General features: G+C 35.8%; 1 protein-coding gene across 2 annotated transcripts; it reads left to right on the top strand.

The window, feature by feature from the left end:
• The first annotated feature begins 27,449 nt into the window (after positions 1-27,449).
• LOC149801532 (A disintegrin and metalloproteinase with thrombospondin motifs 6-like) lies at positions 27,450-106,771 on the top strand. 2 transcript variants are annotated; one of them, XM_089955724.1, is made up of 25 exons: positions 27,450-27,922; positions 52,822-53,195; positions 74,360-74,546; positions 77,511-77,704; positions 78,491-78,574; positions 79,086-79,210; positions 80,827-80,976; positions 81,535-81,681; positions 82,370-82,514; positions 83,020-83,112; positions 85,930-86,075; positions 86,396-86,459; positions 87,673-87,778; positions 88,624-88,751; positions 90,029-90,149; positions 90,663-90,904; positions 91,351-91,486; positions 91,856-91,982; positions 92,528-92,747; positions 93,137-93,280; positions 94,160-95,770; positions 97,705-97,875; positions 100,726-100,872; positions 101,555-101,705; positions 102,370-106,771. In XM_089955724.1, exons 1-25 carry the CDS (start codon positions 27,775-27,777, stop codon positions 102,534-102,536), a joined length of 5,328 nt encoding a protein of 1,775 aa, XP_089811850.1. In that variant the 5' UTR covers positions 27,450-27,774; the 3' UTR covers positions 102,537-106,771. The 2 variants fall into 2 exon arrangements, with proteins under 2 accessions (XP_089811850.1, XP_089811851.1); XM_089955725.1 differs by lacking the exons at positions 27,450-27,922; positions 52,822-53,195 and adding an exon at positions 70,490-70,601.
• The last annotated feature ends 27,637 nt before the right edge of the window (positions 106,772-134,408 follow it).

Here is a 134,408-nt window from a genome sequence, read left to right as displayed (position 1 = left end):
TATAAGAACTATCTTTGTTCAAGAATTTCATATGAGCACACGTATATCTCCAGGAAAAACGAATTGATCCTTTTGAATCCAAATAATTTGAAATAACTCCTAACGGCACAACAGTCACTTTCCAGTGTAAGAGCCCAACTGAGATTATTTCTCCAAAACAAAGGGTATATCGTATTCTAAAACGCAGTTTCGAAAATCCCCAAGTTGCGAAATCGAATAAAGGGGGTCACATGATCGTGTTTATATCACGTGCGCCTAACATGACCCTGACGAAAACCAATAATTTTACTCTAAGAATTAAAAAAAAAAGTGTTTACTTCTTAATCACTTAGTCCCATCATGACCTCGACAACAACCAATCATTTTAAAATAAAAATAGAACTTATTTACGTGGCTGCTACTAATTTTGAATCAAGGTCAGGATCGAGGTCAACATTTGGTTGTTTACGAAAGAATGATTCAGACCAACTGATTTTCTGGAAAAAAATATCATCTCCAGTGAATAAATTTACATTACAATATCAGGTAATGAAAAATAAAAAAAATTTAAACTGACAAACAAACAATTAAATTGAAATATATGAAAAACACTGATCAAATCTGTACAAATATTTCAAATAGACTAGACGTGATTTTAGCAAAACACTAGCGTTTCTTTAAAAAATTATGTATACAATCTTCGATAATTATCTAGTCCGACGTAATATATAAAGGATAGTGTTTTTTTCACTGTCTCATACTTTATTAATTTCATTATCATGTACGTGTAATTCACATTCTTCATATTTGACAAATCTGAATATATACCAATTTTCTGTTAAGTAACAAAAGGTCGAAAGTTATATCTTGAGAAAAAAATTTCATAATAGAAATCAATATGTATTGGCTAGAAAACCTTGTTTCGGTATTTTCCAAAGCAACATTTTCTGGAAGGGACTGGGGTTCGTGAGGATTTCATCTCTTGCATTCATATCTTTTCGCATATTTAAATTTATCTAAACAGTCGCTTCATATACGCCAATTTAACACAAATAAATAAAGAACTCGTCCCGTTGTTTCAAATGTGCTCGTTATAATTAGTTCAAAAGACAAATAGATGATCAAAATAAACAATATCGTAACTGACTTAATTACATAAATCGGGGCTTAATTTCACGCAAAGTATAATAATGGGAATATATCCACTCCCATACGACAATATACTGTGTGAACATATAGGTATCATTATCTCGATAAACCATTTCAAAGGACCAATTTTGTTAGAAACAATCGCTAAAGTATTTATATCAACCGAAACTCAAGTTCAAGAACTTTGGACTATCAGTCAACAGGTGTACAGTTCAATATATTTAATCGTAGATCTTTGTCTGTGTGGGTATCTACCATATTTCATATTCCCATAGATGATTTGAAAAGAGTTTCACGTTATTATACTTTGAACTGAAATTGGCTGTGTGGTGCAACTTACATCTCATTTGATAGTTTACTTTATTACGCATGTAATAAGTGCATATTAACTATGGACGTCATCACTTCGAACAAATTTGCGAAAATTCAAGTTAATGTAGGCTTGTATTTCAGTCAGAAGAGTTCAAGATATACACCCTGATCGAGCATATTAATAAATCGATAATCATTTAGATGAAATAATGTTTCTTCTACTGTGTGAAACATTTGCCGAAGCAAGACGGGAGAGTATGAGCGCAAGGTGCAGTCGTTTTCATGGTAAATTTCAACATAACAAACCGTACCAATCATCTACAAAAATTGTGTGTGTGTATGTGTGTATATGTTTGTATTTTTAATGTAGCTTTAACAATCTGAGTTACATCGCTGTGATGTCTGCAGTGTGACAGTTTATACTAATGTCTAGCACTTTAGGCATCATACTGCAGAGATATTTTATAATGTCCCACCCAGTCACATTATCCTGACACAGGGCCGACCATTCCTAACACTAACCTCTTAATGCTGAGCTACAAGCGAGGCACCTGCTAGTACAGTGCCGAGTCTGTTGTATGACTCGGCCAGGGTTAGAAACCGCGACGTCCGCATCCGAATCGGACGCTCTAACCACTAGGCCACTGGAGCGACTCAGAATACTAAGTACACGTGGCCATGTTTGAAGGCGACGGTAGTTGGCTATCTTACCTGTTCAATCTCAAATTTTGTATTCTTGATCTTGATCTTCCTGATGAAGAGGAGGAGGAGGACGACGACGAAGAAGAAGAAGTCGAAGACGAACAGGAGGAGGAGGAAGAAGAGAAGAATGGGAGGTAAGGTGAAATAGGTTGGAATGTTTTTGTTGCTAATTTGGGATGACGACTCTTTAGAAATTCTTGCGAGAGGAAAAATCATGGCAAATTAATAATTTGGATGTTTAAAAATATTACATCTGAATTTGTTTTGATGAGAAAAAAAATATAAGTCCCAGTAATCGTGAAGTTGATTAGGCAAATAACTTGGATAAAATTGGCGACTTCTAAAAAACACCTTAACATTTGGTTAAAAAAACTAAAATCGTTCAGTTTGTTTCTTCTCCGAACATAAGAATTTTGAAAGAAACATGAATATTCAAATTATGATTTCTGATTTAGTCTATATTTAGTATGAATTTTACAGATATTTGTTCAGTCGATATACCAGTACAGGAGGCAAAATATTTAACTTCTTTAATATAACCGACCCAAACACATGCGATTTTTGAAAAGCAAAATGCCTACTAAACTAAAATTCCTTCATTACCTGTTTATACATGAAAACAATTATGAAGGTATACAACATACGTTTCTGATTCTGACAACTATCAGGAAGCGGAAAGGAGTTTTGAATTTTTTTCTACGTTTTAGTTTGTCTTTGTAAGCGACCACGGTCCACTTTGTAGAAACCTTACACAAAGTCCCCTCTTATTGCAAGAGGTTTGTGGGTTGGAAGATTGTACCTTCTTTCAAGGTGTCCGCTTAATTTGGTTCTCGTTATCTAGAGGTTGACCGTTTTGGATGCTATTGCCCGGTTCGAATAAATATAAATATAGGTGGTGAAACTTATAGGTGGAATAGATAGAGATCTGAGCAGATATATAGAACAGACCAACACGAGCCCCCGTACATGTAAACAACAATTTAATCAATTACATAAAACAACTGTGAGAATTCATTACATCAAGAATATACTCTACTTCTAGAAATAAAACTTTCACCGAATTACAAAACACACATATATTTAAATAAAGTAGCCGATCTGTTTTACTGATATAATTTGTTCATCATAGGATGGAGTGAACAATCGAAGTCAGTGCCTTGTACAATTGCATAACCCGCTTCTCCGGTTCACTCCACTTCCACTGTAGCCGTTCCTTCGACGTCCCTCTGTTTTTTGCCTCTTTCGGTCATCAACTCTGTGCGTAGCACGTAGATTCACATATATATCTCAGAGATAATACGTCACAGGATACGTCTCAGATTACGTTTCAGAGATAATTAGTTGCAGGATACGTCTCAGACTTAATACGTCACAGGATACGTCTCAGAGATAATTCGTCACAGGAGCTATTTTCTCCCTTTGAGCTTTCAGCATTCCTCGCTTCTGTCGCCAAATTTGTTCGTCGGTTTTCCTCGACAAAAGTCCTCTTGGACAACAGTTTTACGAGAGAATTTCTCCCAAATTTACTCTCAGGGTCTTCTTACACTTGTTTTCTTTTGCAGAAAAGCTTAGACTGATTAAAATTTTCGATGTGGCGATATTAAAACTATGAAATTTAGTGTGGGAAACACGCCCCTTATTTAGCGTAACCAATTAGGATTAAATATATTTGCCGTCTTTTTCCAGAGGCGCCAAAGTCGTGGTCAGCTTGACCCTGTAATTTGAGTAAAAGAGTTCTGCAATCTTTCAATCCTGACATTTTTACACTATGGAATCAAAGTTAGCTTTTGTTTCCACCAGTCTTCTGTTAGCTGAATAAACGAATGCTTAATTTAGAATAAAATTCTCCCCTCGAAAAGACATTACCGATCAAAGCAGAATGGCGTTTTAATACGCGCCTGTCTCCATAAATCTAATTAATTGTTCTCTGGCCCAAGTTAATGTGTACTTCATAGATCGCCAGAAATTTGCCCCTTCACAGTCTTTGTATAACAATAGTGCCATGCCACCGTTATGACAAATGTTATACTAACTTCAATTTATACGTTGATTAAAATTCGTAGTTGGCTCACACCACAATGTCTGGCTTTTTTTCTTGGTTTTAACTGTTCTTTTAACTCACTATTTGCTATATCATAACTTTAAGAGACACACACAAGATATTCAATAGACGTATTAGTATATCCGGTATCCATAATGCAAAAGTGTATACAGTTCTTAACTATATGACGTGTCTATTGACTTTTTTTCAAGATATTTTTTTTTGTGGGGGATTAACTCAGTATTACAGCTTAAGGATTATTCCGATGTAACACAAAATAGCTAAAACTAAAATTGACGCAGATTACACTTTTTGGAGTAAGCACTGCTCAAGGTCATGCACCATCATTTTGCTGCAGAGCTACTATTAGGATAGAATTTTTGATTAAAAGTATTAAGATTGAAATTTTCTCTAAATTGTATTAAAAGTAATTTTTCATTATATTATATTGAAATTAATGTTCCAGTAAAATATATTGAGATCAATTTTATTTAATTATGTACTACAACTGTATACTATTTTAATAAAGATCGCGCTTTACGAGCAAGTGCAAAAACCGATAAAATACATTTCTCTTGTATCCAAAGGTCAGCATTTTAAATTTGGTAGGAAGCTGCTAAACAGGGAAATTATTAAATCCCTAATGGATAAGTAAGCTAGATGATTCACGCGTTTCCCACGGGAATGGACGAGAGTCTTGGTCTGATTCGAAATGGGCGACCACAAACACTACGTATAAATTGAGAGCAGGCTTACGCAGAATTAATTCGTTCATCGAGAGTCAGAACAGCTCTGTCTTTCCTTACGGGTAAGAATCGTCTGGTTTGTAAACTTCTTTTAAGAAAAATAGGCACTTTTTAATATTTGAGATTTTAACGGTAAAGTTCATATTTTGCGACCTTTTTTGAGTTTTTCTTTCTATATTATATTGTAATGGGATGTTTAATTGTTTCAAAGAATTTATATTCATTTGTATTTATGGTATGTATTATTGGAAAAGACGAATTCGCTACCAACTTCATGTTTATATCTAATTTGGAAATAAAAGATTCCTTAAGTAATAAAGAATAATGTTTGGTAACCTATTCCAAACTAGTATTCTATCTCAAATTTAGTAAATTACATTTCTTCAAAATGATAATTGCATTAATCGCAACTATTGACTTTTATACTCTTTGGCTATCATGAAGTTAATCGATTTTTAATTATCTGTATTATATTACAAAAGGCAGAAATTATACAGATGTATGAAGTTGGTAAGTTCCAAAGTAAAGTGTAATCTTATATGTATTTCGTGTATTTTAAATATAAAGGCTTTATAGATGTATGTCTAGAATGTAGTATGATATATAAATTATTTAAATAAAATTCGTTCATCGAGAGTCAGAACAGCTCTGTCTTTCCTTGCAGTCGCTCTCGTTACCTTTCGTTCAGCCTCCCATGATGTAGCCGTATCTACACAGTGATACCCCTTTGTTCAGAGAGCCTGAACTCTCTCTCTCTCTCTCTCTCTCTCTCTCTCTCTCTCTCTCTCTCTCTCTCTCCATGGGCAAATTCCTTCTCAAAGAAAGAAATGAGAAGAAGGTAATGATACACAAAATCTTTTTCATAACACAACCATCAGCATGCCTGGAAATTATCACTGATTCTCAGGGTGGGGTGGGGTGAATTTAGTTTGAAACTTTTGCAACAATAAAGACATGAAGTACACGCATAATTTTAATTTAACAAAGAGTATGAAAGTAAGTTAAACACGTCATGTCTAATTACACTAGTTGCGCTAGCCAGTCTACATAGACTCAAAATTACTCCTCAAATATATTTAGTACCGTCATCCATTTGGGACATTTTCCATCAAGGCTGTTTAGTCATGGAAACAGATTATTCAATTGTACTAAAGTAAGAAATGTGTGGAAATGATCCGAAAAATAAGCGGTATCACATGGCAAAATGAAAATAGTTGTTGAAACATTTTTATGCAAGAATATGCGTGAGGAACTGTCAAACGATGTACATATAAAACATCAGATTAACATCATGTAACAAGCATACATGAGACATAGTCTAGTGAATATTTTTAGAAACAGTTACATATAAAATGTTGAATGAAAACACATCAGCAAACAAGCAATAAACATATTATACTGCATATTTAATTGCTGTCTTTTTTATTTAGTTTATATGTGAAGCAACTAATTTTAATATTTGCTTGAGCTAAACTGGGAGAAAAAAAAATCAACTTTCGAATATTCTAAAACTGACATACATGCTTTTAAAACATAAACTGTGTCCAATGTATTTATTTGGCACGTATTACAGTACGTACTTTCCACTGTAGCACGAGCAAAAGCATTTTCATACACTACCGAGAAAAAAAGCATAAATATGTCACAGTGACCATCAGAAGAAAAAGTGTCGAGAAACTGTGTATTTTTCTTCCACCTCAAAATGTCCAAATTCAGTTTTATTTGTGAACAATCAAATATAGATCAATAGCTGCTATATTGGTGTGCAAGTTAATATACTCCGATCCCAATAGCCTAAAACCACCTGAAACCCATATTAGAAGTTGTTATTTGGGCACCAATCATTCAATTGAGGGAAATAAGGGTAGGGGCGGCGGGAGATAAGGGGTTTCCTTCAAACCATAATGGTTTTGTTTTTTATAATAATACTTTTGTTAACAAATGTAATCAACATAATAAAGTCTTTTTCTATAAAGTTAGAGCGAAACTGTTTTGTTTTTTTTAAAAAAAAATAACTCTTCAGACAAATTCCAGGCACCCGCTTCTTCCAGAAAATGAAATCCTTAAGTTCATCCCCTCATCCCCACTGTCTTAATTCTAGCCCATTCATCGTTCTATAGTGTAAATAAAGAATGTCGACTTTAATATATATGAGAATAATGGATATATTACTTTAAAATATAAAATTTAAGAAAATTTACATAAAAATAAGAACAATAATATGTAAAGATTTTTCTGCTGATAATAGTTTTTATTTCTCACGGAATCATGATTCAGGGGTTAATACGTTTTGAAAGTCACGATTACGATGATGGAAGGAAATACAAGGAACATACCATGTCATATATAACTTAATTAAGGGATCAGGATTTCATTACACGCATGTACACAGTATGATGACGATAGCAGTACAATACAGTTCGTGGGAATACACACATATCTTTTCCGACTGTATTGTTTAAGTTCATAAGTTACTTTAAAAAAGGTTCTGGTTACAATAATCTGAAGTCAACAGTACACAAGTTCAAAACCTTCTGGGTTATCATTTAAAATAGATATAGTAACTGTCATCGTGATCTTTCATTTTTGGGGTACTGCTAACATTCTGAGTTCCAAAGGTCATCATGCTTTCAGCCAAACCCATCATAATTATATTAATATCCTTTTCCACAGTTTGTAAACTTCGTGCAAACTTTTATTATTACTCAGAAAAATAGAGCAATTTGTATAGGGTTTTAATGGCACTTTAAGCACATTTTTGGTTACAATATGTCGAGAAAACGGGAGCTAGATGCCTTTCCTTCCTATGCACACACCGGAGCAGCCGACCCGAGCTAGCCTCGTCAGGTACTGAACCCACGACCGTTGGATTACGTATCATTTAGTACAACGGCAAACAAAGACACCATAAACATACGAAAACGAGGCAACCGAGGCACAGTAGTGCAGAGATCCAAACGTTCGCAATTTGTATAAATTCCTATAATTAATTTTCATCCTAAATACGATGGGATGTTTTGTGGGGGGGGGGGAGGGTTGGTGTTTTTTAATTTAATAATTTTATATCGTCGCAAATGTTGATTATCTACAAGAAATATTAACATAATCATTCTTGCCAAATATACTTGGCTTTCGCGCATTAGTAGAAAGATAGTAATTAACATATTACCATGATGGGAAAACAATTTTTTTTAAAACGCGGAAGAAAAGAAAACAGAATGAAAGAAGCAAATTATTAGCTTTTTGACGTATTGATTGGAAACGATAAAGGGATGTGGCTAGCTACCGCCACAAAATACACAAAGGGTAAAACAATAAACAAAATAAACTTTAGCATTTTCAGGACTACATGTTCCTTGAATTTCGTGTCACTAGAAATACATTGATTTCCATATGATGTAATCTACCAATGGAATAAACTTTGTTTTGAGGGGTGTGGTGGTGGGATGATGGGAGATCGTGGCTGGGGTGGGAGTATGTTCATCGTAAGTAGTGCTGCTCTGTAATAACTTTCCAATACAAAAGAAAAAAAACATCTGTCGGATCAGTTCCATTTTATGCTTGTAAAAGATGCAAAGCTGAAAAAGAGATTGACTATTTTGATATTTTTAAGTATGGACAGTTTCAAACGTTGGGGAACCTTGCATATTGAAATTGTTCCCTTGAGGATTTCACAATCAACATAACGAGTCAACAAAATAAGTTTTGTGTGTACGTTGGGGAACCTTGCATATTGAAATTGTTCCCTTGAGGATTTCACAATGAAACATAACGAGTCAACAAAATAAGTTTTGTGTGTACGTTTGCTGATACTCTGTATGCGATATAGATATTCTTAAATACACGCTAATACTTTTATCCATGGATAAGAAAATTCAAATTTGAGATTTCAGATCACACGAAATTTTTCCACGTCTAAATGTCTACAAGTAGTATCACCATCGGCAGGCAAGTTGTCATAGAATAACTGGAAACAGTGAGTAGATGCTGAGTATGAATTTCTAATGAGACTAATAAAGAGCAGCCTAACTTAGAATACGAGACACGGCAATCAGTTTTGCAGGTTCCGAATTATATTTTGCAGGTTCCGAATGATAACAAAGTGGGTTAAGGGTACTAATGACTCCGTAATGGTATCGGTTGTGCTCAAATTAATTTAATAAAATTATATTATATGTGCGTCACGTACCTTGATATCCCTTTTCATTGGCATCGAGAAATATATTTATAGCTACCTATTTTGCAGATTTTATTTACCATATTTATTCATTTATAAGTAGAGTCAAACTGCAAATTGCACAGACCCTGATATCTGCTTATTGCAGTTAGTTATGAATAGTCTGTGGAACAAATAACATAGAACCTGATCTGCCAGCGCATTGTGCGACTTTAGATCAGGAACCATGTTGACGCATTTGGACTCCACTTATCGGCGAGTGTCTAAGGATGCAAATTTCTGTCGATCTATGAAGGGCACATTTATTTGGGCCAGAGAACAATTAATTAGATTCAGGGGGACAGGTGCTTGTTAAATTGCTAAACTGCAATGATTTATAATGTCTGTGTCGGCAGAGGAAGTGATTTTTAATTAAGCCTTTTTTACCTAACCGTTAGACGACTAGAAAAGGGAAGGAAACCGTCGATTTTATATCGGAGCTGTCAGATTTTACATTTTCCTGATCTGTTGTCTGGAATTCTATAAGTCATGCTGACCGCAATTTTGGCGCCTTATATTAAAGACGGTAAATATATTTAATCCTGATTGGTTACGCTAAATAAGCGGCGTGGTTTCCACACGTAAATGTCTTGGGGTTAAATTGCCCTCTTAGAAAGAAATCTAGTCAGTCTGCGTTTTTCCCGAAAGAGTGAAAATACAAGGGACTCCGAGACTGAATTTGGAAGAAATTTTCTCGTAAAACATTTGTCAAAGGGACTGGATGTCTTGAAAGTCAACGGACACAATTTTGGCGATAGAAGCGAACAAAGCTTGAAAGCCCAAGGTATTTGCGCCAATTTAATGTAATTTGTTAATAAAATATAATGATTTCCTTGAATTGACTTGTTTATATTTACATGAATTTATTTGTTTAAATCCGTAGATCATTCTATTGAAATGAGTGTAACTGTGTTTGAGTTCATCTATCTGATGATCTTCTTTATATAAGTTTAACGAATTGTTTGAATTTGTCGTCTTGATTGTTATAGGAATCTAAGAATTTCATGCATTACTTTAGTTGAATTGAGTTATGAGAATCCCTTTGAATTCACCGATCTTCGATGATTTCATGTATGCTAAGGACTTGAATGTGTGTATTCGCTGGAAATAACGTACTTAACTCATGCAATCAATTTCATTCATTCATTTGTGTAATTGAGACGAGAACGGAACTGTAATGTCTTGCGTAATGTTAATAGGAATCAGTGATGAAATAGCCATTAGAAAGTACATTAATCTTGTGAAACTAGGTATGTTTATGGTCTGCCATGTTTAGCTTGACCAGATAGCCTTTGTTCGGTTTGAATTCCAATAGAACGATATCTGACATAACAAGGGGGGGGGGGATCTGCTCCCAGTAGGAAAACTGACAGAAGATTTAGGTTGCTTCTGTTTATTTTGAAAGGGGAAATAGCTCCACGGACGTATTGATTGACGTATCCATGTACCTACTGATCCAAGTATCTACCTACCTACGTATTTACGTTTCCACCTACCCATACAAAGTTTGAGGGCCGAAAAGAGGCGAGACAGTTGGGAGGTTGGAAGAGGGAAAAAGCTAAAGGACCTAGAGGAACCACCATGGTGAAGTTGGAGTGGACTGGAATAAGCAGGTTATGAAGTTGTACAAGGCAATGACTTCGATCGTTCACTCGATTATGTGATGAACCAATTCTATCATTTAAACAGATCGGCTATTTAGATAGAATATATCTGTGTTTGGAATCCGTTAAAGATTTATTTCAAAAAGAAGTGTATCTTCCTAATTTAATGTATCACAGTTGTTTATATAATTGATTCAATTTTTGTTTTTTCCATATACGGGGGCTCGTGTCATTCTGTTCTATATACCTGCTCAGATCTCTGTTTATTCCATCTATAAGTTTCACCCTTTATTTTAATATTTACTCGATCTGGGCAACAATACCGAGGGCCATCACCCTCTAGATAACGATAGCCAAATAAAGCGGACACCTTAAGAAGGTACAATCTCACAACACCACCACCGGTAGCAACCGCTACATAGTGTGAACGTGGTTATTTTTTTTTTTAAATCTTTTGGACCAATATAATGGAGTAAGATACTTAATAGGAAAACATTGTCAAGTTATTTCAGTATATCAGATAATAAACTCAGACTAGTTGACCAAAGCGTAGACGATTATTTTCGACTTCAAAGCTTTCATTACGCAGTGCACAAGCAATGCAATTCCTGTTTCCGGAAAAATACGTAAAACATTTGCTGTCTATCTTTGATGAGTAATCATCTATTGGTTTACCAGAAGACATGACAGTGTCATTGATTTCTCTTTATTCTTTGAAAGAACACAAATTGTATGCGTGTAGATGTCAATACATACCGTGATGTATGAAGCACGCCTATAGCCGTGACATACAGCAACAGTCTAAAACATTAATTCGAACAACATTGGACAATTTGCCATGAGCACAAAGTATTCGAAATTCATTGACACAGTATGCTTTAGGATATAAATTTCAGATGATATAACAAAATATTTTGGATATATCAGTCAAACAATCTTAATTTACATGTTAATTCAAATAGCCTTTCATATTATTGCATTACTTATTAGGTTTAAAGCACCGCCACAACCTGTAAGAAAACAGCAGGTATTTGAACTGTACTCAGTCGTATGATAGTGTTTGACAGGAAGATGCATAAGGTTCGAGAATTAAAGCGCCACTAGGATTAGGACAAGACTTCAATTGCAGCAGCCTGGACTTCACCGTCCCAGAAAAAAGTAGCAACAGTGGCACTACTTCTTCCAAACGGTAGTATGATCCGTGTGCTTCGAGTGTCAAAGATGAAGTAGTAAGCAGAAAATGTGGATATATACAGCACGAGGAAATGTTTGCTCAATATTGTAGGATACAAATAAAGAAAGACCACCTTAAAATGAATATATTAATTATCATTTGATTTACACAATAAATGACCTCATTGAATGTCGAAGATTAACCTTAGGATTGCTTGATGCGTCGTAATTACGCACGGGTGGAGGTACAGATAAGGAAATAAACGTATTATTGTAATTGCCTCATCCATCATCGTAAAGTCTTGATAGAACTAGATCCATGCTTGGAAGTCTATAGACACTATTTTTGTTTCAAACGGGTTGACAATGATAACGATATATTGAAGGCTCCACAAAATATGATCTGCCAGCTTGTTTCCGTATACAAAGCATATGAAACATTTACTAAAGTGTTAGAGATAAAGTTTGTGACGTAGGAAACGTTTTGATTTTGTGCGAAATATAAGATACGTTATATTTATTATTTATAAATGTTGCTTTAACACCTGTCCCTGAAAGTGTTTAATGGTTGTTTTTGGGTGTACTGTTAGAAGAAACAAGGGAGTCCTAGGAATATTAAAACTCTTGGACATCAAACCCTTTATAAAGTAGTGATTTCTAAAACTTTAGGCAATGCCATTACTTTTCATTTTTGCTACTCAAAATTGATTGGAATGAACAGAAATAATTTAATGGCATTGTATATTGGCCAATTTATAATTTTAACTTTGCTGTCGTAATTTCATGACTGGAATAGGAGGGTCGTCAGTGGCTCAGTGGTTGGCGTACATGATTCGAAATAGAAAGGGTCCGGGCTTGATCATCATATTAGCTATTGTGGTGTGCCCGTGGGTAAAGCACGTTTTGCTGCAAGGATATCGGCAAATAATAACTAGCCAAGTTTACAAACATCCATGAATTAAATAAGATAAGACTTCTGAATGGTTCCAATAAATTATATTATGAACTGCTTGGAAAATTCACGAGAAGGAAATGTGTGTATCAAAGATCAAGCTGCCATTTCCCAAAAACTGTATATTCTCGCCAATAATTCAAGTCAAACTGCAAAAAGCAAAGCTCCTGATCTGCAGTAACATTATGTGCATGCAGATCAGGGCCTATGTTGTTTGTTCTACCGATTAATCTCATCAAATTGCGCAGACCCAGTCCTGCCAGTGCATTGTGCACGTACAGATCTGTTTAGGTGCAGTTTGCAACTAGACTCGTCTTATAAGCGATTATATATAGCAATCTCCTCTTCTAATGACTTGAAATAAGAAACCAAAAAGATACTCGTACTGTGAAAGCAGTCTATATCACCATATTACAAGCTAAAGATCGTATCAAAACAACTCGACAACCTTATTCCCTGTTGCCAGGAAACATTCCTTGCGATAATTATTGCCTCTGTGATTAACAACCATGATTCCAAATTCTGAGGGAAGTCGAACTTAAGTTCCAGACAACGTGGCAAGCTTGACATCAATAACTTTTCATGAAACCGGCTTATTATCTAAAGCAACATGATGCGTTTGATATCCTGACGCGGAATCTGATACTTTAATGACACCGTATATAATCGCTTATAAGACGAGACCAACTTCAAACTGTACAGACTCAGATCTGCCGGCAGATCTAGGTCTGTGCATTTTGTTAGGAGTAATCAGTACATCAAACATCATAGACCCTGATCAGCAGGCACATTATGCTACGAAAGATCAGGAGCTTTGTTTGGTTTTTGTTTTTGCAAATTGGTTTGACTTACAAGCGAGTAAAGACGGAAACATTCTGACAACTATTAATATGATTGTATTACGACCGCAGTTCGTCCATTGATTATGACCTGATGCTTCGTAATCTTCTTGGTCATCTATAAATTTATGTTCGGCAGACACAACTAAGTTTTTCGTCATTAGTCATTCAGTATAATAATGTCCCTAAAATGCGATAAGACTTATGTGAGTATAGAACAATCGCACAAAGGGTCAGTCGAATCGGAAACATGCGAGACGAAATGAAAAACACAAACATTAATAAGAAAATGAACATAGCTTGTTAGTTCTTTGGAACTAATATCTTGACAAAATATCGACCATAGAACCATAAAGAACAAAAGCATGTGGTATAATATCTATATGAGCGAGAGAGAACAGTACATTTCTGATTATTATTATATATATATATATATATATATATATATATATATATATATATATATATATATATATATATATATATATATATATATATATATATATACACACACGCACAAGCACGCAAGCACACACAAATACATGCATGCATACATACATACACACACACACACACACACACACACACACACATACATACATACATACATACATACATACATACATACATACATACATACATACATACATACATACACACATACATACATACATACATACATACACTCATACATACATACGTGTGTGGGCTGGAGGTGTTGGTGCGGCTGATTGGCGCATTGTACCTTCTTACAAGGTGTCCGCTTTATTTGGTTATCGTTATCTAGAGGGTGATCACCCTCAGTGTTGTTGTCCGGATTGAGTAAATATTAATTTAGAGTGTGAAACTTACAGATGGAATAAATAGAGATCTGAGCAGATATATAAAACAGAATGACACGAGCCTTGCATATGAAATACAACAATTTAATCAATTACATAAACAACTGTGAGAATACATTACATTAGGAAGATACATTTCTCTTTTCAAATAAATGATTCACCGAATTTCAAATACAAGTATACATATATAAATAGCCGATCTGTTTTAAAAGATAGAATTTGTTCATCATAGAATCGAGTGAACAATCGAAGTCATTGCCTTGTACAACTGCATAACCTGCTTATTTCCGGTTCACTCCAACTTCACTGTGGCTGTTCTTCTTGGTCCTTTCGCTTTTTCTTCTCCAAACTCTCTATTGTCTCGCCCCTTTAGGCCCTCATACTGTAACGTGTCAGGGGTCAAGGTCAAATAAAATGGGATAGATGGACAGCTCACGTCTTTTTCAGTTACTAGATCTCTCCAGTGTATTGTAGTATCAAGAAATGGTGTGTTCACCACAGAAGTTCTTATTTAGATGATAAAATCACAAAACAAAAAAAAATATAATTAGTCAACACAGTTTTATTATATGACTTCCAAGCTTGTACGTGTTATCTCACAAAATTAAGTGCTCAAAATGGTGAAATATAATATTTGCCAATTTTCAGAACAGATGTTTGATAAAGTATGTTGAAATGACAACAATAATTTCGGTGTTAAATTGCATGTGAAAATCAGCATAAATGTTCCATTTGTCCTAATTCACATAATCTCTAACTCAGATAATCCCAATTCCCAAACTAATCTTATACAGAAAAAGAAGTTAATAGTTCTCAAAATTTAGTCATATAACGTACCGAAGTGGTAATGATTTTGTGCAGGCAATCAAGGTTCGGAACCAGACCCGGATTTGTCTTTTAGAATCCAATGGTAAATATTTTAGAGGTACAGTCTGGAACCGGATGTTAAGTGTTTCGCGTTTGTTGGCTGAGACGCACTGTGTCGTTTTGAGCGACACAGTCTGGAACCGGATGTCAATAGTGTGTCGCTTGAGTTGAATGCGACAATGTGTGTCGTTTTGTAGCAACAAAGTGTGTCGTTGTGTCGGTATATTATTTCGACATCTAAATGACACAACCACTACAAAATGGATGGAATTTGTGATTTCAAAATGATACATGAAATTGAATAGGAAATTCGATAATGCCAATCGGAATACTAAATTTCCAATGGACACCAGACGGCTGTGTTGATGACGACACAGTCACAGTGTCGTCAGCTAAATCCCTCTATGGGAGTTTTTATCTGATATAACGAGGAAATAAACGTTGAAACAATTTCAGAGAAACATTATAGTAGTCATTATGAGTACTAAATTTAATGTGTCGGTAGTAACTAGTCTACCTTGCTATTAAGGCTTGAAATTATCAGTTGAGATGATGAGAGACTTTTTGCTTGGTCTTGAGACCTTTACTGGAGTCCAGTAGAACCACAACTGTAAAAACTGTCAAAACGGTTGTTGTTGTTGTTGAGTTTAATTATAGTGGCGTGCGCACAATTGTGCATGTGCCACTTTTCTTCTGACTGCACCGCAGCCTGCTAGTTATTCATGGGGAAGGGAATGTCATAACTGTCAAAACGGTGGATCTTACCCCTTATTTATAGGTTTGGGAAGACACTCGGGAAATTCATGACAAGTTTTCACGAATATGACTAAATATGGAAGAATTCGGAAAGATTAACCTGAGCGCCTTCTAGTGGAAAGCCGAGCGCCCAATACACACAGTAGTAAAAATGGCGCCCGATTTCACACGACAAAAAAAGCAATTATTTCACAATAAATTATACAAAGATTCAACATTGATGATAAACAGTTTCATCACACTGGTGACGAAAAATTATGAACTTACATGAGTATTACCTTAATCCTGCAGAAAAATGGATAAAATTGCCTATTTCTCTCTCAAAATAGAAGGGAAGTGATAACAGTTTACAATCCTATCACGTACACACTGGGCTTCAAAAATCTTTACCCAGATGGTAAATATTTAAACAAATCATTTTTATATGATTTACATATTGTATCAAATTACTTTTCCTTTGTGAAAGTGTCATATATCAAAACTGTTACTACAGTTGCTATTATTTGCACTGGAAACAGAGGTACGACTTTCCAACATGAAGGGAATGTAAACAATAAATGGAGATTATAAATTATTCCCAACATTAATGATATGTGCAAATTCACTTTATAAGAATACAAGTTGACAGGTAGTCAGGATTGTTTCAAAACTTTGAGTGGGTAGGTGGATACGTAAGCAAGTATATACGTAGATACTTGGATATGTAGGTAAGTGGATATATTAGTCGAGCTATATCCCTTTTCAAAATAAACAGACAAGCAACCTAAATCTTCTGTCAGATATCCTTCTGGGAATAGATCATTACTCCCCTCTCGTTATGTCAGATATTGTCCTATCGGAATTCAAACAGATACCAAAGGCTATATGGTCAAGCCGAACATGGCAGACCATAAACAATCCTAGTTTCATAAGATTAATGTACTTCCTAACGGCATTTACATCACCGACTCACATTAACATTACACGAGAGAAAACAGTTCCGTTCTCGTCTCAATTACACAAATGAATGAATGAAATTCATGAAATGACTTAACTACGTTATGTTCAGCGAATACACACATTCAAGTCTTTAGCATACATGAAATCTCACTTCATGCCTTAACAACGTTAATTTCAGTCAATACGCACTCAAGTGTTTATCATAGTGAAATCATCTAAGATCGGAGAATTCACACGAATTCTAGTAACTCATATCAACTGAAGTAATGCATGAAATTCTTAAAATACCTGATTCCTTATAACAATCAAGACGACAAATTCAATCAATTCGTTAAACTTTTATAAAGCAGATCATTATACGAATTCATATAGATGAACTCAAACACAGTTATACTCATGTTAAGAAAATTGATCTACGGATATAAACAAACAAATTCATGCAATATAAGCAAAAAAATTCAAGCAAACCATTATATTAGTATCAACGAATTACAAGAGATTGACGCAGATACCTTGTGCTTTCAAGTTTTGCTCGCTTCTACCACCAGAATTGTGTCCGTCGACTTTCCAGACATCCGGTCCCTCTGATAAATGTTTTACGAAAGAATAACTTATAATTTCAATCTCGGAGTGTCTTTTATATTTTTTTCTTTTGCAGGAAAACGTAGACTGACTAAATTTTTCGATGGGGCATATTAAGACCAAGAAATGTCGTGTGTGAATCACGTCCCTTATTTAGCGTAACCAATCAGGATTACATATATCTACCGCCTTTAATAACTAGGCGCCAAAAATTGCGGTCAGTCTGACTTATAGATTTTCAAATAACTGATATTGGACAATTTCAATTCTGACATGTTCGATACAAAGATCGAGGTTAACCCTTTTCCTTCCAGTCTGTCTGACGGTTAAATAAACGAAGGCTTAAATAAGAATCATTTCGTCTCAAGACATAGACATTAAAAATCATTGCAGTATAGAGATTTAACACCCACCTGTCCCCATAAATCTAATTAATTGTTCTCTACCCCAAATTAATGTGCTCTTTATAGATCGACATAAATTTGCACCCTTACAATACATATATACATACATCGACTGTAAATAAAAATCTGTGACTTTGTTTTAAACCGTATAGTGTTACCCAAAGAAAGTGAAAATGACATTTATGTTTTCATTGGATAAAAAAATGTTTAGGTTCGAAATAGAGTAGTTTTCCATAACATTGATGTTTACTGCCGGATCATAATACATATCAAATGCTACTCGTTCTAATTCCTATTGGATGTTATTTTAACCATTTGACTGATGCCATCAGTGGCAGCTCAGCATTAAGACGTTAGTGTTAGTACTGGTTGGCCTGGTGTCAGGATAATGTGACTGGGTGGGACATCATGCGCTACATGTCTGCGGCATGATGCCCCAATGCTAGAAATTACTATAAACTGCCACAGCGCAGACATCATAGCGATATGATTGATAAATTGTTAAAGCTACGTTAAAATCCAAATCACACACACACACACACACACACACCTTTTACGTTGAAATACCATATAAATTTCAGCCGAAACCCGATCCCCCCCCCACCAAAAAAAAAAAAATTCCGACCACAGAAACAACTTTCGCTTCCCGTCCCCGTCTCATTGCGTCGCCATGGATACCATCATGACAATAATATCCATTTTTATTTTTTTTTTTATTTTTTATTTTTTTGTTCTAGCACCGTCATTGCTTCTGTTAGAAAAGATTTTTAAAAAATTCACGTTCGAGATATTTACTCCTAGCAACAGATTTAACTGAATAATACGACTTTGGCTGGGGCCCCGAGTGGCCGAGTGGTCTAAAGCGCTCTCCGTTACGGATCACTGCCATCTCACCTCTGTCTGCGCCGGTTCGAGTCTCGGATTCAGCCAATGTGGGTATGTGAGAAAGCTTGCCAGTAGCTTCTCGTGGGTCGGTGGTTCTTTCCGGGGTTTTCACGGGTTCTTCCTCCACCATTAATACTGGCCGCCATGTATAGCCTATCATGTGTTGAAAAATGGCGTTAAACACAACAACAACAACAACAACAACGACTTTGGCTAAACAATAGTTGTATTCATTATCATTATTAGCTGTTAATACAATTTGTTTGCTCAGTAGAAAGAGGTTAGTGCTAGGACTGGTCGGTCTGGTGTCAGGATAATGTGACTGAGTGGGACATCATGCTACATGTCTGCGGCATGATACCCCAGTACTACACATCACTATAAACTGCCACACTGCAGACATCGTAGCGATATGACTAGAAAACTGTTAAAGCTACGTTAAAAATCCAAAATCACACACACACACACACGCACACACACAACGTGATGTCTTGGCAGTGTCTCCCGGTGACCCTCCAGACGAGGACAACAAAAACCTGATCCCCAGTGGATGTCTAAGGTAAAATTACGAAAGACTGACAGTTGGTATAGTCTTACTGTTGTATATTGTCACCGACGCCTTCTGATCTTACTGGGGAACGCATTGTAAACGACTTTCCCGTCGTGGCCTTATTAAACCTGCCCTGAATATAAACAATCTAAAAATGTATTGCAGCCTTTGGCTAGTGTGTCTACGCACACTGTTACACAAAAGACATTCTGAAAAGACATCGTTGATCCAGAAATATATAGGACAGGTGGAGAACAGGACAGGTGGAGAGCGCTTCTGGCAAGGAAAAGACGTATTAGCAAAACGTAACGGTTTTAAAAATGTCTGACCCGATTTAACCATGGTACGCATGAAAGTCTGCATGCAACACTTGTCATAATATCACTTAACACAGGTGTGATATACAATTATTCATACGTTATTGATTAATGATGTAAATTTACATCGTGTATAAATGTGTGAAAATATTACAAGATCTCAAAATATTTGAATACAAAAGATTATGCCAAAGGCACCTGCCACTATTTTTAGGCCCTCAAGCAGTTGAATGGTTATCTGCTTTCTAGTCTTTGAAATATCGATTTGAATAAAGAATCTGCTGAGATAATGTTATATGTATGTATGTATGTATGTATGTATGTATGTATGTATGTATATATATATATATATATATATATATATATATATATATATATATATATATATATATATATATATATATATATATATATATATATATATATATATATATATATATATATATATATATATATATGTGTGTGTGTGTGTGTGTGTGTGTGTGTGTGTGTGTGTGTGTGTGTGTGTGTGTGTGTGTGACTATTATCCTTAAAGATCGAGTTCAAACGTTTACTAATCTGTCTCCTGAATGTATTTTTCTACATTTAACTTTACTTCGTATTGATTCTATTTTGCATATGATTAAATGCTGAAAGTTAAAACTCCTATTCCGTAAATGTCAGCTCCGGTTGCCTAGTGGTTAGAGCGTCCGCCTCGGAAGCGGGAGGTCGTGGGTTCGAACCCCGGCCGAGTCATATCAAAGACTTACAAGAATGGTACTAACAGCTGCCTCGCTTGGCGCTCAGCATTAAGATGAAAGTGTTAGGACTGGTCTGCCTGGTGTCAGGATAATGTGACTGGGTGTGACATCATGCTACTTGTCTGCGGTATGATGCCCCAGTGCCAGACATCATTATAAACTGCCACACTCCAGACATCGCAGCGATATGACTGAAAAACTGTTAAAGCTACGTTAAAAATCTTAATCACACACACACAGAGGTCGAGTTCAAACATTTTCTAATCTGTCTCCTGAATGTATTTTTCTATATTTAACTTTACTTCGTACTGAGTATAATTTGCATATAATTAAATGCTGAAAATTAAAACTCATATTCCATAAATGTACATAATTGGTTCTTTCTGATAATCTTGTGGGACTTTCTAAAACAAGTCTAATTTCTGAACATGGAGTTGTCCTTTTAATTTGATGTCTTTGTGCTCAATAACCAATATGAGTACGGACAAGTAAAACAGGGGTAGTGTTTATCAGTGTTTATCACAACTTTATCTTTGGCACGTGGCTGTTTTCTTCCATCACATGAAATTCTATAGGGTCATAATGCACACAAACCATCAAAATATACCTGACTTCCGTCATGGCATGAGCATACGTTTGACAGTAATCGCGATAAACGATAACTGCCGCGTATTTACATTACAAAACGTGCAGGAACTGACGCTAGTCTCGCCTACAGGATGTTCTCGTCCGTTCGTACTATTCTGTAATCGGGTTTCGAGTCGGAAAAGTCGTTGTTGTATTTTGTATTTTTAAGTTAAATTTGGTATTCACATAATTATTTATCAAAAGAAATTTCGATTCGAGATCAAATATGACCTCTGTAATATTATTATTTTCATGAAAATTTAGATTTACTTCGCAGCTAAATAGACTTTAGATTTAAATACATTTTATATTTATTTTTATTTCGTTAAATGTAGAATTTAATTAATTTACTTTAAGTTTTGTATTTCACAAAATTCCATTAATAATTTAATTACAATAGGACTCCGTCGTAAATTCCATTAAACCGGTACTTCTTGTCAAGATCATACGGAATCGTCATTTACCAGCTATATGTCTGCCTGAGGTGAGATGATATGACATCCCCACTGCTTATGGTGTTCCAGTTATCGTTATCTAGGAGATGATCGACCGAGGTATTATTGCTTGTATCGAGTAAACAATAAAATAAAATATGACGCATTAATGGATGAGATAAGAGAAATCTGAGCAGAGATATAAAATAGAACGACACGAGCCCCCGTATGCAAAATATAAAACAATTTGATGAATGACATCAACAAAATTAAACTGAAAATGACATTGAATGATTGAATGATTCACTCTCTCTTAGTAACAGAATTAAAAATGTATGCGAAATTCAACAAGCCATTCTCTTACACCAAAGAAAAAAAAATGTCATGATATTATAGAGTGACTGATCGAACTCAAATTGCCGGCATGTCAGCGTCACCTGGTTGCTTCCGGTCCTTTTCAAATCACTATTGGTGATAGGTCGGAGTTGCCGTATTTCTCTCTCTCTCTCTCTCTCTCTCTCTCTCCTTCTTCTTCTTGCCTCTTCGGGCCATCAACCGTGATGGTTGTAGACTGCGGTTTTCAACAGTGTAGTACAGCTCTAGATATATTTTCCCTGTGTTTAATGAACTCACACTTACTATGCAGCTGAATCATTCTCTCTTTTCGTGTCAACTTTCCTCTCACAAACATCACTTGGAAAATATATAAATAGCTGTTATTTCTCCGAACTAAATTCTGCTTGCCCTCAGAAACTGACTAATTTCGAGAAGGAGATTCTTAAACTTTGACTATCGTCTGGGAAACAGTTAGCTTTGCCATTCAGAATTAACTTTCTCAAAGCGTCAAAAATGGTAACACTCTCATCGAAGTCAAAATAAGTCTCACTAGACCGCTTTATTAATAACTATTAAGGAAAACGTCATTAAATGATACCCGTTTTAAATGACCCTATATTTCCCAAAAGTGTGGCTCTTTTTCCCTTATCTTTGTCATTTCCCGTTACATGACCCTAAGTTAACATGTCTAACTATTGATTAGACTCTAATTAAAATTCACTTATGCCTCGAAATGAGATAGGTTGACTATCGCATGACGCAAACTTATTGCAAGCCTAGCCCATACGTCAATCGTAATGGTTACGTGTCACGCTGACAACGGGAAATTACTTAAAACATTGAATTTTCTTCGGGAAACACAACCCCTCGTTTAGCTTAGTTAATCAGGATTGACTTCCTCTAACCGCCAAAATTTTTACACTCTCATCCAAGTCAGAATAATTCTCTCTAGTCCCCCTTTATTCAGAACTATTCCTTGACAATTTCATTTTATGACACCTATTTTCAGTCTTGCCTTGTCTCAAGTTTGTCATTTTCCGCCACATGACCTTACGTTGACATTTTCTTCTCTCTTTGTCCCACTGTTATCCGAACGGAATTAAAATTTAGTCATGCTTCGAAACAATAGAGGTTAACCATCGCAAGCTACCAGTTTATTGCGAGCATAGCCTGTTAATGGTTACGTGTCACGCTGACCTCGACAGAGTGTGCTGCGAAATTGCCAACAAAAATTTTCAACATTAAATGGTCCAATAAAATTTAATTAAATATGAAATTTTGAAACACACTCACACATAATGAAGCGTAGCTAATCCTGAAATTTGAAGTGAATTCAGTAATTTGGAAATCATATTTCGGTTTCAGATGAACGAACGATGAGACAGTTTTTCCCACCTAGATAACTCAACTGACATCCGCACACACTGGTTAATCATACTGCACCTGCAACGATAACAACACACCAGCAACGACATTTCTACTCACTTGCAACAACACAAATTGCGGAAGCAAGAAACCACGGAGATTGATAGTCAGCTAACTGGCAGCAATGATAGTACTGTTTCAGATAATAATCACAGGCAATGTCCAAAAGATTCAATTTTACCTTTGATTTCACAAACAAAACGAATTCCTTTAGGTTTGGCTGTAAAACTGACCATAAATAGATGTTAATCTTGGATGCCTAATACCTCGTTATCTAAGATATTGCTGAACTTCCTCAATGTAGGTCCTGTGACATTTAATCGCACTATAAATCACGCTACTTACAACTTTTTCAAATTTCTGAATGCAGCATTGATTGAGGCCATATAGACTTCTAAATATGCATGATATCATATAATTCACATTGTTACGTGCAAAAAGTTCAAATGTAACGATGTAATTCTGCACCGTTCTGTGAATGACACCTTATACAACTGAAACTGATATAGCAAAAAAAGCCTCTACACCGACATGCAACGATAGTTATCCGCTCTGACGGGAAGCAATAGAAAACGTATCACCCAGTTTCAAACATGTTCTAATTTACAATCTTAATACAATGCAAAAACAGTCGGCATGAACTTTAGCTGCCAGGGTGTTTCTTATATGGAAACTGAGAATGCATATAGGAGGAGAGGGTTGGATAGCACTGCTACCAATGAAGCTCTCATGTCAAAAATGACAATGAATATAGCTGTTCCATCAGACACAGTTTTCTTTCCTAGATAGCCAGTCCACTAAACAGATGGAAGCCTTCTTATTAGTGACCATCAAAAGTTAAATTGTTCACATCATAGCAAATAAAAAAAAATAAAAATAAATCAAACGGCATCAATTGCGAATTACATGAATTATGAATCAATAAATAAAATACAACCAAGGGTTTGTCACTTTTTCTCCAATTTTTAGAGCCCAAAAATATCGTCTAATAAAGGATCGCTTGTGCTTATAATTTTTGCCAGTAACTTCGTTAGATCCATCAAGGACAAAAACGAAAATAAAAATGATAATCTGCGTAATTTGAGAAGTATGTATGTATGTATGTATGTACTGCTCGACGAAGTCGTATTTTCTAAACCTTTTGTTTCTGTCGTTACTAGGCAACATACGCTTTATCGTGCAAACATAGATCTATTCATAAACAGCGAATTTCAGTGTGTGTGTGTGTGTGTGTGTGTGTGCTAAACCGTAGTCATCTGTGAGGTGTAAGTGTGTAATTTACAGTTTCACATCATAAGCTTCTTGCTCTTACGTGTGATATACTTTAAGGATAAGCTGGAACTACATTGAGAAAATAACAGTACAAGTCCTTATTACGACTGCTTTTCCTTCAAATTCTGAAGTAAATAACAAAGTAACAAAATGGCAGGCATTGTGGGATCTTCGTTGTACAAATATATTGTAATAAAACCACAACCATCAAACAAACAAAAATAAATGCACATTTTCTTCCTATACCAACGAAGTTTTCAAATTGTGTTCAATCATATGCTCTTTCATGACAAATATTAAAACTGGTCACAAGGCACAAACTGATTTCCAAAACTCGAACATCTTTAACAAATTGAATTGCCTGCTTGTAAAATGGTGATCAGTTTTAAATGCATGCGTTAAAGAATTCATTATTACGGACAATAACGTTTAAAAGTTGAATCTTTAAGACATTCCACTTGACCAGTAGCATCATTGTTTTCTTTAGATGAAGAAAACAGAGACAGCAATAATGAACTTTCTTCGAGGCTCCTTCTGCTTTCGCATCGTTGCCCGTGAGGCGTTATCATAAACCAGTGTGGTTAACCTGTGAATGAAATACATTACCATGTAATGAAATACATTACCATGTAATGAAATACATTACCACGTAATGAAATACATTACCATGTAATGAAATACATTACCACGTAATGAAATACATTACCATGTAATGAAATACATTACCATGTAATGAAATACATTACCACGTAATGAAATACATTACCATGTAATGAAATACATTACCGCGTAATGAAATACATTACCATGTAATGAAATACATTACCGCGTAATGAAATACATTACCATGTAATGAAATACATTACCACGTAATGAAATACATTACCATGTAATGAAATACATTACCACGTAATGAAATACATTACCATGTAATGAAATACATTACCGCGTAATGAAATACATTACCACGTAATGAAATACATTACCATGTAATGAAATACATTACCACGTAATATGAACAGTTATAATGATAAATAGACTTGTATCTACAGTACAGTAATAATAAAACCTTCTTGCTTGTGGGAGATAATTAATTAAAGCTTTATATCGAATCAGCAGATTACGTTATGCCTCTAATTTCGTAACTTTGATAAAAAGATACAACTCCACGCCAATGTTACGTACAAAATAGACCTGTCATAGTGTGTGTTGGTTGTTGTTGTTGTTGTTCTTATAGGGTTTAACGTCATTTTTTTGCACAAGATAGGCTATAGATTGTGTCCAGTATAAATGGTGGAGGAAGAACCAGAAAACACCCCAGAACGAACCACAGACACAAGAGAAGCTACTGGCACGCTTACTCACCTACCCACACTGGCAGAGCCTGAGAGTCTAACCCACGCAGCCAAAGGTGAGATGGCAGTGATCCGTAACGGTGAACGCTTTAGTTCACTCGGCCACTCGGGGTCTCCTCTGTGTGTGTGTGTGTGTGTGTGTGTGTGTGTAATATTTAAACAACTAACTAATGAAAATGGAATCCATTGTAATAAGTAAAATAATGTCAGTAGTTGACGGGATAATTAAAGATAAAATATGTGCTTTACGGAACACATATCTCAGAAAAAACAACCAAGCACAATTATGGTTTACACACACACACACACACACACACACATATGTATGTGTATACATACAATAAACTGACAACGAAAAGTGCTTTTGTTGCTGATGCTGTAAAATATTTGTACCAACAAGCTGAAATAAACTAGTTGAAACATAATAAAGTTAGAGGTTTATTTTCTTTAAAAAAAAACAAACAACAGCCATGTAAAATTTTGCAAACATAACCGTTTTCTGTTTTATTTGTTTGTTTTGTCTATGTTTTGTATTTACCTTTGAGAAAGACTCATTAAAGAGTCGAAAGCGCTCAAGCTAATTAGATACTAGCTTTGCACTATTCGTTGTCAGTCTATTACATTTATTTTAATTAATCCCTGATATACAGGATCCCTTGCTGGATCCAGTGCACTTGAAAGGACTGTTATTCGCCATATGATTTGTATTATATATATATATATATATATATATATATATATATATATATATATATATATATATATATATATATATATATATATATATATATATATATATATATATATATATATATATATATATATATATATATATTACATAATGTTGAGAGGTACGTGAATTTGATATTATAATGTATCTATGTAACATTATTCTATTACATGTTTGAACCTAACGTCGATGACAGCACTTAAATGAGTTTTGTAAGGAAGATATAATAATAAAGTCTCTATAGTAAAGCAAAAGATCACAGACGCATGAGTAATCTAATAAACCAGGTAACTCTGATTTTGTCAGTCTACTTCCACTGGCCCGTAAGAAAGCAATGCCCGGAAGAAATTTACCTATGAAATAAACCCACTCATAATTTTAATCATCAGTGACCCTATAATTGTTTGATTGTCAGGTACCAATTTCAAGTAGACATCGCATGGAAAATAAAATAAACGTTTCAGATAATAACATTCTCTCAGTCTCCGTCTGTCTATCTCTCTCTCTCTCTCTCTTTGTGCTGTGCATGCTAAAGATTGATATTAGCTATAAATGCGAGCAGTCCCCATTATCTATCTATGCTCAGCTCGAGAGTTTGAAAGGTTTACTTTATCGCCCGAACCGTAGTGTTGAGTTATAGTGTAGCGTATTTAAATATCAGTTTAGAGCGTGGCGCAGCGTTGTATCAGCCAATGCGGACGAAGGTGTGTAACAGAGGGGAGGACGCATTGAACAAAATAGTTACTGTTCTTTGAGAAGTGTGTGACGGTTGTGGCTGGATACAGGGCTCGTGGGTATTGTCAGCATGGGGTATAAATATGGCGCATGCACGTGTGATAAATACGGAAGTTTCATTCATTGTCGATTTGGATGCTGAGATGTCAAATGGTCTCCTCCCGAGTTACTGTATAGTAACACTGTTTTGGTGACAGTAATGCATCGATTTGTACAATATAGAAATAGAGTGTAACAGTTAAATCTTGAAATAATTTGGAATTTAATGTTCGTGCCCACCGCATTCATTATGATGACGGAATTAAGTTTGAATCACTTCTTCAAATCAATGTATAAATCATGGATTTTGCTTCTGTGTTTCTGTCATTTGGGAATTACAAAGGATGAGTTTGTGTTTATTGATCGGAGACAGGGTGAGTATCACTTGTAATGCTTTCTGTAAAAAAAAGTTTTTATTCTTTTGAGAGTATACCTGATGTAAGTATGTGCAAACATTAAAACCTATGAGTTGCTACGTGCTTTTATATGATATATGTAAATGTACTATGTACATGTTATGTACCTATACAGAATAAGAGGAATATATGGGTTGATATAGAAATTTGAATAAGATCTTCTCCTACATCTGTACATGAAAAGAGGGCAAGCACGCATATATATATATATATATATATATATATATATATATATATATATATACACGCGCGCGCGCGCGGCTGGTCCTGAATCAAGTGCAGGTAACAAGGTCATTGTTAATGTATTCCTAATGTAACAAACTGACAAACTGTTCAGACTTTAGACAATACAGTCAGATAGGAAAAGAAAATATGCTGCATTACTATTGCACGTAACGGTTAGCAACCCATACTTTAATATGACATATATCTGGTATTTTCGCTCTGTCTGTCCTTGATAAACAGTTGGAATTGGCACTAGTATTAGTTTTACTTCACGAAGTTGCAGCGTTGATGGGCATGCAAAGATACATTATGCACATTGCAAAGTGCAGTCAGAACATGTACGTCCTTTGCTGCGATTCCGACCGAAAAAATGGGAGGAACTAAGTCGTATTAGTTGACCTGATCTAACGTGGGTTATGGGCGTTAGGTATTGGGCGAGATTAAAACGTCCAGTACCTCAGAGATAACGGGCAGATTGTTTTTAATATGTACCCTTATATTTCGCTTTCTCTGACAGAGGAGTGAAAGAAAGAATTCGGGTTTGAGATGCTGAAACAAGCACGCCAGTAAACTTTGTGTTCTAGTTAGGTTTGTAGTAAATTTACTATCTCTTGTGAGATACCAGGTTTAGTGTTTTTGGTGTTTACTTCAACGAAACATTTAAAGATCCACGTGAACTCTGATCATTATGTGCGCGTTCTTTGGTTTGGGTGATGTGGGGGAAGGTGGGGATGTCACACAATATTATTTTGTCTAAAAGAACTGAATTATATATATATATATATATATATATATATATATATATATATATATATATATATATATATATATATATATATATATGAGAGAGAGAGAGAGAGAGAGAATATATACGTACATACATACATGACGCTATATGAAGGCTTAGTTCAGCTTCATTGCATATGCATGCATTAATTAGATGGAAAAAAAAGCTCGTGGCTTGCAGGCAGTGGTAATATAGACATCAAAGGTATTCATGCCACTCAACTTGCCACCCTTGTATTTACTTGCACATCTATGATCCACTGTAAAACCCAACGGGGAATCAATTTTGCATGAAAATTGGCTATCTACTGAATTAGGTCCAAACCTGTATCCAGAAATTTTACAAGCGCAGAATCCATGTCAGGCAGAATTTCCCTAATAGTCTCTTTGATCTCTAGGTACTTGACAGAAGCGATCGTCATGGCAACAGAGTTACGTTTGCACCTTTTCACACTTCTTGTTGAAGAGTCATTTTGCGCGTCCATATATACGACCGCTTGACAGGTTATTTACTTTTACAATGCTATAATCTAACGAACCATACCTATTAACCATGGTAATAGTTGGCGCGACCTTTATTATATAGTTCAAAGTATTGTCCAGCAGGCTAATACCTGTTAGATAGAAGATAACCACTCTCTCTCTCTCTCTCTCTCTCTCTCTCTCTCTCATACATACATACAAGGATCAGAGAAAGTTTTAACTCTCTCTTTCTTTAATGTATATAATTGGAATGCTTGTCTTTTCTGATAATCCTGCTTACTTTATTATGCACGGTGCAAATATCGATATAACGATAACGTCCATGTCATCCATATGTCTTTTACTGATAAGGTTGACGATGTTTCTGTTTTATATTGTCTTGATGGCCGTCTGTTTTCACGCCTCTTTCTTTCTTTCTTAATTGGTCATATGATCGGGTTTCGTATCAGCTGCATCTCTCCTTACCGATTTAAATTATCTTTGAATTGTTTTCTTTTTTAAAAGAAGCTTGCATCGCTTTCCATTTATTTTTCTCGAAAGGATTGTACCAGCAATGTTATACTGAGACAAAAATGTGACTTTTTATTTATGTGTTGAGCACGTATATGTGTATTATCAAAGACTAGACGGATGACTGTTTAAACAACCATAACTGTGTTATAATGTTAATGGACGTTTTACGATTCATTGATTTTGCATACATGCCAACTGTCAACATGGACATTCTAGATTAATTCCGTCGGGTGTAAAATATACAATATATCTATGGAAGGACTTCAGAAGTAATACATTGCAGATGATTAAGAAAACAAGGCTGTCTGTTCGTATGTATGTATGTATGTACGTACGTATGTATGTATGTATGGGTCCGCCTGTATTTCACTTTAAAACACGTTACATGCGTAAAACTTATTAGCTGACACTACATGTGTGCCACTCCACCCACCCACCCCCCCAAAAATGTATGTATGTATGTGTGTGTCTGTCTGTCTGTCTGCCTGCCTGCATGCATGCATGAATGTCTGTATGTACTGATGTGTTGATGAATGGATGGATAGACTAACATGTACGGAATTGGTATTAAAAAATGCCATATGCCCTGACCGCTCCGGTGGCCTAGTGGTTAGAGCGTCCGCCTCGGAAGAGGGAGGTCGTGGGTTCTATCCCCGGCCGAGTCATATCAAAGACTTATAAAAATGGTACTAACAGCTACCTCGCTAGGCGCTCAGCATTAAGAGGATAGTGTTAGGACTGGTCGGCCTGGTGTCATGATAATGTGATTGGGTGGGACATCATGCTACATGTCTGCGGCATGATGCCCCACTGCTAGACATCACTATAAACTGCCACACTGCAGACATCGGAGCGATATGACTGAAACAGTGTTAAAGCTACGTTAAAAATCACAATCACACACACACACACACACACACACACACACCATATGCCCTGAAGTAACGGAAGGGAGTCAGCATACTTCAATTCGATATTAAATCTACGTAAGACAGTTGAATCTCTAACAAACCAATTGAGACAAACCCCGTTCTTTTCTTTGGTTGGTGTATCGACCAACACATACCCTGAATACACCAATATTTATATTATCGTATCAAACACTTAAATGCAAAATAATTCCGCACAGCTACGATACTTGACACTCCTACATTCGTTTTTGAGATGTACCGTATGTACTAAATGCGTCTGCATATAAGGGTGTGTGTGTGTGTTCTATTGCTTACTCCTAACAAACTGTACAGATCCATATCTGCCGGCGCATTATGTCCAGTCAGACAGATGGTACACTTTTTAAGTACATTTATCTTACTAAAATTAGGTTTAGACCCACCCTATATTTTGACTGACGGAGAAGAGGAGGAGCTGGCGAATCATAGTGGTGATTGTATCGTATCTATTCGCGTATAAAACGAGTAAACTGAAAACTGCGAAGACACAGAACTGTTGTCGCATAATGCACCGACAGACCCTGGTTAATGTAGCTTGCTACGAGTAATCAGTAGAACAATCGATATAGACCCTTATCTGCTAGAAAATTAATAGAAAGGCGGGATCAGGTTATTTGCGGTTGGACTCGGGAGTATAATCTGTAATGTAATAACTTAAATGGTATTAAAGCGCGGAGAGACTACGCATTTCCATCCTATGTCGGAGAAGACTGGTGTACAACTAATATTACTTTAAGTCGTGAACTACAGCAAGGATTTAAAGACTGGCACTAAGACTGGCATAAGTTTTTATATGCATTCAGTCTCTTCAAAAAAGGGCACCAAATTGAATGTTACAGTCTTATTATCTGATGGTCTGTTTTATAAAAGCTTTATGTCTGCGGTGTCAAATTTTGATGGTTTTACCAAATGCACATATTGGAGATATTGATTCTGGGGTTTGGTAATGTCCATATATGCTGCTATTCGCGGTTTTTAATCTTGGTCTTGTTTGTACATGTCACAAGTCTAGTTAAAATAACAACGAACAATTGAAATGCTATTCATGCTGCAGTTTGAAATCACCCATTGTCAGGCTGTACCTTTCCTTGACTCACAAGCCCTCGTATAGTCGTCTCTAACCCTACCATAATATTTATAAGTTGCACATTTTTATTGTTTCAAATTCTACGTTTATGTTTCAGTCCCTAAACTGTTATTTAACTTGTAATTTCAAACAAGGCTATGTCAAAGAAATGTAGTACCTCCCTCCATCTATACATCCTTTCATACATCATCATTTCAGGTAACTTCTAATTATGGACCCCTTTTTGCTCTCACTCCCATTCGTGTATTCGCTTAAAAGCGTTCCAAAATTGAATTTTCTTTTTAGCTCAGTCAAAAATGTATTGCTCGCATTGGCCAAACCGACCCATTGTTGGTCCAATCACAAGCTATGTAGTTTAGGTTATGAAGGCGAACTAGTAAGCTGAGAAAGGTAACCGATGCTCGTATTGGCCTAAATCAACCCTTTCTTTGTCCAACCGCAAGGAGACGAATTGTTAGGCTGAGAACGTTTGCCGATGCTCGTGATGGCCAAATCAGCCCTTGTTTTTGAACAACCGCAACTAGACGAACTATTAAGCTGAGAACGTTTACGAATCGTTTTGCCGTGTATACATGTGCTGTGTGTAGATTGAGCATATCACATTTATAAATTGTATTTTATTTTGATGCTAAGACGTGACACAGTTATTACACCGACAAGTTGGTGCATACAACGGTGACATCGATCTTTGTGTCATGTGCATGAAGAAAAAAATTTTCACCGTGGCATGAATGAGAAATAAAATTGGCAATCTGTTACAGTTTATCAACCTGACATTTATTTATATGAAATACTATCATATATATAAGATATAAATGTACCACTGGACTCCATATCTCTTTCAATATCGCTTATGCAGCAATTATGTTTTTGGCACTTGCAATTTATATACACAGCGTACCTATTTTTTTTGTTATGCTTACACCGTCTGGCTGCGAAATGACTAGATACAATTTATCTTAAGCGCTGTACTGTGCAAGTTGGGATAATTACTATCTTCTCTCGGTCATATGAACATGAAAACATGAAATTCAGTCGTCTGTGAAAACAGACAGGCTATGGAGAACAGAAACTGCTGATTACACTCGCTTATAAGTCAAGTCAAACTCCAAACTACGAAGACCCTGATCTGCCGTAGCATAATGCGCCTGCATATCAGTGTCTATGGTGTTGTTTTGTTGCTCCTAACAAACTAGACAGACCAGATCTGCCGGCGCGTTATACGACGGCAGATCTGGGTCTGTGCAGTTTGTAATTGGATTCGTCTTATAAGCGAGTACAAACGGTATCATTCAGAAAGACAGCATCCGAGAATAACAACTATAGTGGATTCACAGTATGCATTCAAATAGGTTTCACGCCATTTCCATGTTTGTTAGTTTGGTGGGGTGAGTTTTCATTGTAATTCGACATAAATTCAGACTTGTAAGTTCTTTCATACATGATGTAAACCGGAAGAAATACGAATAGATGGGTTCATGTCTCATTTATAAACTGTAATGTTCATAGACTAGTCCAGTGGCGTAAAGTATAAAATCTCCCTTGCCATTGATATCTCTTGTTTTTTTTTTTTTTGTTTTTTTTTATTTTTATGTTTCCTTGATCATGTTTGTGTCCGGTTACAATTTATACAATTTAATACGTGACTTAGTATTCAACAACAAACTTTCTGATACAGATGAGGCCGTTTATCAACATCACACCGATATGTTTCTCCGTGAAAGGCATTGTAATCCCCTTACCGTGGCACTGAACAGTGCTTATGTCTTTATGTGCTATTCAAAACGAATGAATCAATAAATAAATCCTTCAGTTAGGGACGGCGCTACCCCACCCACCCATTTTTGTGTTAATGGGAACGGCGCGAGCTACTCGTTGTAATGGCAGGTTTGTAGCCACTGTTTAAGTTATACGTCTGTTGTACGTTGCTATCTATACTGCATCAGAATAATTGTTTTTGCTTGGCTTTCTGTGATAAAAAATATTTCATTTTAAAAAAAGTACAGAAAAATGTCAACGACGATTTTTATTTAACACGGCTTCAACCAACTTTTCAAAAGGTCGCATGGTACATATTTAGAACAAGTAAAATTACACCGTTAATGCAATAAAGTTTTTAACATTTTTTTTTACAATTATGCAGGAAAAAGTCCTTAAATCGCGCCAATTATTTACGTAATTTTAAATAAATTAAATTAATACATACTTGACTTGCTAATGTATCTTAACTATCGGACAATTTTTCATCCGTCGGGGTCACTAAGGGAACTTCGTTATTACTCCCATACATGTGTTAATCTGCTGCCAAATACACACAACATTTGCACAATCAGGCATGCAAAGTTTAACATTCTACTATGATTTTGTTATAATGTTTATAATGTTCTTGCATGCTATCGAATCACAATGGCTATAATTCAATATAAAATGTACATCTGATTCAAACGTTGAGAGTAAACGGTGGTTTACAGACCTACTTTCTCTGCAGAATTGTTATATGGTTGAAATTATTTCACAGCAGCAACGTTAGCTTACGTTCACTGATGGAAGTGATTTTCTGAAACGTTTCCAGTAGTCGTCCGTAACAAATTATTTTCATTTTTTTCTTCTTCACAACAGTTTTTATAATAGATCACCCAAAAAATTTAATTATCAATTTCTTTCTTCCTAGGTATGATATAGAAACGTCTCTATTGCCTTTGATATTGTTACCAGGATGGTAAAAGTTGATTATATCTAAATATATATGTAGGATAAAGTTACGCTACAATCAACAATCATTTGCTTCACTATTGATTATGGAAAACTAATCTATTAATTCACAGAAGTGCCCGAGTACCATTTAACGTTTATCCATACCAATGGTTTTGGTGTTCTTTCGGTAATTGATCAAAAGGTATATGCAGAATTTAATTAAAGGTATAACTCTTTGCTTTCATCTGATCTGACAGTTTCTCAAGGTTCTCTGTTTTTGTTTCTGTACACAATTTCTTCACATTTGGTCGCAAATAAAGTATTACTGCAATGAAATCTGTGTATGTTTTACAATTGCTTTCAGTACCCCATGCCTATTACTTACACAGGTATTGCCTGTCAATTAAAATTGTATACAACCTCATGGAAAACCACCATTGCATGATTCAGTAATGTAGGCTTCATTCAGTGAACGATCGTTCTTACAAACTGCGGTTTTATTAACAGGTGAAGAACATTCAATTCATTCATTCATAAAATCCTTACACCTCGTGACTGGCATACGATGTAAAATCTATTACACGAATTACCTACTTACAGTATATATATATATATATATATATATATATATATATATATATATATATATATATATATATATATATATATATATATATATATATATATATATATATATATATATATATATATATTACTGCTACTACAACTACTATACTATCACGATCTGAATATATCTCTTACATCCCCCAACTCGGTCCACGATCCCCTTGGCAGATTAAGTTTTATGATTGTGATCTTTGACCTCATACTCGGGACCACACGGGAGAGGTCTAAGAAAAAACTTGACGGACTTGTTAATTTTCGTATATAGGCTACAGCAATTTTACAGCACATGCGAATTCGGGGGGTGGGGTGGGCAAATGCCCCTGCCCCCCCCCCCATGACGTCCATGTCTAAAACTCTCTCTCTCTCTCTCTCTCTCTCTCTCTCTCTCTCTCGCACACACACACACACACACACACACACACACACACACACACACACACACGGATATGATTACCATATGGTTAACATATGGACAAAGTTGGGTTAAATTTCAGTCAACATTCTGGGGGGATACTGAGTTACGGTTAGGCGCACAGCCGGACAAATGGACGAAGAGATGGAGATTATCGGATTATCGTGATCAATACCCTTTAGACCCTCAGAAAAGGTTATTCGTCAATTTTCAGGTCTGTAAAAAAGAGACTCTAAATTTATAAAAGTTAGGTTAGTTACCCCCGTTTCAAATTAGTATATCAGTTAGCCGTAACAGAAGAAAAGTAAATTTGGACGAGATATAATACTCCCATTTCAGTACATCGTGGCATTGATCTGAACGGACCAGATATGGCCCTACATTGGAATAAGTGATTCATAATTCCATTTTGTGATCGCTCCGTCATCAGGTCGTGCAGTTTATGGTTTTATACATGTATGATAATTATGTCAGTACTGGTGCGCTTCAAATGTTGACTTTTGGTTGATGACTCTTGATAGCGTTTATACCTTCTATACTCGCTTATAACTCGAGTCTAACTGCAAACTGCACAGACCCAGATCTGCCGGCAGATCTGGGTCTGTGCAGTTTGTTAGGTGTAATCAGAAGAACAAGCAACATAGACCCTGATCTGCATGCGCATTGTGCTACGGTAGATCAGGATATTTGTCTGATTCGACTTATAAGCGAGTCCAGACGGTATATCTATTTACACGAATAGTTGGGCTTTTCATTCACATTTACTTACAAAATGTTACACATTAAGAATCCTTGTATAAAAGGACTTACTTTTGTTAAAGATCAATAAGACTGTAGGATATGTGGCAGTAGATTGAAACTACCATGGTATGGTAAACGCCCATTTAATGGTAAAGTCTGATCAGAGAGACCCAAGATGGTCTTTTATGATGAGAAGAGTAAGAACCAAATATTTCTCCATCCTGAACTGTATACATACCAACGTTATTATCAAGCACTTCTTGATATCTGGTGGGATAAAATTTAGCGATTTACTTAGACTGGTATATTAATACAGGCGGGGATTAATTTCTGGTGGTATTTTGGCAGAAAGTCCATCTAGATGTGTGACTGTTACTGGTGGTTGTTGAAATCTTACACCTTTTACATTTTCTGCCAATGTTGCCAGTAATAACGCCCTCTAAATATGAGTGATATAAAAACAACACAGTGCCTCATGAAAACTATGGTTCATTTTTTTCCCTTTCATTCCATGACCTAAGTCACCTTAGACTATGGTAACTATTTCTCGTCTGCTTCATATTTTCTATTTATCTCAATCGTTCATTTCTCTCGCGCATCAAAATCACAGCAAGACATTTTTTTTTTGTAAAGAAGAAATAGTGCACATTTAAGATATTGTTATTATCATTCAGAGATATCAGACTATGGAATTGAAAGGGAGTGTTTTCTTTGTTTCTGATTCTACATATACACATATTTTCAGAAAAGTAACTATACTCTTTTACTCCTGGTTGATGTTGGGAGTTCGCGCAATACAGAATATGAACATAGATGAAAATTGCCTGAAATAATGGTGAATTAAGTTGTTTTTATTAATGTCTCATATTTCCTATAAAGTAAATATAAATTATGTTCGTCGATAAATATCTTGCTTTCACACATCAGATACAGACTTATATTTATTTCTATACGTGCACTGTTAAATCCACTGTTCATAACTTTTAATATGATTTTACGTTTTAGAGCCAGTACGTACCAAACCCACCAGAGTGTACCTTTTAGAGCCAATACGTACCAAACCCACCAGAGTGTACACTATAAGGGCCTGTTTGTGCATGATGGAAAATATCTATTGTAGATCGGAATTTCAATTTAAACGTATGATACATAATGCAGATGATCTTAATAAATGCAAGCAAATTCACTGAGTTTTAGATATACAGAAATCCATTGCAACACATTTATTTTGAAGGAAATTACGTTTTAAAAAAATAGGCAACGTGTAGTTAATTTACCTGAGATTTTACGTTCTAATGCGAGAAGGCCAGAAATTTAACTGACATACGTAGCAACTGCCAAAATACCAAAGCAAAAGCAGCTCTTATTTTGTATATGCATGGTTAAGTAGATGGAATTAGGTAATTGCATAGGTTTGGAATGCGTATCTTGTCTCAATATTTCAGCGATACGCAGGATTTTAAACATGTTATAATAACGTCTTTAAAGACTATCATGTCCATTCTGTATGAAAGACTGATGTTGAGAAAAAATAAAAACAATAATATGAAGGAAAAAAATCACACAGAGTGTCAAAAATACCTTAGATTACCCCCATGACCCGTTCTGACATAGGACCCTCTCTATCATAATATATAAGAGAGAAGGTACGTAACTTCCAAATTCTTGGTTCCATCCATGACCCTCGATTTCCTTCTACTGATTTCGTCTTGAAAGGCACACGACCATACTCTATGGTATGTTTTACTCCTGAGATATTTTTCTATTCATCTAGCCATCATTGACCTTTCTGTCTTGTACCAAATTGACGTTGCGGGCTCCGAAACGTGGGTTGTTTGCAAATTTTACTTACTGGGACAAGTCCGAGCACATGTGACAACCGGTGAAAGGAGCTACATGTACCAAGTTTGCGACTCTACGATGCATCTCTTCTTTAATTACAGAACAGTGGTAGATGCAAAAGTAAGTTTTTACTTACCATTAATTCGATTCAACTTTAGTAATCCTGTTCTATGGAAGAATTAGAAATTGTCTTTTTCACTGCACACATGGTAAAAAAGCGACTCTATTTTCCAAACAGGTAAACTATGCGGCACACACGTCAGCGCCGAAATATGATTGGTTCAAAAGGTTATACTTTAATGTATACTCTCATTAATTTAATACATTCAAATGATTCCTAACATGATGCGATCATGTTATTACCTATTTTTGTCTGGGTACAAATAGTCTCATCGTGAAACGGTTATCTGATGCGTGGATGTTATTTAAGTTAACCTTTTGAGCCAATCATATTTCAGTGTTGACGTGTGTGCTGCATAGTTTACCTGTTTGGAAAATAGAGTCGCTTTTTTACCATATGTGCAGTGAAAAAGACAATTTCTAATTCTTCCATCGAACATGATTCCTACAGTTGAATCTAGTTAATGGTAAGTAAAAACTTACTTTTGCATCTACCACTGTTCTGTAATTAAAGAACGGATGTATCGTAGAGTCGCAAACATGGTACATGTAGCTCTTTTCGCCGGTTGTCACATGTGCTCGGACTTGTCCCTAGAGGTAAAATTCGTTTGGGAGCCCGTAACTTCAGTTTCGTACAACGCAGAAAAGTAAATATGGCTTGATGAATAGAAAAATTTCTAAGGAGTAAAACAAGCCATATAGTATGGTCGTGTGCCTTTAAAGACGGAATTAGCAGAAGGAAATCGAGGGTCATGGGTGGAACCAAGAATTTGGAAGTTACGTACCTTCTCTCTTATATAGTATGATAGACAGAGTACTGTCAGAACGGGCCATGGGGGTAATCTAAGGTATTTTTGCCACTCTGTATGAACTTTTCCTTCAGATTTTTTTTTCTCAACATCAAGCTCGCATCGAGCACCTGAGCTACAACGCAATTTCTACCTATCTCTTTGGAGTTTTGAATTTCAGTACATCGGATTCCAGCTTCGAATACAAGAATGTCACGCAAAAGCGACAGTGATAGTTACGTCATTGTAAGGTCTCATTGTATTTATATTTATTGATGTTTCAGCAGAAGCGGTATGCAAGTGGAGAGCAGATGGCTGTGTATACGTTTTTAGACGTGTCTTTAAGTCAATAGATGGTTTTCATGTGATGTCATAGGTATTCATAGTTACTTCCCTTGAAATGTCTACCAACTGTTGAGTCAGCCTTCTCAAACCAGTGTATGGGAGAAATCGGTTTTATGAAAATTTTAATTAATTTAAGAAAATCGGTTATGTTCTGAAATAACAGTTTTGTCTTCGAACGAACTGATTAATAAATGTCGAAGCAAATTATATATATATATATATATATATATATATGTTATGACCTCAAATCAAGATGCGAATTCTTTTGCAACAGACGACCGTATCGATTGAACTTTGTACAGCCAATACCATTTTTGCATTCGTGTATAGGTATTCTGAAAAAGAAATAAAGCATTGTCCACGTGGCCCGATTAGATTTCCGAATCATGGACTTTAAAAGTACGCTGTTGAAATGAAAGCCTTTATTGTAAAGTAGATACGGTACATGTCTAAATAAACGTATCATCACTCTTATTTAGTGGTATTTATACTATATTTCAATTCAGTTGCAGTAAAGAAAGTTTTGGTTTATTTCAAAATTGTTTTAAAACATATCTTATGTGTTAGTCCTTTATTAAATATACCATTATAATATATAATTAAATGTACCAGTATACTATTTAATTAAATAAAGCAGTATAATACATAATTAAATATACAATTATAATATATAATTAAATATATCATTATAATATATAATAAATATATCATTATAATATATAATTAAATATACCATGCTACCTCTGCAACATGATTTCGCAGATTATACTGTTTATTGCATTATCAAAATACACGCATCTTGACGATCACGTCATTTTGTTTCATCGATTTGACGGAATTGCACTTGTGCTTTCTCCATTGTACGTACAACGGGAATAAATATATCTATCTGCATTGCCTATGATACATTACAAAACGTCTAACGTTTGAAGCCTGTCCCTCGGAAGGAGTGGGCTTTAACTATGTTGTGATCATTTTAAGCCCCCCCAAAATTGTATTTTGTCAAGAGTAACTGCACATATTATAGTGATCTGCAGTTTACATTAGTTATTATTATGATGTATGTGATAATTGATTGCACAAAAACGAAGCATATGTACCTTTGGTATTTATATAAACTGATATGCATTTGCGTCATCTATAATTTGAAATGTTCATTTTTTAACACATCGATTCATAATATCATTCCATTTACTTTTATGTTACCAGCGTCATCTGAAGTCTTTTCGATATATCAAGGTTGATCCTTGACACCCAAAGCGCTTAATTGAATCATCATACTGCGAATTGCAGAGAGAGAGAGAGAGAGAGAGAGAGAGAGATGGGGAGAGGGGTAAACAGAAGTTAAATTGGTGGCCCAAAGTAAACTTCTTTTGAAAGAGAACATTATTTTTCAAAGTGACAAAGAAAGCTTGGCTTGTGCATATGACGTAGATGATTTAATGTTTAGAGATGTTGATAATTGCAAGAGCTGGGTAGACTTAAAGATTGTGATAACGAAGTTTAAGTTATATTGACATTTTCAAAATTGCTTTTATTTAAAAAGAGCTCAAAAATTGACGTGATCAATTACCTTAACGAGCAACGAGTGCCATTCCCTTTGATGTTAATAACTGCACAGAATGGCTGGCACACTTGATATTGAATCTATGCTATTTAAACGTTTGTATTATTCGCCAACTTAGGCCATGACATGATTACGCTAGTCAAACTTTTAGTTTTTCTCGTTCAAATTGAGATGGCCTCTGAGAGTAGTTAATTTGAACTTAAGGCCCGGGCTGAAGATAACAATCTTTGAACTGGAAGCCTTGGGGTCAAAAAATGAGGCGAAATATTACGGAACATTTCTTTAAAAAAGCCACATTTAATTAACCAAGACGGGAACCTAGTCCAGATTTCAAGCTCAGGAAAAGATTTTATGATTTCAAGACTGGGGCTTGTACAAGTAATATTTACCAAACTTATAGAGCAGTTCGCACTTTAAACATGGTAATGTTGTGCCATTTTCAATAAGTTCCGTGTAGCGAGTATAAACTGTCCGAGTAGAGATATTAAGTTTCAAAAGAAACTCAAGTCAAGGTGACTCGAGCAAATGATTCATGTAGGGCAACGATGCAAGATTAATGTAGTTCATTCAAGTCAGATTTACGCCCTGTGCTTATTTTAAAATGAATTAAAATTTAGTTTGTATTAGTCATCTCCAAATCCATTTAACTGAAAGTGACAAATGATTTATGAATTTATATTACACTTTTGTTTACATCCAGTCATTGATACACTACAGTTTTAATGTAGCTTGAGCAAAGAATACTCAAGCCAGTTTTACTTTGTTTGGCACGTGAGATTTGTGAATCAAGCGTAATCAAGCATCAAAACTGCACGTGCTGTGTCAGTAAAAAGATAACGATCATGTACAGTTTTCCATCTGAAAAGCTTTGCCACAGCACTCCGAACAGACTTTGAACCTATGGACTGTAACTCTCAAATGTTCCCATTAGGCAATCGCGTATGGTCATGGTTGCATATAAAGTCGGAATTTGATCAAGATCTTGGGCAGTTTCCTAAGTTCTAACGTTTGCCAAGATACAAAAAAGAGAGTTTAAAACCGAATGTAAAGTTAGATACTTACATCGATGTTAAAGTGTAGGATTATGTAGCGTATACTATGACTTGCTATGTTAAAACCTTTCTGAGCCATTACAATATCCTGGAGACCTATATGTGGCCTAGTGGTTAGAGTCGGCATTGGATGCGGGAGGTCGCGGGTTTGAACCCGGCCGAGTCATAGCAGATACTTATAAAATGGTACTAACAGCTGCCTACATGTCTGTGGCATGATGCTCCAGTGCTAGACATCGCTATAAACTGTCACACTGCAGACATCGTAGCGATACGACTGAAAAACTATTAAATCTACGTTAAAAATCCAAATCACACACACACACACACACACACACTTCTGTTCTGTGCTTATTTTTGTTCTGTAACTCTTTCCCATAAGACCTATTTTATTCAAGCAGTTCAACTTCTCTTCCCGAAATAATTTGTTGATTGTTCAAATGAACAAGTAGAATTTGTTGTCCGTAACCGAAAGACTAGCAAACCCAGTGTTATGGGTATATGATAAATGGGCCCCTGACGCTTCGTGGCATTAATACATCTGTTTCCCGGCCTCACCGGTCAAACATAAATGCTGATCGTTGTGTAAACCTGTCCCAGTGGACAAACTGTTTACGTTTGTCTTAAATATTTGGATAGCGTGAAGTTGTAACGCTTTAGAAGTAATAAATAACCAAAGTGAAAAGAAACATATCAGTTTCATGTCCTGGTCGGAATATATGCGAATGACCAAGAAACACAGTTAACACTACTGACATGAAGGCAGTAAGAGCCATGATCTAACTCCATCAACATACGATGACAGTGGTATCAAAACTAATTGGCTGTTGATAAGGCAATAAACTGTTTACACAATCCACGAGTTGTTAGTATCGCAATCGAAATTCAGCGATTTTAATGACATATATTGATCGATCGATCGATCGATCAATCGATAAGAGAGAGAGAGAGAGAGAGAGAGAGAGAGATTGTACAGTTTTTTTTATAATTGAAATCAGATCCAGCTGCTTACACGTTCAGTTTGTCCTCTTCGTCGATTTTGCTCAAAGGCCAGTGTTTGTTTGTTTGTTTAGAAGTTCCTACGATTTATTAAAAAAAAATAGGTGTTGTTGCTGCAGTTACGAAAGTTCTCTAAAGATGACAGTCCTTTGAGAATAGGATGCAAATGCCTGGAAATATCAATCCAGAAAAGGAGTAGTTCCAACACTGCTGTTCTTATCTGCACTGTGTTTAGATGATGAACTTGCTTCGTGTTTATACTATTCACATTGAATTTACCTATGTACATAACCTCCGTGTATTTGTCTTCCAATTCTGTAATAGATCATCCATCATGGGACAACAATAACAGTAACTATGTATGTACATTTTTGACCAATCTGATGAAGGGAACCCCATGCAGACATGAACGTCTGTTCCCCTTTTCTCATGCATAAGGCAGGTAGTGCATCTGAGTGTAGTATACTCATTGGATATAATCAAGAACCCTCTGTAAGCGAGAATCATATGCCGACAGAACTCTACTGAAAGAAAGCAAAGATGACTGCTGTCCATGATTGTCTTTGTTATAAAAATGTACGATCCTGAAGAAAAAAAGCAAAACAACTGAGCTTAAATACTGTCTCACGAAAGCCTACTATGAGCAAGCACTTTCTCTTTTAATAAGCCCCGGCGGAGTTATGCCAAAGACATAAAGATGGTATTAAAAACTGCCTCATTAGGCGCTCAGCATTAAGAGGTTAGTGCTAAGTCTGGTCGGTCGGGTGTCCGGATAATATGACTGGGTGGGATTTCAGCTGCATGATGCCCCAGTGATAGACATCACTATAAACTGCCACACTGCAGACATCGTAGCAGTATGCCTGGAAAATTGTTAAAGTTACGTTAAAAATCCAAATCACACACACACACACACACTCACACACACACACACACACACACACAAAACTTTTAATGAACTCATCGAAGATACATAAAGACACGTGGGGACTAGGGGTATGACCGTGCTGCCGAAGACAATGCAAGATTGAACTGCAAAATCAAAATAAAAACTTTTGTTTGAAATTTGTTCATTTCAGATGTTGTTTTCGTAAAGACAAGATACAGAAGATGGTACCATCCCTCTCTGTCCACAGTACTAAAACCTATGGTGTATGACCTCATAGATAGAGGTCAAAAGAACCGTATATCGGCTTGGCATTTATTTACAGTAGTATGCTTTATGATATATTACAATTACTATGCTGTGAGGTTATTGAAGTTAGACGGAAACGTGAAATTCTAATAAAAAAATGTTTCTTTCCATAATTCATATTTTGTCTGGTGTAAATTCCCTTGGGTGGTAGGATAGATACTTGAAATATATTATGTCAACGCAAATATCCCTGAAGTAATTGAAGTTGTGCAGTCTTAGTTTTCTTTTACTCTATGGCAGTGCTGGACGGGGGGCCTCGTTTTGAAAATTAACATAATGCGGCATCAGTGGGCAGGACGCGACAGTTAAGGGCAATATCCAAATTGGTCGACAGCCATTTGAGACTAGCTTGAGAATGGAAGCCTAATTATACAACGTTGCTTGGGCACTTTTGCAACATTCTCTCCAATTTTATTTCATGCACATTTGTTCTTTGCACTGTGAAGTAGTAAACTTCACCCACGAACAATTCATCAAGATCATTACTTTTCTAAATTCGTGTATGCGCGCGTGTGTAAGTGCACTGCATCTTCCAGTTGATACTTTGCTGTTGTTATTTGAACTTAGTTGCGTTTATCAAAGGAAGTGAAGGATCCATATTTTAACGATAAGTCAGGACTAACTAAACACTTGTTAAGTATAAATGTAATTTATTTATATTTGATCATTACATAGTTGAAATAAACGTGCCGCTGAATCAGTAAATATAATTTAAATGAAAGTTAAGCGTCACAGTCCAGTAAGTCTTCGTACAGTAAGTCACAGTCCAGTAAGTCTCCATGCTGCTAGTCACCGTCCAGTTAGTCTCCGTTCAGTAGTACAGTAAGTCGCCGTCCAGTAAGTCTCTGTACATTAAGTCGCCGTCCAGCAAGTCTTCGTACAGCAAGTCTCCGTACAGTAAGTCACCGTACAGTAAGTCTCCGTACAGTAAGACACCGTCCAGTAGGTCACCGTACAGTAGGACATAGATTTAGTGTGCTCATCAATATTAAAGGTAGATGATATTTTTGGAGCGAGAAAAAACAAAATGAATTGGATGCTAAAATATTTTCGTATTTTGGCAACATCAGATTTTCACTGTTGCCATCATACTATTTTTTTTGTTAAAGCTCAAAATTATGTGTTTCCTTTCATTAGTCATTTCCTTCTGTTTGGCCCTCTTCTTGGCCCTAGACGGATTATTGTTAAGAATGAAATACTAGCTAGAGTATTAGATGGATTTTTCTCCCAGTTTGCTACACAACATTCACGACAGATGATAGCCCGAGTCTAATATTTCCTGCTCGTGGAGGAAATGCAATATGTGCCCAACATCTGTTGTGCCCTTATGTTTGAGTTAAGGAATGGATTTACAAGCAAATATATTTGACTGAAAAGTACACAGTGGTATCATTAGGTCCTTGCTCAACTCACACCTTTTTAGGTTAAGACGTCTCAAATTTGAGATGCAATTAACTGTGGCTTATAGATGCGCATGCCTTCATGACTTGGTCATCTCCCAAAGGATGGGTCGTAGGGAAGAGGAATAGATATTATATGTTTTGCAGCAAGTAGTCTTCAAGTCAATAATCACATTACCGGGCTGCGAACTCAGGTTGAAGTAGTAAATAACATCTGCCTTTTCAACATATTCTGCCAACATTCCATCAAAGTTACTCCTTTTGGCATGTTGTTGAATATAATACAGAAACAGAATTCGTACGATGGAAACATGGTCCACAAAGCTTATTCGTTCTTACTTTACATAACTGGTTTTGTATGCTGGAAGTATGATCTGATATCATCGCATTTTAGAATTGCACGTCTATGAAAACGCAGTTTGAACGTCGCAACAGGCAAAGTGTAAAAGAAATGGAATGTTGGATTATAGGAAGAATACTAGCTACCACAGCATATGGAGATCATGTCCATTAAATCTTGTCGAAGAAGAATGCTAGAATGGTATTTTAAGATTTATGTTCTGTTATGCCCATATTGTTATGTATGTATGTATGTATGTATGTATGTATGTATGTATGTATGTATGTATGTATGCATGCATGTATATATGTATATATGTATGTGTGTACTGGAAAGTGAACTTGAATCTAAAATGAAATACCAATTACTGTTGTGAAACATTCATACCGCAAATACTACAGTCGCTAAGAAAGGAACACATACACATCTGTCACAATGGTCGTTTAAATTTTGAAAAGGCGAAACATACAATCGCAATATAAGCTTTAAAAATAATGTGTGTTTATGTGTGTTTATTTAGCTCAGCAGGGTAATACATTTTTTGGCAGATTCAAATACGAACCGGTATATTTAAATACGTATTGGTATATTTAAATACTAAATGTAATACTTAAATTCTGTCATGTTTTTTCTTCTCTTGAGATTGAGCAATATTCCCATTCTTTTTACGTCAGATATCATCGTATCGTAATTCAGCAGACTTAACTAATGTGGTCATTTTGCAACCTGATACAAACACACCCTATTATTATAAAAAAATTTTGTATCTTCCCTTAGCTGCTCTCCACATTCCTAACTGGAACCGTGATAAAAAAATATACCTTTTCGATAACTGTAAATTACTAGCTGAACGATGTTGGTTAGGGAATTCACAACTTAATTACACAAATGAATTAATAAACATCACTTATGTCTTAAATACATTATTTGCTAATTAGCGATTCATTAACATAGACATATTAAAATCTATTCTTAGCTTATATGATCTATCCCATCCCATTTAACACCGAAAGATTAATTCTCACAATCCATATTAGAGAAAAGAATGAAATTCATACAATACATGATTTATATTACATACCAAACCGCTAAATCCGGATACAATCATACCAGTGAAATATTATATGCCATTCTTACAATACATGAGTCGTATAACTTTGACGACAATGAATGCATGCTTAACATCTGAACTCAAGGAGAATTGAAGTATAAATCGAAAACGAATGCATTCACAAATAATTACAAACTTGCATCAGTGAACTTGTTGTTTGCGACTGAGACAATAACTTTGAATCTTTTCGAAACTCGCTCTTTCTGTGCAGCATAATCTCTCTCAGGTTAAGGGTCTGTCAAATTCTTCCAGACACCCGTCCCTTGGACGATTTATTTAGCGAGGAAAAGTACTTTTTCATGCAGAAAAACTAGGACTCTTGAATTTCGCAAGAGAACTTACTTTAAATATTGAATTTTGTCTGGGAAGCACACACTCTCGTTTAGCTTAGCTAATCAGGATTACTTTTCTTAACCCCCGTAATTTAGCTACTCCCAATGAAGTCAGAATAATTCTCTCTTTTCTGCCGTTATTAATAATTCTCTCTTTTCTGCCGTTATTAATAACTATTCCTGAAACAAATTCATTTTATGACTACTATGTCCATGATTGTTTCTGGCTTATCTCAACTTTGTAATTTTCCGCTAAGTGACCTACGTTAACATTTCATTTCTATCTGTGTGACCGTTATCCAAAAGGACACTAATTAAAATTCAATAATGCCCTTAAACAATAGAGGTTACTTATCGCAAGCTACCAATTTATTGCGAACCTAGCACATGCGTCAATGTAAATAGCCAGATATCACGCTGATCACGACAAAATGTGCTGCGACAAAACATCTACAAATAATCTGCACCATTATAGCAGTTGATATGTTCTGATTTACGTAATTAAAGTTTGAGAGGAAATCTGAAATATTATCTATTGGGTCATTTGTACATTACAGGATCAACTTCATCATATGTATGTTATAGGTTCTACATGGTCGTACTTATAGTATCTATATGATCGTACCTATGTAACCACATGGTCAGAGGTATGTTATGGTATCCACATGGTTGTACTTATCTCCCTTATTTTCATCGTGAAAATTTCCTTGTCGGTGCGCAATACAGCTGATACACCCTTTTTTATTAGGCCTAAAAAAAAATGTTATGTGTGGTTATGGTTACCCGATCAATCTATTTTTCCCGCCCACCCTATGTATTTTAGGTGAAAAATCAAGAGAACAAAATTATTGAGAAAAAAAAAGAAGGGATGTAACAACGATGGAACTCAAGTGACACTTATTTTCTAGTTTATGCTTCATTTAAATCCGTCCGGACCCACACAAAAGTTTGTTGCGACCTTACGCGTCATACTTTTCTAACAGGAACCACATATATTTTTGTATTGGACATTATGATAGCGTCATCTATTTTCATTCTTTACATGTCTTTACCACTGCACTAAAATCATAGACGCTTTACAATCTTGTTTCTTCCCGATTTGTCAAAATTACCATTGATTTTAGCTCAGTATCATTTGTCGATGACTTTTCTATGGTTTACCTGTTTGCGTATATCACACAGTCTAAATGACAGGTGAAGATCGCTTTGTGTGTTTGTCATCATTCGATACCTGGCAGTGTTTACCAAGTGAAATGTTAAGATTATAGTAAGTGCGGTCATAAAAGAAATATAGATTTATGATGATACCTTTAATTTACATACTCTTTTGCTTAATATATTTAGGTATGTTCTTAGTTCTTAGAACGTTTTTACAGAGCTTTATTTTAAAAGTATTTCTAAAATATAAATAATAACCAGCCTATTTAACATGCATTTTGATTGGTTAAATTCTATGAGGTGACGCAGAGAAAACTAGAACTTACTAGTTAATAGCGCTAGAAACAAAAGATACTTATGTACTCTTGAGTCTTTCGTTTGCGTTTTCACAATACTTTGTAAAAAAAAATTGTTTATAATAGCTCTGTTTTTTACTTTCTGGGATTCGTTATTATGTCTATAATTTTTTTTTATTGATTATGATGGAACTTAATATTTTACAGAATTCATTAAGCTATTCAGCTAGAAAATCGATTGCACATTATACATGAATGTCCTTCGATTCGCTTGAAGTTTTGGTTGAATTTAGGAAAGGGTTTCACACTTTGCGGTGGCGAGTCGTTTTAGTGTGTATTGTTTCCATGGACAAATCACCATCGTTACATGCGTTGAAAGGGTTGTCTAGAAATAAAAATGGTCGCCAGCCATCAAGCGCGAAATTTGTAACTACCATGAAATTCTCACACTAATTCTCCAACGCAATGCTTGCACGAGTACCTGTTGCGAAATGTGCGATTGTTGCCAGTACGATTTCACTATGTGACAAATACTAAAACACCAAACAACAATGATACTTTAGGTGATCACAATACTGCAGAAGACTCATTAGGCATTTATTCTGATAAAATAAGGAGAGAAAAAATCGCTTACATAAGAAACACATCTTCCGAGTCTATATATTTAATAAATGTACGAATGTCTCAAACCACAAAAATGGACGAATCTAGTTTAATTTCACTAGGTCTTCCACGTCGCCGTATATACCGGATGAGGCGCAGTTTCGCGTGAGCATGGAAACGATTTTGCTCACTATGGTTGACATTTCTCGTTTATTTTTCAATTTTTGATTTGCTTCGACTTCACTTTGAGTGTTATTGGATCATACGATCGTCAGCTTGTCCTCTTTGTAACCGAATGTTGAGTAGAATCGTCCACAATACGCGTCTGATTTTGTCCCTTTCAACGAGCTGGCTCTTAGTGCATTATTGAAGAGTTTTCACGAGAAAAAAATTTATATAAATTTTTTTACCACTTTTTATTGCTCATCCATATTGCTGCCAAAATGTACAATATGGTACTCAAGTTGAATAATATGGGTCATGGTTGTTTTGGATTACGTTCTTTAATCTGACTCCCAAAAAGGAGACATCCTGGTTACTTATTGTTGCTCCTTTATCTTCAACACAGTTCTTTTTAAGGCGTATACTTTTTTATTTTTATCATGACACTGGTCCATGAATAACGCTTCAAAACTTCTAAGGCCAGATCGGTACCACTCGTCTAATCTTCAGAGTCCCCAGATCACATTTTAGCGATGAAGATGTGGTATTCATATAACCTTGTAAAACAAGTATTTATTGTCTATTAAATTCGTATTTCCACCACGAAGTTAACTCCGCCGTTTAATCTATTGTTGTATAATCGAGTGGTATCTCTTTTGGCACGACAGCATTTTTCATCAACCAGTTTATCGAAAGTGTTGTGCTTAAATTATGTCAAGTGCAGTGCCGAAACCTCTCGTGTCAGGTAGGAAGGTCATAAGTTAAGTATGGAAGGAAACGGATGGAAGATGATCCGTGTTCAGCTGGTATTTGAATGGATATGAATAACCCCTTTCGTACGAACCGCTAAGAAGACTGCTGTTTAATACGGAATTTCAGCGCCGTGACATTATTACGATTCAGAGGGAACATCAAGAATAATGTTTAATTTAAACAACTACTTGCTATTTTTAAATTTATAATATTGGCAGCTCCTGCCTAATGCTCAAAGTGATTTAGTTATCTTATTTTATTAAGTGACTCGTGAATTGTATGTTTCTTCCTGAAAAATAACGTGGTCGTTCTATAATAGCATACTATTTCTAGTATCAATTATTTATCTAAACGACAAAAAAAAAATAAATAAATAGTTTTTAATTTGCTAGATATAGTATATTTTTTCAGACAAAATAAATTATTTCAGAATAATATATCGTCTGTTTCAAGAGAATGAAAATAAAATTTGTATATTTTTGCTTATTACTAAATAAATAGATTTTACTTACATGGAACTATTTTATGCTCTTGAGTTCTACTGAAAGGGTGTATGTGATAACATTTATAGAATTTATGTTCTTCTTAAGAAGGGAAGGGACAAAAAGACGTGTTATTATCGAAATAATAGAAGAGACTTTGCATTTTCAATTTTCTACTTCTTTTCTGGTTCAGTGATGTACAACATAATCTATTTGTTCAGGGTTGTCGCCGCCCGCATTTGGTGCGACCGTTCCGTTTCTAAACTGGTAGAAGAGGATGAAATTTCTCTGTTGTTAAACAATAACGAACCAGCTATTTCGACCTCTATGCAGTACTGCCTGTTTTTGTGATCCCAAGGTGCCAAGCTTTGAAGCTCGTTAATTTTCCACACCTCTGAATCGTTTTATTGATGGTCCTTGGTACGGCCATGCCGTGCAATCAGTACTGCCGTTACAAGGGCTTTGATGTTTTTACTCAACATGATTCACCACAAAAACGATGATGAAATCAGCATGTATGGAAATCTTTCGTATTTATGAAGTCGTGACTTTGCACCTTCCTTCTTTTAATCCAATTGCAAAAAAGTACTTTTGACCTGGACTAATAATGCTATTAAAGATAGTCAATGGTGCGTGTGTGTGTGTGTGTGTATATATATATATATATATATATATATATATATATATATATATATATATATATATATATATATATATAAAGTGGTCATTTTACAAGCACATCCATTTGTTAAGTTATAAAACAAACTTGTTTTTAGGTATAAGGTGCGTAAAGAAATGAGTGTGTGTGTAATTTGGATTTTTAACGGAGCTTTAACAATGTTTCAGTCATATCGCTACGATGTCTGCAGTGTGGCAGTTTAGAGTGATGCCTGGCATCGGGGCATCATGTCGCAGACATGTAGCATGATGTCCCACCCAGTCACATTATCCTGATACCAGGCCAACCAGTCCTAACACTAACCTCATAATGCTGAGCGGCAGGCGAGGCAGCTGTTAGTACCATTTTTGTAAGTCTTTGATATGACTCGGCCGGGGATCGAACCCACGACCTCCAGTATCCGAGGCGGACGCTCTAACCACTAGACCTCAGGAGCGGTCTGAGCAAGAAGGAATTAATAATTTGTCATAAAGAAATGATGATCGATGGACTAAAATGTTAAATCTCTTTTATTTCATTTATTGTTTGGTTGCAATCTTGGAACCGAATTGTAACAGAAAAGATGATAGTCATCGTAATAGCTAAAAAAGTTTGGTCGATACGCTGACAGTCTCGTTTCCAGCAAGAGTGTATTGGCATTGGCACGGTCAAGTCAGATTTGGTATATTTTCATCATATGCGATTAGTCCTAAATTCTCTCCGCCTATAAATATTTGATTACTTTTTTGTACTATTTTCACCTGCCAACAATATTTGAATGTTACAGCATAAGATCGATGCATCCAGATCTGTATCGAAGAAATTTCACTTCACTATTCTGAGGTTTACTAATCTGAGGTTCACTATTTTGAGGTTTATTCAAATAAATTCAGCATTTTTCGTCATGCAATAAATAGCCTAACACTTTTGCTCATTTCAAATGAAATTCATAACACTCGCTGGATAACTGGAATGCTTTTGCTCTCCAAGGCTCAGAAAAGAATTAGTCGACTCGTTTCATAAATTTCGTTTGAAATAAGAAATCTTGTAAGATCCTCTATTTCTTCGTCTCCGTCATCTTGTGAAAATGAATACTTAACAAAAGTAATATTTGTTATGCTTCTGTCGTTTTTCAGAGGAATATGTGCGCAGTTTAAAGGACTATGAAATTATCATTCCATCCAGGGTGACACGTAACGGCGATCACGCAGCGTATCACCTATCTCCTGACCATTCCATTCAAAAACGTGACGTAAGCAGTTTTGTGATAGAAGATGACGATGGATATCTCCATTATAAAGTTCAGGTGGACAGCAAACAACTGCTTCTCAAGGTGAAGCCAAATGAAAAGCTGACATCCCCCGGTCTGGTTGTTGAAAGAAAGAAAAATATTTATAAAAATGTGACAGATTCCACTTTTAGGAAGTTTAAGGATGTAAATTGCCATTTTCATGGACACATTGTGAACCAAACAGATTCAAGAGTTGCTCTGGGGCTGTGCAATGGAATGGTGAGTAGAAACCACATTTCTACTTCTTCCAAATGTACAGTGTCTTGCCACTAACAACTTTACTTCATGAAACATATAATGCATTTGTAATTCTCACATTTTGGAAAAGGCATAATTATAAAGAAAATTTTGAATAAGAGTGAATGATATGACACCAAAACTTAGGGTCTGTGATAGTTATATTTAAATCTCTGTTTATATTTTTGATAGATTTTAGTGATTGTTTTGCTTGATTATGATGAACTGATTTTGATTCGATGCTTTTTCATTCCAAATAATTAGCGAATTATCGGGCCCATGCGTCATTTACGTTAAACATTATTCACGGAATTTTATGGTGTCATAGATTAGTGTCGTAAAATGGTCCCTGTCAAATTAATTTGAATAAGGAATTCATTGGATTGTCTCGTATAACTGTTTAGAAATTTGAGATCGGAATAATTCTTTGTATTAGTTGTTTGGATCAGGTTTTGTGGTGCGTGGCATGAAATACCGATCTATGTGTTAGAAATGCGTATCGATAAATCATACTTATGTGAAGCAAGAAAACAACATGCAAGTATAAAATTAGAGCCTGCTGAAAGTGTTGTTCTGAGTTTAACTATAGGAGCATTATTTCGGGTATTAGCACGTTTAACAACCTTCAGGTGACAACGATTGCTTTCTTTGGATCCTTGGAATTATTGAAAGATGTCTTCATGCTAAACTCATTTAGTGTGTTCAAAATTGTTTTATTCTGTCGGCCTCTACGTAAACTTATACGAGCTTCTTTTAAATCCATGACGTATTACATTATATCGGACATTAAGCATGTTTTAAAATGTTTATGATATATTATCTCTCTTGTATAATTGGTTTAAAGCATACAAATCCCGTAAGTTGAATAAAAGTTATAAATCATGTACACACTATTTTGTAACTTGGGCTCGTGGCAGGTTCATCTCTCGAGGTTTTGTTGCTACGCTTATACGAAAAACTCATATTTTCTCATTATGTTTTTATCGTTATGAAAATATAACATTACATCTGAGAGATGACTTGTTCTGTTATATGTTGCAGGATATCGTAAAAGGTCAATGAATTATTTCTAATGAAATCTATAAGCTCTGGTCATTCCAAGACTAAAAGACGTGTAAAAGGAGGTCCCACTGCTTCTTTAAGGAATATAACTCCCTTCAGAAAATTCCACGACTAAAATATCTACTGTCAAGAGGATGTTATGTGGATGTTCAACTTAATGTTTTACACATATTTTCGACCAGTGTATACAAATTAAACATTCCATGGAGAAAAAAAACTGCCAATATGCTTGAATGTTCAGCGAATTGCTTTTAGACATATTTGCAACAAGTGGATAAAAAATGAATATATCGTGGAGAAAACCTCTACTGCCAATATGCTGATTTGCGGATGTTCTACTTACTATGTTTAGATATATTTGGAACATGCGTGCAAATCTGAATGAAATTATTTAATCTTATGCACTAGTTAAATGAGATACCACATTTACTCTGCCCTGCTGCTCATAAAAATGTCAGTTGGTTATGCAGAAAGACAATCTGATTAAAACCTGATCTCCACTGTCCTACATGAAGATTTGACAGTGACCGCTTGAGGGGTCATGTTCTGGTGACCTTTGAATTAGCCATTGGAAATGCAGCTTTCAAAAATCTGAAAGTGAATCAAATCGTTATGCTCTTTAGCTACACTGTTCATTCTCCCAAACGTGATGATATTAGACTTCGTCTGATTGGCCGATAAAATTTGCGATTATGGCCATAGCACAGATCACCAGAACATGACCACTAAGCAATTGCTATCCGATCTTCACGTAGGACAGTGGAGATATGATTTTAATCAGATTGTGTGGAAGGAATGGAATTGGTACATTATGCTGATGAAATAAATGGCATGTAAAGCGCAGTGATTTAGCTATTTAACGGTTTTAAAATTATGCAAATGATGTATCGTTTATTTCAAGCTTGCAACATGCTCTTCTACGTTTCACCCTTAAAACACATATACAGTCTGCTAATATGAGAGAAACACGTTTATTTTTGTGGTAACTATCATGCTTGTTAAATTTACGCCAGCAATAGATATCACACCGCTTTTTTATTTTGGCAAGAGTTAAACTGTTTCATCCCATATACTAAATAAGGTTGTCACTAAACAATCTGTCTGATACAAATCTACATTCGAGAGGACCAAGAGTATCCATTGCAAGGCAGAGCATAATCTCACTTCACCAGATGTTATAAACGCAAGTATGCAGTCAATTTTACGTCTGCTTGGTTGTGCAGTGTTCTCATTAATTAGTAAATACACGCATAAACACTCATCTGTTAAGTTAATAGTTACCAGGCATATCACAATACGCATCATTACATGTCGGGAAACTCATATACCTTAAGAAAAATGCTTCCTTCCAGCATGATTATGATCGCGCTGTTTGTAGTAAGTGCGCAAAATACGTGATGCTGCCTATGAGGCGCCGTAGCGGACAAAAGCTGGTCCAATCAGAACGTTGCTGTTGAACTTTTAATGTCATATGTCCAGAATTCAAATTTCACGTGGTGTGTCCAAAATGCTTGTTCTTAAAGTTCCATTTTCTAGGTCGAGATTTTAGATTGTATCTGTTCAGTCAAACTGTTGTGGTTGAAAGTAATATTTTCTATATCTCGGGTTTAGATTGCGTCGTTTGAATTGCACGGCAGTGGTTGAAATTTCAATGTCATAAGTTGAGAATTCCTAATTTACATATTGGTTCAAAGAGTTTACGTTGAAAGTTCCATTTGATATGTTGAGTATTTAGATTTCGTCTCTTGAATTACACAGCGGTTATTGAAAATTCGATCTCCAATGTCAATTTTTTAAAATTCTATCTTCTGAATTACACGGCGGTTGTTGAAATTTTAATGTCATATATCGAGTTTCCATTTAACATGTTGAATCGCATTAATTGTGCTGAAAGTTCCATTTCGTATGTTGAGTTTTTATATTGTATCTGTTGAATTACACAGCGGTGATTGGACATTTTATTGTGCTTGTTAGAATTTTTATTTTTATATGGTGAAATGACTTGTTTGGTGTTAAAATTAACATTACACAATGTCCACTTAAACAATTCAAGATGATATTGAGTATTATGATAGATCATTCGTGTATTCAGTTATGAGGCGCCATTACATTTCATGCATTTACTGTTGGAGAGTCACCATTCACAGGTTGAGAATTACTATCCATTTCTTCCCTAGAGGTCGCTGTTGTGAACGGACCGCGTTATTTTTAAACAAGAAGGCTGCTTCTCGTTGCTGTAAAATTCAACAGATGGAATCTAAATACTCGCCGTATGAAATGGAACTTTCAGCACAAATAGTTGCATACGACGTGTGAATTAGGGGGTCTCGACATATGATATTGAAATTTCTATCACCGCTGTGTTTTAAACCACCACTTTATAATTCAGCATATAAAATATAAAATCTCGATCAAGAAAATGGAACTTTAAGGATATGCAATTTGATCTAACTTGTGATATTGGATTTCTCGACATTCGACATCGAAATTTTAACTGCAACTTTCTCATTGGACCAGCTTTTGTCCGCTACGGCGCCTCTTAGCTGCCTGTCCATTGGTATTAGTGTGCCTCTTTGATGTCACGTCTTCTGCTAGAGAGTTCCGGATAGTTTCAAACCTTGAGATCTGATTGGGTGTGGTCTGCAGATGCGTATAACGGTTACATAAATGGTGGAGTCTTTTCATAATGGTAAAAACCTCTCACATGATGTTGTTGTTAGGTTAACACCGTTTTTCAGCGCATGATAGGCTAATACAAGACGGCCAGTAAAACTAGTGGAGGAAGAACCCGTGGAAAAACCCGGTAAGAACCACCGACCACGGGTGGGAAGCTACAGGTAACCTTTCTCACATATCCACATCATATGAGACCAGCATTTTATCAGCTGAAACTTTTTTTCATGTGTGTTTTTAACCCACGAGACTTTACACAAGGGGCACATATTTTGTTGATGAGTGGGTTTAGAACGGAGAAATGCATGGATATTATTTACATATGCATTTTTATCTTTATGTAATCACTACTATAATATCGCATGACTAATTACAATCTCTTTGCTCTTGTAACAATGGTATGTCGTTAAAACATTTAGCCATTTTGTAACAATGAACCTGAAACTTACGATAGAAAGGCGTGTAAATGGATGCGATGACTTTGGATAGTATCCCATAATGCCATAGAACATAAAGTCAGTTACGACAGAAATATAGAACAGACAACCAGTTGAGAGAAATCCGATACGTCCTTGATTTCTAACTTGATTTGGGTCTACTGATTTCGAAATTAGAGGTGTAAATTCTCAAACAGTAACATTAATTTGAGCATCCTTCCATCTCAGTGAGATGGATCCATGATTCGATTGCTTATAATAGTATTATGCATATAATTTGATTAATTTAGCCGGAATTGTGTCTGTATAAGTGTCCCGTGTATTTTTTAAAAAGGGATATAAAGTGAACGAAATGAAGTTTGACTCTTCCTTTTTTTGGTTTAGGGTCAGACTTCTAATTTCTTTCATGAGAACATTTTAACTGGATTGATAGGGAGTGCGAAGTGGGAATTAGTACACAGTAAACGAACCCTTCGATCTGAGAAAACCTTCGATGTTTTTGGGACATTCGATGCAACACCAATTACCATTTTCAGCCGTGCATAAATTGTTACTGCTGCACATCACTTGGCTTGAATTTTATGCGGATATATGTTTCTTTTTTTAACATTGCGGAAAACGCACATGCTGACAGACTGATAGAAAGTTGTTTAACTAGTACTATCTTAAATATCCACCCTGTTCTAAATTTGTGCTTGAGAAATATAATCAGCCAGGCTGCAGGCGAGACGGCAGTGACGAAGTCGATATTGTGTCTATTGCACAACAGCTTGCGTCGGAAATATTAATTGCTAGAAAATATACATCTCTAACTTGCCAAAGATCCAGCCAAAAACTAAACTATTTAATTAAACAATAATCCAAAACCGTATGTACATGGTTACAAGTCCAGTCAACTGCAAAATGCAGACCCAGATCTGCCCTTCCGTAATGAGCAGGCAGATTTAGGTCATTGCACTTATTTTTGTTTAAATTTCTCTTAGATGAGTCAGTAGAAAAAGCAAAATAGACCCTGATATGCCGGCGCAATATACGACAGCGGGTCATTATCTATATAGATTGCTGTTGGACATAAGTTATAAGCGTTTATATGTGGTAGTTATTTCACAACGTAGCTGATTTGAATACGTAAAGCAAAGATCATAAGTAATAAAGTCAAAACCATAGTGGATATATATATATATATATATATATATATATATATATATATATATATATATATATATATATATATATATATATATATACACACACATATGTGTGTGTGTGCGTGCGTGTGTTCAGCATGATTAACACAGAAATACATATGATGAGGGAAGATAAGGGAAGATAATCCTGACCGTGAAGGACATCCTCTGACAGGTCACAATTTTTTTGTTGTTGCTTGGGTAGCCGGTTTTAACGGCATTTTCAACACAGTATTTGCTATACTATGCCGAGAGAATGGGAGCTACATGCCTTTTCCAAGGACACACCGAGGCGGCCCATCAGGGCTGACCTGGGCGATTGCACAAATTAAAATAAATTTAAATATTAATAAGACGTATATTTTTAATACGTACACGTACAAAATTGTTGATCTACTGATTTTTAACCGCACTTCTAGCACATTTTTTTAATAGACCACGGAAGCGAAATGCTTTTTCCAAGGACACAATGAAGAAGCACACTCGGGCTACCTTGGTTATCTATGGAACCTGCGATCTTTGCATTATGATTCCGAATAATTAGGTAGATGCCCCCTAATTGCGCAAAGACATACAACATGCAACACATATCTGTAACGATAATGAGTTCTTAAGCATTCGATTTACTCCTGTTTCTTCATGATCTGTCTTCACAGCTGGATTAATACAGGTTTCTTTCATCTTTTCGTCTTTTTTTACAAAGGTTCGTAAAACTAGGATGATGCGTTGTTTGTATGCAAGAGCATGATCCCATATCAATAAACTCTTTGATTTGTACTTAGCGAGGACGTGTAAGCATTCTTGTAATTATAAACGTGAGTAGATAAAGAAGATGGTAAACTGGATGAAATGTAAAATATTCATTCGAAACTCTAATACGTTATTTATTATTTACAGACAGACGTATGTTTATTGACGTTTTATCATCTATACAAGAAAATTAATTTATAGATGTATACAATGCAATCAGGTTAGATATATATAAACCGGACCACTACTGTATAATGTTTTCTTCATTATTCCACATGCTCGCTAGAGTTAAACTTACGTAATAGATAAATAGCTACTTTCAGCTGAGACCCTTGTAAGGAGCTTCGGTTTACATTAATTGGCGGTATGTGGGTAAGAGTACATGGCGAAATCCTATGCAAAATTTGTTAAAATGGGACAATGGAAGTATGGGGATAATAGTAATTATGGGCAATACGGTTTGTAATATCTAAAGCAGTAGTTATATGTGAGCATTGGGGGACAAGGGGTGATTAACCATAGGTTTACAACACAGAATTAGTTCATCACATAATCGAGTGAACGAACGAAGTCATTGCCTTGTACAAGTTCGTAACCTGCTTATTCCGGTCCACTCCAACTTCACTATGGTGGTTCTTCTAGGTAATTTCGCTTTTTCCCCATTTTGAACCTCCCTACTGTCTCGGCTCTTTTCGGTCCTCAAACTTTGTGTGGGTAGGTGGGTACGTAGATACGTAGATACTTGGATAAGTAGGTACGTGGATACGTCAGTAGATACGTCCGTGGAGCTATTTCCCCTTTCAGAATAGAGAAGCAACCTAAATATTCTGTCAGTTGTCCTGCTGGGAACAGATCATTACTCCCCTCTCGTTATGTCAGATATCGTTCTATCGGAATTCAAACAGACCTAAGGCTATCTGGTCAAGCTAACCATTGCAGACCATAAACAAACCTAGTTAAATGTACTTCCTATTGGCTATTTTATCACTGATTCCCATTAACATTACACGAGACATAACAGTTCCGTTCTCGTCTCAATTATACAAATTAATGAATGAAATTCATTATATGCCTTTCAGCGAATACACACATTCAAGTCTTTATCATACGTGAATCATCTAAGATCGATGAATTCAAACGGATTCTCGTAACTCATATCAACTAAAGTAATGCATGAAATTCTTAGATTCCTATAGCAATCAAGACAACAAATTAAGACAATTCATCAACTTATATAAAGAAGCTCATTGTACGAATTCAGATATCTAAACTCAACACAGTTATACGCATATCAAGAATATTGATCTACGAATTTAAACAAATCAATTCATGCAAATATAAACAATTAAATTGAAGGAAATCATTATATTGGTATCAACGAACTACATGAAATTGACACAAATACCTTGTGCTTTCATGCTTTGTTCATTTCTACCGCCAAAATTGTGTCCGCTGACTTTTCAAACATCCGGTCCGTTTGACCAATGTTTGAAGAGAAAATTTCTTCCAAATTCAGTCTCGGCAACCACTATATTTTCACTCTTGCACGAAAATTGCAGACAGACTATATTTCTTTTGATGAGGGTAATTTAACCCCAAGAAATGTTCCTGTGGGAATCACGCCTTTTATTTAGCGTAAACAATCAGGATTAAATATATTTACCGCCTTTTATAAACAGCCGCCAAAATTGCGGTGAGCATAATTTATAGAATTCCAAACAACAGATCTGGAAAAACTCAGCTTCTGACAGTTCCGATATAAAATGGAACTTAACCTTCCCTTTCTATGTGTCTAACGGTTAAGTAAACGAAGGCTTAATGAAAACTCACTTCCTCTGCCGACACCGACATTAGAAATCATTGCAGTATAGCGATTTAACAAGCACCTGTCCCCATAAATCTAATTATTTGTTCTCTGGCCCCAGGCTAATGCGCTGTTCATAGATCGACAGAAATTTGCATCCTTACAATGGGAATGGCATTATGGAGATGATAGTGGTTATGGAGACAACAGTATAGGGACAGGTAAAAATAATGTTACAATTGTTAAGGGAAAAAATGGACAACAGTTGTTTGGGACAAAGCAAAATGTAATGTTAAAAGTGTTAAGGGAAAACTGGTCGAGAGTGAATACGACAAAGCAACATATAGTGTTAAAATGATTATCTACAATCAACATATCTTTACAACCCAATACAACACATTGTACTAGTGACCAGTATCCGTTCCTCTGCTATCCAAAATCCCACTCTATACTATCAACATGCCATGTGTAGTGGCCAATACTCATTCATCTACTATCGAACACCTCACATTATGCCATCAACACGTCGTGTGACCAGTACCCCATCTTTACTATCCAACACCACAAACTATACCATCAAAATCCCGTGTGTAGTAATCAATAACAAGCCATCTAATACCCATCACCCCACATTATGCCATCAACAAATTGCGTATAGTGACCAACACACTATCATTCACTATCCAAAACTCCGTGTGTGCAACGACGAATGCCCTTTTCTCTATTATGCAACACGCAGTATATAATATCCAATACACCGTTTGTTGTGACGTATACCCTGTTATCCAGTACTCAGTACTATGCTATCAACACTGTGTTTAGTGACCAATATATTGTAATTTACTAGCCAACACTTCACACACTGTCATAAACATTGTGTGTGCAGTGACATGCTGCATAGTCGATACATGTATATAGCCGAGACCTATATATAAGGCATTGAATATAGTTCAGATCATGTGTGAGGCCTCAATAAATTTGCATATATTGTAATGATGTTATAAATAGTTTTAATCAAGGGGACCAACTCATAATAACACTAAAATTTATTTGACTAAAAGTAGAACCAAACTTCCGAAACTGTAATGGACTTCATAGAAGACAAGGCACATTCCAGAAGATTAGAGTATACTGGCTGAGACAAAAAGTACTACTAAACTTATAGAACTGGCAATGACTCTAGCGGCAACTGAACAAAGATCCGGAATAAAACGTAAATAATATGGGCCTAGACTAAAGGTAGTAACAACAGTCATATAATCATAATGACTTCAGCGGACGCTGAAAAAAATCCGGAAAAAATGCGAAAGTGTTGACCCAGACTCAAGGTAGTAACAAAATCCCGAGGCTCACGTGGACTTTCGCTGACACTGAAAAAGTTCTGAAGAATTTAAAAATATGGTCGAAACTTAACCTAATACTGAACTTTCTAACACTAATGCGAAATGTATTAAAGATTAAGAACTATTTGTCCACAAAATGTAAAACATGTAAAAGACGTATATCTTACAAATGAAAGAATAAACAAATAAGACTGAATTTAGTGATGACTGAAATGTTGGGACAAATTAAAAATTGCAAGAACATATTATACAAATTGTACACAAAAGTTAAAATATTAATAACTTTTGTAAACTGTGAAATCTACATAGAACAAAATTAAAAACTTCACGCTGTTGAGTGACCCACACCGCGTACTTTAAACTAACGAAAACGCAACGGAGGAGTGACCTTGAGAGAAATAAATCCCTCTTAGAAAAAAATTCAAATATCGAGAAAGAGAATGTGATAGAGCATGTCCAAAAGAAATTATTCGTTTCTATAAGTTGTGCAAACACAACTTTTCATAAATTTACGTTTTTAATCAGCCCTGCTAACTGAAAAATCAACTATGAGGAAGGTGGATTGAGCACGTGGCTTCCTCTTTATTTACAAATGGTGTGTGTACAGTACTGTGTATATTTTCTTCATCAACGCAGTCTTGGATTTCCCTTAGAATAGATGTGGAATACGTGCATACTTTCCATATGAATACATGTGGAATACATGCATATTTTCCATTTCGAAAAAGCTCCTTCCAAAACAATATTTCTTGTATGTCCGTCTCAGCTTAAATTGAAGAGAAAGTGCATGATATTTATCTCGAAGACATCGTAACTATGCTAGAAATGCGCTCATATATTTTATTTTTTTGTTGTATTGCGTTTTATTGTTGCATATGTCATGTGCTTTTAGTCTTTCCAGTTAAAATGGGCTAAATTTATGACCATTTTACGCCAACGCTATGAATTTGCAATGAGAAAATTATGTGACAGACATATTGCGCTATTTAATCACATTATTATGTAGACTTAGAAACAGATCGTTACTTTCAGCGTACCGTGTGTACTCGCTTATAAGTCTAGTCCAACTGCATACTGAACAGACTTAGGTCTGCTGTCTCAAAATGGCCATAATTTACGACACCGTAAAGTTCCGGAATCGTTTAAAATGTGGCCTTATTTATGACAACTTTGGGCAAGGAATCTTGTTAAATGTGGAATGGTCTTAAACGTGTCCTCGTTTATGACAACTTAGGGCCAGAAATCGTATTAAATGTGGAATCGTCTAAAATGTGGCTTATTTTTATGTTAACCGGAGGACAGAGACAAGAAGCACTGTCATCTGATGCTTAAACGGAAAAAAGAAACAAGGTTTTCCGAATGTCAGACACAATCAATTTACGAAGAAGCAATGAGACTACTTGAATCAACTTCCTATCACTGCTTCATTGCCAATAATACTGCGATTGCATGCAATAATTGTGTGGTTATACAAAGTATGTTATGTACAAGAGTTTGCCTGAAGGCGAGGGAATAGTTTAAGCCAAAGTTTCAATGTTCTTCTTGAGTTTTCCAGCAATCTTTTGATAATATCATATCGTGTATGATAATTACCTTAGCAAGCCCAATTATTAAATTCGTAATTTCCTTCCAGACATGTTCTTTTAACACCGACAAAGTAGAAAGTATACCCAAGCAGCATTTGCGATTCCCACGTCAGGTACGACTGATACGACAAAATTGCAAAACAACGAAAAACCATTGAATACCCCATTTGCATGTAATAACACTGTTTGAAAATTTAACGGTTATTTAGAGTACATGAATCGTAATTTGCAATATGGGAAAAAGGCGAAAAGGTAGGTATACAGTATAGTGCGCAATGGATGGACGAATATAAAACTATACGACCATGACGAATATAAAACTATACGACCATGACGAATATGAAACTATACGAACATGACGAATATAAAACCATACGACCATGACGAATATAAAACTATACGACCATGACGAATATAAAACTATACGACCATGACGAATATAAAACTATACGACCATGACAAATATAAAACTATACGACCATGACGAATATAAAACTATACGACCATGACGAATATAAAACTATATGACCATGACGAATATAAAACTATACGACCATGACGAATATAAAACTATACGACAATGACGAATATAAAACTATACGAACATGAAATCCATTAGGAATGGGTACGCATACGGTACCAAAAGATTACACTTTGGTTATAGCTGGAATGGTGACAGACTGACATCTTAACTTGCCATCATGACGGTAGCTATTGCTTTTTTATTCGGAACGAACGATTTTGTAGCTAAGATTATTTAGCCTATTCCCAATGATTGCAGATATTTGCAATCTCGTTCTTTATTTGAGGACATGAATGTAAGGAATGGTATTTCGCAGCGAATTAGCGGCTGCTGAGTACTTTAGTTTGCAGTAAATACTATTTATTCGGTAATGCTAGTATATTTTAGTTACGTGCAGCTGACATACATCCATTTGTTTACCTTTATCGTTCAATATAACCTGTCTTTCTATATGTATGTGTGCCCGTCTTTTTGTATTTATGTAGGTACGTATTTATGTGTTAAAAGTTTCGAAACAAGGTAACTGACAGGCTGATTTGCCAGACTTTGCAGATCTTTCTCTGAAAAAGCGAATGTACTTGAATCGTGACTTTAACATACTTTGACTTGCGCAGGCAAAGAATTCAATAATATCACCATTGCCTGGAAGAGTCCACTATAATGCAAATTTATTTAAAGGACACGAATATGGTACAGATATTGTCCAAACAGATCGCAAAAAAACTATTAATTTTTTTATTCCCAACACGGTCACTTAAATATTTTGAAAGAAATTTAATGAAGGAGAATTACAAAATAACCTACGTCTGCCCAGAGTTTTCCCAATAAATAAGCGTTGCCGTTTACCTCAAGCGGCAGTCTGATGAAAATCGAGATCTCTAACATAATCAATACATGGATGGACACAGATGCGAGATCATGTCCTGTTGAACTCTGCATCAAATTACAGCCGTTACATTGACGAAAGTGAAAACGTTTGGAACTTATCGTGTCAAGTGATAACTCTCCCAAATGCGATATGCAACACTCATTCTGATTGGCAGCTAAAGATAAGCGAAATCTGAATGGACTTTTATGTGTGTCCGTCACATTAAATTACTATAAGCAGGCCTCGATTGCAATCATCTTGTCTAAAACTGTACTCTATTACTTTTTTTTAAGGGTTGGATAAGACTCTATTAGTGCCATACAAACTGACAAGCAAGCATTTTGATTCAATACCATCCTTGTTACTCAGGACATTTAACAGAATAAGGACAGACTGCAGATGGTTGCTACCTAAGGTCAGAGTATCAAGTCGTTCTTTGAAACAGACATTTCACCAATTTACCCACAATGAGAACATCGTAACTATTTTTAGATTAAGTATTAATGGATACTCCATAGGCATGGGACACTCCTTTGCACATTTTTAAGAACAAAATTGGCAGTGAACCCATGTCATCTTTGCTAGCCAAGGTTTTGATGTGTTAACTCTAACTACACCTTAGGGGATCGATGATCGATCAGATGTTTGGGTGCTTTATCATAGTGACATCTATGGGATTTCATGAAAAGTATCCCGCAGCATGTAGTGACAACTAACTAATAGCTTGTAACAGCGGTGCATTGTTACTTTGAATATCTGTCGAAACTAGTAGCGGAAGTTGACTTCAAAATGATATTTTGTATGTTTAACATAGAAAGTATATCTTAGTACCAAAGAGAAGCCATTGCATATGTATTTGTGGGAAAGGATGTATTTATACAAACACGGACCGGCAGGAGGTAATTGCTTATATATCAGTCAATTTCAGTTGTGTGCTTCACTTGGATCGGTCATGTAGGATCAGTGTTCAAATTTGAAGAGCTTGAGTTTGATTGGATATGGTGACTTGCCCCCGCATCCAGTGAAATGCACCGACCCGAAGCACTGAATTATTTGATCGATACGCCAAGGTGTAGATAGGGTTAACACATCGGAACTTTGGCTAGCGAAGATGGCATATTTAGGCATATGTTTCTGACTCTTATGTGCATTTTTACTTCCATGTTTATTTTTTATTTTTTACCCAAGAAACTGTTATACGGTATTCTAATTGTACTTTTTGATTTTGTTGTGGGGGTGTTTGTTTTTGATATCTCATTTAGTCTACTGAAAGAAGAGAATGAGTGCATGATGCACTATTAAAAGGCGGGTTGAATTTTTACGCTGAAGCAACGCGAAGAACGTGTAACTTAAACATGTTACACGGCCTAATAGGAAGAATTGTGTTATTACTGAACTATTCGCACCAGAAAACCCGGATATGATTACTACATATATTATGTCATGTTCTGCAGACTACCGTTAATTGCCAGACTCGTGTAGGTGCGGTGCATCTAAATAGCCTACATACTCTAGACCTAAATCGTCTAAATCTTGAGCCTAATTTACCCTCAAAATGTTTTATGTACCAGCTTCGGATAGTTATTGACTAAATTGTTATCAGTAGAAGCCGTGTGTGGTCTGCCTTATTTTAAAACAGATCGTTTATATATATATCACACAACCATAATACATTTATAATATAACAGAGCGTATTAATTCACTAGAAGAACGTTAGAATTTTTTTAAGTTGTATTTTTGGTATTGCATGCTACGTGTACAATTTATTAATGTATTTGGTTGCTTACTTGCTTGGTTTAACCGCACTGCCAAAAAATATAGAGAAACATGACTGGTCGTGATTAAATAGGCCATCATATATGTAGGGCTTTAAACTGTTCCACCTTAACAACGGCCACCACATCCAAACAGTCACTACCGAAGGATTTACTTGTTCAGATCGATCTTTGCTATAAATAAAGATTTAACAGCACACACACACCCCACCAGATAGATTCACATATGCCAAAATAACCCCCCCCCACACACACACACACACACTAAAACTTGCTCTAGATTCATAAATAGGCCACAGGAAGCAAATCTCTGTGACATACTAAGTGCCAACTGATTCAAATTAGAATGCAGCTATCCTGCTTTTAGGGATAATTACACATGTTGCAAAGTCGACCACATTTGTTTAACGGAAGGCCAATATACAGCAAGCACCGTATGTGCTGGCTTATAAGTCGAGTCAAACGACAAAAAAAAACCAAAAAAAAAAAACCAAAGATTCTTGTCTGCCGTAGCATAACGCGCCTGCAAATCAGAGTCTATGTTGTTTGTTCTTTTGATTGCTCCTAACAAACTGCACAGACCCAGATCTGCCGGTGCATTATACGACGGCAGATCTGGGCTGTGCAGTTTGCAGTTGGACTAGTCTTATAGGCGAATATAAACGATATGTAAAGCTATTTGGTGTGCTTTGTACAACCAAAAATTCGTAGTATACCCTGATAATAGTGTTAGCTCAGTTTAAAGTCTCGTTCTTTGTCTGTATCCTAGTTTCCCAACAAGGCAGCACCGGTAGCCTAAGTGGCTAGAGCGTCCGCCTCAGATGCGGGAGGTCGCGGGTTCGAACCACGGACGAGTCATACCAGAGATTCATAAAAAGGGCACTAACAGCTGCCTCGCTAGGCGCTCAACATTTAAAGGTCAGTGTTAGGACTGGTCGGCCTGCTTTCAGGATAATGCAACTGGGTAGGACATCATGCTACATGTCTGTGGCCTGATGCCCCAGTGCTAGGCATCACTATAAACTGTCACAATGCAGATATCGTAGCGAAATGACTGAAAATTTGTTAAAAGCTACGTTAAAAATACAAATCACATACAAAACGAGTCATATCCTTGTCTCCCATGATAGTGTTGTCCCCCTTTGTGTAAAATCCAACCTTCGCAGCCGGAAATGAATTAGTAATTTACATTACGACGTGGTCGATATGACATCGATTTTTACCTAGGTGTATCGTAGCGTTATCAACTCTGGGATGGGAGGGCCTTAACATGGTTATGCTGCAACTTCTGTCGTTTATTACAATGATAAAACAAGAAACCAAATCTTCAATAATTTTAATAATTGCAAAAACAACGTCATGTTGCATAAAATGACACAGATATTGGTAAATGGGAGCCACTGAAGCTCAGTTGGTAGATCGTCGGATTTGTAATCCATGGATCAAATGTTCGTTCGATGCCCCTCAAGATCAGCGAGGGTCGGCTGCCTTCGTGTTGCTCCCATTTTCTCGGTATGATATCTCTAATACTGTGTTGAAAGTGCCGTTAAAAACCAACAAACAATGTTACGGATCACTGTCATCTCACCTCTGTCTGCGTGGGTTCGAGTCTAGGATTCGGCCAATGTGGGTATGTGAGAAAGCTTGCCAGTAGCTTCTCGTGGGTCGGTGGTTCTTCCTGGGGTTTTACCGGGTTCTTCCTCCACCATTAATACTAGCCGCAATGTATAGCCTATCGTGTGCTGAAAAATGGCGTTAAACCCTACATCAACAACAACAACAACAGGCTGTATATCGATTCCCATCAAGCTAAAGGCCCGTATATAGATACCCATCAAGCTACAGGCCTGTATTTCGATACCCATCAAGCTACAGGCTGTATATCGGGGCCCCGAGTGGCCGAGCGGTCTAAAGCGATCTCCGTTACGGATCACTGCCATCTCTCCTCTGTCTGCGTGGGTTCGAGTCTAGGATTCGGACAATGTGGGTATGTGAGAAAGCTTGCCAGTAGCTTCTCGTGGGTCGGTGGTTCTTCCTGGGGTTTTTACTGGGTTCTTCCTCCGCCATGTATAGCCTATCGTGTGCTGAAAAATGGCGTTAAACCCTACAACAACAAGAAGCTGTATATCGATGCCCATCAAGCTAAAGGCCAGTATATAGATACCCATCAAGCTACAGGCCTGTATATAGATACCCATCAAACTACAGGCCTGTATATCGATACATGTCAGGCCTGTACAAAGATGCTCATCATGCTACAGACCTATATATAGATACCCATGAAGCTACAGGCCTGTATATCGATACCAGTCAACCCACAGGCCTGTAAAAAAGATACCCATCGTGCTACAGGCCTATGTATAGATATCGATCGAGCTACAGGCCTGTATATCGATACCAGTCAACCCACGGGCCTGTACAAAGATACCCATCAAGCTACATGCCTGTATAAAGAGTAAAACTATGCATATATGGATAGTCCTTAATTTTTGTCACAGCTACTCAATTTTGCGATTTCGAATTGCCAGAGAAAGAAGGAAATATAAACCCTCTCAATTTAATGTCACCACTCTGTTAGATTCCAAACATTTATTTTAATGTTCACTTAATTTCTCAGATTTGATCTAACAAACTCCGAGAAATTGAATAGCGTGGAATAATAAAGTCTTCAACATAAATAGAGGGAAGAAAAGTTAGAAACTGAAAATGGTAGGTTATGTTTGCTGTGCAAGCTTGAATATTGCAAATACTGCGTTCAACAGAATGTAACCGATATTTGAAAATAAAAAACCCCAAACCACAAACCAGTTTTGCCTGTGTAACATGGAGATTTTGTCGCTGATTAATATTGGAACGCAATCCAATTACTGTCCCAAAATCATTCGAAGACATGAATTACAGGCAAAGTAGTCTTATAGGTCACCTGCCAAAAGCATTCACCTGTCGTAAGCAGTCAACATTTCAAGATCAATTGCACAAAATTACTGCAGAAACAAACCTCTGTTAAGCAGACATCTGTCTTGAAAGGCCACTATTCTCACTCTAAAGAGGTACCAGGTCCATAATGCGTGTGTGAAGTATTACGATGGAATTTTAAATAGATAAGATACATAGAGTTGTCTTCATAAAGATAAACCATTGACGTTAACACGGTAGAGAATGCGCCACCAAATGATTTGTACAACATCCAAGCTTGAAGTTTCACGTCATCGCACAATACTGAAAATCTCTGCGCGGTGGATAAAAGTTGTTATTCTTCGGGCGTGGATTGTTTACCATACCTCAAAGAAACGGAGTCGCTTGTACTCAGCAAACTCAGACCTGTCCTAGTCTTATTGCTGTTGTGAGCTTAACGCAGTTTTTCAGCACACGATATGGCGGTCAGTATAATAATAATAATAATAATAATAATGAGGACTTTTGTATAGCTAATCTTTAGAAGCTCTAAGCGCTTTACAACATTAGACAACACCTATAAGATAAAAAGCATATAATAATATTATTACAAAAACGAACACCATGAAATTAGAAAAAAAAACATTAAAAGATAAAAAAACATGCTGAGAATATTTCAGGTAGGAAACATTATTAGATCTTTAAGTTTGTTCTTGCAGTTGAAATAAGTGTGTTTTGAGAGCCCTCTTGAATGTGATCACTGTGTCTTTGTGTCTAAGTTCAGTGGACAATTCATTCCACGTAGGTATGCAAAAGAACGCTGTCCATATGACTATGTTTTCATAGTGGGAATAATGAGTATACGATTGTCAGAAGAGGAGCGTAAGTATCTTGCTGGTGTATACACATGGGTGAGATCGGATAGGTATGTTGGACTAGAGTCCGACAGTGAAACGTAGCACAGAGAACAAATTTTGTGTTTGATTCTGGATCGAATGGATAGCCAGTGTAGGGTACAGAGCAGCGGGGAGGTGTGCTCTGATCGTGGTACTCTAAGTATGATTGGAGCAGCTGTGTTTTGAACTTTCTGAAGTTTCTGGAGTAGATAGTGAGATGAACCAGACAGAATTGAGTTACAATAGTCCAGTCTTGAAAGTACTAATGAACACACAAGTGTTTTAGTGGCATCAGCTGAAAGATATTGGCGAACTGAGCTGATGCGTCTCAGCTCAAGATATGCAGCCTTGCATATGTTCATGACATGTTGGTGCAATGTGAGAGTACTGTCCAGAGTAACACCTAGGTTTCGTACTGATTGTGTGAATTTAATGTTGGCGTTGCTGATATTTATTGTTTGAGGTAAAGGATGTGAATGAGAAAGTCTTTCTATTGTAATCAGAATAGCCTGTTTTATCGTCATTCATCTGCAGCTTGTTACATGTCATCCATGATTTCACATCAGAAATGCACCTCTCTACACCTTTGATGGTAGCATCAACATCAGTTGGGTGGCTAGATTTGTATATTTGGGTGTCATCAGCGTACAATTGGTGAGACACTGGATGATGATCTATGACACTTGAGAGCGTCTGGGTATATATAATTAAGAGAACAGGTCCAAGAACAGACCCCTGTGGAACACCACAACATAGATCAAATGGGCTGGAGTGCATTCCATTTGCAGATACAATTTGTGTCCTGTTGACCAAGTAGGACTTGAACCACAGTAAGGCTGTATCATGAATGCCAAATACATTCTGGAGACGGTGAAGCAATATATCATGGTCTATTGTGTCAAATGCTGCAGACAAATCAAGGAGGGTGAGAACTGTAATCTTTCCGCTATCCAGCGCAGAGAGAATGCCATGAACTACTTTTAGAAGAGTAGTTACAGTACTGTAGTAAGGGCGATATGCCGATTGTACATTGCTAAAAAGACTGTTTGAATTTAGATGAGATACAAGCTGGGATAGAACAACCATTTATAAGACTTTTTATATGAATGGGAGATTAGAAACTGGCCGGTAGTTCTTTAAATCGTTATGGTCGAATGTTGGATTCTTCAGCAGAGGCTTTACAATGGCAGTTTTTAAAAATGATGGGAATTCCCCGGATGAGAGAGAATTATTAATAACATCAGTTAGTGAAGGCAATACTGGATCTAAACAATCAATCAGCAGTGATGTTGCAGTTGGATCAAGTTCACATGACTTTGGTGCACTCTTCATCAGGATTGTACGTACAAAATCCATAGAGACAGGTTCAAATGCTGCTAATGGTTGCCGCTCAAATTTTTTATCCCATCTGTATGGTGACGACGAGTCAATTGAAATTGTGGTGTCAAGCTATATAACTGGTGAAGGAAGAACCCGGGAAAACTCCGGTAAGAAACACCGACCCACGGGAAGCTATTGGTAAACTTTTTCACATACCCATGCTGACCAAGCCTGAGACTCGAACCTACGTGGACAGGTGCGATGACAATGACCGATTGAGAAAAGCGCTTTAGACATTTGGTCACCTGGGGGCCTCTATCCTGGCTTAGTCCTCAAAATTTTACCAAAAGAAATCCGAAAACCTTCTATGCAATTTTTCATATGTATAAACGCCTGACATTCGCGAATGTTTCTTTCCTTTTTTCATCGTCTTCAAGCTTTTACTTACTTCTGGTATGGCCCTGCGTGTGTCATCTTTCGTCCGTCCGTCCGTCAACACCTATTGTGAGTATTCACCAGCTCCAATTCAGGTTAGGTTTATATCATCAAAACCTCGGACAAAGGCCAGCTATGAGCGACATCCACGCATGTTAAGGAGTTGATCATGCATCTGACTCGCGGAGCCTTTGAACATGATCGATGCTTACCCTTGTCAGTTTTTAATTATATTTCGCATGTAAGCTAATATCATCAATGTATTGGACGGGTTTGGTTATGAGCGACATCCAATCATATAATTGTTTTGATACTGCATCTGATTGGCTGAGCCTGCGAACACTCTAGAAACTATAGTTCCGATTAGCGATCAACTTTTGATCAGATTTAGTGTATAAGCTTATGCTAAGATCACGTATAAGTTCGACTGTAATAAACATCAAAGCTTATTGTAATATTGTGTACGACTGGCTGGGCTTGTGGACACTCTCGAGGCCAAGTTTCTCATTAAATTTTTATCAGATTTGATACGTGAACACTCAAGAGACAACATTTTTGAACAGATTTAAGGAGACACCCCGAGTAAACTTGTAACATATAGATCTTATTGAATTCGACTATGAGTGAAATCAGTGCTTATTAGTGACGATCCAGGCTGATCAGATAGTGAGATCAAACCCGCAACCCGTTGGCCATGAATCCACTATCTTGACTACTGAGCCACAGCTTTACGCTTGGGTGGGGATCTGAAATGGTTTCTAAGTTATGACTTCAGAGGTGGGATCATGGGGAAACTGAGATTGCCCCCTGACGAGCTCCAAAGCACGGAACATATATGTGAACCCATAAGAAGCTGATATACTACACTTTTTTTGTGGGGGGTGGGGTGGGTGGGTGGGGGTAAGGATAGACTCTAATTCGTATTGACTGCACAGATTAACTCCCTTTGTAATGCCAAGTAAATGCACATACTTAGAGGGTGCGGAAATGCAGGGGACAATGCTTCTTTAATAAAATACTCCGCATTTTAATCCCTAAAGAGCGGTCTTGTGCATATTTTCATGGAGAGATATACGAATGTACAGTTTATATATTTTTGGAAAGCATTGTGCCGCTGGACAATGTATTTACATGTATTCACTCATCTAACAATATTTCCTTAAGTTATTGCATCTTATATATCTTCAGATTCATGATATGACAACGAAGATCGGAATTTTTATTCTTGCACGTTAGACAGCGGTACTCTTAGCTTTTAGCACACTGCTTCGGTGGCCAGAGTGTTTAGAGCGCCTGCTTCGGATGTAGGAGATCGTGGGTTCGAACCACGGCCGAGTCATACCAAAGACTTATAAAAATGGTACTATCAGCCGCCTCGCTTGGCGCTCAGAATTAATTAAGAGGTTAGTGTTAGGACTAGTTGGCCCGGTGTCAGAATAATGTGATCGGGTAGGACATGACGCTAAGTAATTTAAACATACCAAGATCATGAAAGTTTGCAATGTCTTAAGTTTAAAACGCTAAAGAGAAATTCTTGTGAACATACCAACTATTAAATGTTGTCTATTGAATAAACTTTCCATTCTTTGCAGATGGGATTCCTCCACACTGAAAATGAACAGTATTTTATAGAACCCGTAAAAGGCCATGATTACGAACGCAATCCGGCACACCCTCATGTAATATACCGACGATCAGCAATACCGTCCAGTATGGATCCTTTCCAGGATTCCAATGTACCCAAAGTTTCCACGACTAAAGACTCTTGTGGAGTAAAAGGTAAACCAGTAGTTTGTCTCTAACGAATTCGTAATTAATTTAAGATTCTTTTCAGTATTACTGATTAAGCTTCTTTTATTAACTCACCTGACCATAACGCCAATCATCTTATGTTATGGTCCTGCGTCAGTGGTCCGTTGTTGTTTGTTACCAATCTATCCATATCACTGACCCGATGAAATTTCCATCAAACTTGGAACATTGGCTTACGTCATCAAAATCTCTGATGAGTTTCACAATGCGCGAGATTCATGCATATTAATTAGGTGGTCTTGCATATGAGAGACTATATTTCTGACCTGATTTAAATTTAAACATGACAATTAGACTAATATCAAACTTGGTTCATATTTAATCAGGGTGTTGGTTAAGCGTGATCATGAGAGAAACTGATGCATGTTTAATGACGTGGCCTTGTATCTGATTGGCTGGTTTTTCAGAACTCTAATAATTACTTTTCTTATCACTTATTGATCAGACGTCTTAAATGGTCTCATACTATCAATTTTAATGAGTTTGATTATGAGAACGAGCAATGCATTTTAATAAGGCGATCTTTTATCTGGTTCTGTAATAATTGTGATCTGTTCATATTAATAAGGTAATCTCTACCTGGTTCTGTAGTAAGTGTGATCTGTGCATATTAATGAGGTTATGTCTATCTGGTTCTACAATAAGCGGGATCTGTGCATATTAATGGAGTTATCTCTATATGTTTCTATAATAAGTGGGATCCGTACATATTAATGAGTACCTTGCATATGATTGGCTGAGACGTGTCAGGCCCACTTGTGTTTCATTTTGGTTTTAAGATCAGTTTCCTCCTCAAGCTTGGTTTTTACAAACTAGGAACTGATATTTTGGGAGAAATAGAATTGGTTTCGTAGAGGCAGACCTTTTACCCTATTCAAAGGCGTTCCATTTATATCCTCAAAGCCCCCACTCCTTTTTCTACCTTTTTGCTGTGTTGGAATAGGGAAATGTTAACATTCTCTTTGCATTGCACCGTCCTCAAATGGTTCAAATGCTGGCCCACCCCCACCCCCACCTCACCCCACTCCCACCCCCTCCAACCATTCCATTTCGTTGTAATTGTTTCTCTTTTATTATAGGGCGTGTTTGTGTCAGTGTATGTTTGCTGTTTTAATTCGTTTCTGTCTTCCATAATTTTAAGTAACTTCAGACTATTTTAAGGTTTGCTTCCTTTGACATACTCTTGTCAGGCCTAATTTATATGTCTGAAAGCAGATCTTAGAGACTGGCAATAGAATGAATGTTTGCTGCCATATTGTCCCTCCATTACCACCGCTAGATGGCATTCTACACGTTTGAATTTTGTTTCGCTTAGATTAAACTATTTCATTGGATTTGTTTCCATTCTCACATGAGTATACATTTATAGGAGATCTGTTACAATTCTAAACTACTTTAAAATTTAAGAAAGGTCCGATAATATAGGTTAGATATGGAATTTCCCAAAATGAATACAAAAGCAAAACTTTCAATGCAAACGAAGCGTGACCAATGGTGTAAATACAGGGTATAGTTGAAATTTTTTACGGTTGGAACTTACGACTTAAGCAAAAAAAATCCACTGCGATAACACGCTCGGACCTTATGAACGCAGTGTGCAGGACATAATAAAAGCGCATAGATTCTGTATACGTATATTTTAATGGCAGTCGTGATGGCATTTTATGCTCCATTCCATTTAATTTATATATGGCTCGGATCATATTTCTCTGAAAGCTGCTTCATAATTAGAGTCTGTCGATATACATGACGTTTTGTCACGACCTACATCTTTTGGTGTCTCAGTTATATTATGTCAGTGTCAGGTCGTGCTGCTCTCCGTCAGAATAACATGTCATTTTCCCCGATGCTAACATGCCATTTAGGGTGCAGTCTGACGCGCTGACATCTTCCTGTACATAGTTTATAACTTGCCCTAATTTGATAGAAAACGAAGAGAATTAGTGTGCAGTCTGATGAACTGACATATTTCTTTGCAAAGTATACTACCAGCTTTGTTGAATATATTAGGCAAAGGACCGATCTAACCTAGTTAGTCGGTGAGTAAAAACAACAGCAGGGAGAATACGATTTTAACATCAAGATGTTGGTATGATGTAATATACTTTAATCAAAATTGTATTTGATAACGTTGGTACAGAGTAACATACCACCCGTCTTCGTTGATAACGTTGGGATGGGGTAATATACCATCCATACTTGTGTATAACGTTGACATGCTGTAATATACCGCCCCGTATTCGTGGGTAACTTTGGCATGGTGTAATGTACCGCCCGTACTCGTGGATAACGTTGCTATTAAGTAACATACCGCACGTGTTCGAGAATAATATTGACATGGGGGTAATGTACCGTATTTACTCGTGCATAACATCGGCATGGTGTAATATACCGGACGTACTTCTGGATAACATTGGCACGGGGCAGTATGCCGTCCATACTCGTGAATAAGTCAGATAAAACTGCATATTTCCAGTTCTGCAGTCGCACAATGCACCTGTAGAGCCAGGTCTATGCAGTTTAGATCAATAAGTAGAACAAATAACTTAGAACCTGATCCACCGGCGTACTGTACGCTGTATTGGGTTCAATACCCACCCAGGCCAGCCCGAGTCCATGGGAAAGGCGCTTAGCTCCCATTTCCTAGGCAAGATAGACAATAATGTGCTAAACGTCCGTTTAAAACACACACAAAAAACCCCCACAAGAAACAAGATTTCCAGTGAAGTCTCAGAAATATCCATAATGGACGAACTGTTAGACAAAAGAAAATGCTTTATTCTTTGAATTTGAATTTTGAAGCGCATTCAAATTTTGACACTGATGCGGATGGGTAGAAAATATGCATAATAACATGATTTTCTATCTAATTTTGAATGTTCGCTAATTTTATGACTCTGTTGTTCATTTACTTATTCTACTTTCATCTAGATGTCAGTGATTATATCGTCCAACGAGAACGATGGGAGAGACATAATAGAAAGAAAAGATCAACCACTCGCCGCCATAAAAGATCTGTATCTACCGAACGTTATGTGGAAACGTTAGTCGTTGTGGATCCATTAATGGTCAAATTCTATGAAAACGAAGACCTTGATACGTACATTCTGACAATCATGAATATGGTGAGTTAACAGGAAGTAATATGAAGGGAGAAAAGGTACTACATTTGAACAGAGAATCAAACTTTGTGTCTGCTAAGATATGACTTGAAAGCGGTCTTTCAACAAATATTGTACAGTATTGGGAAATGACCAATTGAATAAACATAAAATAATAAAATAAAATAAACGTAAAAGTTCTGTTAATATATCGAACAAAACGAATACAGGAGTTAGAAATTCATTATTTTCAAATAGGTATTAGGTATTAGGTATATATATATATATATATATATATATATATATATATATATATATATATATATATATATATATATATATATATATATATATATATATGATATAGGCATACATATACCTCAGTCATGTCATATAAGTTCACTTTATCATCTACTTACCATTTATTTAGTTCCTTTTGATAAACTCAAAATATTTATTTGTTTTTTGTCATTGGAGTATTTTCTTTGATGCTAAATATGGATAATTTGTTCTAATTTTTCAACCGTCGCGCGTGATAGTGGCTCTGTTTTCCGAGTAACTGGTGTAGTATTTTGGCGACGGTGGAATTTAAGTACCGAAAATAATCATGATGGTTTCGTCAGAATTTTGTAACTGTAGTTCACAAAGTGAAGTTTGCACACTGTAAAATAGTTACTGCGTAGTCAGTAAAAAAGAAAATATTATCGCCACTTTAGAGCTTTTGGCGTTATTATTATTATTATTATTATTATTATTATTGCTGTTTTTGTTGTTGTTGCTGCTGTTGACGGTTTTACATGTCATTTCCAGGTTGCAACCATGTTCCATGATGCGTCTGTCGGAAATTCCATTAACATTGTCCTTGTCCGGATACTTATAATGGAAGAAGAAAATGTAAGCAAAACACCCTTTTTTTGTTAAACAATAAATATGGTTCACGTATTAGGATAAGGTATTGTTTTCCAGACATACATGACATTGTTGAACCTATGATACGGTTCCACATTTTTAATTCTTATATTTGAGTGTTGTTTTCATTGTAATGCTAGTTTTTATTCTGTTTATAACATTTTCGGGGAAAAAAGTACTGCACGGGTCCATGACCCATTCACCTTGAGTACCTATCAGATCTGTCTTCAGAACACACAGATAATAAGTAAGTCACGTGCTGAAACAAGTGCTGAGAGATTGCGTTAAAAGTTTTATCAATACGACTAGCTGTATAAACCTTTTCATGCCATTTAATTCCCAAACAAATCTACTTTCTTCAATTATTTCTTAATAAATACAGCATACATGGAGCTTTTAAAATAATAGTAATACCGAGAAACGAAAACACTTTTTCTGATAACATGATGACTTGACGATAACACACCAAACTGATAACACTCTTTTCTGATAATAGGATGACTTGAAGATAACGCACCACGCCGATAACACTCTGCATAGCTTTTGTAAATTTCAAAAGAAGATCAACTTTAAGAATGAGGACCACCCCAACCACCATGATGTTGCTGTACTATTAACCAGGTGAAGAGTATTTACATTTACGTCGTATAATTCAGGGGAACAGTGCACCAATCATAATTCATCGTGTATCTATCATAGCTTAAACGTATGTCAAGCCTATCTCTCTCTCTCTCTCTCTCTCTCTCTCTCTCTCTCTCTCTCTCTCTCTCTCTCTCTCTCTCTCTCTATATATATATATATATATATATATATATATATATATATATATATATATATATATATATATATATATATATAATTCACCACATCTGTTTTTCCATAGTTAGGCATATTTTTCTTTCTTTCTTTCTTTCTTTTCTTTTCTTTCTTTCTTTATTTCTTTTTTATTTCTTTCTTTCTTTCTTTATTCTTATCTGTATCTCTCTGTTTCTCTATCTCAGGTAATTCCCTTCGTATACATTTATTTAATAAATAAGTCTCTCTCTCTCTCTCTCATGTAAATCCCCTGGTATACATTTATTTAATAAATAAGGGTTTCTCTCTCTCTCTCTCAGGTAAATCCCTTCGTATACATTTATTTAATAAATAAGTGTTTCTCTCTCTCTCATGTAAATCCCCTGGTATACATTTATTTAATACATAAGGGTTTCTTTCTCTCTCATGTAAACCCCCTGGTATACATTTATTTAATAAATAAGGGTTTCTCTCTCTCGTGTAAACCCCCTGGTATATATTTATTTAATAAATAAGGTGTTTCTGTCTCTCAGCTAAACCCCCGGTATACATTTATTTAATAAATAAGGGTTTCTCTCTCTCAGGTAAACCCCCTGGTGTACATTTATTTAATAAACAAAGGTTTCTCTCTCTCTCAGGTAAACTCCCTGGTGTACATTTATTTAATAAATAAGGAGGAGTAACAAATGCTTAAGAATGAACTCTAAAGAAAATAAAATGCTGGCTTCAAATATTAGCGTTCTTAATTAGTTTTCCAAATGAATCCTGCAAATGATTAGTGACTGAATATACATGAACTGTTTCTATTAGATATTATGTCACCTATTCATTTTGCCATTTACGATACACGGACAATGGAAACGCTTTATTCTTAGAATAAGAAGTAAGGAAAAACTTTTTTTTTTTTTTTATAGTAATCGAATTGATTAAGTATCGATTCTAGCTCGGAGCATGATCTTAATCATGTTTGCAAATGGTGAGAACGATGACGAAATCGGGCATTAATGAATGCTGATTGCAATCCGAAATTAAGTGATAATTGAAATTTGGGTGCAGCGTCTCTCGCCGAACTAGACTGCAACGTTGCCAAAAGAATTCCATGCAAATCGACGGTGTTTGCCTGAAGGATATACATAATAAAAATATAATGTATGTTGTTGAGTAGATATAAAATAAGGTAAATATTTCACTTGTGACGTGGAGACATTTTCTATTATTGTTAATGTTCGTATTTTGAACAGTTTAGAGCTCACGCTCCTATCTGAATATGTTCATATGGTAACGGAATCAATCGAAAGTATCACACTTCCGAGCTTTTCACGTTTTACATTAACCCATTTTCGTGTTCGTTTGAGATTGTCGACCGAACATATTTAAATCAGTTTGAAACACACGATTCATTGTTTTCTTACATAATAATGCAACGTTTCAAACTATTTTAGGAAGAACATTTGCTCCAGAGTGAACGAGCCCTGTAGCACGCTCGGTCTAGCCCATGTATCTGGAATGTGTCAACCCCACAGGACATGCAATATAAACGAAGACACTGGCTTAGCATTGGCTTACACGATCGCTCACGAACTCGGACATAAGTAAGAAATCATTTTGAAACATTTATATTAAATATTTCTACACATATGATAACATACTAATTAAAAATGTAACTCAACCAAAGCTGAGGGATCAAAAAAGTTTATGTTTCACATATGCCTTGATATATGCCGGTATTTGACACCATGTTTAATCAGTGTTTTAAAATTATAAAATCAAACGTATATCAATATTTGGAAGCTAAAGCCTGTTTGACGTTTAATGTTTTGGGGACAAAATGCTCCTCTGCTCTTTATTAATTTAAAACATCAGAGGAAACAAATTTTCTTCTGAGTTGTTGCTGCTAGGTACATGACGCCTGCGAACATTTTACAAGCAGCTCTGTTTTTAGTGGAGTACAGTCGTAATACTTCAAGCACACCACATACGAAATCTCACCCTTTACCTGTTTTATGTGGATACCAACGAGATTTCATCATAGACTTTCCTGATTTATATCGTCTCGTTATGAAAAAGTGTAAGATTTAATAGTATGTATACTGGTAGCATATAGTCATCAAGTGTCGACTTGAAAACGAGTTATATTTTTCATTTTTCAGTTTTGGCATGGGTCATGACGGTCAGCATAACGATTGTCAAGATCCATTGGGACAAAACATTTATATAATGTCACCCAATCTCGTCGCCGATGCCTCTCACAAGAACTGGTCAGAGTGTAGTCGAAAGGCTATAACAAAATTTATCGAGTAAGATCATTATTTCAGTACACTATAGTGGATAATAGTCAGGCCCGGCCCTAGGATGTGCGGCGGCAAGGCAGCATGCGGGGCACAAGGCAGCAAGCCATGAACGGGGCCCCAAGCAAACAAATTGCATTGCGGAGTTGATTTCCTGAAAGTGCGGAGCCCAAGGCGGTTGCCTCGTTCGCCTTGCCCTACTGTCGGGCCTAATAATGATAATAATAATTATATATATATATATATATATATATATATATATATATATATATATATATATATATATATATATATATATATATATATATATATATATATATATATGTGTGTGTGTGTGTGTGTGTGTGTGTGTGTGTGTGTGTGTGTGTCAATATTTTTAGATCATCTACTTTGGGTACATTTCTACCTAGCTTGAATCTATATTGTTTCTTCGCGTGTTTATAAACATATATTTCTACACCGCTTTTTGTCCTAAAGAAACAATATAATAATCTTACTTTTTATTCCACCCAGTTTCTATACTTAAATACTTAAGGAGGCTTCAATATTGACTTCTGTGTACATTATGCAATAGTAGTATTAATAAACTAGTGTTTAATATTTATTATATAAATAGGTTTCAGATATCCTTAAAGAATGTACACATATATTTTGGAAGAAACTATGAACTAAACTGAACCTGATTCTTTCTCGTTAGTCGTGACTGGGGATATTGTTTAGATGACGAACCAGGTGACCATTTTTACGACATCCCCGTTCTCCCGCCCGGTACTATGTACGATGCAGATCACCAGTGTCGTCTGCAATACGGACCGGATTCATCAATTTGCACCGGGCTTCGGGTTTGTAATATTGGCAAAATATATTGAAAAGGCTCCCAACCGCGTATAAAACTTTGTAATTTATTATTCTGAAATTAAGCAACGTTTCTGCTACATACATCTTGAAAAAATTGTACAAAAAAATTGACGTGTTTTTTAAGCTATCGTTCCGCTTGCTTTTAAGAGATGTTTAAATAAACTTAGGTGAAAGTTTGAAATTCTGATTATTAATAGACTCAATTTGCGTTATATAAAATTGCTGATTTCACACGACAGCAGAATTTTTTTTACTCGCAGGTTTATATAAAAAAAAATATTGGACTTACGAATCATTTCTCAAAGAAAGCGAAATATAATTTTTTCCAGTTCTTCATTTTTATATGTTAAAGATCGAACTGATGCAAGTTATATTATGTATATTCTTAATATCTCATTTCATTGGGAGATTGCTCGCAGCTTTACTATTTATAGATGCATATATGATTCATTTACTGGTAACATGAATATACATTGATATCTTGGACAGGATGTGTGTTCCGTGCTATGGTGCAGAGTTGACAACAAATGTACGACACATCTGGAAGCCGCAGCAGAAGGTACCATATGCGATCAAAACATGGTAAGTGGAGTCATTGATTCGCCTAGTAGCATAACTTGTTCTTCTTAAAAAATTCGATCTTGTACTTTTATTTACGTTTAGTAGAGATTCCTGTGTCACTGCAGTATAATTTTCTCCACATTTTTTGCGAGAAACACGATATCAAAAAGTAGGTTTCATTTCAGTCAGATGCGAATAACAAAGTATGTTGCATTTATTGACTTAACACGTGTCACGTATGGAAAGAAACCTTAGGACACTCGCTTATTCATATGAATGACATGTTAGTTTTTTCAGTTTATACGGTAGGGATATATTGCAATGAAATGTAATAAAGATTAAGAGAGTGGCTAGGACGAACGATAATTTTTTTTGGCGTCCGCATAATCGACGATTATTATTATTGTTCATTCTATAGGTCAACAGTTTCTCGAATAAGTATGCCACTACCACAATATTAATTTGGTTTGTATGACAAATGCTTTTTGAAAGATAAAGATAAAATATGACACACATATAGGTAATCTAATATTTAATAGCTCCTGGCATTTTATTGTCTAGACATATAAGTATCGGATGCTAATCAAAGAATGATTATCGTACATAAGTTATTTTATAATTTAAATTTCTACAATAATCAATTGCTGATTATACTTCTATTTTGTGGAACTCCTTTCCTTGATGTACCAGTACGCTAAATATCCCGATTACTGTGATATCAGTTCATTATAAATCCATATTTAACAATTTTCCCTTGTTCTGTGTAGACTGATTCTAACATTCAACCTCTTTAAAGCTTAAATAAGTGAATAATTGTTTTAAAAAAATCGGATGTTGATTACGTTAAAATCTTTTTATATGAATCATCATGTAATAAACCTTCATAACTGACCGGTGATGGTCAATTTTATATTTGTGATGGACCTATTAATCAGGACGGATTGGTACAAACCATATATGGTCAAGTATTTGTCAATATTTATTTAAATTATATTATTTTACAGTGCTCAGTACATTCGATGATTGTAATTGTCTCTCGATATCTGTTTTCTTATCTTTGAAATATTTCAAAATAGACCTTTATAACATCAGTACTTGTGTTAAGCTGTTGATTACTAATTTTAGACCTAGTGGTTAGAACGTCCGCCTCGGATGTGGGAGATCGCGGGTTCGAACCCCGGCCGAGTCAAACCAAAGACTTATAAAAATGGTACTCTCTTAGCGTTCAGCATTAAAAGGTTAGTGTTAGGACTGGTCGACCTGGCGTCAGGATAATGTAACTGGGTGAGACATGATGCTACGTGTCTCTGGCATGATGCCCCAGTGCTAGACATCCCTATAGACTGCCATACTGCAGACATGTAGCGATATGACTGGAAAATTGTTAAAGTTACTTAAAAATCCGAAACACACACACACACACACACACACACACACACACACACACACACACACACACACACACACTTTTAGATTATGCTATTAATATTGAATAATGTGTGACCTGCGAAAACTGGCTTTAGGGGTGACAGTAAGCACTGAGCATTTGACTAATTTGTAATGTGTGACGTCTGAAGACTGGCGTTAAGAAAGATAGTCTCCGAACATTATACTGCTTTTGAAATATTCACATAGAACTAAGAATCACATTATGTATTATTTGAAATTTGAAAAACGCTATATTTACATTTCATTGTTAATATAAAAGGAGTATATTATTGAGTATTAGGAAGCGAGCGAAATACCATCTAGAATTTAGGTGAATCAGGGTAATGGAACCTATTATGGGACAATTAAGTGAAACAGGGTAATGGAACCTATCATAGGGAATTTACGTGAATCAGGGTAATGGAAGCTACTATCGAGAATTTAGGTGAATCGGGGTAATGGAACCTAACACAGAGAATTATGGTGAATCAGAGTAAAGGAACCTATCATGGGAAATTTGAGTAAGTCAGAGTAATATAACCTATCATCGAGAATTCATGTCTATCACGGAGATGGAACCTATCATATGGAGTTTAGGTGAATTAGAGTAATGGAAGCTACCGTCGAGAATGTAGGTGAATCAGGGTAATGGAATCTTTTGTATGGAATTTAGGTGAATCAGGTAACGGAAGCTACCATCGAGAATTTAGGTGAAACAGGGTAATGGAACATATCATAGGGAATCTTTGTGAATTAGGATAATGGAACTTACCGTCAGGAATTTAGGTGAACCGAACTAGTGGAATCTGCTATCGGAAATTTATGTGACTCGGGTAGTGGAACCTTCAATCGGGATATTATGTGATCATATTATTGACAGCTATCTTAGGGAAATTATGATACGAAACCTCTCATCGGAATTCACCAGGAATTTAGGCGAATCAAGGTAATTGAACATCATATCGGACATTTAAATGAATCGGGGTAGTAGAACCTGACATCGGGAATTTAGGTGAATCGGGATAGTGATACCTACGATCAAGAATTTAGGTTAATAGGGTAGTGGAGCCTACTTTGGGATTTAGGCGTAGTGAATCTTTGTAGTGCACCGTACTAATGGGAATTTAGACGAAACGCGTTAGTGGAAACTATTATAGGGAATTTCGGTTAATCGTAGTAATGGTACCTGCCATCGGCAACTTAGGTGAATCGGGTGGAACCTGCAATCGGAAATTTAGGTGAATCGGGGTAGTGCAACCTACGATCGGAATATATGTGGACTATGGTCTTACATCTCTACCGTTAGGTAGGACGTTGTTTACTTAACATGCTTTCTGAAATGGACTTTACACCTGTTATCATGACGAATTAGCAAGATAAGATAATTTAGTAACTGACTTTAAATTTCAGTGGTGCAATATGGGAGAATGTGTTGAGATTGGTGAAAGGCTCGAAGCTATCAATGGGATGTGGGGCGAATGGAGCGAGTGGTCAGAGTGTACCCGTACTTGCGACGCTGGTGTCAGTCATTCGGAACGTCACTGTCACAATCCCAGGTAATGACTGTCTTGATCATCCGTTTATCAGTATGCAAATATACATGGATCTCGACCAGAAAACTATATCTCATAAGTAAAAGATAATAGCGTTTAAATTTGTCTTGAGCACTTTTGGACATTTTAAATTATGTGTGTGTGTGTGTGTGTGTGTGTTCTCTCTCTCGGAATGGTATGAATGACTAAATACGTTTAATGTATACCTATGTCATGAGGTAAAAGCAAGAAAGAATTAAGAAAATTGTTTTAAGCGTGAAAAAATGTGTATGTATGCATATCGAGAAATCTACAAAGACGTGTATTTTTGCATTCCTCTATAGGCCATCTAACGGGGGTAAATATTGCCTGGGAGAGCGGAAAAGATACAGGATTTGCAACACACAGGTAAAAATATATAATAAATATTCTAAGTTATTCCCGTTCACTAAACATCCTTTACTATAGATAAACGTCTGCATAAAGTACGTTTTAATGACAACGTGAGCTATTTATTGCAGTGCATTTAAATGAGGAAACATCTGGCATTTGATAAAAGAAATGACCACTGTTATAAACACTCTGTGAATAGACGTTTTCAGGTATACACATAGTTCAATAATCGTACGATCATTTTTCCTCAAAATGAGCCATGGCGAAGGTCAAATTGTGGATTCGTGATTAGTGAATTTTAGGGTTTAACGCCATTCAGCATATGATAGACCATATATGGTATAGGTGAAGGAAACGCCCCGCGAAGACCCAGGGGAGAGCCACCGACCCACGGGAAGCTACTGGTAAGCTTACTCACATACCCACGTTGTTCGAGCCGTGACTTGAACCTATGCGGACGAGGTCAGATGCCAGTGATTTGCAAAGGCGAGTGACTTTGACCACTCGTACATCCGGGTTGCTGTTCAAATATTGGGCTTGCCGTCTTGTATCTTGGACTTGCCATCTTGCAGAGATTAATTTTATCGCGATGCCCGTTGCAGAATATTTTTCGCTACCTAGCAGAGGCTCATTCTCCGTCATGAAGCACCTGAAGAGGCTTGCTTTCTGGTTGGGAAAAAATATCCCATATACCGAACATCAAATATTAAGTTGTTAAAATAGTATTTTTAAACACCCAAATAACAACTAAACCCTAATCGAACAAACTCGAACTGTTTATTGATTTATAAATATTGCACCGATAATAATTGCCACAGGAAAAAAATCGCGGTCGAACTAGAATTAAACCCAAATTATTCTTATGCTCAGTCTACCTGAGGTCCCAGAGTCTGTGTACATGGTCCGATCCTGAGACATAATCAGAGTGTAAATACATATAATACTTACAAGTCTGTTTTTTTTATATCTGATTTACTTTTAACCTGATCTCTGCCCAAAAGATATTATGATCAAATAAAACCAGGTTCTTTGCGGGATTTATTCAATACATTTTTGTTTTTATCTGTGAACTATAACGCAACAGTTTTGTACTCAGTGTTTCATTAATATCATTTCTTGTATTATACGTCATGTTAAACGACATACGGGTTCTAAAACCTTGCAAATATGGTATACTCACCTAGAAATCTCAGAATAGAAAAAAAATGTTTGGTATGTATTTTAACAGGACTGTCCAGAAGGACTTCCAAGTTTCCAGACAGTTCAGTGTCACGAATTCAACTATATTCCCTACAAGAATGGGCTATACGAATGGGAACATGTTCCAACACCAGGTAAATTATACATAATTCGAGTTTTTTTAGAATTTTTATATAATATCGTGTATGGAACAAAGACAATGGAACCTTTATCATGTTCTCACTAAACTATATATTTGCTGACAGATTTGATATAAATTACCGTAGGTACGCGTTTATACGTCGAGTCAACGTTCAGACAACAAGGATCCTGATCTGACCTTGTATAGTTCACTTGCAGATCAGGGTCTGTGTTGTTTGTTCTACTGATAGCTCCTTACAAACTACACGGACTCAGATTGCCAGTACATTATATGGGTCCGTGCAATTAGCAGTTGGACTCGTCTTATAAGCGGTAATCTAATGACACAGTACTACACCTTTGAGCTTCCCCGACGGGCTATGGCATTGTTTTCGTTTCGGTACCCTTCACACAAACTGTAAGAAAAAAGCAAGGCTATATGGTCAGGATAACTATAATCAGGCCCGGCCCTAGGATGTGCGGGGCCCAAGGCAGCATGCGGGGCCCCAAGGCAGCAAGCTATGAGCGGGGCCCCAAGCAAAAAATTGCATTGCAGAATTGATTTCTAGAAAGCGCGGGGCCCAAGGCGGTTGCCTCTTTTGCCTTGCCATAGGGCCGGGCCTGATTATAATGCATATCCTTGAATAACCACGGTCTTTCTTGTTCTGAAAGACATTTACTATAATGTAGAGGAACATGAGTGCTATTCTGTTTGAATTTTCTTTTACTTGTATGGCAATAAAATATGTTTGAACTTAGCTAGCTTGAATGCTTTCTTAATATAACATAAGAATAAAGTATAGTATGTTAGACGATTCTCCTTCCACGTTTTGTCAGTACATGTACCAAAATATTACAGAGACACCATGTCAGCTACACTGTAAGCCTAAGAACCAGTTCTTTTCTGTGATGCTGAAAGACATTGTTACTGATGGATCAAGATGTACCCCTGGTACCAGAAACATGTGCATCAGTGGAAGATGTAGGGTAAGAGTTTGCATTTAATTTACATTTAATTACTCTAAATATTATGTGTCTGTAAAATTACACAATTTAGGACGTTGCTCTTCCATTAGATTGTATGAATAATTAGCAAACTTGGATTGCGGAGGAGTTTTATCCAAAAACATTTTAAATAAATATATTGTATAAGTTTTATTTTGTTATGACTTAAATCAAGTAACAGAAAGTATTTCAACCAACAATTTAAGTAAAATCAACAAGTTATTAATTTATCTACAATACTCAATACTAAGTGACTTAAATCCAGTATAATTCTAAATGTCCTATCACATGTCCAAAAGTATAGAATGTTCCGGATGGATTTAAATAGTCTTGAATGTGCTGATGTACATCATCATGTAATTCAGAATGTGTTGAATGAATGCATACTAGTTCGAAAATAATGTGTTAATACAACGTCAATGAATATTTTTGTAATTCCAGTGAATATTAAAATAAATAATTCCTCTCAAATTTTATCTGAGCACAACTGTAAACTCTAATAACATGGATTCCTCAGACTGATCTTAAAACGGGGAATGAATTATTTTGTTTACCAAATCCCGATTTTTTCTCGTTTTCACTTGGCCTAGATGTAAGTCATTCCAATAGAAAATTTCAATCAATTTGTTAACAAGTTTGTTTCTACAATATTTTGAACTTAAACAGCTGTCAACATGGTATTGACAACTTAGAATCAGTGACAGATGTTAGCTACGTAACCATGTTGTTTATAAATGACCATTCTCTTAAAGTACAATCCGCAATCATGGACAAAGGTTAAGGGCACAATATAGATATACATAACAATATGTTTAGAGTAACAAGTAGTAATGTAATAAATTTGGATCACGTTACATTTCATCGTCTGCAGATTACTACTACCTTCTGTAAGAAAGTGACCGCTCCGGTGGCCTAGTGGTTAGAGCGTCCGCCTCGGAAGCGGAGATCGTGGGTTCGAACCCCGGCCGAGTGATACCAAAGACTTACAAAAATGGTACTAACAGCTGCCTCGCTAGGCGCTCAGCATTAAGAGGTTAGTGTCAGGACTGGTCGGCCTGGAGTCAGGATAATGTGACTGGGTGGGGCATCATGCTTCGTGTCTGCGGCATGTTGCCCCAGTGCTAGACATCACTATAAACTGGCACACTACATTCATCGTAGCGATATGACTGAAAAAACGTTAAAGCTACGTGAACAAATCCTTATCACACACACACACACACACATACATTTTACGAAAGAATATAATCTATTTTCAGCATGTGGGCTGTGATTTTGTAATAGACTCCAATGCCAAGGAAGACAGATGCGGATTATGTCATGGCGACGGTTCAACATGCACAACAATAAAGGACCAATATAATGAAACACAAGGATTAGGTGAGAGACTAAATATTGACACCATTAATATTCTTTAGCATTGGTCCATGTTTGTGTTGTTAATGTGACTTGCAAAAATGCTTCTGGAAAATCTCAAACTAAGAATCATTTTAGTGCTAAACAAAATCATTGGAATTTGTATTGTAATGATAAACTGCTGTTTGTGTCTGTGTTGCTGTCCATAAAAATTTAAAGGAGTGGCTTAGAAAGCGCAAGGCAAACATTTGCATGTTGAGCTAACTATCATTGTATCCTACGGTGATTACAATATTTTAATGTATTTATTCTGAAGGAAACATAATATTGAGTCTTTTCTCCTTTATTGTCCAATCTACGGATTCATCCTTTTTGTTTTATATTATCACATTTACGTTTTATCTTCACTGTTTTTTGTTCGATTATTTTTCAACAAAATGACTGTCAGCTTTTCTCCAGCATCATGCCTGGTATATGATTAACTTACTTGGCTTTCAAGCTCTCACTAATAATTGTTTCTTTCCATTGTTATGGTAGGTTATGTTGAAGCCATCATTATTCCCACTGGAGCAAGAAACATCCGAGTTGAAGAGGTAGCTGCAGCCAACAATTTTCTTGCACTTAGGAATGACAAGGGGGATTACTACCTTAATGGGCACTGGTTCATACAGTGGAGTGGGGAGTATGAAGTGGCAGGGACTACACTTCAGTACATCCGGGACAGTAACAAGGAAACGCTCAGCGCACCAGGACCATTGAAAGAGCCCTTGCATGTGATGGTAATGCTGTGCATTTGCATTAATGAGTGCTTTCCATCTGATGTAAATGGAAGTAACATAAAATAACATTGGTAAAATATCTGCCAGGAAGGAATTCCAGTTTAGTATTTCTAATTCGAGTGGAATATGTACGTTTTGTTTTCTTCATTTTTGCGAAATGTGTCACAGTATCGTAATCACTTCACAAATAGTTTCAATATTTTTCGAAAGCTTACAGTTATACATGAAAAGGCAAAGCTTTTCCATCAAATTATTTCCGGAAAAGAGTATGATAGGAATCGGTGCTTTCTAAGATTACTTTACACTTTGAGCAATTATTGCCAGCAGTTTTTAAGTAAGCAAAAATATATAGTTACAGGTAGATGAAATAATAATGTTATAATATTTTCCGAACATTCTCGTACAATATGATCGGAAAGTTAGAACACTTCCTTGCAAATCTTCAGCTACTGCTGCAGTCTACCAATCCTGGCGTCACGTTTGAGTACACGGTACCAAAGGAAAATGCAACAAATACAAGAACGCCTGAGTTTAAATGGGGATATCTTCCATGGACACATTGCACAGCATCCTGTGGTGGAGGTAAAACTCATTTTGTCTTAACTTTCGATTTGTACACTTTGTGTTTAAGTTACTCGTTAAAAGTTCAGTGTCAAAACTTTATGTAAAAGGCGCTGTCTGATTGTTTAATATTTTTCATTGTATTAAACGCCAAGATGTTAATTTCCTAATAACAAACGAAAGCCTCTTAAAGCTACTCAGGAATTCCTCGTTTGTGTATTTATACGAGGTTAGGTTGTTGTTTTAAATTGACACTGCTATGTTTAAAGTTAAATGAATATGTAGTTTATAAAGATTTTACATTTTAAAGTTAAATGTATATATAGTTTATAAAGATTTTAGAAATTAATAATGTGTATCACTGTTCTTCACATCATAACCTCCTTTCAGGAACGATGAGGTCTGAGGCTGTTTGTACTGAGGTTGAGTCTGGTATTGTAGATGACGTGTACTGTAACCAGACTGCCAAACCAGATGACAAACAGAAAGTTTGTAACGATCATTTATGTCCAGCAAGGTAATTGATATCTTGATATTTTTGCAAACTGTGTATTGTTTTGGGAGTGTGTCAAATAGGTGTATTTGAACCTCAGTGAACCAGCATGAAAATTAGGTTTGACACATATAGTCTGCAATGGTTATTACAATTCAGTCTCTTAGATTTGTTTGAGAAATTGTTTGACTAATTTTTGTGTGTTTCTTCTAATTATCATATATAAAATCTTATGGGTAGTGTATGGTCTTCAGAATCTACTCTTATATGGACCTTTGATGTGCTTTGCACACAAAAACAGTTTTATAATGTTTTCGTTTAGGTTACAAAGATATTTTTGAGTGCTATCGATACTGCAAAAAAGAATGATATTGACTTGATAGCATGATTCATTTATAAACAATTTGGAGTTCGAGGCTGACGCCTGTAGACAGACTCTTTCAGCGGTAGACTTGAATATCTAGACCATCCAGGTATTGATGTATGTTAAAAGCAGGGTTTTTTTGACGAGAATAAAATAACAATAATACGTTAAAGATGACGAATCATTTAAACCATGTTATTTTCAGATGGTGGGCAGGTCCATGGCAGCACTGCTCTGTTACCTGTGGAGATGATGGGGTCCACCATCGAACTGTAATTTGCGTTCGAAGCCATGGAACGGACGAACAAGTCGCACTGGTTGACGCGGAATGTAGTGCTTTGGAAAAGCCAAGGGAAGTAGAGCCTTGCCAAAAGAAGGATCTTTGCCCAGGAACTGGCACTTGGATTATTGAGGAATGGTCGAGTGTGAGTCTTCATTTTTTCATCCTAGAATTGCAATAAGACAGAACTAAATATAAAGATTACTTTCCTTCTTTATTATAAATCAGTACTTCGTTAAATCGGAATTCGTTACGAAGGGTGGCGGAGTGGTTGGGTGCAAGGTGGTCTTTCACTATAGTGGGTTTAATTTTGTTGATATTTATAATTTAAGAATTGGTCACAGTACGCACTTATCAGAACCTTCACAGATTTCTTAAAGATGAAACATAAGACTATGAAAGAGTTTGACAAAATAGATAAAAAAGGAAAATAATGTCTTTCCATCTCTTAAAGTGCTCATGGTACTCCTTGACAAAACGTAACGTAGATTTATTACATATAATATTTTTTATTATCTTGCATTACCTTCACAGTGCAAGAGTAACCCATGTGGCAAGCAGCACAGAACTGTGGTATGCAGCGATAATACGATTGGTTGCCACAAAAATTACAAACCACTTGAAGTTAAGGAATGTAGTGATTCATGTGGACACTGGATGACAGAGGAATGGCAAGAGGTCAGACAATTTATAAAAACGTTGACCGAAATATATGCTGTGTAGAGCATACTTTCTTCCATTGTTCTTAGTGCGTTTCAAAAGCTTCTTAATTACAGGTTATTATTTATGACATGGATTGTTAGCTTTGTACATTGTGAAGTGACAGATTTGTGACATGGATTGTTAGATCTGTACAGCGTCAAGTGTAAGATTTTTTTTTTAAAAATGATAATGTACAAGAAGAACCAAAGCAAGGCCCCGGAAATTAATTTTCGGGAATTAGAATAACATTTTCATTTTGTTTTGTTTTGTTTCCTAATAAAGAATTGTGAGAAATTAGACACTATTTAATGAAATGTAAAATTAGGTAAAGAACAAATCAAATTATCCTTGAAACAAATTATAAAATTGTGAGTGTAGACAAACTATATATATGTATGTATGTATGTATAGAATGTAGCTCGCCAAGGCTTTGGTATTATTTAATATGGAATCCGAGTTGTATAAGAACTGAAATTAACAGTATTTTTTAAACTTAACAATGACTAATTTTCTTGCTTCAGTTCTCCATGAATCCTGTAAATTATGAAGTTCGAATTTGATAATTACAAAAAGTTATAAAAAGAAATAAACAGATCTCAAAAAATAACAGCAAACTGATATTTTAACCATGGTTTATAAATATTTTCAAAGAAAAATGATGGACGGATGAATACATAGGTATTTCTTTGCTGGAGTTATAAACGAATAACTTCTATTTTTCTGCGTCACATGATGCGCTTTGACCCAGTCAAAACGATTATTACAAAGACCTGCTTAAATTTGTGTAATTATACATCTTTAATAAGCGTGGTTAATCGTCACTTTCTGAAAATGATTAATTTATTTGGTTTACAGTGCACACGGTCTTGCGGAGAGGGAATACAATACAGAAAAGTCACATGCGTTAGCGGTACCATATGTGATCACACGCAAGAACCATCTAGTGAGAGGGCCTGCAACCTTCATCTGTGCCCTGTATCAACAGAAATACGATCTAATACCTCTGAGATATCTAACAATATTTCCCATACGTTTGCAAAAGAAAATGAGAAAGTGCAGAACAGTTTAGTCTTAGAAGACGTTTCTAATAAGGAGAATAGAAAAGAGCATATTGATGGTGGGACTGGAGTAACGAGGGATGATTCTGGAGGTGCTAATCCGCATGAAGATACAGGGAATAATGAGTCCACGGCTGATGCAAGTAATAAATTTGATACAAATAATAACGACACAATAAATGGAATGTTTCATAAGGAAGCTAGTAAATCAGTACTATTTGTTACAGCTTCCTCAGCAGCGAGCACTAGTGAAAGTGTGAATAGTAGTCCAGAACAGTATGAAAATACTATTTTTAATAAGGAAAATCCGGGTTCTACAGCTTCTCTAAAATTCGAGAAGACATCACATTCAAGCGATGAAAAAACCGGTAAGGTCACTATGTCAAACACAACGCCTCCCAAGCATAGACACCACCACGGTGAAAAGACAATATATCCCACTACCAAGGATCCATTTATTCCGATGGCCATTGATAATAATAAAAGCAATTTCGACACGCCCGAATCACTTTCTGATGATGAAATCCAAATAGAGCTAGAAGAGAAAATGAAACAAGGAAAGAAAAACAAGACCAGTTCAGACGTGGATATTACAAAGATTGCACCTGATAATAGTGAAATTCGAGGGGAAAATTCTGCCCATAAAATAGATCCAAGCGAAGTTGACATTGTCAGCAACAACAGCAGCAACATAAATACGGACCTTAATGAATCAGTTGACATCAGGGAAAAGAGTCATTCTGAAATGTTTGCACCTAGTGTTGACAACAATTCTGATTATGAGAAAGGCAATGAGGTTATAAATAATACAGACTTGAGAACAGACATTTACACCAACCAGACAAATCCAAATTCTAGACAGGATGATAACAGTGTCAAACCGGCCAAGGAAGCAGAAACACTTATATCAACTGATGATGGTCAATTTGAAACGAAAGATATTAGCAGTCCTGGAAAAAAGCCTTCAGGTGACGAAACTGACTACAATTCTGAGGTCGGGAAGAAATTTGTCATACACGATGTAGACACGAAATTCAAGGAAAATGAAATGTTAAATCAGACTACATTTACAGCCAAGGAGGATAACAAAGAAAGCTCGAAAAAGCACGGAAATACATTTTATGTCTTAGAAACTGATACAAGCACGGGGTTTTCAGGTGTGAAGTCAGAAATTTCTTCAATTAATAACCCCTTAGATAGTGACTTTTCTTCTATCAAGAAAACGTTAGACGGAGAGCTTCTAAAATCATTGAATCATCCGCCTATTAAGGGAGAAATACCGAAAAGCATTAGTGATATACTTGGGAAAGACCCTCCCAAATTCGATTCGAGTATTAACAGTGATATATTCCACCTTCCGAAAGGTGGAAGCGGAACTTTCAAATGGCTACCAAAGGAATGGAGCGAGGTAGGCATAACAATTTTCTGTTCACTCATGAACCTGTACAGTAATCAGATCTAAACTTGTATCGTGTAAAATATTTATAGGTTACTGCATTTGTATGGGAGAATATGAACGAGTTTTTTGGATTGAATACTGCACGACCTTATGATTGCAGTATATCCATCCGACAAAACGGGTTCGTATTTTCCCATACAAATGCAGTAACCTTTTTTTCATATGCTCATTTTCTTATTCTACCTAATGCTTAATTATATAAACAAAATATATTACAAGAAACAACGTAAATGAATGTATGCTGTATTCCAAACTAAATACACAGGCACAGATTCATCTTTACACAACAACAACATTACCAATGCGCACATAACTCCGCCCAGATAAATTTGAACTTGTCGCGCGCAAGATATAAGTTTCGAAAGAAAATGGCGGTTTTGTCTACTTAAAATTGAAATTTGGAGACATATTGGGTATGAATGCGTATTGCAACAAGTTTTCCATTTCATCTGGAATGAATAGATTTTGGTATTTTTGTCGATTTTACGAAATTTCGTGATTATGGACTGGATTCATCTGTGCAAATTGTACATGAAATACATCGGATTGAAGCAGCGCGGGAGAAGCGTGTTTACATCTGCATGTGTGTTTGTTCTGTCATTGACTATTTGAAATCAAAATGTGGGTAAATATGAAGTGTTTCAATTGCAATTATCAAAAAGACACTATTGAATTTAATGTTTATTTCATTTTGAGTGTAGTAATGAGGATGTAATCGCACTTAGAATATAGTCGAAATTACAGTGCAATTTCGAAATGTGTAATCGAGCTTGAGAACTCATGACATGACTCATGTAATTCTGATTTGCAGAACTAAGAAAGTACATTTTGAGGAAATTCAGAACGTAAAACTGTATATTTTTTGCCATTCTTATTACCAGCTAAAGGAGACAGTTTATGCCTTTATAACTTGCATGTTATTTGTAGGTACCAAGCAGTTTTATGAAATCTGGCATCTATCGCCAAAATCCGAAACATTGTATCAAAAAAGTTAACGCGAAATGTAGCAAAGCAGCTGGTATGTGGCAGTCCACGAAACATCTGCTTTAGTTCATTCAGAAACAAATTTAATCAACCAAAACGTAAAGCGTCTGCTACACAAGAGTACATGATTTGTTTACAAAGTAGTTCCTAATACACTGATGGGCACACGTGTGCTGCGCGTGAGTGTAATATGAAGGTGTGCAATATCGTAAAATAATGAACGATTCTGACAATGTAAAGTTAACGGAAAATGAGCATATAATAATCTTTCGTAAATTTTTTAATTACCATTTCCAACTTGTTGCGTTTTTTTTAAATATAAGCGGATTTTAAACATTATGCGAGGCTTCTACGGCGGTTCCATCACACCTAAACACATGATAAATATGCATGTATTATATATTAAGATGAATTGATGAATGAATGTACGAAGGATCCAAAGAACAACTACTAGTAACTAATTTCAATGCTTTAATGAGCAGAAGAATGACTCGACATATGAATGACTGATTGAAGGAATGAACTTAAATGTTTGAAACAAGAGATAACTTTATGACTGACGGACAGAATAGCTGAGTGAATGAATACATTGGTTATTTGATATTTGTGAACTTTCATTTGCATATAGACTGGCTAATAAGTCCAATTACACTTTGTTTGTAAATATTTCATCAATTATACAACTTGCCTCCTTATCCATTTCTATTTTAAATGTGTATCTTTGTTGAGATTAACGTATATACTCGCTTATAAGTCACGTCACAAACAACAAAGATCCCGATCTGCTATAACAGAATGCGCCTGCAGACCAAGGTCTGTGTAGTTTGTTGGCTGTACCGTTTGCAGTTAGAGTCGTCCTATAAATGATTATTATATCATTCTAATTATTCCTACACTAGTGTTCCCGGCGGTGTGGCGGTGGCGTAAAAACAAGGACAGTGTTCTGCATCAATGAAGCCACACAGCAACCGGAAGATAGGCTATTTTGTGATATTCATTTCATCCCAAAGAATATCGAGGACTGCAATGTAGCACCCTGTGGGGAATGGGTCGCCTCTGAATGGAGCCAGGTATTAACATGTGTTAGTTCTAATTAGTCTATGAGCATTTTACTTACATGGTAGTTAGGACGAGTTGTTTCATGTATATAATAAATCTGCGGTCAGTCCACGATTCCTCTTAGTTCATGAGGACCATGATGGTCTCATGTAATACAAACATTAGGAAAGTACACATGAACAAAACATGAGGAGCTTTTATGTACAACAAAACCTTAAGATATCTTGCACAGCAACACTTTATCGGAAAGACTCGTTCCCCATTCTTAAGAATAATAATTTGCCTGAAAATGATAAATGTCACGAAGCAGTTGGTAATACAATGCCCCAGGCTACAAACTTTTCATAACGATGTAAATATGTCAGCGGCATAATAGAGGAAAAGAACAATGGTTGAGTGGAACGTTATATATCGCCATAACTCATCGACGCGTACGCTATCATCATCGTGAAAAGAACAATTACTGGTTTCTTTGTTTTCGTTAATACAGGCAAGACAAAATACGACATGAGATCATATCTTTACGCCAGGCTATAATTCACACTGACTTACTACTGTCATTATCATTATGATAGGAGCTTTCACATGAGTCAGTTCAACTGCAAGTAGCTTTGAACTTCGAGTGTACATAACATTGCTCTCTTTGACATCGGCGCCCAACCTCAAAGCAAATACTTACTACGGATTCCAGAAACACAACAAAGCCTAAGTTTCGTCATCAAAAGAGGCAACAGATTATCTTTGTAGACATCAACCACATTCCTTTTGGTGTCTCTTTATACACTATTGAGGAGATTCTCCAGATCAGGATCTCGAAGTGGGCTCTACATGGATGTGGGAAAATTGCTGATTCTAATTTTTTTTACCAAATGTTCTAGCGATCTTTGCCCCTTCGAAAGCGTTCTTAAAGTACAAGGGTCTGTATTGGTGGTCTGTATAATACGTATAAATATTCCTCTTCTCATGACCAAACTTTGGCGCCTGTACCTGTCTTACTTTGACCAATTAATTACAATCCACTCATAGGTATGAAAAATGAAGGATACCAAACGATAGTATATTCAAGGTATTTCAATTAGAGTTTTACATTATTTTCAACCTGCTACACATAATGTCAGTTGGAGAGAATAAGTATTTGATATCCTGTGTTTATTCAGATGCCGATCGACTGTCTCAACATCGTTTGATTGCATTCTTTCGCATATCTGATTTAACATTAATATTTCTCACCCATGCGACAGAGAACTCTAGCTGTTTTGCTAAACTTACTTTTCTTATCTCAGTCTAGTCATCTCAGATCAACCGTCTCAGTCAAGTTGTCCACGCGCTCAGAACTACTTTTTAAAAAAAAGAAACCCTTGTTGTCTTCTGCTATGCCTGACGTAGTTGTTCTAAAATCAAACAACAACAACAACAAATATATAACAAAACATAGTAACTTAAGGTCAATTCATCTATGAGAACACACCATACAAAAAGATTTTGAGAAAGACAAAGACACACACGCATACGATGTCGATCTTTTTGGTATTATGCTAGTTCGTTCCACACTGCATGGTCAATTTTATCCTATATGCAGGCCTAGCTCAGTACATTTTCAGATCAGCGTCATTAGATGTAGCTAAAGCTACGTAACTAGTTTTAAATACTTCGTATGAAACAAATTAGCTACATTTAATGACGCTGACCTGAAAAATGACTGTTAGAGATAAGATGAAATCCACAATACTGTTTGAAATGAACTATGACAGAAAACACTGATCCATACACATAGACTATAGACATATACACTTCATAGCCTCCCAACTCTCTTAACAACTACGGAAAACTTAGTAACAGCCAGAAATGTGTTATGTCAAACATGCTTTATTCTAATTTTGTTAAGCATCTCAACTGTGACCCAGTTGAACCAAAAATATACCTACAATATTTAATGACAAATAATGCACTTACCAACAAGAAGTAATCATTTATCCGTCAACACATTAATCCGTAAGCAAACGTGCCATATTTCCAAGACAGAAATATATATATATATATATATATATATATATATATATATATATATATATATATATATATATATATATATATATATATATATATATATATATATATATATATATACAGTAGTGACACAGATCACTAATTACCCATGAATAATCTAATGTAACATGTTACTCATCGTTACAGCTTGTACTAAGTATAACTACAGTAGAGTTTAATACCAAGTATCGTTTTATTATTTACATTATTACTTTTCAAAATTGGAACTGATGAAAGTGAGACGGTTTCTTGTAATAAATATTATATATTTTCGTTTCATATAACATTCATATGTTAAATGTGATAATACCTCATTACTATGCCACGTTTTATGTTGTTGTTTTTTCTTTGCTCACTCGTATAAACTCTACACTTCGGATTCAACGGTCACACCACAGTCCAAATTAACATGTTTGTATTAATGAGCCGCATGTAAACATTTGCACGCGAACTATATTACACTAGTAGTTCTTTTTACTTTAAAGGAAAATATTGCGTAAGAAAAATAATCTACGTTGGGGTTTAGACCGAGACAAGGAAATCCTAATCGCGGGGGTATATTATATGTCTCCCCACTCGGCAAGCCTCGTGGCGAGACAAAGAATGTAACCCCTTGTCTGGGATTTCCTTGTCTCAGACCAAACCCCAACATAGATACATAGATTCTATATAGCTTTTCAAAATCACTGTAAAAAGTTAGATGGCCGTAGGTTTGAGACGTAATTGTAAATGTTCGTGGACTTGCTGAAGTACTTGCGTTTTCTTCTCAAGGTAAATAAGCACATATTAGATCACTCTTAATCTACTTCTGGTAGTGTTCTGCTACATGTGGCACGAGCTTTCAGGAGAGGATGGTCAGCTGTCCTGACGGAAAATTCTGCGATCCAGGTGATAAACCTGCCAGTCAGCGAACTTGCGATGTTCCTCTTTGTATCAAGTGGATCTCGGGACAGTGGAGTCAAGTATGTTGTCAAGTTTAACTTTAATGTAAAAAATGAAAATGACTGATAATGAACTTTCATGTTCTGGTCTAATTTAAGTGTGAAGGAATCTTTTCTTCATGTGCGATTCCAAGCCCATTTATTGGGGGAAGGTTTATTTTTAAAAAAATCCAACAAATAAACTTTTTATACTGAAACTTTTAAGAATAAGAGAAGAGAGGAACCTTTAAGATGATAAAGTTATATGTTATTGGGACCTAAATTGTATTTCTAGAGAACAGTTCTGTTGGAAGGCAGGATGAAAGATGCCAGTATTTCTTTAGGCCATCCTTTCTTTTCAGTCGTACTACTTGGATGGATCAGCTGGTCTTTCTATTCCACAGAATAGAACTAAGGTTTTTACAAGAAGTAAAATATCATATAGTTTGCACTACTCTAGCCAACACAGTAAACATCATCTTTTATATATATATATATATATATATATATATATATATATATATATATATATATATATATATATATATATATATATATATATATATATATATATATATATATATAAAATGACTGATACTATTAATAGTATCCTTAAATTCTCAGCAAAAATTGTTTTTCTTTTTCCTAATGTTTATACTTTATTTCGGGTATAAACATTCCGAGATGACTTGATTTTCTTCATATTTTAATATCTACCTTTCAGTGTACAAAAACGTGTGGCGGCGGTGAACAATTCCGACTTGTCCAATGTGTAAATCTGACATCTCAGCAGTCAGCAGTGGGTTGTGATCCCAAAGAACAGCTTGCTGAAACACAGAACTGCAACACAGAAACTTGTCCAGAAGAAGAGAAAGGTAAACTTTGCATCAATTATACTATTACACCTGCACTGTTGTTGGTCTTTTCCGTAAAAGAAATCAAGAAGACCAGTTTCATGCCCTTGTATATCTAATTCTTCAAACTTTCTTCCATATTCGGATTATGTTGCTTCCTTTGATACACACAAATAAGTGTTAAAATTGTTTTCGAAGTAAATAAATATTTTCGATTTTAAAGGACAGTAAGGAGAAAAGAATTTGATTTAATACTGCCTAGCATCAAATATCTCATTGTTGTTTTTGTTTTCTTACTTTAAAGATTCCGTTTATTTGCATTTTCATGTGTCATTGGTAATTTCTGATTGGTTGATTGATAACTTGCAAAGAAAAGGAAAAGATTAATTTTCCATTGTTTTTAGTTATTTGTTGCATAGTAACATCGTTGTTGAACACGTTACAGAGGTTTCCGAATGTCAGGATAAATTTAAGAATTTGTTCTATATTTTGGTAGTACTGTGCCAATAAAGTCGATATTAAGCACTGCCTGTACTCAAATCCAAATGAGTTATTAACAGCCTTGTGCTTTTGTGAACTATTGTCTTTGTTAGTCATTGAAACTAACAAAACTATATGGGGAAAAACTGGCATTTGTTAATGACGTTAGATTTATCAAATAATTTATTAATTTGGTTTCTTACAGAGGCTCTGTCTATCACATGTGCACATAACGAAATGAGTTACGAAGTATGCAGAGCTTTAAGACGAATGGGGCAGTGTGAAAAGCGATTCGTGAGTTTAAAATGCTGCAAAACCTGTGGCATGGACAAAAATAATCTGTACAGACCAAAGCTACAAACGAGCAGATGAAAGCAAGCACCTGGTGCAACTGAGAACTATACATTCAATTAGATAAACGCCGTGAAATTGCAAATCTGATAAAACAATTTAATGTACCCATATACAAAAGTTTAAATGCCAGATCTGACTGTGCATTACTATCATGGTTGAAAGAGATGACGTCTTTTAAGATTTACATTGTCACGTATCTACATAATTAGATAATATTGACAGAACAGTCGATACCTGAACCTTTCCGGAAGTGGAACCTAGTGTTTACCTTATTCATCTTTTAAAAGGTAATTAGGAAGAAAATAATATGGGTCATGTATCCATATCTCGGCAAGATGGTGTGGTTTTGATATTACCATAGATACTTAAAACAGTTATCGTGTAAGCCTATTATTTTGCCATAATCAGATCAATAGAGACGCTCTACTTATTCCCGAACAGTTGAAGATTCGCTTTCTTGAAATATATAGAGATGGATGGAGACATTGTGTTGACAGCCGATGGATATCCAAATGTATTTAGAGAATGTGCTGGAAAGATTATTTAAAGCAGTGTTCTAAGTGTGATACATTTTGTTGAAGATCCTGCAACATTATTAAACATTTATTGACTGAAAGAACTTACTAAGTGTTAACGTGGATTTTTTTCTTCTACTTGTCATGTGCGTCATGAAACATGAACACAGTAGTGGAAGGTACGCAAAATCCATTCCAGTGATAGCTTCTTCGGACATGAGGTGATGTATCATTGTCTTGCAATATATTCTTGGTCATGTTTCGACATATTTGGAATTGTACTGGAAGCTTTATTTTTCATTTCCATAAAAGGGTTTCTAAGGAAAGCTTATTGGCATTAAAGTCGTTGTACATGCAGACTTTGTCAGTACGCCATTACTAACTTCCGGCTTGGTTGATAGTCCAATATTTCTGGTCTCAACTGCAGCACCTACCGTAGGAGCAGCTAATGAACAGTATTTATGTACAGGGAACCTATATTGATATTATTTTCATTTTTAAAATTTGTTGTATTTTATGACATAAACATCATCAGATTCTGTATTTGTTTCCTATTCTTGTAATGTGTATATTGCATGATAACATTTTCATTGCTATTTTCAACAGGTAGTGTTTACTGGATAAGATAACTCACATTAACGTATATTACCAACTTACATTAATGTATATTACCAACTTACATTAATGCATATTACCTCTCCAACCGTTTCATTCTCATGATAACAATATCTTTTAAAGTCTTTCAATTTATATATCCAAAACGTTGCATTTAGCTTTCTGCAAATGTCATAAAATGTACGTATAATACGATCGGAGTTCACAGAAAGTACTCAAGTTTGGATTTCTATAGAGACTCTAGTCATCTTGTCAGATGACAGTTTGGTCTAACTTAAAATAAACCAATCAAATATCTCAAGAGTTAAATTTATAGGTGATAAATTAACACTATTAAGATTTTCGAACTTGCATCTGGTAGAGGAGCTGCCTTGCTGTATATTCAATTCCATTTCCTTGTTCGTGCGGTTCATATTTTTCCGGGTTTGTATTCATCCGGACTTACTCTTTATTTAAGGTCAGCATTTAACGAATACATATCGTTAAATTACTCGACTTCACGTAAGCCTCAAACTGTAACATTTCCTATTAGCTGGTCGATTTGAAGCGCGCATCCAGTTCTGGAACCATCTTTCTCCCATGCTGAAAGTATAAACTATGTCCTTCGTCAAGGCAGTTATGTAAAGAAAATATGGTAACTCAGTCATAGCAATGAGGAAGACCGGCTGGAAGAAACTTGACATGATATTATGAGATACTCTGAGATCCAGGCATAACTTGCAGAATCTAATAAAAATGTACCTAGGTACTGTAAGTTTGTATTTTTACCTCATATTTTTTAATATTAAAAATGTTTTATATTATTATGTTTTTCTTTTTTTACTTTGATTCTTGAAGAATTTGTAATACTCATTTAGTGTCGCATGTGAATAATCCATTTATTTACATCTACCCGTATGTCCCTGCTGTATCAAACTATTGCAGAGAAATGGGGTATGAGGTGTAGGGTCTGGTTGGTGTTTAACAAGAGGATATGTGTGATATTATCCAAAGAGCGCACATGCCTTTGTGCACAGCACACCAATATGAAAATAGTGCAGTCTCTAATGCGCATATACATGGTGATACATGATATGTCGGTTAACACCGTTCACATTTGGGTGCACGTTGTACACAGTTACCTACTGTAATCAGGGAGAGATCACGGGCCCTGGGGTAAGAAACAATCGAGCCTCTCCTAGTTCTTGTTCAAAAAAAATTTCGTTTTATAAAATTAAAAAGTATCCCCGGTTGCTTCCCCACACCCCCAACCGAAATAACCTTGTCTTTGCGCAGCATCATTTGGAACAAGAAAGAACTTAGAAAGTTCATTGACGGAATTGTTTTTCATCAATACATGCTTCGCTATAAATTAACCACAAATTAGACACGTCAGTGATTGATTGGAATTCCCATAAAAACATTTCGTAACGTAGATATAAATAAAGTGTGGAATTCCCATAAGAACATTTCGTAACGTTGATAAATATACTGCGGACATAATCTAGTATAGGAACGATGGTATTTTTAAGTGTCATGTTGACTATTCTGTAATTAGCTAGAGTTCTTCAGAGATGTAGGAGGTATTTATGTTATTATTTCTCTGGGTCTGAATGATTCATTGCAACAAAGACGACCAATTGAACACTGTATTAGACATGTATATTGATTTATTAAAAGTCACATATTTTGCCCTTCATCATTCTTCACTTTCAGTAATATTCCAGCAGCAGTCCTTAATGCCAAATAAAAATTGTATTGTGTACTGGTATATTCGTTGTTATTGTATTCCATTTATTTATGTTTGTTTTCAATTACCCGTTCCTCGGAGAATCTACAAGATGACAAATGTTATCAAATATTTATTAACAAGTTTGTACCATTTGAAAGGAAAGCAATTTATGTTAACGTGAAGAATGTTTCGCCTAAGTTATTACAATTGTAGGCAAATAATTTCTTATTTTTAACGAATTCCCATGTTAGGCTATTTCACGTAGTCACACTTTACTTGTTTATACTAACTGGTTGTACCGTAAAGGTAAATATAGTATTGACTAAATTTAAGAACGTGGTAGCCCTATAGCCATTAATTCTCAAATATAGTACACGGCTGCACCAGATCTAAAAAATAGGTGTTTTAAATGTTGAAAGAAATTCGTCCTGGGATTTGTTTGAATTTTTAATTGATTTGATTCCTTCATTTAATTTTTTATGATGTTCAAACTATTATAACAGTATAAACTGTTGATGTTTTTAAGATTTTATTATTAACAAGTCATTAATTACCAATGAGTTAAGAAAGCGGTAATTGCAGATACTTGTTTTCAATGTTTAAAAAAATGTTGATTTTAATACATTATATGTCATTGAATACATAAGCTAAATTTCTAAGAAACGAACAAGTTAATGACTGGAATAGTTTAAATTTTTGTAAAATTATTTTTTTAAAGTTTTCAAAATAAAAATTGATTATATGCCCAGTGATCGCAAATATTCCTGCTTTTTATTTCAAAATAGAAACTATTAATTCTGTTGTACCTATTTTACGCATCTCCAGATGTCACTATTCCCCTCAGTAAGGCAGACGTAATTAAAGACGTAATTAACGACGTAATACGAATAATCAAAATACCCTAACGTGTTCTGAAAATTCAATTCCACTAATGAATATTGAAATACAACTGATAGTCATTTGAATTCAGCTTCACGAAAACTTCCAGAATGTAACGTGTTTCTTAAATTAAGTTATTTTCAGTTGAAGAGGGCCACAGAAAGTGACTAGTTGAATGTTTTATTTGCCATGAGTAATTAAATACTATGTTTTCTAACCGTACTATTTTGAACATTTAAACAAAATTGTGTACACTCTAAAATTGGAGCAAACAAAATATTGCTACGGAAGGGACTTTTTTTCTCTTACATATCCGTTCTTCAGTAAGCACCATGAATAATGTTTGTAATAAAAGAAATGAGATAACATATGTGATCACAATCCGTTTGTTTTTCCCCCTTTGTTTAATGGAGAGGATTTCGGAATGGACGCAAAAGATGTTAAATATTTATCTTTTTGGGGTAAATAAACCTCCGATCAGTATCCATCAATGAATATTTGCATCTTTTATTGAATAAACATGATTTTTAAGCTGTCGTATCTTCGCTTTGTACCTAGTCCCAATTAAGCACATTTTACCACATGGCGTTATTCATATCGTGTTTCACATACCCACCTTTTATTTTGTGAGATTATACAGGGACAATATCACGTCAATCCGTCTGGAATGATGTCAGTACCTCATATACGGTGAAGGCAATCTGTTTAAGGCTTCCAAATGTAGTTCAAGGTCAAGCCACTCGATTTTACATTGAATGAAACATTTCGTTCGGCATGTAATAAATAAACTCTAAAATGTGTGCTAATTCAAAATTACATACATAACATTTGATGAATAATTTCAATCGTTTTTTTAGATAAGGCATCCAAATGACAGTAGCCAAGGCATCCAAATGATAGTAACCAAAACATCGAAATGATGGTAGCCAAGGTATCCAAATGATAGTAACCAAGGCATCCAAATGACAGTAGCCAAGGCATCCAAATGATAGTAGCCAAGGCATCCAAATGATAGTAGCCAAGGCATCCAAATGAGGGACTAAATAAATGGATTCTGTGTTGATGAATGTAGCTTTTGATAGATAGAAACCATAACAATACCTGTTCAATATAATATAGGAGCTTTTACCAACTAGAGACCCAAAACTACCAGTATCATATAGCGCCATGCGTACGCAGGATTTAACTTTCTACATGTTAAGAAACTTCACAAAATGTGGTAATATTTCAACATTTATCAGCATTTAAGCCAATGTGTGGTTTCAATTTTGTTTTAGTACATTCTGAATTATGAAAAGCTGAACCATACATTTTTCCGATTAATTGGATTCCAGAGGAAAGATAGTCCCAAAAAATAGCAAAATAATGCCTGGAGATGAGACATGGATACAAAAAAAAACTGAAATATTTGTTTATGAAAAAGTTTTAACTGAAAGTCTTCTTTTACCTGATGTTTGAAGGTCTCTACCCACGTTATAGGCATTGTTAGAAATACGGACCAAGTGCCAAAGAACCGTTGCAAGCCTTTCATCAGGACAGATGAATGATATGATTCAGAATTACCAGAAACAGTGAAAGAATTCGCATGGTATGCAGTCAGGGAAGGCATATTTGATAGTTTTCTTTAAATGTGCATTGTGCAAGACATTCGGCTATTTATTTCAAACCAAAAACAGAACTATATCGAACGAATATATAGAAACTTTCAGTATTGTGTTTTTATAAAGTAAATTATATTTTAATATAATGACTCGACAATATTTTTTATAATTTTTTTTATCGCAAATGAATATCTCAATATTCCGTTAACATGAGGACAGTTTAGGGCCTACATAAATTAATTCCTTCAATCGAACAAGAAAGGAAAATTCGCATTCTCTCTCTCTCTCTCTCTCAAATAAAGGTTTAATTTCATGAGTAACTGTGACAATGTCTGTTTCTTTCGTCAAATTGGTGGAACCATGCTGCTTAGCATTGGTGAATCCAGCAGCAATCACTCGTGTTATTTCGCCAGCTGAGTGTCAAAGTTACGACATTTATATATATATATATCCATATATTTGTACCTACTGGTATATAATTATATCTAATTTGTATAATTGTATTCATGGCTGTAAACTGTACAGAATATCTTTACTTAGTTTTGCCCATGTGACTCGATTATCTTAAAAGCGCAGTAGTTACATAGGATCATAGGATCTGTACATAGATGCTTACGTATGTGTTGAACATTATTAATATTAATAATAAGACTTAAATTGCACCTTTGGCTTAATTTCTAGTGGCTGATGGGGTTTCGACGTTTCTAAAATCTGTAACTTCTCATTTGTTGGGCTAGGTCACATGAATAATCCCAAACGACGCAAAATGAGTAGAGTATTCTGTCACGTGGGGTGTATTGCGAAAAATAGTCGCAATATTCGGTTTATATAAAGAGAGTAATCAGTTTCATTCCGATTTTGGAGTCATTCACACTAATTTTGCTCATGTTGCAAGTCAGCAGACGTGTTTAATGTTGTACTTTGATATTATTCGAGAGGAAAACATTAGCTTGAACGGTTCAATGGAAATAGAAAGTGCTCATTATTTGGACTAAAATATTATTCTGGAACTGTTATAAATTATTCTGAGGAAATCTGGACAAAGTCATCTTGAAGACGTCACGGTTCCTGGAGGACCAGTACGTTTTCGGTTTTGAAATGTATAAGGAACTTGTCATGCAGTTAGGACTTGATAGACCTTCAGAAGGATTAGTTTATATTCACTTCATAATGCTGTAACTTCCTCTCACATTTTTCATTTATAACTTTGATCATTAAACTGTTTGTTAAGTTTTACAAAACTTGTTTTTGCTTTGGGGATTTTTGGGGTGAGGGTCCTGTTATTTAGTTTGTGACCATAGAGTCGTAACAACGTGTTACCTTAAATAAAAACCGAACAAACTCTTAATTCTTATTTAGGTGATTATGAGACTACAAACACACTTTGTGAACGACAAAAACCTACCGCTATCTCTCAAACGTGTTCACATTTTTTCATAGATTCAAAGGTATTATTTACATGCATGTATAATCTTTAAATGGAGAAGGAAAAAAAATCATTTAATGGGAAAACGACAAGTATGACTCAAACAGACACAATAAATATTCCCTGAAAATTTTGTCCTGAGATCTGAATTTAAAAAAAAAAGAAGAAAGGTTACGCTTCCTCCATATATGTGATATACAAGCACAAGACCTATACGTTTTTATAGTACATATTTTGGACTTACTCGCTATCCTGCGTGACATGTGCTTGCTAAAAAACAGTACATTCTTCGATATCCTGAATAACATATATAAGCAATACGGCGTACGTTCTTGTTTCCTGCATTAAAGTGTGATGTGTGTTGTTTTAACCACGCGTAACATGCGCTTGTTAGATAGTGTACATTTTTCGTTACACTGTCATGCATGCTCCTTGTACAGTGCTCAGTACTTGCTACTCGTAGCGTGTGCTTGCAGACAGCACTTAGCTCGCTATTCAGGAGTGCGCATGCTGAAAACTTATTTCCTTAGGTTTGACGGCATGCCTAACGTACAACAGCGACAGGTGCTAGCAGGATCAATTAACAATATTGTGTATTTCATTCAGTTAATGATAACCATATTAGAACTGCATATTTCCAATGTTTTTATGCATATGTCTCGTATCAAAGCTATGTTGCATTCCTTTCATGGGCTACATTTTCTTTTGGCACTATTAAAATCAAAATAAAGTAGTTTGCAAAATTTCTCAGCTAGTTCACAAGATCCTGTAACGAATCTGAGATCTGACATAATTTAAGTAAAGGGGAATATTGAAATATAATAAATCTGTGATACAGCTTGTCCTGAAAATGTTCAAAACGTCGTTTACACGTACTCACAAACCTGTTTTGCCGACGTACCCTAGTAGTGTGTGTTGAGGTTGATTAGATTTTACCATTGTAACCGTTGTCAAGGCGATGTTTATTTTTTCGACAACAAGAATCCAATATGGGAATTGAAAACATCGAGTTTACCCCCTTTATTTTTTCTATTTGTTTTGTCTTTATGGCTGATTAGTTGAAGTTTATAGAGTTGCATATTCGATTTAATTGGTTTTAACTCAAAACTGGAAATCTAAATTCGGATAACATCAATTTTACGCAATCGCGCACTTGTATGCCTTTTTCTGTGTGTATGTGTATATATATATATATATATATATATATATATATATATATATATATATATATATATATATATATATATATATATATATATATATATATATATATATATATATATATATATATATGTATACCGCTCCAGTGGCCTAGTGGTCTGAGCGTCCGCCTCGTAAGAGGGAGGTCGTGGGTTCGAAACCCGGCTGAGTCATACCAAAGACTTACAAAAACGGTACTAACAGCTGCCTCGCTAGGCGCTCAGCATTAAGAGGTTACTGTTAGGACTGGTCAGCCTGGTGTCGGGATAATGTGACTGGGTTGGACATCATGCTACATGTCTGCAGCATGATGTCCCAGCGCTAGACATCACCTTAAACTGCAACACTGCAGACATCGTAGCGATGTGACGGAAAAATTGTTAAAGCTACGTTAAAAATCCTAAACAGACACACACACACACACACACACACACATGAATGTATGGTATGTACATTTTTATGTATGTATCAAAGAGGGGCACTCTCCCTCCCCCTTTTTTTTTCCTTCCTTTGATTTCACCTGTAAACATGTTTTGGGAAAAATCCGTTAAATGTAATAGCTCACCACTACATTTTTTCCCCCGACCCCAAAATAAATCTGCGGGCGCCCCTGGTGCACATAGAGAGCAAATTATAACATTCTTTGTTCATTATCTAGCTGATATGTTTGAATAAACTCTTGCATAATCTTTGTAAGCGATTTATCAAACTACCTTGCAAGACAGCTTGAGACACCCTTTTACCCTTCTGTGGGCGATAATGTTTCCTCCCATTTAATACAGCTAGACTAATATCTTTACCCGTAAGCATCAGCTCGTACATGTCTTGAAATCTTCACCACAATCAATTTGTTCACTCCTACATGGGTTGTAAGCAAAGACGAAAATCGAATTATCTTCGGCTGTATTAAGGCTCCAGCTATACGATGTAATTTGTAATACAATCATTAACTTGACAAGTAGTTTATGATTTTTTGTAGCATAATTTTCTCAAGCAGCGACGACGAATACACCCGGTGTATCCTGTATTCGAAGAAAAACATCTGTGGGAGGGTGCTTTGCTCATAAATAATATCGCAAAGCCTCAAAATTATTGTTTTGACATAAGCAATTAGTAGTAAAGATAAGGTCGACAGGACTCGCCTTTTGAATGTTACTGTCATTTATGCACTAATAACAGCGTATCTATTTTTGCATGCTTATAAGTCTTCTGTAGAAAATGACAAAACATCACCTTTATCTCCAGTACTGTACTGTGAAAGTAGATATAAAATTACATGTTACTGTACAGTACTTTGTTGCTGTACAGTACTATGATAGTGAAATCGCACAACGTTCTGCCATCTGTGGAAACAGACAGTCAAGGCAGAAAGAACTTTGGGGAACAGCTATTTGAGTGAAAAATTGTGGATTCAGGATGTACGCATTCTGACCAGGAAGGAAACTGGTAGAAGTTGGGTCCTGTCTCCGATGTACTTTGTGCCCAATTTTTGCCCAGGTAGTAACTAGGTGTATAGGTTAAACGTTGCCAAATATATTCTCGATGACTTAGCCTCAGAAGCATCCTGCTTTCCTTTCGTTAACATTCGGCGGGTCTTACCTATATGGCAGCTGGAATTCCAAACTGTCATGTGAAACAAATCTAATTTTAAAACTTTTTATTACACATTATATTACTGTAGATATGTTAATACAAAACAATATTATACTTTCATTTAAGAATATAGCTATATTAATTCAATCTGTATTGAAACGATTTAATATAGTTTTATCACTATGTCCAGGTACATGCGTCTCCACAGTAGTATACCAAATTAATTTAAAAATTATTTCAATCACGAAAATCGTGTAAGCATACTGTCATATATTGATATATTTCTCTCTTTCTCTCTTTTATTTTTCCTTCTCCTCCCCACGCACAAGGTCGGTACTACATTGTTCACGCATCTGATTTTTCCATATATATGTCTTACTGGCAAACACTTTCAATATAGAACATTCGCTAAGTAACTCCATACTACAATACAGAATCAATCTCAGGGATGTTCAACAATTGTGTCTTGTTATTTAGTGATAAAGGTATAAAAATGAACGTCATGAACACTTTTCGAAAATGTGTTGTAAGCAATTAAATTCATCTAGAATATTCTAGTTCGTCCTCATTTTTCTCTTATTGACGTTTCGGGGGGGGGGGTTGAAAAAACCTCGGGGTTTATTATTGAGTTATTTACAGAAGAACTGGACAAATTATTGGAACTTAATGATACAGATTTATTACAGAGATGGATACTCATTACCTAGTGCAAGTGAGGCAATGGTGCAGCTGTTCACTCTTGCCACGATCGTAACCACGTTTCCTCGAGGACAAAAGTAGTTCCATGTTCTTTTTGAGTATGGTGATAATAGAACCAGAAAATGTCAGGATCGTTTTGCTACATGTGGAAAATGAAAGTAAACTTATAATTCTTTCCTGAATATAATAAAGGGGATAATTTGTATGCGTATATTTCAGATTCTGAAAAGAGATCCAAAAGGGAATTAAATTTCCACGTAGGTGTAAACTGGCATATATTCTTCCCATTCTTAAAGAATGTGATTTACATTAAGTTTCAAATTAGAGGCCTATATATATATATATATATATATATATATATATATATATATATATATATATATATATATATATATATATATATATATATATATATATATATATATATATATATATATATATATATATTCTCTAACCTGTATGATAGTAATATTTGGATTAAAATATTAATTCTGCTTACTATTATCAAGCATTCTTCTACAGGAATCCAGGGATAGCACCTTCCGATTTGTCTGGTGTATATTTATAACTCTCTCTCTCTCTCTCTCTCTCGTAATTTCGTTCAACTTGTCCTCTCATCGTTTTCATTTTACTGGTGCTATCTCTCTTCTCTATCGTGGTCATTTTCATTCTACTGTTTCTATTTATTTTTTCAACAAAATAATAAAGTTCACTTTTTTCTGTAATTACTACTCCTATATCAATTCATAATCGCTATGAATGCGCTGCCTGGAGGTAAGCAGAGATTTCGATGACCCCGTTTTGTGGAATGGGACTAGGGGTAACATTTTTAGAAACATACCATTATAAAACACACATACAAGCATTCATTTGCTTCATCGACAGAACCTATTTTGCGTTTGGATTTCTCTTTATTACATCATTCATTTGCAAAAAAAAATACAAAACACACGAACAATCATCCAGTTTCTTCTCTTAAAGTTCGGCCCCTCATCACGACGTATTGCAACAATCCATTTTCTACGAAGCTCCATCTTCTTCACTGATGGAATATGGTGGAAGCTTAAATCTATGTGAATTCTAGCATTGCCATTGCACAACGGAACACAACAATATTCGTCGCGATTTTTTCCATTGTCAGTATCAGTTGTAGCAGCCATGGCTGCGAGGTAAAGTGAACGACTCGCGGTACTAATTCAGTTCCCATAGTAAACCTATGCAAACACCATGATATTAAAAATTCAGTAAGTTACAATTTTTCAGTGCTCATGATCAAACCTATATTATTTATCAGTATAGATGAAACCTGGATGTCAGCTTCTGTGTACAGGAAGGATATGAGCCGCGGCATTTTCTGGACCTGCATGTGTTTGAAACATGTGCTTTCAATTCCGCACCAGAGTCAGGTGCTAATTTTAGTAATGAGTGTTCCAAACTCAAGACTGTTAAAGGACTGAAATTCCATCAATAAAACGATGTCTCTATTTTTTCCCCACTTACAACTAGGATAAGCTCTCAACAGATTCTTTTTCCTACAACATAACTTACATTATTAACAAATCATGGTCAGCCTAACCCATATATACTCTATTTTATGTTCACCCATTTCCAGGCTGTTTCCCAATTTTCATACCATTAGTACCGTGTGTCCTGAAGTTGGTACCTATCTTAGCCTCGTTTTGGATTCGTTGACCCAGGATCACATGAATACATTCTGAGAATGGTTTATAGTCAGCAACAAACTGAGCTCAGGAGATAACTTCCGTACCCTCAGTGCCATATATAAGATATCAGATATGATTTACTGATAATTAGCGTACCTTCGGTGTCATATCTAACATGTTGGCTATGATTTACTGATAATTAGCGTACCTTCGGTGTCATATCTAACATGTTGGCTATGATTTACTGATAATTACCATACCTTTAGCACCGTATCTAACACGATATCTATGATTTACTGATAATTACCATACCTTTAGCACCGTATCCAACACGTTAGCTATTATTTGCTGATAATTACCGAACCGTCAGTGCCGTAACATGTTAGCTAAGTTTTACTGATTTTGAAGAAAAGTTGATGCAACTGAAAACTTTAGAATTCTTCAACATTTATGGAAACATATAAATGGTACCTGGCGGTTTCAATACTTTATTCAAATAATTGATGCTGCCGTCATATCGTCCCCCTTTAAATTAATTTTCGATATTAGTTTCTGTTACACGGTTGTCATAATGGGCAGGGGAAGTGAATAAAAACAGTTGGTTCAGCCTGTTTTAATTAGGATATTAATTAATCATCAGTTATTGTTAATTCAGATTGATTTGATACATTATGAACATAGTCTGCAGACATTAGTGGAACGGACCAGGTAAGAACAATGTCGAATTAGTTGTGATGACACCCCGGTCAGTATATCAAACTGTACATGGCTTTAGTCCTACATATAAGTAGCGCGCGTGAGATGTTGACGTTTGGATAAAAACTTTGAGTAACATGCAAACCTATACTTACATAGGAGTGTTTCATTCACCTTTATTTGTCACGCTGCACATATGTAGAATCTCTTCAGTAAGTCCCAATGTGTGAAAGACGATTGCCTAAGGAATAAGAATAATATGGTCTCGCCCATATTGCGAGGGCAATTAAAAAAGTAATTCACATTTCGTATTGATTAATGAATAATGTAACAAGTATATTTATATGTACATTCTAATTATATGTATACGTTTGTAAATAATTACTAGGCTTTTGTTGAATAAGTTGAGGATCAAAATATTGTTTGCATTCAGGATAACTGTTAGTCATAAAATGCAGATCAGTCGGTACATTTGTAAATCTTTAGGGTAAAGTTCATCGGGTGCATAGTACATAGTGTTTAAGATCAAGTTTACGCATGTTGTAAGGTGTCAAACAAGGAACTGTCATCAATTTATGCATAATCACTTTTCTGACTTAGCTTAATAATGACACAATAACACATTAATGTTAACTTGTGTATACATTTGTCCTAGTCTAGAGCACGTGCTTCAAGCCTTTTAAAAAAAATGCTAAACAATGATTCATCTTTGATTAAAAAAATTACAGTTATTATTATTATTATTATTATTATTATTATTATTATTATTATTATTATTATAACGTTTATAGATGGAGGGGAGCACAAAATGAAGAAACATTTTTTTTTACTGTTCACAGATTTATTTTTACATCTCTATGAATGGATGCTATGATTTATAGAAGAAACACAACTGACCATTTGGACATCGGTGGTCATTGACGATATTTAACTATCACAACCCTTTTAGGACGAACTCTCCATAATGTCGAAACACTAACAGAACAATACAGCTGTATACAATGTATGATAGAATAGGACAAAGATGAGATCTGACAGGTACTGTTTCACATATATATGCATCGAAGCAGAAACATTGCAGGTCACACAGACACAGACACACACACACACGTGTGTGTGTGTGTGTGTGTGTGCGTGTGTGTGTGTGTGTGTGTGTGTGTGTGTGTGTGTGTGCGTGACCTGCAATGTTTCTGCTTCGATGTATATATATGTGAAACAGTACCTGAGAACCCCGATTATGACATGGCAGTATATAATTGTATAGATGAATTGATGGAAATCAAATAAATACATAGGATTTGTACTATGTTTAATTATAACAATCACACATTGAATACGAGGAATTGAGCAGTGGCCACGAGTGGCCGAGTGGTCTATAACGCTCACCGTTACGGATCACAGCTGTTTCACATCTGTCTGCGTTGGTTCGAGTCTCGGGCTTGGCCAATGTGGGTACGTGAGAAAGCTTGTCAGTAGCTTCTCGTCGGTCAGTGGTTCTTCTTCCATCCATTTATACTGGCCGCCATGTATAGCGCTGAAAAATGGTGTTGAACCCTATAACAACAACAACAACAAGGTAAATTTGTCATAATTGAAACTTCAAAAGAGTGTACCGATCGCTCCATATCAGAAGTGGAAGCTTTAGAAGCCATTAGGACTAGCTTTCTCTTCACGATTCTGACACGTTAATGAGCATTTTTGGAATAAAAGAATGTTTGTCAAAAGTGACAGTTATGGCTGAGTCACACTGTAATAATCGATTGGCTATTTTGCAGAAGCAACACAAAATAGGTATGATATATAATCAGAAGTAATTATTCCTGATAGAGCAATTTAATTTTTGTCATTCGCAGCACCAGACATAAAAGTATTAACTCTCATATTTGAATCCAACAAAAATTTATTATCTCTTATTACAGGTGGGGCTTGATTTTTTGGTTATGAATTGACCTTTTTTCTTCTCTTTTTTTGTTGGTCTTCCATCCTCAGAATAGTTCTGAAAGTATGTATCAGTGATGGTGGTTTCTGAACATCTTACAGCAAGCCTAAACACGTTGTTATAGTCCAACCTTTGCGTTTTGGCCCTTTACAAAGAATATAGGGTCCGACTAGTATTTTCTAATAGTAACCGTGACGCTCTCGAGTCACACAATATTTATATTTTCATTTAGGTCTCACTGGACAGTTTATCTAGTGAATTTTCATCCAACAATGACATATTGCAGAAAAACGAGAATACTTTTACACTGAAGATACAAATAAAAACAAACTAATGATTTTTTTGAAAGCATGCGTGTGAGATTTTGATTGTAGTAATCAGGTTAATTCCTTATACAGCTGGTGGCTTTTTTTTTACTGAACCAACACTGCCACCAACCCCTCCTTTTTACATTCATTTTTGACAGCAAAGAGCAATTTTGAATATTTTCCTGTGACAAGGCAGCTAAATGAATCAGAATGTGCCTTATGTATAAATAAAGTTCACTAGTACTATAACAGATTAGCATACTTTTCATCACCCCTCAACCATCTCGATTTTTAGATATTTACCTCTGTAGCAGACATACGTAAGCCCGGCTGTTCATTTGCAGCCCAAGTTACGCATTTGATCTTCAGTGCTAGTCTAACTGTGACAGGCAGTCACCAAACAACCAACCCATTTTCAAGCCAAACTTGATGTAAATCAAAACCACATTACAGATTTAGCATCTGTGTGAATTTATAAATGTTAGGCTTATCATAATTAGGTTCATACTTTCTACCTTAAAAATTAGGGAGATGTCAAAATACGAAACTATCCAGTGAGACCTAAGGCAACGAAAGCCCAATCGTTGAAGAAAAAACACAGAAGAAAAGAATAGTTTGCATATACGGTTTATTTCAAATGGACAGATATGTTTCCATTTTTCCCAAAATATTCAGAAGAAATGTTAATTCCGAATAATAATAAAAAATCTGCACGCCCCGAAAACATTGAACATATTCGCTCATTCTTATTGCAACATTCCGCTCTGACATCCCGTGTTCCCTTTTTATGGAATCGTATGTCCTCTTTTACACGTGCACTATAACGTACAGAACAGCAATGTTGAGCGCTGGCAAAAGGAACTATTAAAATAGACTCTTCCTTATGTAAGCACCATTCCTCTACGACACGTGCGCTGTATTAGTAATTAGCAATAACATAAAATATTCTAAACAATATAAAGGTAATTGGGATAGATATAAAGGTAGCAACGCAAATAGCTATCAAGGTAATGCCGTCAGTTTGATGAAATTGTTGAAAATTAATTTTCTGAAATTAATGTTGATAATTAGAGAAAAAGCAACGCAGCTTTAAACCTTCTCTGGAATGCACAATATCTCAGCTTTTCTAATCTCAGTTCTCAAAGGGCATGGCCTTTTTACACAATTTGAATTTAGCACCCAGATATAAAATTGGAGTTTTGTCTTCATGAGCTCTTGTCCATTTAGTAAGTTGAAAAAAAAAGAGACGTTCATGTACATACAATTCCCGTCTCAGTCCTGTTATGTCTATTTCAAAGCATTTGACATTTGCTGTAACAGGTAAAAACTGTCTAGAAGGTAAATAGCCCCAGCCTAATATATGGGTTAAGGTAATTCGAGCAAATGAGTCATGTTAGACAAGGATCAAGACCTTATTGGTTGCGTTTATAAATATTGTCTTCCTCTGAGTGGTTTGAAATAAATAAAAAGAAAATATAGTTTTCATGGTTTATATGTTACACGAAAAGCAAATACCCGCCGTTTCGGATCATCGTACTTCTATACTGTAAATATGCATTTTATTTAATAATATCTGATGAAAGAATATTCAGAAAAAGTAGGGTGGGTTGGTGGTGCAAAAAAAAAATGAATCAAAAGTCAATAAAATGTAAAGGAAAATAGAACATACATACATACATACATACATACATACATACATACATACATACATGCAGACAGACAGACAGACAGACAGAAAGGCAGGTAATTAATTACTAAATAAATAAATTGCTTACTCAGTCATTTAGTTGACATGGTATGCTGGTCGTTATTTGTAGTTTCAATTTTACTTAACACTTTTCCGTTAGTAATATAACGTTTGAACTTATTTCATTTTTACTTTAATGAATGATATTTCTTGTACCGTTATCTGGAAGAATTAACATTAATTCAAACATTCGAAGTCCTCTTGGCATCAAAGTAAATCAAACATTTAAACGTTAGATTTAAAATTTAAACATTAGTCTACAAAATTAAAGACAACCCAAATTCAACGTTTTAATGTATTAATTGAAAATACTACGTTTTGCCTGAAGCAAATATGTCACGTGCTAAAAGAAGACAGGATTATATGGTCTGAAACAAGAAATGACCACTGGACACTGGACACTCCACGGATTTTATGTGCTCATATATGTTCAGTCATCAGTCATCAAGCGTGATTGTTACTCTGTCCCAAGGGTTAAAATTTCAAATTATACATAATATGTTTGGATAGTCTGAACTTGTGACCTCCTTGCAGTAACATATTACCAAAGGCATCCGAAACGTATGTATTTGATGTCCACGACAAAAATCTCGTTCACAACGAGAAGTATAATAAACTCAACTGCCATGACGGTACTCAAGCCAAGACATTATTCCCGCTGCTGGCGAAGAAGGCGGTATGGAACAAAATTGCTTCTTGATGACATACTTAGAGCTGTTTATAGAAGCCACGTTTAATCATGAGATTCAATATATACTGTATAGCGAACAGTAGGGAAACCAATTGCTTTTTAAAGACTGCCGTTGAGAAGTAGAATGTGACCAAATACCTTGTGGGCAAAATGCTTTGAAGTTGGCTCAGCCCAACCAAACCTGTTATTCAGCGTGTATTTCTCACACACATAAATAAAATATTTAACGGTGAACACGGAGAAGGGGTGGTTGTGATTATAGTCACTGGCAAACTCCTTTTTATAATTAAAAGCTGTATACTTCACTTTTCGGGAAAAATTGCCAGCAATGTGATTACCTTTGAAAAAGCTGTACCAGTATTCGCGAAACTTAAGGTACAATCAACGTATAACTAAAATCTTTTCTGTGTAAAACTGATAACGTTTAAAACGGAATGCAAGAGTCTCATTCGTAACACAAAATAAATTTCAAATAATATATTTTCAAGCATATAAACCTTCAGCATGAAACTTAGGCCCACTTAATCAACGATTTCAAGGTTACGTTTGAGTGTACACCCGAGTGTTGTTAACAGGCCCGTGTATAAGCGTGGAAACGCAACTTGCAATTTGGTACTTATCGATTTCACTGAAATGTTGCATAGGAAGTTATATTTGATGTGATGCTGCTATCATCACATTAAAATCTCAAAGGAATTGAAATTCGACAAAAGCAGCCTCTTCTGTAATTTTATTTCCATTTAATTTTGTAATTTGACATAACACACTATACTTGCGAAAACTGTTGTCACAATATCTTACTATAAAACTGATTCCATTTGCTAGATCTTAGTTTTTCCATGTTCATCTTGACAATACAGCAGGTTTTAAAACAACTTCTTTGAAGCCCAACCAGTTCAAGAAAGTTCACCACAAATGGATCGATTTTAATACACAATACTGATGGAAATGCACTGTTTAATCAAGTTCAACCCAGATCATAAAATGCGTTAAAATATTGCTTTAAATGGAGTTTAACTTGTATTTAATAACGCATAATTGTAAAATATCCTCTCTAATGTCACAGTGCGCTAATGTACGAAGTACGGTTTATCAATGACTGCAAGACATTTGAGATTAATGACGAACAACGAGCACATCAAGGTACATACAATATCCATGATAAATGAGCAAAGATCGAGTTATCTAGCGTTTTCTTTATCAAATGACCAATCACCATTTTGAGAAGTTTGTCTTTTCATGACAGTGTCGTTCTAGAATCTAGACAGACCTTTTAATCCCGGGTAAAATTGTACCGTCTGCTGAGTATGTGTAGGCAGCATAAATAATCACTGATGTGAACGTGACAGGTTGAACCAAATAAAGAATATACTGAACCGGTGACTCTTGACTGTTGGTCTCGTCTATGAACAAGAAGGGATAATGAAACGAGAACGAGGAGATGACTAGAATAAGGTGGAGGAGAAGGAGGAGGAAGAAACCACGGTAGCATGATTTGGCGTCATCTTCACTAGCAAACTTGCTGACGAAGATTGCGTAAGAAAATCCAAGGTACATCTTTTTGACGTTGACAAGAAGATGAAAGAGGCAGAGGGGGACTTAGGCATGAAAAAGATGGTCAGGGGCAGACACACAAAAAAAAAGAAGACATAAATCTGAGCTTTGATTAAATTTCCTTCCTGGTATCGTAAAATCTGACACTAGATCTGGGATATCGGATAAAAACAAAGGATCTTATTTGGTCTCATTGCATAATAAACGGCGTGTCGTGCAGCCTTGTACCACTGTCTGCTTGCGTGGGTTATAATTAATGTGTCTGAAACCATATACGTGTTCCTATTACCAAAGCATATCTGAGTATCAATTTCCTTTACAAGCAGAAACATTGTTTGTGTTTGCTGATGACAGACGCACTATGTTTAAGCAACAGCGACAGTAACGAGTAATTTTTCCTGCTACCCTTTTTCTTCGTTTTCATGGTAGAAGTCTTTTCTTAGTGATAAGCACGCGTCATGCAAGTAAAATGCGCACGTTGAGCAATGCTTCTCTCCTGCTTGACCTATTCATACTGTACTACTGAAGATATCTACTTCAAATTTCTGTATATGATAAGTGGTGTAGATATGTTGAGATGTTTCAGCGGTCCTGAAATTTGAGCTGCCCAGATGGTAGATGGTTCTTAGATGCATTTGAAAAGCTGCTGGCGTTGCATATATATAAATTACATATTTCTGATATGAGGGTTTATAGAGCGAGACTGTGTTCGCAATCAACATGCAATTTTTTCACCAGCGACATCAAAATGATATAAAAAAAACTTTTGAGTGCAACTACATGAAATAAAATAGATTTTGACTAGAACTGTTCAACAATACAATATGGATAACTAAAAATCGATGATTGTTTGACTTATTGTAACAAAAACATTGCCCCTTAAGACTAATTTCTTTCAAATTGGTTGTTTTCATTGTTTTATATATCAGATGTGATCGTACGACTTCGTAAAAATTCATGTATTTCAGAGTTGAATTTACATACAAGGAACGAATGTTTCAAGAAAAAGGAATGTACGTTTATAATGAAAAATACAATCTGATAAAAATCATATCTCCACTGTTATACATGAAGATCTGACAGTCACCGCGTAAGGGTCATGTTCTGGTAACCTATGTTATTACCATTATCGCTAATTTGATCAACCAGTCAGAGGAAGTTTTATACCTTTGCATTTGGAGACTGAGCAGTGTGGATGACGAGCATGAATGTGTAACGTAGAAGTTGATTCACTTTTAGATTTTTTGAAAGCTGCATTTCCATTGGCTAATTCAAAGGTCACCAGAACATGACTCTGAAGCGGTCGTCGTCAGATCTTCACGTAGGACAGCGGAGATCTGATTTTCATCAGATTGTGAAAAAGTACTGCTTGATCAATTGAATGTCAGTTGGATTAATCAGGTCAAATACCGAATTCAAAGTCAAAATATTTCGATACTTTATTACAGATTGCGGGGCTATTCGTTACAAAGGACGAATAACGTTTCTCTCGAAATAAAAGAAGAACTGAATATGCCATCTACAACGACTCCTTATGTAGGACGGAGTGTTAGCAATGGATGAATATGCCATCAACAACGACATCTTGAGTAGAATAGAATGTTATCAGTGGATGAATATGCCATCGGTAACCACTTCTTGAGTTGAATAGTGTGTTATCAATGGATGAATGTGCAAACTGCAACGACTCATTGTGTAGAATGGGGTGTTAGCAGTGGATGAATATGCCATCTACAACGACTCCTTGTGTAGAATGGAATGTTAGCAGTGGATGAATGTGCCATTTACAAACACCCCTTGTGTAGAAAAGAGTGTTAGTAATGGATGAACATACTATCTGTAACGACCCTTTCTGTAGAATGGAGTGTTAGCAGTGGATGAATATGCCATCGCTACGACCCCTTGAGTAGAATGGCGTGTTAGCAGTGGATGAATATGCCACCGCTACGACTCCTTGTGTAGAATGGAATGTTAGCAATGGATGAATATGCCATCGCAACGACCCCTTGTGTAGAATGGAGTGTTTGCAATGGATGAAAGAACTACATATGCTGAGACAATAGAAACACATCTGCAATAAGGTTTTTATTTAATGTAGTAAGGACCTACTAAAGCAATATTACAAGCTGTTTTCTTTATTTTCGGTTCATGTGGATATGTATGAAAACATATTTCTTCTGTCGCCTGAAATAGTCAATAACTAGTTTTAATTAAGCCCATTATATGTGCCTTTTTTTCCTTCAAACTATGTGGCAGGTGTTATTTTAGTAGCGGAATAAGGGGTGTTTGAGATTGGCTCACCGATTCCGATTCCCAAGCACGAAACCCTTCCTAGTTCCCAAAGATCATTGCCCAATAAGGATTTCTTTTTTCACACACGTGTATCTGTAACTGCAACCCACTTGTGAATGTTAAAACAGTGTCGCTCTCGCGCACATGATCCACGCGATGAGGGCTTTCTCCAGCACGAGACGCGTTCGAGTGAGATACGTTCTTATCCAGTTCCAGCATTCTGTCGGCAGATTAATTGCATGTTAATCGGAGCTGTAATCTCGTAGACAAATCGATATACGCTGGCAATATATAAGTTATTAATTATAATAGAATTGCAGTGAACTTTTATATAATGCCCTCAGATAGAAACACAGTTTGACACATATAAGATTTGGAAAGAATTTATGGCTGAGGCTAATGCATTATTTTAATTACCAGTCCAATGGCATGTTTGGAACGTCAAAGAAAAAGATCCGATATAATTATTAAAAGACGTTTCCGGAACATCTTGATAAATTAAACGGGTTATAGGTCTCGTTGGACAAAGCATTAGGAAATCTTGATGAAGAATATAATAAAGCGTCAAAACGTCATTGCATCATATCGTATAGGAAAATTTGAAGTGACTGACGTTAATAGAGTGTCCAGTGTGAGTGAGTTCAACCGTTGACGACCTTTAAAATAGTGAAACACCCAGCGAATACAGTGAAATATTTAACGAAGATTGCGAAAACAGTGAAAAGTAAACTAATATGATAAATACCTTCTTGGTATATAATATTTGGAAACATCAGCGGAAATTATACTTATACACTACAAAACATTAGTTTGCAGTGGATAAGAATATTCGAAAATGATAAACCCTGGCAAATGGTGGCATTTCTGTAAAACTCTGGGTCTTGTGAACAGTGGATAGGTCAGTATTTCGATGACATTTTACCGGTTAGGAGTGTCTGAAGTTTCTTTGCGGTTAAACTGTCATCATTAACACAAGGAGGAAATTTTGGGTGACATCGAAAACAATCACGTCTCACGTGCATATCACAAGCTATGATTTTATATGGGCCGGGATGAAAATATTGATACAGGTTCGCAGACACATACCTGTGATGACACAACACTGTTGTTGGAAGGCTTATATGACCGTACGAGCGTGGAAAACATTTAGTCATTTAGTCATTTTCTCAAAACCATAATTGAACAGTACAGTTAAAATATTGTAATATGAGGAAGTTGTGGTTGGTCCGAGCACAAACCAGCTTGTGAAAATAAAAGAACGATAAAATAAATGTGGGCTATCATTGAGGTCTTCTGTGACGAAGTTAACTGGAACTGTCGCACTGTAGCCAAGCTCAGGAGGCTAAACAAAAGTATATTAAATTTATCGAAGTCTGCAGTGAAGCAAATGCAAAATAGCGGTGGAATATTTCCGTTTCTTGCGGCGATATCAGTACTGTTGGCGGCTGCAGCTCTCGCTATTGCAAAATCATTCTGCGTATGGGTCGTTGAAACCGTGTCTGAGAAAGGTCATGAAAGGAATAGGTCATCGACTCGCAAAATACTCTTATTTAAATGTCTTCGGATGTGAACACCCCGTTGACAGTTAGGAAAGGGCCTGCATTATGAAATTTTGACTTCCTCGCAATGACAAACCCTCTCAACATTTCAGAGTTGTCTTTAAGGTGGAAGAACTCGCGTCAATGGTCTCCCGCACGTGGGCAACCGGCGTCGTTATCCTGTATTCAACAACAGAATATGGAACCCATATGGTCGTATACTCTGTAACGCCTCGTGATCTTTAATATTTTGACTCGTATGGGTTTGCACCGCCATGTGAGGTTGTTTACTAGTCCAATATGTAGACATTTTGTTGTTGAAGTACTGCATGCATTGCGGGAAGCAAAGTTCGTTCACCGACCCCGCAAGCTCTTGTTGATTTTGCATTAACAGTTAAACTGCGCTTAAAAGTATTTACGAAATACATGTTGATAGTTACGGATCCTCATCCATCCGACGAGGCGCTGATGTGAATCTGACCAGGTTTGCAAGCAAAGCTGATTTGAGAATGTCCAACGTGGTCATCACGACATTGTTATAAAGCCGCGAGGCAACCATTGCGAAACAACTGGCCGAAATGATCGATAACGAGGAAATCAGAAACTCTATCGTTTCGGCTGCCTTTAAAACAATTTACGTCGACGATACTGATGCTGTTGCGAAACATCACGTATATGTAAGTGCCCTCACCAATAAACGTAGTAACATCATGGGATATAATCAAAATAATGTCAACCAGCGAAGGACAAAAACAAAATGACAACAGATAAAATCACTGTCTTCTTGCCGTTGTTGACGGAAATGGCTGTGATCAACCTAAACCTCACATTTTAAATATGCGAATGTCCGGATCATGCTTGTTCATTTTAACCGGATTTTTAGGTGGATGGATTACAATGCAAAGAGTGGTCAATATTCTACGCCGTAAAATCACTATAATGTAGCGTGTCCTCAAAAAGGATAATATTCGCTAAAATCTCACCTGTCCAGTATCAATATGATTAGTCGACGGATATCAAATTCAGTTTGAAAGACTTAATATCTATACACGCGAGTTCTTAGCCATCTTTGGCGTTTGTTTTTAAGATTTATCATTGCATATACGTGATGGATTCTAAACTGCTGCGTTGTTATATTAGCTTGGAGACCGTGCCAACATCGATCTTGTTTTCGTGCCGCTTGTGGACGAATATCTGCGTCAGAGTGGTGTTAATCAACCCTCGTATACATATAAACTTGTCATGGGCCAAGTAGAAATAGGCCGTAGGGAACACCCTGATGAACTAATAGTAACTGAGTCCAGCTTGAAATCATCGCACTTGCACGCCTTTTCGCTTACCACGTCTGGCGTGAAACCATTTGGGATTGTTTCTTCGCAGCCAACGCCACCGCGATAAAATTCCCCTTCAATTATATGGAACCGATAATAACTCTACTGGCAAAAGAAAATCAAAGACTGATTTTTACCGAAGACACACTAGTCCGTGTAACAGTTTCTGGACAAATATAGAACGATTTGTCTGCGAACTAGCAACCCTTATGTGGATAATTTGCAGGCAAAATGCTGTGGTTGGACACGAAAGTGTCTCACACGTCTGTGATGTGGGAAACCTTTATCGCGAGGATCCTGGACGCTACCACGAGATTGTTTTTCCATCCAAACATGGATTACAAACTCAGATGCACAAGTGTACAAAAATATCCTCAATGGAGAAAAGTCTTGGGGAGCTAGAAAGGGTATCGGGCTTGGGAATATGAATTGGTGATCCAGTCTCAAATACCCATTATTGCTCTACTGTTTTATTTGCAAACAAGAGTTATTGCCAAACCGATTTTACCATTATTCTTATCTCCATTGTTCTTGATCATTTTATCTTGTATCTTTTCGTCTTCCCATTTTTTCCTCTTTTCATCGGGTGTACAACTCTTTGGCGGCATCACGTCTTTCTCCGCTAAATATATCATTAATCCATCTTCGTTAGGTTTAGCTCGGTTTTGATCTTTATGTGTTCTTGTCCATTTAGTGAGTTCAAATACACAAAAATATGAATCTTCTACAGCTTTTTCCCGTTTAATGGCATATTTAGAGTACTTTAGACGTCTTTTGCAACTACAGTTTTAAGACTAGTTATATTGAAAACAAAAATCAGTATGGGTTCGGGTTTTGTATGTGTATGTGTGTTTGATCTTAGATCGTTTAAAAACGATAGCTCAGCTTGGAAAAAAATTGGAAAAACAAACCACACCCATTCCCTGTTTGGCTGTTCCATAGGTCATTCTCGTCTTTCAGGCGCATTGATCGATGTAGACTCTCAGATGCACAATATACAGACATTCTAATCTCACTTTGCACTTGTAAGCTATGACTTAGGTTTCCAGTACATGAGTAATCATCACACTCAACGATAGCTTCATTTTCCAGAATACATGCACTCAAAGCCTTCGAGTCGGAAGAAAACGGTCACTGGAATGCTGACGAAGACGCAACAGTCAGTCCTTCTCGATGGTGTTTTCTAGTGATGAATTTATTCCACAATAATACAAGACATCTAATATTAACAATGGATAAAATCCGAACTCTTCGGAGAATAACTGACCATGGACATCAAAATATGAATTAAATATTAAAACATGAATATCTATGAAGTATGTATTAAGCCTTGCAGCTAACACGGTACAAATTAGTTTGCATCTTTTTTTTACATTGATTAACTCAGCGTAATTCAGAAACTTTTATAACATCAGCACCAATTCTGTAATCGTGTTTATATGGCATGCCATTATTCTTGATGGTATGCTTTATGGATGTTTCTTTCCTGCGATTTTGCCTTGTTCCTCTTCTTATTAAGCAATAATATCATATGACAGAATGGTATGCGTAAAATGTTGAGCGTCTGGCAATTGAAGAAACATATCTGACAAATGCTATGCAGTGAAAGATGCTGTTTAGTCATTCTCAATAATTTTCGAGTCCAAAAACATTAGCATATTTTTTCTCCTTTTCTTAAGCACTGGATAGTGCATTTGTTCGTTTTTAAGTCAATATGGATATCAAAGTTGCCCCAATATTTACACCTGCCAAAACGTATATGGAAAAAAGAAACTCTTGTTGCAATGTGCGTGTGTGTGTTTGTGCGATCGAAACTTTAATTGTTCTGTAATATTAGGTTATAAAACGCGTATGCCTGTATTGGTCTTGTAAAATGAACATGTGCGAATGTCGACACAATGCATGAAACTTACTGTAAACGACATAAAAATAGTACAAAAATTAACATTTAAGATAACATAATATAGTATAATAGAAACCGTATATAATCGCCTATAATCAGGTCCCAACTGCAAAATGCATTGATCCAAATCTGCTATGTTGTTTACAGAGTTGGAACCGACTTGCAAGCGAGTATAGATGGTACCAACATACTATGCAAAGAGAAACAAGACATGTTGAATATACCTAGGATTACCCATCATGCATTGATTGGTCTTACTTCCGGTGTGGTCCAAGCTGAGATTTAAGATTTGGTGGTAAAATCATTAAAAATGACATAAAAATTATAAGATCCAATAAAGCGCTCCATGAGTCTGTTTTTGCCATATTGGTGTAAAATCTGTTTTAAATGTGTTACACTATTTCGTTAATAAATGTAATAGTCAAAACTTCATTTGAGCAAGACATTAACATATTTAAAGATGTGTAAGCAATATTTTTTTTCTTCAAAATTTCGTAAGCAATGTCAGGTTATCAGGGAACAAAATGTGTCACTGTCTCAAAACACGCCATAACACAATAATTACTGTTTGCATGTTGCATCTACGTTGAAATAAAATATTGTGTAGGAAATGGTTGTAAACAATGCAAATTGCAAATTGCCCCCACGTCTTAAATGTTATCTTTCGACAATGCGACTCAGTTTGCTTACTTCACCGGAAGGATGACATTTAAAACTTTCCGCAAAACGCCTTCTTTCGTACTAAACTTGATTATCGTCGATCAAAAACAAGCTGTATTCTTGGGTGGCTTCAGTGGTATTGATGCACAGAATACTTAAGATTTTTTTCTTCTCTGACATTTTATGGGGCAAAGCTCAGTTTTAAAAAAAATCTACTTGGTGTATATTAATAGTATGCCATGACTGTTGTATTTGACACTTACAAAGTTATGACCAGCCATTTAACACCCTTTGCTTTTTAGAGCCCTAAATCAGAGTTTCTACATTAAAGTTGAGGTGTGTAACCTGGTACCATTGGTATTTCTTTTCTGTCGCTTGCATTCCCATTTAAATTGCAAAGATAATTATAGCGTTAAACATATTGTTGTTAATGGATGTTACCCCTAGTGGCATGACATTATTTATTTTTTATTAATCTTAAAATTTTAAAATATGAATATTAAATCATGTAAGGAAGAGAGCTGAAAGCTACACTTAATTTGCTAGATCAAAGACGATATATATCCTGGAGAAACGTAGACAGTTGATGACACTATATTATGAGCTGGAAGAGGCTCATTTCTTGTTTTAGAAGACTGGTATATATGTATTGTATCATACAAGCAATGTATCTCAATGTACTAAAGAGAAAGCTAAAACAATGCTTTGATAAATCCCCATGTAACTTCATATTTGCTTTATCTACAGTAAATGTACTGGATTCATGGCTGCTTTCGTATCTGATTGGCATTATTTTCAGTCTGGTACCCTTATAAATTTACATCTCTTGTATATCTTTATATATGGATGTTCAATCTCTATTTCACTCTCTCACACCAAGCAAGAACTAATGAAATGATTTCACTGACGTCCGCGTGTGAATATTATCCGATGTATTGACCTGAACGTTTATAAATACCAACTTACTTTGCATTCCATTTCAAATGTACAACTAAACACGTGGAACGAGTAAAATATGGAAATACGTAGTAAACGCAAAAGACATATTTCCGTTTTATTCTGAGTTTGCTAATCGAACTTGATTGATGTAGCGATGGAAAATTATTATAACTAAGTTCTATCTAACTTTATTTTGGTACAGACTCGTATCCAAACACATATGATGTTCTGTGTAAAACTATAACGTCCATGTCGGATGAAATGGCAGAAAATCAAAGAACTCACTTACTGATTTTTGGACAATTGAGTTGATGGAGGCTGTGATACTTTTAAACGATTTCTTGTAATAGAGACGGTTTTGAATTTTTTTTTATTATCAACTGCATCACATAACAGTTATCCAAAAAAAATCTTTTGGTGTGTATATTTGTATTTTGCCTCGTCTTATTCCAATATTTAAAGAAATGAAGACTGTTTTATCAGTGGTGTACTAAGGGTAAATGGAGCCAGGGGCCAGTGACATAAATCCCGCCCCAACTCACCACCCAAGGGATTCGGGGGATGCTCCAGCGGTTCCCGGGGCACAGCCCTGTCCGCCAACGGTTTGTTTCTGCAATTGAATGCCATTTGGTGCTTTTCCTGGCATCTAAATTCTACCATTCACAGCTGTTTGGCACCCCAAGACCTCTGGCGCCTGGGGCAACCGCCCATCCGCCCCCCCTTAAGTATACTACTTTGTTTTACAAACTTTCATCATCAGCAATAAGACGAGAAACTGCTCGTTTCAACACTTGTATAAATATGTTGTATTTTGCCTTCTTCAATGCTTTTTGACGGATGAAAGAGAAGACTGTATTCACTCCAAATGCTACATTTGTTCAATTGACAAATAGATTAATGTCTAGGGGCGTATCAAGGAATGCCGGGGAGGGTGACTCCTGCACTTTAAGCATTTTCATGGCATAATTTTAAATGCGTACGCCAGATCCTCCCTACACACCCACCCCGATCCGCCTCTGATGCCGAATTGCAATTTAGATTATTGCTCGCAAAGCAAAGCATAATCCAAGCATCCAAATATAAGTATGCAGTTGACACTGATATCTCGCTGATAGTCCCATGTTTCAGTGAATTAGTAAATAAACATGTACCCGCTCATTATCTCGATATTTAGACAGATGTCGTGCCCTCCTCCTATCTCCCGCGTGCTTGCTTATGCTCCACTGGATGAAATAGTTGTTGATGAATACATATTCAAATAATCTAGCTAGGGAGAAGAGATTGTAGCATAAATAATAATTTAGTTCAGATTCTTGGGACCTGTATTTTGTCATAGAAATTAAATATCTTAGTGACGTAAAACTAAAAATTCTGGAATAGTGTCTGGCACATTAATAAAGTATTTGGAAAAGAAAATATTTGTCCTTTTCTAGCTAAGTTTAAAAAATGAAGTGTTCCAAAGAATGTATCCATAAGCTTTCTTACTGCATGTAGATACTTATCGTTCTTTCATCAATTCAAATAAATGCTTGTGCTCAAATGTTCTCCAAGATAAATCAGAGGGCATCGCAGACGCTAAATGTTTCGGACGCTTGATGAACGTTTTATTCCTCCATTACTTTTCTTTGAACAATCAGAAATAATATCCATATGCTAAAAGGTATTAAGGGGTTTATTTTTGTCTCTTAATGGTTGGAACGGGTTCTATTTATGTACATGTCATGTGCAAACATGATAGCTTCAAAGAAAGACATGCGAGATGAAACTTAAATTTTGTTTGGCAACTAACAACTTGTTTCCGTAAAAAAAAAATTGTAAATGCGCGCTCTAAATGCATTCATTTAGAGGCCAAACTCTGATTAGCGCCATCATCTGTATTCCTGTCAGTTGTCGATTTCTCTACAAAAGCAATTTTCATTATATACAACAGTGGGTACAATAACTTTATTGTATACGTTGCCAAGGAGTAAGAGAAAGGATAAAAAAAAAACACTGTATGTAAAATACTATTAAAGATGCTCAGCCCAACGAAACCAGTTACAGAGCTTGTGTCTCTGACACTCCAATAACAATTATCAATAAATAGTGTTGTTTTATGCATGTACGTTGTATAGGTTTCTTTTTTAACAACAAAATCAAATTATTTATCAAATATATTATTTAGGTTTGACATCTGGGCCCCTCATCTGTCTTTCTCCATTGTGTTTGAATTAAAATGGCGAGTAAATTATCTTGTATTTTCTCTTTGAATCTCATCCAGCAGAGAATATGAAACTCTGTTTAGATTCAATACGTTCCTGTCATAATTTAACACGAGGTAGATACACAAAGGTACGTTTCAGCCCAAAAATTAAAATGATAAATTTAACCCATTTAATGTCAGCTTTTAGAAGTGCTCATGAGACTTCTGATATATCAATCCGCAAAAGAAAAGTTTCCTTTGGTCTCCACCCCCAACCCCTCAAGTGTATTTATTGCAATACATTATTGACTTCAGTCACATAATTTGACGAATGCAGCACATTTGTTTTCGCGCGTGCGTCTTTCTTCGTTCACCGTTTAACATAACAGATAAAAGGATATATTTCGTTTCTTGTCACCAGTGTAATGGGACAGTTTTGATGCTGAAGCATGGCGTAAGATAATATACTATTTGATTTTGTATAGAGAGAACACAAAAGCATTCCTGTTTGTCATGAACGTAGGCTGATAAAAAAAAAGATGTTGTTAGGATGGCATGCAAAATATTTATTCACGGTTGTAATGTGTCATTAATCTAAACTGAAAAGACAAATGCATTCTATCAGGGTCTAATTAATGTGTAAGTAGTATAAATAATCAGAATGCTTAATGAGTGACTATCTTTATTGTGAAGAAACCTTAGATGCTTGTCCACTCACCATATGCTTTGCCTCAAAGTCAGCACAGTGAATGCACACAATTGCGAAATTAGATGCCTGCATATTAACAAAAATCAACATACAAAACAATAAGATTTCGTGTCTTGTTATTCTGAAAAAAACTTGCTTTTATCAGCATGCCGTAATTTGCTATGGACGATGGTCATTAGGGATATCTCGAATGTTGAATGAAACAAATAACTGCAATTATACTTCGATGTCTCGTGCTTCTCATTCAAAAATGTACAGGTCCTAATTTTTGTAATTGAGTCTGGTGACATTTTCAACCTTTGGGTAGTCTCTGACAGTTGTTGGTTTTAAGGGCTCTTTAAACACATTATTGGCTACAATTTAGTACATCCGCCAAATAAATAAAATCATGAAAAGGATACGGAAGGAAATAGTAACATAATGGTCAAATTAATCTAATGCTTGATTCAGAAATCCGACTGACGATTCTTCTCTGCAGAATCACACACAAACGAACATAGATTTTTGACAAGTTTTTACGGTATCCATTAAATCAGGCGCGTGTAACTTACTCCAAGTCCTGGTTGAATAGCGATTGTAGGTCACGGGTCGCGTGATGCACATGCCCGGATTAGGTCAATGGAGGAACATTATATCACCATATCCTGAGAAAAGGATCACAAGCAAGATGTAATGCAAACTGCATTGTGATAAAAGAAATATACCAAAGGACACAAACCTAAATCCAAAGCAAGAGAGCCGCATTTATCAAACTTCAGTTCGTACCATATAAACGCATGAATGTTTACAGTTTAAGGAGAAAACATAGATTGCTTTATACTATCTTTTGTAACTTCATATCCAGGTCATATGTGATGATTTTTGTCATGGGAAAATTTATGAACAATATTAGTCAAATATGTGATGACCGAAGAAATTAAATTCTAAAGAACAAGCAATGCTCATTACTTATGATATTATTAATTAACAAAAGTATCGTCATTGGTCATGAATGTACTAATCTATCGCTTAATCCAAGATGCTTTCGAGTTAACTCTAAATTTCAGTATGCTTTTTATATATCTATTCAATATCCTAGTAATATATATATATATATATATATATATATATATATATATATATATATATATATATATATATATATATATATATATATATATATATATATATATATATATATATATATATATATATATATATATATATATATATATATATATATATTCAGTATCCTAGTATTTTTATATATCTATTCAGTATCCTAGTATTTTCGGAAATCACACAAAATAAACAACTTAAGAACAAAATCAGGTTTGTTAGTTTTAGCTAAGCAGCCTCTTTTGAAACTAATAAAGGCCTTTAAAACACATAACAAAGCTAATAATTAAAATTAATAGAGGCCTTTATAACACATAACACAGTTCATAATTAAATTAATCAAGGCCTTTACACAGATAATAATTGAAATGAATCAAAGCATTTTTAACACATAACGCAG

This window comes from Sinohyriopsis cumingii, chromosome 4, assembly GCF_028554795.1.
Source record: "Sinohyriopsis cumingii isolate HCF-2022 chromosome 4, ASM2855479v2, whole genome shotgun sequence".
NCBI lineage: Eukaryota > Metazoa > Mollusca > Bivalvia > Unionida > Unionidae > Sinohyriopsis > Sinohyriopsis cumingii.
The sequence above is the reverse complement of the archived record's forward strand: the minus strand, read 5'-3'. Positions and strand labels throughout refer to the sequence as shown.

Bases quoted from the DNA above. Each gene is read 5' to 3' on its own strand.
- LOC149801532 (XM_089955724.1), top strand. From the start codon at position 27,775: ATGTTCGTGCCCACCGCATTCATTATGATGACGGAATTAAGTTTGAAT. The intron at 53,196-74,359 runs GTGAGTAGAAAC...CATTCTTTGCAG, and splicing joins TGGGGCTGTGCAATGGAATG to ATGGGATTCCTCCACACTGA. The intron at 86,460-87,672 runs GTAAAAATATAT...GTATTTTAACAG, and splicing joins ACAGGATTTGCAACACACAG to GACTGTCCAGAAGGACTTCC.